The sequence below is a fragment of the Cervus canadensis genome, chromosome 28 (genome assembly GCF_019320065.1).
Source record: "Cervus canadensis isolate Bull #8, Minnesota chromosome 28, ASM1932006v1, whole genome shotgun sequence".
In the NCBI taxonomy this organism is placed as follows: Eukaryota; Metazoa; Chordata; class Mammalia; order Artiodactyla; family Cervidae; genus Cervus; species Cervus canadensis.
The window spans coordinates 23,091,053-23,202,186 of NC_057413.1; the positions used below are offsets into that span (position 1 = coordinate 23,091,053).

The following is a 111,134-nucleotide window of genomic DNA, read 5'->3' on the forward strand; positions in this document are numbered from 1 at the left end:
TAAGCGCTTACCACCTTAGAACTTTGATAAGGCCACTCAACTGTCGATGAAGTCTTTTTCTCTCTCTGAGAAAGTGCATTTGGGCTTTGACCCCATAGATTTTTGTTTGTTTTTTAATAATGCTCACAGTTTTTTCAAAAGAAAAGAAACTTCTTCTAACTTTAATTAAACATGATAAGTGGTGAGGGGGGTGGTCACAAAATTGAATATTTTCAAATGTTGAGCTGCTACACTTCTTGAGAAGATGAAGGTCTTACCAATAAATCAGTATGTATAGTTAGATGAGAGTCCAAGGATTCTACATGCAGCCTTTGGGGGAAGTTTGAGCTAGAAAGAGAAGTCAACCACTTGAACTTTTCCATTTTGCAGCTTGGATCTTAGTGGGCTAAAACACCAACCCTCCTGAGGTGTGTGCCAACAACAAACGTCTACTTGGATGCTAATTCAGATGCTACAACAAAGGGCTATGTGGCTAATTCACAGACTTGCCAAGAATGTTACTCCAGTTCCAGGAGGTGAGCAGTTTATATGTTAGTTATAAAATGACACTGTATTAAATTATATACAGACAAATTATATCTCCATTCTGTACTATTCTCTTGATCTCTAAACCTGTCCCCACTAGGCTATATATCTTCAAGCACTTAAAGTCAAACGACTTCTAGGTAGAGGATTAAGAGGTGCAAGCTACCATGTATAAAATAAGCTACAAGGATATATTGTACAGCACAGAAGATATAGTCAATGTTTTATGATAAATATAGAGTATTATCTTTAAAAATTATGAATCACTATGTTGTATGCCTGAAACTTATATACTATTGTAAATTAACTATGTGTGTGTGTGTGTTCAGTCACGTCTGACTCTTTGTGATCCTACGGACTGTAACCCATCAGGCTCCTCTGTCCATGGTATTTTCCAGGCAAGAATATTGAGGTGGGTTCCCTTCTCCAGGGGATCTTCCCAGCCCAGGGATCAGTCCAGCATTTCCCACACTGCGGGCAGATTCTTTACCGCTCAGCCATGGGAGACTTCAATTTAAAAATGTATTTTTAAAAAAGTAATTCTAGTCATTTGCTTTACCAGTCAAAACCTGCATCCTCCACTCATAAAGCCTAGGTACCTTGAGGTAGTTCCACTGGCTAAGGTATTGTACTATAGGATTAAAAATGTTTTATTTTTTGTGTGAAAAGTGTTTTAAACCTATCACAGTACAGTACTATGTAGCTGATTGTGTTAGCTGGGTACCTAGGCTAACTTTGTTGGACTTACTAACAAACTAGACTTAACAAATACGCTCTCAGAACCAAACTCGCTCATATGTAGGGGACTGACTGAATTTCTCTCCAACCTGTTTCTTTACTCTTATGCTTCATCTAATCTCAACTTGTGGCTGCAGGGTTATGGAAAGACATGGGCACTTTCCAGGTCTTCTCATCAAAGGTCATGCTTAAAGCTAAATCCTTTGTGCAAAGCAGCCTTTGAGTTTTTCCTTGCAAGGATGAATGGTTTAGAAACTAAGGAGTCAAACTTTGGAACTTTTCACTTTTGCTTTTTTCTACTCTTCTTTGCAGATGGGTGAGCTTTTTCTCTGTCTCTGGAAGCTGAATACCATCATTCTCTGGTGAAGGCAGGGCCCTTGGGCCTGTCTTTTAGCCTTGGCACATAATCAAAGCTCTAAAAATATTGCTGGATAAATCAAGAAATTTAATCCTTAAAAGCATATCGTCTTCTCTTTCTTTTCACTTTAACAACCCTATACTCCCTACAAGCACCAAATTCAAATTTTCCTTTCCTTTATACCACACTCAGCTAGAGTGTGCAGACAGCACTTTTTAGCACTCATCTCTAAATGAATATATCTATATGTGTGTGTATATATATATATATAGCTAAATATGTTATATATTTAGTTATTGGTTTTCCCAGTTGCTCAGCAGTAAAGAATCAACCTGCAATGTGGAAGACATGGGTTCCATGCCTGGGCTGGGAAGATCTCCTGGAGAAGGGAATATGTTATTAAATAAAATCAATTTAGTTAATAACACTTCCTCATATATTTGAAAGTTGCTGAGAAAGTAAATCTCAAAAGTGTCATAAGAAAAAAAATTGTAACTGTTAGGTGATGGATGCTAACTAGGTTTATTGTAGTGATCATTTCACAATGTATACAAATAGTGAATTATTACATTGTACATCTGAAACAAATACAATACTATATGTCTGTTATACCTCAAAAAAATTTTAATGACTAAGTTAGTGGCTTGAACATTTATCTTTGTGCTCTTTCAAGATTTCATGTGGTTAACTTCATCATGGTCACCTAAAAGAAATTTGAACAGATGTGACAAAAGTAATAATAAAAGTACTAATATCTACATGTGTGATGGGACTTTCAATGTGCCAGGTACTGTGTTAAGCATTTTTGCTGGGTTTCTTAACTTGGGGACTGGTGAACTTGGATAGGAAAAAAAAAAAAATTACATCTTTAAAACCCCTAACCTCTAACTGAAATTTTGCATATCCTTCCCGGATGAATGTAGGCAACGAAGAACTGTAGGTCAGAAGAACTGTAGAGCAGAACTGTTACATTTCCGTATCCCATACTTGAGATACAAAGTATGTTACAGATATCTCATACTTAACTGTTTCAAAGTTACAGTAGTCATAAGATGTTTAATATTTAATAGCTGGAATCAAGATTGCTGGGAGAAATATCAATAACCTCAGATATGCAGATGACACCACCCTTATGGCAGAAAGTGAAGAGAAACTGAAGAGCCTCTTGATGAAAATGAAAGAGGAGAGTGGAAAAAGCTGCTTAAAACTCAACATTCAAAAATGAAGATCATGGCATCTGGTCCCATCAATTCATGGCAATAGATGGGGAAAGAGTGGAAACAGTGACAGACTGTTTATTTTATTGGGCTCCAAAATCACTGCAGATGATGACCACAGCCATGAGATTAAAAAATGCTTGCTCCTTGGAAGAAAAGTTATGACCAACCTAGACAGCGTGTTAAAAAGCAGAGACATTACTTTGCCAACAAAGATCCGTCTAGTCAAATCTATGGTTTTTCCAGTAGTCTCGTATAGATGTGAGAGTTGGACTGTGAAGAAAGCTGAGCGCCGAAAAATTGATGCTTTTGAACTGTGGTGTTGGAGAAGACTCTTGAGAGTTCCTTGGACTGCAAGGAGGACTGCAAGTCAATCCTAAAGGAAATCAGTCCTGAATATTCATTGGAAGGACTGATGCTGAAGCTGAAGCTCGAATACTTTGGCCACCTGATGCGAAGAACTGACTCGTTAGAAAAGACCCTGATGCTGGGAATGATTGAAGGCGGGAGAAGGGGATGACAGAGGATGATATGGTTGGATGGCATCACCGACTCGATGGACATGAGTTTGAGCAAGCTCCGGAAGTTGGTGCTGGACAGGGAAGCCTGGCGTGCTGCAGTCCATGGGGTCGCAAAGAGTTGGACACGACTGAGCGACTGAACTGAACTGAACTGAAATGAAAAAGTACACGTTGATATACCGGAAATTATTTTGTTTGATAGCTTTTTCTGTAGTATAACTGGTTTTCTTTGTTATCCTATTTTAATGCTTTTTAAAATGTAATTTGAGAAGGGCTTCGTTGATTTCAGCTGGAAGCCTGAGGGCTCCCAGGCACCTTGGAAGCCCCGCACCCGCGGCGACTTCCCAGTGCTGGCAATACCCTTGACCCAGACTTTACTGAAGGCAACTGGAGGTTGGAGCTCCAGGCCAGAAGCCCGAAGGTCTGCGAAGGCTGTGAGGAGCAATCCAGGGAAAAAACTTCACGGTCTTGGCCTCCCCCATCCGCCTGGGGAATCACGATGCCCTCCAGCGGGGACTGAGCGAGGCGGTCGAGCAGCGGGGACGGCCGAGCGGCCTAGGTTTGCTCAGAGGTGTGTCCCGGCGCTTTGCGGCCTCGGGAAGTGGTGGAGAGGCGAGGACATCAGGGTTCACGTCCTCGTCTTGGTGCAGTTAAAGTACCATGTTTTTATGTCTCTGGGTGGAAGGCGCGGCGGGGCCTGGAGAGGAAGGACGTACATTTTCCAAGGAGCACTATGACTGTGTTGGGAGAACAAGAGCAGACCCGGAAAGTAAGTTTCCCTGCCTCTTCTTTCCAACTCTTCCAGGACCAATGCCTCAGTTTTGACGGTCAGAAATTTTATTATTGAAAACGCTGGATCCCTCAGTCTGTTTCGCGTCAGACACCCAAATTCTCGAAGTATTAATAAACCAGAATGTTAATTTATGAATTTACAGATAAGAATGTAAATGCTACGTGGATCAGGAGCGTGGGCAAGAGAGGTTTAAAGGCTAATTTGTAATTTCCTAGTTTGTTCTTCTCCACTTCAGAAATATTTGTCTAAAAAATTCTCCTTCTGTACAGAAATAGTATCCCTTCTAGCTTTATGTTGGTAGAGGTACACTAAAATTCTGAATTCCTATGGCCACTTTCCCCCTTTCAAATTGTCCTTGCATTACTAATCTTCTTCATTGGAAAGTACAGCTGTTTAGCTTGTAGAATATTGTTACTTACATTTGATTTTTTTCCTAATGGTATCTGGGGAAATTCCTTAATTTAATCAGAAACACCAAATTATTCCTTTGGATGGATTACCTTTGAGGTTGGGTTACCAGTGATCTTTTTAACAATGGGGAGCCTTCTAGATCCCGGAGTTATACACCTGGGTCTTAATCTGGATTTTACTCACTGTATGACCTCAGGGCAGATTATTTAATTTCTGTTTGCCTCAGTCTCACTAAATGCTAAAATGGGGATAGTAATATGATTCAACTCATACAGTCATGGAAATAAAATTATACATGTAAATCACTGAGCAGAAGAGTGTCTGGAAAACAATAAGCACTTAATGAGAAATATTTTATTACTGTTGACTAACTTCTGTTTTCATTTCGCTGCTTAGGTGTCAAAATGTCTCAGAAAGTGAACCCTTTCATGCTCTGGCATCAAGGGTCAGGGCCTTCCTTCCGTGGGATTATCACAACACACACACAGTGATGACTTTCTTGAATTTGATTTTGGATTCTTGACAACAGGGAATATTGATCTTTGATACTGTTCTGTGGTTTGGCAAAGAGAAAACACACATATTTGTAATTTACCAAATAAAATGGGGTGGGAATAGTTGAACAGAGGCAGGATAGTAATATAGCATGATAAGAGTAGAATTTCCAGCAATTCAGTTGGGACAGCCATCTAACTGGTTTCCTCCTTCAACTCCTTACACCCTATTGCCCATGCATCAGTCACACACACACACACAGATAATTTAGATTGTGTAGATTCCCTATTCAGAAATTTAATGGCATTCCATCATTTGCAGAGAAAAATGACAATGTGGAGAGTCTTCTATTTTCTGGTCTCTCACTATCTCTGCAACCATATCAACTATCACTCTTACCTACCCTCACTCCAATTCAGTCACTTCTGCCTCCTTGTTCTTCCTCGGCACACCAAACACATTTTCATCTCATCTCTGCATTTGACTTTCCCTCTGCTGGAATGCTTTCCCCTCAGAGACACTCTGATTCCTTTACTTCATTAGAAGCTCTGCTCAAATGTCATCTCATCAGAGAGGACTTCTCCAACCACCCTATCTAAATAGCACCCTTACACTTGTTTATTTAAAGCACTCCATCACATAAATTTGTGTATTTTCTACACCCTCCCCCACTAGAATATCAGCCTGGTGAAAGCAGAGACTTTGTTTTGTTCACTGCTGTACTCCCAGCACTTGAACAATGCCTAAAACTAGAAAAAGGAAAGACTTAATGACTGTAAAGAAACAAAACAAAGCAAAAAGAATGTATGGTTATCTATGTAGAAAGCCCAAAAGGATATACAAATAAAAGAATGAGTTTAGAAAGGCTGATGAATCAACTTGAGCTGAAAACAGAAAATGTAGTAACTAAAAATATACTGTATAAAGGTAGCATCCAACAGTGTACTCTCCCTAAGAAATATTAACAAAAGAAAACATTTAATGGAGAAAATTATAAAACTTTATTGAAAGATATTTTAAAAGCCTAAATAAATGGAGAATTATACCATGTTCATGAATTGGAAGACTCAATATTAATCTATAAATTCAATACAAATCCAATAAAAATTTCAACTTTTCATCTGCTTGATTTGGAACTTGTCAATCTAATTCTAGAAGTTGTATAGAAAAGTATTGGCTAAGAATAGCCAAGATACTCCAAGGAAGAAAAGTCTGTTGATGTTGAAGGTGGAGGTGGAATTGTCCTGAGATATCAAGACCTTTTTCTAAAGTGGTAGTACTCAGGATTGTATGGTACTGCCACAAGGTTAGACAACTTGACCAGTGAGTCAGAACAGAAACCATCAACAGACTCCCCCACCCCTCCACACAAAGAAAGTTGATTTATGAAAACAGTCAGTGTTATAGATCATTGGGGAAAGGATGAACTTTTAAGAAAATGGTGTTGGAACAACCACTTACCATATGGAAAAAAACATACTGAATTACTATCTCATGTTTTTTTAAAAATCAGTTCAGAGAGGACTAAAGACAATGTGAAAAGCAAACTATAAAACTTTTTAAAGGCAGTAAAGAGTAGCTTTATGACTTTTGAGTAGGAAATGATCACTCCCCTACCACGAGTCTAACTTGTATCCAGCTTTATAAGAGACTTTCAAAAATAGTTATTTCCAGCAGGACATGGGTGACATTCCATAACATCTTACAACTTTCAAACTCCCCTCTCCAAAAAGTCAACAAAGTCTGTTGTTACAATAAACAGAAAAAATTTTCAAAAAGGATGATTATTTCACATGAGGCATTTAAGAGATTTTCACAGGTCAACTCTGACATGGAGGAAAGGAACTAAAAACTCCAGGATTATAAATGAGATGATTCACAAACTACAAACAGGAATCCTGGTTCTTCTGAGCAACACCATCTTGATGTCATCACCAGAAAGCCTGAGTATTGTTACCTGATGCAGCTGATTCTACGGGTGTCAAGGCCGTATCATGACTCCTGGTTTCAGGAAGTCAAGAATGTGCTGATGACATCAAGAAAGGAGAAGACATGAAGTAATTTTTCTCCACACAGTAAGGCTTCTGAGCCATAGTGGCTGACATGTGTGAATGTCAGAGAATCTCTCCCGGGAACCAAGAATAATCTTCAAATACTTCTATTTCCCCCCATTTCAATCCAGCTTCTGAAACATTCTACTAGTGGTTATTTGCCCTTTCCACAAAAGACAACAACGAAGTATCTCATGTGCTAACAACATAACTTAAAAAAAAAAAAAATCTACATTTTTATAAAAGTTGATTTAAAAATAGTATTTCAAACAGTAGAGTCACTAGAAGTACAGAGCTATCAAAAAGGTACACTTCATTTGGCATCCCCAGTGCCTTCTGCTTTCTGTGACTGGACTGTAGAGGCATCTCGGTTTTTCGCAGGGTTGTTCCCATCCTTGCCGACTTCTGCTTTCCCCTTTCTCCCTTTGGCCAGCTTCTCTCCCTTCTTTGCAGGGGCCTTTTTTGGCCTGGGCTCTGGTTTTGGAAGGGCAGGTTTAGCAGACAACCGTGCTGATCTCCTCTGCGGCTCATCCTTCACCTTCCCTTTGTCACCTTTAGCATCTCCTTTTGCCTTTCTCTTGGGCATGGTGGCAGCAGTGCTTGGCAGCCCAAGGGGTTCTTCTGTCTTTCTCACTGTTCCTAGAAAGATTTCTTTGACAAGACACAAAAAGTGTAAGTCATAAAGAAAAAGACTGATAAATTTAACTACGTTAAAATTCACACTTAACTATATTAAAATTTGTAATTTATATAACAAAAAGATGTATAAGAAAGTTAAGTTACAAGCTGGGGAAAGATCTTCATAATACATATAACTGACAAAGGATTAGAGTCCAGACTATGTAAAGAATTCCCACAGATCCATGAGAAAAGGATGAAAAGAAAATTTAAAAACAATGGGCAAAAGTATTAATAAGTACTTCTTAGAGAAAGCATAAATGGTGAATAAGCAAATAAAAAGGTAAACTTCATTAGTAATATGGGAATGAATAAAAAAACCAAAGGATATAACATTTCATATCCATCAAATTGGTAAACTGTCTGACAATCTTAAGGGCTCAGCAGATGTGGAACAATTAAAATGCATACACTTCTAGGGTGTGTGTTCATATGTGTGTAAATTAGTGTGTGGCATTATTTAAAGCAATTTCACCTCTAGGTGTTTACTTGGAGGAATTCTTGGAGGTGTGCATAGGAGACCCCCTACAAGAATGTTTATAGCAATTCTGTAATTTAAAGAACCTAAAAAGCACCCAATGTCCTTCAATAGAATAAATAAATTTTGGTAATATCTGCACAAGGGAATACTATGCAGCAGTAGAAATGAAAAGATTACAGCTACATGCAAAAATATGGATGAATCTCAAGAACACAATGTTGGGCAAAAAAACAGAGTTGCAAAATGGATCTACAGTATAGATCCACTTCTAAGTGTAAAACTAAATGACTTTTTCTATGCAGTAAGACTAAAAAGAGCCAGGGATAAATATAAAAATCAAAACAGTAGTTACCTCAAAGGAAGCTGAGAAAAGGATGGTGCTCATCCAGAAATAAGAGGGTGGGAGTTCTTTCCCTTAAACTAGAAGAGGCTGGGGAATGAAACATGAGTAATGCACCATTATTCTCTATATTTTACAGAGAGTAATTTTATGTGTCTGCTCAAGAATAAAAGTCACTTAAAAAAGGTGGGTAGCCCAGAGCACAGATTCAAGGTCACACAGAATAGAAATGGTTTATTTTGAGTCTCAGTAATTAGGACTTGGGCCCATGGCTGGTATTCAAACACTATGGAAATTTTTTAAAGTTTTAGGCCAAGATTAGCTACTCATCCTTGTGTCCCATCCTTGAAAATGTTACCTGGGGAATTCTGTAACCCTATGCCCTGCCTTACTCCATAATATTTTATTTTAAGAAAAAAAAATTATCTTTTATGTAAATTGCTCCAGAGTTTTGTTTGGTACTTTTGCTGGATCTCACCATCTAGATAGAGTGGGCAAACATGGTCCTTGAGTAAACTTAGATTTTTTTTTTAGCAAACTTAGATTTGATTTTTATATTCCTTGGCTAACAAAGGCAAGTGACCACCTGTAAATGGTGCTAAAACATCAAATTACTATTTTTCCACTATGACTAGAACTTCTGGAAATTTTGTAGTTTTCCTTCCTTCTTGTGGAACAGAGCGAGAAATGAGTTAAAATAAAGAGGCTCAGTGGTAAAGATGTGCTTACAATGAAGGAGATGCCAGTTTGATTCCTAGGTTGGGAAGATCCCCTGGAGAAGGAAATGGCAACCCACTCCAGTATTGCTGCCTGGGAAATCCCAGGACAGAGGAGCCTGGCAGGATATGGTCCATGAGGTATGGCAAGTCATTCTCCTTCCATCTCACTCCAGCTTGTTTCTTAGCCCATGTCCTGTCCTGGGAATGCTCACAGTCTGTTTCCTAGGCTCAGTCTTCATGTTAGATCCCTTGAAATCCATCCCAAGCAGAGGAACCAGGGTCACCACATGTCAAAGGCCCAAACACAGCAAGTGACAACAAAGATAAATTCAAGAAAAACAGGCCACAAGCTGGATTCTGGATCTGAGTATATGAATATGGATTACATCCTTGAAACTCACACTTAGGGAGTTTATCAGGAGAAGAGGTGACTGACCTTACAAATATAGGAGATAAATGCACAAACAATGAAAAAGCTGGCAGGATAAACGTTATGTCATTTTCATGAAGACCAAGGAGGTCCGGGAAGAAAAGGCTCTCACTGCACGTATTAATTTAACATAAATTACTTGAGGTAGAGTACAGGGAATTTTTTTAGGGCAATGAAACTATTCTGTATGCTACAAACTGTAATGTTGGATAATGACATCACATATCAGAGAAAACCCACAGAACTACATACAAAGCATGAACCTTAATGTAAATAATAATTATAATAATTAGTTATTAATAATATATAAATATTGGCTCATCCATTGTAACAACAATGCAAGTTGTTAATAATGGAGGTAGAGAGAGAGGAAATATATGGGAACTCTCTTTCTGCTAAACCTAAAACTGTTCTAAAGAAATAAAGTCTACAGTTAAACAAAAACATTTTAAAAAAGAAAGAAATAATTTGCTAGGTGATAAAACATATGTGTCACAGGACTATAAATATTCCATCAGGCATGTGAATGAAAAGAAAAATTATTAATTGGCAGATAAATCTTTTCTAAGATTATTTTTTACTTAAAAAATGTTTAATTGAAATATAGTTGATATACAATATGATTTTAGCTTCAAGTGTGGCAGATAAATTTTTAAAGTAAAATAACTTTTGGGAATACAGAGATAAGACTTTCAATGGTATCAACGAGGCAAGAAATTATCAAGACAGATACTGAGGTTGTTTTCCCAAGACATGGCAACAATTTTAAAAGTTTTAGGAATCTAACAATTCCCTTTTGTTAAAATAACACTTCTCATGGCAAAATTGTATTAACAGACAACAGAACAAGTTTGTGAAAGTTCTGAATCATTGCAATTCATATTGTAAAGAACTGGACTGAAATTCTTGAGAAAAATCTCAAATTAACCCTTCATTTAACCAAATTGCTTGTTTTATGATGTAGTAGCCTTAAGGGAGGGGGTGGCGGATATCCTTTTCTAAAAATCCTTTTCTTAGCTATGAAGATTTGTGGGTTTTTTTTATATTAGAAAAAGACCTACGATGTTTAAATATACTGACAGAAATAGTTTTTAAAAAAGACTAATAGAGAAATAAAAAGCAAATGATGTTTTTATTCTGCAATAAAAATATACAAATGGTTAGTAAAATGAGATGCAGGTGTACTAAAATCTTCTGCAAAGTTAACTTCTGGGAATTCCCCAAACTGTGTCAATAATATATAAAATCCATCAATCTCTGTCCCCAGAAATGGGCTGAATTTGTCCACCGCCCCCCCCCCCCCAACCAAATTCATAGGTTGAAGTCTTAACCCTCAGTACCTCAGACTGTGACTGTATTGGGAGATGGGGCCTTTAAAGAGATGAATAAGTAAAATGAATTTATATGGGTGGGTCTTAATCCAATGACCATAATATTGGATATTAGGACACAGATAATACAGAGAGGACCACATGAGGATACAGCAAGAAGATGCCATCTGTAAGTCAAAGAGAGAGGTTTCAGAATAAGCTGAACCTGCCACCACCTTGATCTTGGACTTCCAGCTTCCAGGACTGTGAGAAAATAAATGTCTGTGGTTCAAGATGTTCAGTCTGTGATGTTTTGTTATGGCAGTCCTAACAAACAAGTACGGGAGGAAAGAGTGTAAAGGCCTCAGTGACTTATGACATATCTTGTATTAGATTAATTCTGATGTTTTGCCCAGCTCTCAAAAATCTTTTTTCCCCGCTTTTTTTTTTTCTCTTTCATCATGAGCCTGTCTCTACTATCCGAGGACCAAATCCCACCTCATCCCATACGCACCCCACACCATCCCAGCAAAGGCACATTTTAGCAGCATCCTTTTGCTCCTTTGATTGTTACTGAACTGGGTTCTAGGAAGTTTGGTCTACTTGGGTTCTGGTTTCAATCCTACCCCAAAGTCAGAAGGCCACCCTCTTCTCTCCGCCTCTTACTTATGGCAAGATAGTGCCTTGGGGTTGGAGGGAAGACCTGGAAGATGGTTACACCAAGCTTAGGAAGGAGAGAATAGAGGATATAGTATAAATAAATAAAAGATCCTATTCAAGGTGCGGTATACTCACTACAGGAGCAAGAGGTCACACAGTGTCACTCTCCAAGGCCTATTTGTTCACATTCCAAGGTGGGCAGACTGAGCTTCCATGTGAGGTTAAGTGAGAGAGACTGGGGGAGGGAGGGAGGGTTAGTAGGTGAAGGTAAGAAAGGGCAGAGTTTAAAAGGGTAGGGCTACTGCTGGATCTTGTCAGAACACACCTGATTTGAAGAGAAGGAGAGAGCCATAAGCTTCCAGACAAATTGTCACCCATCTACAACACATTGGCTTGGGGCACACTCAGCTTCCCTGCTAAAGGACTCCTGCTCCTTGGCATCAGAGAAAGATGGAGAGGATGAATCCTCATCACCTTCTGGGCCCCTGAAACCCTTGTTCCTCTCAAGGCATCACATTAACTCACCTGTATTTCTGAGTAGTATAGAGGAATTTTAAGTGAAAATGTCTTAGATAACTTTGCATTGAGCATCTGCAAAACTTACTGTCTTGCTAACAAGCGAAACTATTAGAAGATGATAAAAGCATGGGTCTTCCAGAGAAGGTATGAAAATGGAGGAGTAATAGGGCTGGGAAAGGGATGCCTATACACATTGCTTGTTAAAAAACGGAAGGAAGAAAGAAAAAAAAAAACAGTTCACAACAGTTTATTAGATAAGTATTGTCCTTTCTTGTCTTAAGGCCATAAAAACATCACATTCATATTAGTCATTTGAGGGAACCTGGAGCAATGTGATCTGAGAGACTAGGCTTGGCTAACTGTTAGAAATAGTAACAATAATAATACTAATTCATCTAAGAAGATCCTGAGGATATACCCAAGGCTGTTTGGTGTTATAGCAAGACTTCTTTCCCAGAAAAGCGTTTGATTGATTCACTTAACATGGAAGCAGGTCATGTCAGAAACAGAGTTAAAAAGCCAGACCCCAGGGCACAAATCCTGGTTTTAAACAAGTGCTGCCAGTGACTTCTCAAGCTTCAAAACAATACGCAAAATCCACAGTTGGCCCATTTCTTAACTTTGGGATCTTTTTTCTTGTTGACAGGGAAAGGCCAAAGTGGAGGCAGACTCAGCCCTTCGGTGTCTCCTTTAGGAGGGGGTTCTCAGAGGTGAGGCCTCGTAAGCTGGGGAAGGGCGGTGAGAAAGAGTCCAGGCCAGGGCAGCCCAGCCCACAGCCCTGCTGGCCCAAGGTTTTCAAATCCCCTCCTCACCTCCCTTTTTTTCTGCCCTAGCGTCTCCGTGAGGGGACTTCTCATCCCTGAAGGACCTGAAATCTCTGTAACCTTCACGTCCCGGATTCCTCTTTTCCCAAAGATTCACAGTCGAAGGCCCGGAGAGCCACGCAGCCGTTCTGGAGAGTGGAGGGCAAGGTGGGGCTGTCGGGGGCCCGAGGTCACCTAATCACGACAAGGGCCAGATTGCAGAAGGGTCGCCAATCTACGGAGGGCAGCGGGATTACCCCGGTTTTCCGGAGACGCAGGCTCAGGCTCCCCCGGTACTCACCCGAGTCTCGCGGCCGTCCGAGGGGCGCGGGACTCCCAGCTGCCGGCCTGCAGCGCCGGTGCCCGGGGCTGAGGCAGGGCCGTCGCAGACCGCAGGCTGGCGAAGAGACGCCCGGAGCTGGGCGCTGCCGGGAACAGGAAGGCAAGTCAAGGCAAGGATGCGCTTCCGGGGCTGCGGGCTGCGGGCAGCCTCGGCTAGCCCGGGACTGCCCGGCTCTCCCCCGCGCGAAGCGTGTGTCCGCTTCCGGGGCCGCGGGCTCCCGACCCACTCTGAGCAGCGTGGCCTCAGCACCACGGCCTGGGGCGAGAGAAATAAGAAAAGGAGGTGTGAAGATTGTTGACTACCTGAAGTTTTAAAGGTAGCCCAGGTCGCTAAAGAAAAAGAGCTGTTTCCGCCCGGTTTCGAACCGGGGACCTTTCGCGTGTGAGGCGAACGTGATAACCACTACACTACGGAAACTCCACAGTAGCCGGTGCCCCCAGTAGACACTTTCTGCTAAAAATAGACTCCTCCCATTTCCTCCTCCCCTTCTGATTTCTCCCTTTTATCCTTGCAATTGTGCATTGTTAATATGCGAGTGGTTCTTCTACTACTCTCCCAAATAAGAGAGGCCAATTAGATGCGCAAACCAAGCCCCTGCAGCATACAGATCTTAAGCCAAATTCTTAATATATTCTTATTCTGGAAATGACCGGATGGAGGAGAAAAAGAGACTTCAACCCCTTCACTCTTTTCTCCGCCCCCCCCCCCCGACTCACTATTACTTTTCAATCTGAACTTTTGGATTTTAATTTCTTTCTCTTGCCTTACTGCTGGTGCTGCTGCTAAATCGCTTCAGTCGTGTCCGACTCTGTGCGACCCCATAGACGGCAGCCCACTAGGCTCCTCTGTTCCTGGGATTCTCCAGGCAAGAATACTGGAGTGGGTTGCCATTTCCTTCTCCAATGCATGAAAGTGAAAAGTGACAGTGAAGTAGCTCAGTCGTGCCCGACTCTCAGCGACCCCATGGACTGCAGCCTACCAGGCTCCTCCGTCCATGGGATTTTCCAGGCAAGAGTACTGGAGTGGGGTGCCATTGCCTTTTCCCTTGCGTTACTAGGTTACCTCAAACCCATCTGTCAGTCAAAATGGCCCGGCGGGGCTGGGCGGGTCATCCAGCCCTGGCACAGTTCTCTGTCCGGCTTTGGCTAGCGCCACCGCATGGTCGGACGCAGAATTTGCTCTGCAAAGGAGTTCTGACCCCAGTTGTGGTCAACAGCGGGTCCTTCTCGCTCCCGAGACTTACAGGCAGTGGAAGTTGAAACTTCACCTTGCAGTGGATTTTCTAACTCTACCCAGTTTCTCAGTGGTCAGCAGAGGTAAATGAGTAAAAGTGAAGATGCGCACTACGAGCCAGCCAGGAGTCGAACCTGGAATCTTCTGATCCGTAGTCAGACGCGTTATCCATTGCGCCACTGGCCCCCGCACGTGGGTGGCTGGGAGGCGGATCTACCTTCATCAGAAACTAGGCGGCGGCACATTTCCACTTTTTGGAGTCTGCTCCTAGGTCCGAAAGCCACGTTTTCTTGGCTAGTTCAGACTGCAGAGCGTAAACCCTCTGGCGGCCACTTCGTCTGCACGCTTCCCAGCGTCTGTGCTCCTTTCTCAGTATGTCTATACCGACCCCTGCACCCTCTCTGTCCCCAAATCACCTCTCCCTTCATTCATTCATTCATTCAACCAATATTACCATTCAAGGCACTGGAAATACGACCGAAGAAAACAAGTTGTGATCCTTGACCGCAAGAAGATTGCATGGACGTAGCTAAGACGGTATTAAAACACCCAATAAATGAAATAACCGTGATAAGCACTTAGAGGTAAAAAAGACAAACGGGAAAGAGAATTAAAAAGTCCATCAAGGAAAGGGATGAATGATAAATAAGGTTATCTAGGAAAAGAGCCATCTGGAACTGTGGAAATCTCCAGGGCAAAATCCTGGAGGTGGGAGCTTGCTTGGGACATTTCAGCAATGTCGAAGAGGCCAGTGCTGGGCGGAGAGGGGTAGGAGACCTCGGAGAGATAACCTCGGGCCTAGTACGCCCTTATCTAGACTTTGGCTGTTACTCCCTAAGAAACTGGAAGTCTTTGTGATGCCAAAATCTTGGCTCTCTGTCCACCCATGCTAAACAGAAATACGGAAGCAGTCATGGAGGAGAGGGAAAGAGTGGCTTCATTTCTTTGCCAGGCAAACGGGGAACACAGTAGGCTAGGGCCTCAAGAACTGTGCCCCACCCCGCCCCTTCCCTGGCGAATAGGGAGAAGTTATACAGTCAGGCAGAGGTATATGATAAGGATCAAGGCAGTAACAGTCTAGCATTCTTCTTCTGCCAAGTTTCAAAAGGGTGGGGTTGCTGACAAGATTAGGGTGTGTGCCAGTCTCGGGTGATCAGGTTTCCTAATTCTGATGATTCTCTCTAGTCCCTTTAATCTTGCTTCGGGTGGTCTCCGGGCTGCCCCTCCTTTGATTAACACTGTTAGAATCTGCTCTTTGGAACTCAGAGAGGGTCATGGAGGCTGGAGTCTTACCTTCAAGAAATGGGGGACAAAAAGGCCTCCCTCTATGCCCAGGATCCCTCTGCTCCACATAATATCTGCAAAGACCTCCCTTTGTTTTGAAGCTTTTGTAAGGTGTTTTTTTGGTTTTTTTTTTTTTCTTTCCTTTTTTGGCTTCCTCAGATTTCTCTGGTGTTCTGACATGAGCTGAAGCTTGCTTTCATTTTGTTTTTAGAGATCTTCTACTAGGTCTTTTCCGAGGGTTCCAGTTTCCAGTCTTTTCTTCAGGGTTTGTCCCAGCTAGAAAAAGAGAAACAGAGAGTCCAGAAAAAACATAACCAGTAGGAAAATATACATTTATTTCTAGAAATTGGCTTATGTGATTGTGGTGACTGACAAGTCTGAAATCTGTATTGCTGGATGGCAGTCTAGAAAAATCACAGTCAGCAGCTGATGCTATAGTCTTGAGACAGAGTTTCTTCTTCCTTAGGAAAACCTCCATTTTGCTCTTAAGTCTTTGAACTTGTTAGATAACAGCCATGCACATTACTGAGGATAATCTCTTTTACTTATTATAGTCAACTAATTGTAGATGTTAACCACATGTATAAAATATCTTCACAGCAACATGTACAGTACAGTTCATTCGTTCAGTTGTGTCCAATTCTTTGCAATCCCATGGACTGCAGCATGCCAGGCTTCCCTTCCCAACTCTCACACCCATACATGATGCACATCAATGTTTAATTAAATAACTGCAATATGTACATTAGTGTTTAATTGAATAACTGGGCTCTGTAGACTAGCCAAGTTGACATGTAAAATCAATCATCCCTGTGGTGAATCTCCTCCTCCCTGGGTCACAGTGCACTATTCTTCCAGTTCTCTCCCAAGTATTTGGGAAATAATAGCACTATTTCCACTCTCAGGAGTCTATGACACAGAGATCTACACCTTCTCCAATTGCAGTTGTGTGGAACAGAGCCAATGTCAGGGGCCTGTCCATGGTCTTTGCAGATCATATCCAGATTTCTGAAAATGATTGCTCTTAGTCTCTTTTTCTCCCAAGATTTGTCTCTGGCTTGTTAAAAAACTCCTTTGACTTCTCAGAATTTCTGTGCAAATTTTGAACACCTGCCAGTCAAAGGAAAAACCCAAACCAAATATTACTAGCTCTGATGTCTTTCTAAATGTCCACTCCAGCTTGAACAAAGTCATGTTAGGTGTGACTGTGCTGTTTATGATTATCTTGGCTCCAAGCACATTAATATAACGATGGTTAATCTTATATTATTAAAGAAATCGGTGCTTACTTATTTCATGGAGTCAATCAGACTGTGCGTCAAGTTCATAGACTCAATCGTTTTATGAAAAAGAAATCTAGCAGAGTCAGGGCTTTTTAACCTCTCCCTCACATCCTGTTTGCAGGCAGAGATTAATGCCAATGGCTGGTTTAGAGTGACACAGAGATATCCTTCAATATTGATACAGTTTAAAAATACCAACATGTTAATTTCAGGGTTTTCAGAATGGTCAGGGATTTCAAGCAAGCAGCCGATTATAATTACAGGTTTCCTTTGGGAAGTTACTTTCACAGCTATGGCAACAATTTATAAAACTCTTGCCAGTTCCATTAAAGTCCTTTGTCTAAGGACATATCTATTTCACAGAATAGAATGAATTTGGAACAGTTATAAATACACAAGCACTTATGAAAATATAGTACTTCTTGTGGATGCTCTCAATTTAACAGTTTTATCAAGTAGATCCTTTGGATAAGTTATCGAACAAGAAAGCTTCTCTTCCTCTAGCTGCAGAGGAGAGGAAATTGTTCCTTTACCTCTTTCCAAGACTAGGTTTTAATAATGAAATCTTGAATTTTTTAAAGATACGACTTAGTCAAGCAAGAAGCAGGCAGGTGGGAGCCAATTTTAGGGAAAGAAATGGGGTAAGGAAGAACGCGAATTTTAATTAAAATCCATGAAATAAAGAACACAGGGCGTTCTTTCTGCAGGGACCAGTTCTTGGTGCAGAAAGTGTTCTGGTGCAAATGTGTTACAGGACTCAGAGGGGTGTTCTCCTGTAAATGTGGCTAATTTCCTTTCCTCCAGGGGCCCCAGGTCATACTTCACCCAAGAAAGCCTGAGCTGCTGAACTCTTGCCCTTCCTGGCAATTTCCGGAGACTCCTCTGGCGCCGCCCGGGGCTTCAGGCTCGCTCCCGAGATTCCCTCACCTCACTCCTGCACGGAGGGTCTCAGTTTTCCTTTGGCCGCGCGGTTTTTTAGGTCTTTGGGGCAGAAGCAGGGGTTCATCTTTAGGGTTGGGGAGATCATCTGGGGAGCTCACCCGAGCGTCAATACAAGGAAATACATACACAGGGGAGGGGAAAAAAAGCTAAGATCATTCCTTTTCTATGTTGATTTGGAAGCTGGCAAGCGTGTTGGCTCCGTGGCTTAGCTGGTTAAAGCGCCTGTCTAGTAAACAGGAGATCCTGGGTTCGAATCCCAGCGGGGCCTTTTGTGGTTTTCCTGCCCCCAAAAAAGGATACAGGGAGATCGTAAACTCAATCAACTTTAAGGTGTACATTTTCCCTATGGTGTTTTACGAAAGTGCTTTATGTGGCTCTGAGAGTGGGGACTGTTTTACTGTTTACAAAAAAAGAAAAAGAGGACACCAAGATAAATTTGTTTTTCTTTCAGAATAATTTCTACCTTTCTTACATTTTCATGTAATTTTTTTTTTCAGCAAGTACCAAAGGAGCCAGGGAAAGCAGAAGGCAAAGGAACCAGATTTAAACTACAAGAGGCATAATAATCTCTAGTCATTCTATTCTTTTCCCTGGTGAAATCCTAAATGGATGCACTTTCATAATCTACAGGCAATATTTTTAATCAGGATCAACCTCTGGAATGATCCATAAATGTGTTGCTGAGAAGGCTTATTGTTGTTCAGTCGGTAAGTAGTGTCTGACTCGACTGGAGTCCGTGGGCTGTAGCCCACCAGGCTTTTTGTCTTTCACTATCTCAAATGTGCTCAAATTCATGTCCATTGGGTTGGTGATGCTATGTAACCATCTCATCCTCTGCTGCCCCCTCCATTTGCCTTCAATCTTTCCCAGCATCAGTTGGCTCTTGGCATCAGGTGGCCAAAGTGTTGGAGCTTCAGCTTCAGCAGCAGTACTTACAATGAATATTCATGGTTGATTTCCTTTAGGACTGACTGGTTTGATCTCTTTGCTGTTCAAGGGACTCTCAAGAGTCTTCTCCAGCACCACCATTCGAAAGAATAAATTCTTTTGCGTTCAGCCTTCTTCATGGTCCAACTCTCAAATCTGTACTTGATTACTGGAAAAAATATAGCTTTGACCATATAAACCATTGTCAGTGAAGTGATGTCTCTGCTTCTTAATACACTATCTAGGTTTGTCACAGCCTTCCTTCCAAGGAGCAAGTGTCTTTTAATTTCATGACTGCAGTCACCATCTGCAGTGATTTTGGAGACCAAGAAAAGAAAATCTGTCACTGCTTCCACTTTCCCCCCTTCTATTTGCCATGAAGTGATGAGACCAGATGCCATGATCTTATTTTTCTTGAACCTTAGAGAATGCTGCAGCATCTCAATGCATACCAACCACTGAAATCCAACCATATAACATGAGTTGTAAATGACTATTTTAAAAGGTGGTCTTGTGCTCAGAGTTTTTTTGGAAAGGAAAATCAAAGAGGAAAATACTTGTCACAGTGATTTCAGAAAGAAGTTATCAGGAGAAGCATCCTTTTGATTGTATACCCACAGGGTGGATATCCCACTAGAACAGACTGACCTGAAGCTGTTAGCATCCAGGCTGACTTGAAGAAGCAGTCCAGGAGGGTCTAGGGTGCCTTCTTCCAAACTCTATAAGAGAGAGGAAGGAAATATGAGAAGTGGAAAAGAAGTCTAGAGTCTTGCTCATAATTTGGCCCCTTTACATAGAAACTCAAGATCAGGGAAACGAAGTTCATTGTAACTGTTACCCACTTGCTCATCTCCCAAGACCAACCCTTCAACTGACAACAGTTGAAGGGTTGTCAACAGTTGAAATATGATCTTCTGTTCTATCTGCAGAAACAAAATGTCCCAACACTTTGAAGAATAGTTCAGAAAACAATTCCACTTTTATGGAGACTTCCTCCACTCACTCTGCAGCTTATTTCCCCACTTTTCCTTATAGACATTGCAGAGCAATGGAAGTGTCAATGAAAATTCAATAATCAACTTAAGAAGAAAAAAAAGGGAATTTTATTTGAGCTAAACCGAGGATTATAACCAGGAGACAGGTCCTCAGAAAACTCTGACAACTGTTCTACTTGTTAGAAGTTGAACAGTCATATGCATTTTTGAGACAAAGGATAGTACATCAACATGACATGCTGATATTTTATGTGAAGTTCACCAAGGTTATACCTAGTCCATAGAAGCACATACAAAACAAGCATACAGTTACCATACTCCCTACAAAACTGGTAAAGAATGCTATTCTTTTAAGAAAAGGAAAGAGGGAAAAAGAAAGAGTGAAAAAATGATCTTTATGGTGGAGCAGTCACTTCCATCTTTGAGGTACTGTGGTTAATGTGCACACTGCACATTAAGGAGGGAGGAGGGCCAAACAAACACACAAGGAGAATTTTATGTTTAATTTTTCTGCCCTACTTTAATATACAAATTTTATTTCATCAAGAGACAGACCCTCTTTTTCACATGCTTCTATATTCTGCACAACAAAGCCTTTTTCCCAGGCCCAGATCACAGACCTCAAATGGTAAGGCCAGCTGGGTCATGGTAGAGATGTCAACACTAGATCACTCCTTAATTCTGTTACCAAATCTGCCTTAACCTTCACCCTTCTGCTTCATCAGGCTCCAGGAATAACTTTATGAGGATGCTTCCAGCCAAGTGGCCCTCAATAGATTGCCTGATATGTACCATTGAGATAGTGTTACTGGCTACAGAAGCTATGGAATATTCCAGGTGAAGAATTTAGCCATCTCTTCTAAAGTCTAAAAATCTTCCTAACTCTCCATGTATCCATCGTGAAAGCGATTTATGTATACAAGTGGAAATGGTTTACAATTAAATACTTGTTTATCTACCCAGTGCTTATCATGTGGCAGGCACCATGCTAATCTCACTTCGGTCATGAGTTCTGTCCTAAGGAGGTTGATGGAAGAATGAATCAAACAGTTCAATGGCAATTACAGTATAGTGAGATATATCCCCATTGAAGTGGAGGGTACAGTAGACCACACTTTGATACTCAGCTCAGACTGAGTGGAGATAGGAGGTGGGGAAAGACTTCCTGGAAGGAGTGATAGCCAGACTGAGCACGGAGGAGATGTAGGCGAGATCCAGACAAGAAAGTGGGCTGGAGATGAAAGGTTGTTGTTGAGCCGTGAAAGATGTGGGGATTCTTGGCCTCCAGAGGAGAGGAATTCAATCCAGGGCCAATGATGAGGCTTGATTGCTCAGAGCTTTTGTCTAATAAAGTTTTATTAAAGTATAAAAGAGATAGAGAAAGCTTCTGAAATAGACATCAGAAGGGGGCAGAAAGAGTGCCCCTTTGCTAGTCTATAGCCGCATGTTTTATGTCTGTTAGGAAGCTATTGATCAGATAAGAGAGACACCTCAGGGCTGAGTTTCACCGGGCCCCTCTCCCACAATATGCATTTTTGAGATAGGATGGCACGAGGTGTGTCCTCCCCCAGCCATAAAACAATTGATATGAATACTGGTTTGTTAAGCTATTATCAGCCCAAGGTTTGAGAAAAGAAAAAAAAGTTAGTCTTAGGTGGAATCATTTTAAAAAAAGGCAAATTCCATAGCAAACGCATAGTTTCATTAACATAGCTTAAGAAAAACATTTCCATAAGAAAAACGCTTTCGTTAACTCAAGGTTTGAGAAAAGTTAAGTTCAGGTGGAACCAGTGTCGTCGTGGCAACACAGAATTTTAAGAGAAAAAAAAAAATCTGACACTTGCAGGCCACTTCCTCCTTTTGGAGATGCCTGGCCTTCCTGCCTGTTACCTTCTCAAAGAGAGAAGTAGAAGAGGTGCTCCAGGCAAAGGGGACAGTGTGTGGTGAGGAAGAGGATGCTCAGTTTGGGTAAGTGGAAGCAGTAAGAGAATAGTGTGTGCAGATCTTGAAATTCTTCTTTGTCTGGAGATGACCGTAGGCATCCTCAGTATTTATGGCATCATGAAAACCACAGGTGGACTTGATTTGACAGCTGATACAGCTCAGATATTTCATACTTTCTTTTTAAAAGATCATACGTTACCAAAGCAGTATGAGTGGAACTTGAATTAAAAGTTATGGATTGAGTGGGGCCTCTAGCTGGGCTGCTGAGGTTCTCTATGGGGTCGGATCCTTCCGACCCAAGGATCAAACCCTGGTCTCCCGCAGTAATTGAAAGTAATTGTTCTAGATATGATCTAGGTGTATGCACAACATAGTCTAAAAAACTGTGGCCAAAAGGGACAAAGTAAAAATAGAATGAGATATATGACACAGCGGCATTTATGTAAATTAAAAATGTATCTAGTGAAACCAAAAATGTGTTCTACAAAAACACACAGCAAGAAAGAAAAGGATGATCTTTCCAATGATTTCTTAAGGGGGAGTGGGAGATGAGAATTAAAAAATTGAAGAAAGGCAATTAAAAAGGAATCTATAAATAAATAAAACGAAAGAATGGCCCTGTAGACATCAGTGAAAGGAGTAACTTTTATTCAACTCCTTGAATGTAAAGGAGAGAGGGACAGACAGCTAGAGACAGGGAAAGGAGATTAAAATGATTAGATCTTAACTTGTGTTCTGGGTACAAAGTGCTTTCATTTTAGAACTTGGCTAATTTCTTTTCTTTAATATTTAAAATTTTTATTTTGGATAATTTATTTAGGAAAAAAGGAAAAACAGATTAGTCCACAGGGGAAACGTGGGGGAAGGCTGGTGATACACAACAACCTTGTGACCGATTCAAAAACGTTGGCAATGTCAGGAGTGGGATTCGAACCCACGCCTCCAGGGGAGACTGCGACCTGAACGCAGCGCCTTAGACCGCTCGGCCATCCTGACTTGCTCTGTTTAAGCTCCCCTCAAACTTCATTTCAATGTCTACATGAACGATAGTCTTTTTTTTTTTTTTTTTCCTTTTTCTGAGGATGCGGAAATTTTTCAATTAAAAAAGGCAACCACCGGTTTACGTACGGCCCCGACGCCGACCCCGAGTGGAAACACGGAGTCAAGTGCCGGGTTGCGGGGGCCGCCGGGCAGTGTCTTCTGAATGAACGCGGATTCGATTCCAGGCTGCAGCCGGCGGAGCGGCGCTGGGCTGGGTACCCAAGAGTAAGGGAAATTTCTCTCCACTCTCGACAGAATTCTTGTTTATATAATGGCATCCATATTACTGAAATTGCCTTACTTAAACTGACCTGCTCCTGGGAAGGCTTACGCTATTGAGTTTGGTGCTTGCTGGGGCCCAGCCCTCGGGTGCTCATTAACTCCTCCCTCCTTTCCTTTCAGTCCACTAGACCCTCCAGACCCATGTAAGGGGGTCCCAGTGTCTTGCTTCTTGATCTGAATTTTCTAGCTGTACCCTGAGGATTTGTGGACTTTTCTGAATGGATGTTATGCTGCTGCTCTCAAAAAGGAGGCATCAAACTAAAACCAGTTCTGCCTTTCTCTTTCTACAAGTTTGTCAATCTTCCCTTAATTCGTAAGGTTTTCGTACATCTGTGTTTATGTCCAGCAAAGCTTGAACCTCAAAGACTTTCCAACTAGTTTGAAACACTCCTCAAAAAGTATTTAGTTTAAGTCTTTTGAATTAAACAATACAGATTCTTTTTATTTTTTAAAGGAGAGGATGAACCCAAATATTGGTATCGGTTATATTTGAGTGAGATTTGGGATCATTTTTACTTTTTAAAATTAACTTTCACAGGTATTCAAGGAAAAAGACTATTTCCATTTTAAATTTTAAAGTGGCATTTTAGAGTGGCAAGAGTAAAGGCACGTATAGTTGAGAGTCGACTCGGAGTTTTCCAGAGGGCAATTTGAGGAGACCTGAATGTTGTTTGGAGGCAGAAGGAGCAGATGAATAGGGATATGCAGAGAGATGGCACGGAAGAGCTGTTGTTGATTAGTGATGATAGGAGTTGCACAGTTATTTTTCTCTTAATGTGAATATCTGAATCTCTTTTAAAGAGAGGCAGACCCTTTCAAACATGTGATGACCAGAGTTGGTTTTGGTGTGTGAAATGAAGTCCTGTTACTATTATTTCAGGAGCATTTGCATTTTTAAGGCTGGTCTTTAGCTGTGGGGTGAAAGGTTTTAGTTTCTGGTTTAAAAAGAAAGTCAGGCCTTGGAAATACTACAGTTAATTATTTGCAGTGGTGGAAGAGGCCTTTCTGGACCTTCTGAAACCACAGCATCACTGATTCTGCTTCAGGTCATTAAGACAGTCTTTGACGAAGCATCAGCAAGGCCACCTTTCTTCTCTTTCGGAAGATTTGAAAATAAAGCCAGAACTACCAAGACTGTTAATTTCCTCCCCCAGGCACTGGTATCTGGTGCCAGATGGAAAGGAAACTGCAAGGCTTATCACATAAGTTCAGAATCTACTGCCAGTTCAGTACTGTGTTTGGTAACCATTTTCCTTGAAGACCATGAGGAAATAAGAAGGTGAGGGCAGTTGCAGAACTAATTGAAACCTCTGACTATTTCTCTTTCTACTCTCAGAGAGGGGTTCGTGTGGCAGCCCCATTTATTTAGGGTGAGATTTTATATATACATTTCAGGATACGCATTGTACATTAAACTGGCAAAACAACTACTTAAGATTCTCATGTATTTTTTAAAGAAGTTTGGACTTTTTAAGCATAAATGAATACTTTGAAAGCAGAGGTAAATGGTGGTCTTCTCTCAGGAGTCCAATGTAGGGTAGGGTGAATACAGCTTGAGGAAGGGGCAAGGAAAGGAGGATCACCCAAGTTTGTTTGTTTTTCCAGTTATGAGTCATCACCAAATATTTCCTCCAGAGGCTAAGGGTGGGTAGCCGCTGGCACTGTGGCCTTTTTGTAAGTAGCTGGCCCTTCCTGGGACAGGAGGCCCTGTGCTGCCTGCCCTAGTGAGCCTACTGCCATCAGGTCTGGGGATGGGTCTTGGATAAACAGAACCACAGTGCTTTGACCCACTGCATTTCCACACAGGTTTCTTCTCTCTGTTTTGTGTCAGTTCCATTTGTTGGATAAAGAAAGGGAGGTGCAGAAGCTGTTTTCAACAATCAGACAGACTTATTTATTAGGTTAAGACCATGGGTGACATTGATCCTGGAAAACCCAATGGAAATGGAAGGTGGGAGCCTGGACAAGACACACATATACAGGAAAATGCAAATACAAACAAACGCAATCAATCTAGCTGTGCTGAGCACAATGATGCAACTTTCAGGGTACCCTGAGGAGAAGCAGCAAGTAGGAAAGTTGGGTGGGGAGAGAGTGATTCGTGGCTCAGTATGGAAGTGGATGGTGGTTAAACCTAATTAAAGGTGTGGTTGAGCAGTTTTAAACCACATGTTGGTGAAACAGGGCCATTGGCCATGAGACAATGGCCAATAAAGTGGTGATATCACTGAAAGATGACGCCTGAAAATGCCTCTGAAGTGGAGAGATTCTAGATCAAAAGGAAGAAGAGAACCAGCAACTTGTGGAATCAGCAAAGTGAGGTTGGAAAGAGCCCCTTTGCATTTTGTTTAAAATTCTCTCCTCTCTCATTCTATCTGACCTCCTCACCTTCTTTACTCCCCTTCCCATTGCTCAGATCCACCCTGTAGGAATGACTTAGAAAAACTGAGATGTGGGCCTTATAACTCTAGGGACAAGTCAGAGGTCCATCGCTGGCCTGAGTTCACCTCATTTTCCTCTATCATGATGTCCCCTCCAAGTTCCTTTATGGGATTTCAGCCACTGGTTTTCCCTTCCCAGAACCCTTTGGGTTTTCTGCTTCCTTAAAACCTATTCCTCTATAACCCCTATCCTGGACATCAAGATATTTCTGTCAAAACCCCATGCCGACCTAACTCCATCTTGATGCCCAAACTGCAATTCCCTCTCTAGAGGATTTGGCCTCTGGGATGGGAGACCACAAGAAGCAGTTTGAGTCACCTCCCTGCCCCTTGACTATTGTTACAGAAACAGATTAGGAAGGGCCTATTCCTCACACTCTATCAGCAGCAACACAACCTTCTCAAGATTAATTAATCCCTACCCAATAGGAAGAAACAGGGGCTGAGTAAAGCTGGCAGATGAAGCCCTGGGAGTGGTGGAAGAGGGGGTTAGAGTAGAGGGAAAGAGCTGAGCTGGAGTATTTCTTAAGGCACCCCTTGGCTGGGCTGGAGAGGGATTAGTTTAGAATGGAGGGTTTCTATATCCCCGGAGGCAGAGTCCTCCCCCATGGGGGACAGTGGGATCTCCTTCGAAATGTCCTTGGCATCAGCAACTACTGTGACTCCCTCAAGCCCATCAGTGATTGGGCAGATAGTCAGGGGCTTTTTACCACAGGACCACAAGCAGAAGAAGGGCCGGAGGGGACCAGAGAAAGAGGACTTGGAGAAAGTATAGATATGGGATCCATCAGTCATGTTGTAGAAGAAGATGTCTCCTGATTCATAGTCAAGGAAGACCCCAACCCGGCGGGGGGGTCCAGCCAGTGGGAGAGGGGTCCGCAGTGGGGTGAGAGCCCAGTACCCATTTCCATACAGCTCCACAGCCCAGAACCCATTCTCGGGAGTCATGGGGTCAAATCCTTTCTTCGTCACATTCTCCCTACACACCCCAACTGCCCAGTCCGTCCTGTCTCCCACCTCCACCTCCCAGTAATGTCTCCCCGAGGTGAAGGCCTCACGACCCATCACACAGGGCCAGGAGTCAAATCTCTCTGGTTTCTCAGGAAGTTTCTGACGTGAATCTTCCAGTCGGACAGATTTTGAATCTTCATACAGAAAGAGGTGGGGGTGGGCGGTATCTGGATCCAGAGTCACGTCCACTAGAGGCAGAGAGAAAGTGAGTCTCTGTATCAGTGAATGTCACTGATGGTTGAAAGAACCATCCTTTCTTCTCTGAAGAAGTGGAGACCTGCTCTAGCAGTTGACAGGTCTTCTCAGGAAGGGAACTGTTTGGCCTGCTCAGCTGTCTCTTTTCCCCTCTTCCATCCACAGCCATAGGGTGATGTATCAACTGACTGTCCCCAGTACCCCATGGGACCCTGTCAGAGGGGGCTTGCCTTCTAGCCATCTTCCAAGGGTCCTTTATATGCCTCAAGGATAATGTTGAGGCCATTTGCCATCACCTTTCCCCTCTATATATTAGTGGTTTTTATTTCCAAGTATTGGAGGGCTTTGAATACCCGCAGGGTAGCACCTCAGAGCCCTTAAGATATTCAGAGTCACTGACCTGCATGCAATGTAGCCTTTTTCCATTCTGTAGTGAGAGAGGGTGGGGGAGGGGGAAAGAGTGTTATTGACATGTTTTATAATAAGAGAGAGACAACTTTGTGGATGAAAAAAGAACAAGAACATAGAACTTACTGAGCTCTTCCAGGAGTTTCTCTGGAAAACAAACAGAAATACCTTAATGACCTTCTAGCCTGGGTGTGAGGGGGGGAACAAAACAGGTGTGAGAAACAGATAAAGGAGAAACCGTTTAATTCATAACTACCTGATTATTGAGGCATTAACAACAAATGAAGAACAAGGATTTTGTTTTGTTTTCTAAGAAATATGCAGGAAGTTCCTACTCACTTGGTATCAGATCTTTAATCATTACTGAGAAACCAAGTTAAAAGTAAGGATAGAGTCTGAAGGTTAATAATGAATAAACATCAGGTCTATTATCTCAATTAGAATTGCTTTTGACTCATCTTATACCCAAACCTCTGTTATTCTTCATATTGGATGCCACTCAATTCAGGAGCTTTATAATCCCCTCTGATTTTTAGAATTCTGGAATCAATTATCTTCCTATTGGCAGTCATCCTAAAGGACTTGGGTTCGATCTCATGTGGAAGCACTCCTGACAAGTTGACTGGGATTCTATGACTTACCTTTAGAGCTGAATTCATTCCTCCTCTGTCTGGATCTTTCCTTGTATAGTCTCCAAGTGAAAAATATGGACCCAATTGTGAGAAGTCCTAGGACCACCAAGATGACAGCCACAGCCACCATCCAGGGAGTCAGCCTTGGGAAGAAGGAGGCTAGAACAAAATCGCCAAGAAGGACATTTGTTGAGAAACTCAGAGCAGATCTAGCTCCTCTCCTGATTCCAAAGGGGGCTGGAAGAGAGGATGATCTGGACCTCTCACATTCCTCCCATGGCAAGAGAGTCCCTCCAATACCACTCTGAGGTTTTCAGATAAATTTTGGTCTTAGGTAAGAGAGAGCAGAGAAAAAGAGGAATGAAGATGAAGAAGAGTCATTTAGGGACAGGACCTGTGGAATAAAGAATATAATGGACCAATTCATGTTATCATGGAAATTTCTCCTTAGCCATCAATGGAGGATGGGAGCCAAGGGGATGAGGGAAGTAAATAAGGAAGGGGAAATATCACTTCTGTGTGCAACAGAAGGGGACTCAATGACCCAAGAATAAGGAAAAGTTCCTGGAGGAACCACAGGTAGAGTGTGAAGACTCTGGAAACTTAGAGCTCTAGCATGGGATAGGGAGGAGGGGGAGGTAAGGGTGGAAAGAGGAGAGCTAATTTAGCTAGATCCAGAAGGCTCTGAATCAGGAAGACCACACCCTTCAGAGACAAAGCTTTTCCAAGATATATCTCCTAAGAAAATCTGGAAGACTTTCCTATCTAAGATACCTCTTCTAAGATGAAAAATCTGGAATGTCTGTGAGATCTAGGTATAAAACTTATGCCTTCAGAATCTCTAGTGAAGTTGGTGGGGCTCAGGGGGCAGGAGTTTAGGTGGGGAAAGTTTAAGGTGATGAAAATAGACAAGTCTGCCAGGAGGTTGTGGCTGGGCAGATGTCCCATGTAATGTAACCCTGAAACTGTGTCAAAAAGGAACCTAGCACCTGTTTTACTGACCTGGTATGGAAATCTCTACTTCTTTCTCCTGGCCAAGAAGGAGGTTCCGGATACAGCAGGACACATTCTTCATGGAGGTATCCCTGATGATCACTGAAGCTCTCACAGTAAACAAACCTTCTTCATCAGGATTCCTGGACTCTGACATGGATGGAAATTCTTCTCCCTTGTGAGTTCGCCACTGTACTTGGGGCTCTGGGTACCATCCCACTGAGGTGCACTCCAGCTGGATCTCTCCGCTCTCTTGAACTTCCATACTGATGTGAGGATCAGAGCCCAGAGCTATGGAGAAAGAAGGCGCCTTACTCCTTTAATGGACACCCTTCTGGGAGCCTTATAACCATAGGGCTATATAGTTTGAGAAAGAGAAGGCCAAAGGAACTGGAAATGAAAGGGACCCATCTCCATGTTTTACTACACAAGGGAACTGAGGTATCCATAAAAGAAGATATCATATCAGAGATGAAACAACTATTGGCTTAAAGTCATATTCCAAGTCATATTCCATATATTGTGTATATATGTGAGAATGTGTATTCTTTTCATAAAAGGGCCATCATTTTCAGCAAATTCTCAAAGGTGTCTATCATTCGTAAAAGGTAACAATGACAGTTTTATGCTATCAAATCTCCAGGGCTTTATAACCAATCTTTAAGAAACTTCCTTAAAAAGGAAAGATGAATTATATATGATGCTACCATGTGGGACACCCTGTTATGAAACAGGGACCTGCATTTCACCCAGGTATTTTTCAAACTTCATCTTTATTTGAATAGATGCATAAAAAGCAATATACATTGCACAGTAATATTTTACAAATATATAATGCTTTTAAAATTGACAAAGCAGTTTCTCATATTTCAGGCATGAGGGATCTTAGTTCCCTGACCAATGCCCCCTGCATTGGAAGTGCTGGACCTCCAGGGAAGTTCCAATATTGATTTTTTTTTTTTTTCATTCTTGCAAAATCTTGTTTGGCAAGTTTTATAGTAGGAAATATAGCTCAGAAAGAAACTTGCTTGGTGCCAGGCGGGAAAATCAGACTTCAAAATATACTTTGTTCCTGAGTGTTTACCATTTCCTTATAGTTTCACTCTGAATTCTGGCTTAAAGAAAAAAAGAAACAAAACCAAAACTTTTGTAGGTAGGTCAAGACCCTTAACAAGCCACCATGTTCTACAATCTCACAAAATCAATCTTTAGGTACTAAGCCACCAAGTAAGCACTGGGGTTGCTCACTACAGCCTTACTGTAAATGGTGAATAGCAGACACAACTTAAATGCTCAATTTTGGGCTTTGACCAAGCAAGTTATGATGCACTAATAGAAGAGAATGTTATACAGTCATTACTTCTTACACTTATTTAATTATTAACATGGGGAAATGATTATCTTACAATTGAGAGAAAGAAGCAGGACATCGTGGAAACAAACTTCCCAGAAGAAAAATCACTCGCTGCTCCCTGTCTATTCAACTCAAACCCTCTTCCTACTTATCTCCTACTCTAGGCCTGCCAACCCTTTCCAGCCTAAAACGGATTTGGGGAACAAGTCTGATGGGTTCCAAAGTAACAGAGCCACAGGAAAATATTATCTCGCATGGAGTGACTGGAGAAAGTCAAGACCCATCCACTCACCAGCCACCTTCAGATGCACGATGGCCTCTTCGTAGTTTTCGTCCTGCCTGAAAAAGCATCGGTACTGCCCATCATCAGAGGCTTTGACCTCCTGTAGCCTCACAGCGACGCTGCCCTCGGCGATGTGGTCCTGCACCAGCGACACTCTTCCCCGGTACTCAGCCATCTCCTCTCCCTCCTGCTCTCGCCCTTCTCGGCTCACGAACACCGCGGGCGAGACCTTCTCCCGGAACCAGCGCAGCTCCATGCCCTCGGCGCTCACGTTGGGGGAGAGGCGACAGGGTAGCTCTGCATCTTCACCCACCACCGCCAGGATGGGCTCCGGGGGTCCGATCACGTCAAAGCGAGCTGCCAAAACACCAAGAGAGTCGGACGGAATGTGGAGGTGGGAGTTGAGGACTGATACAGACAAGGATCCCAATGAAGGGCACTCTCCCACTACAGCTCCAGGAGTCCATCTGGGCCCTTGGGGAAGTCGCTAAGGACAGCCAAATGGGATTGCTTACAATTACTGAGAAATTTCAAGCTTGTAGGCTAGAAATTATCCTATAATTGAGAGAAAAAGACAGGACATCATTGAAACAAAGTTCCACCCAGAAAGATAATTCGAGGCTCCCTCTCTACTCGGCTCAATCCCTCTTCCTACTTACCTCCTAGTCTAGGCCTGCCAACCCCTTCCAGCCTAAAAGGGATTTGGAGAACAAGTCTGATGGTTTCCGGACCTACCAGAATCCAGCTTGGGCAGCTGGAGGAGAATGAAAATAAGCAGACACCCCAGGAGGCAGGAGTTTGGAAAGACTGCCATCTCCAACCTTTCTGGGCAGCAAGATGCTGGTGGGCTTGAGTTTGTCGGGAACTTCAGCCTAGGAGAGATGAAAGAATAGGCAATAACTAGGGGTTATTGAGACACCATGCTCCTGCATCCTCCCAGCAGTTCTTTTCAACTTGCAAAGCATCATTTGCACCTTAAACTTCCTCCTCTCCTGCGAAGGGTAGACTTTCAGTCCAGGCTGCTGTCAGCTCACATCCACCTACCAACCTAAGGTTAGCCAGTCTTGTCTGTCCAAAACAGCAAAATGGGCCCTAAGCCCCCCAAGAGAGTCTTAGGAGAAGGCAATTGTGATGCATAGTACCCATTAACGGTTTCATGTATTATAAATAGACAAGTCTTGGAGCCACTGTGTCAAAAAAATCTCTTTTTTCAAACACAATAATTTGACATCTGCTTTTAGCAATGATAATAAAGATACAGTGATGGAGGCAGAGATGGAGACCAGGGAAATAAGCAGGAGCAGGAAAGAAGAAAGGCTGGAGGAGACAGAACAAGAAAGGGGAGCTGAAGAGAGCTAAAGGGCTTGAAGAGTAGGGGGCCTGGGACTAGGGAGGAAGGAGCCCGGCAAAGAGAAAATGACTCTGGCTGCTGGCTCTCTCGGGGGGTGAGAATAATCCCAGATACTGACCTCTGATGTTGGAGGAAAAGGCACCATCAAGCTTCTGCTACCAAATGAGAAAGGTGGTTGTGGCCCCATTGGCAAAAGTTAAAGGAGAAGGAAGGGGGAAGTACTCTCAGGAAAGCCTGCCTCCCCCCACCCTTCCACCCCAACACACTCCCTCCTCATCCCTGATGTATTTACTTTGGGGGAAAAAAAGTTCCAGAGAGGAGAAGGGTCTATGGATTTGTGGTCTTCAGTTTAGAAATTAGGATATGCATTGATAATCTGTTTACAGAAGGGGACAGAGTGAAAAAGAAAGAGGATTTAAGAAAACACTAAAATAAGATGCAAAGCCTTGGGCCATCTCCAAGCCTCACTTTTTTAATCTCTAAAATGGAAATATTGTTAATAATACCTTCTTTGGAGTAGTGTTGCAAAGATTAAATGAGATTAAGTATGTTAAGTGCTTAGCATATAATAGGGATTTAGAAGAGGGGAAGTTGTTATTCTATTATTATTTATATGAGCTGAAAACTAAAGATAGGCTGAGAATGCATAGGTATGATTCAGTTTTCAGGGCCCAGAGTTGCCTCTCTGCAAAGCTACCTCCCTAAAAGCAATTTATGAGGCCTACAACTCCCTGTTTTGGGTTAAACCCCTTATTGTCATAGAAAACATTTTAAAGATATGTATTTTTAAAGGTAGAAATCATTCATAATGTCAACAAGCAATGATAAACTCCAGTGATAGAACTGATGATTTCTATAATTTGATATACTTTTATATAATTTGGGCTTCCCTGGTAGCTCAGACCATAAAGAATTTGCTTGCAGTTCCAGAGATCAGTATTCGTTCCCTGGGTTGGGAAGATCCCTTGGAAAAGGGAATGGCTACCCACTCCAGTATTCTTGCCTGGAGAATCACATGGACAGAGGAGCCTGGCAGGCTACAGTCCATTGGGTCACAAAGAGTAAGACGTGACTGAGCGACTAACGCTTTTATGTAATTTGCAACACTGTTCATAGCTATATTATATCATATTGAAGGTTCCTATAATTCCTGAGATCATGGCACATCTTGGGTTTTTTGCCTATTATAAATAGTGCAGTTTATACACAAGTCTTTGTCCACATCTTTGTTAACTTACTGATACACTTTCTGCTGAATTCCCAGAAATACCATCATTAGGCCAAAGGGTATGAACATACTGTCAAAGCTTCTTCCTGAAATGTCAATCCAATCACACCATCAGTGGAAATGTCCTTCTCACCAGCACTGAGGTCTATTCTTCCTCTTCATCACTAATGGGCTGGATGAAACTGACCAAATTATTACTTTATTATGCATTAATATGATAGTGAGGTTGGTCATTTTTCATATTTATATATTTTAATATATTCTGGAAGTAAACTTTTCAAGTAATTGCCTTTTTTTTTGACAGAGTCTGGTGCTTTTTTTTAAAAAAATCAATATGTGTGAATTTTTTAAAAATTGAAAGCATCAGCTCTGTATTATATATGTGGCAAAAACCCTTCACCATTCATTTGTTCTTTGCCTTTTAATTGAGACTGTGATCAAGACCAACAAAAGAGAACTGCTCAAAAAAGAGAAAAGAAAAGAAAAAGATATTTGCTTCAGTGGATATGCCCGAGTGCCAGGAGAATCAATTTTCTCAAATACAAATCTGATCTTGTCACTTTTTGCTTAAAAATGTCTGCATGTCTGCAAGGTGACCCCAGCATCCAGTTCAAGCACCTTAATTTCATCAAGAAAATGCTATAAGATCTAGTGGCCTTCCTGCTTCCTTTCTCTTTGCCTTTTCTCCCTAGTCTCCCAGCATTGGCTAGCTCACGTGAGAAACACTTTTAAAGTCTTCAGTCTTATCATAACGTTTAAGGTAAATTAAGACATTTTACTGCATTAAATGTGAAATTTCAAAAGAAATGTGACTCTGACTAGACTTTACCCCCTCCAACTGAAATCGACTCTCCAGGAAGATGGGCCAGGTTTATCCTGTGACATGGACAACTTCCTGATCCCTCTTTGCTGGCACGAACGTGACCTGAATCCTACTCTGAGATGCACATGCATTTATTTTTGTCTTTTGTTTCCAAGTCTCTCTTCCCCTCCTAAACTGAGCTCTTTGAGTTCATACTCTCTGATCTCTTATCAGCATATAGACTGAAGTAGAATTTGCAGCTTAAATCACACCAACCAGTCCTTGGCTTTCCTAGTTTGAGATGTACCCGCCTCATTTTCAGCTTTTGTTTGTGCTTAACTTTCACTAATTTCACTGATAAGTTTCCTCTCCTTAATTCATTCTGATTAGACTTCTCTCCCTTGCTCTGCATTGTCAAAATATCTAATAATAATTTGGGAAGAGGGGAGGGGGAAGAACTAATTTTACCTAAGAGAGCTAGACTGAAGGAAAGGAGCCAGGAAATAGACAGCTAATAGAACTCAAGCTATTATGTGGCAACCAAGGTTCCGGTTGGATAATATCTGAGTCACTTCAACAGAAACCAACAACACTGGACAGGATCTCTGAATTTTCCAGGCTCCATCAGTGAACAGAGATTCTAGATGCCCCCACCTGTCATGACTCCCATTGTTTGTGGGGTGCCTTTGTGATGTGGGGCTGCTATGAGCAATTTCCTGCTGTTCTGGAGACTAAACACATAAACTCTTTCTCTTAGACATGAAACTATTTGGGCTGAAGAATGTGATGTGCTCTGTATAAGAGCAAATTGAATACAAAAATAGAAGGGCTTCTCCCCACCACACTCCGCTTTTCGTCATACGCCATTCAAATTTCCCAATATTATAAATTAGTCAGAGCCAATGATTACTCTCACCCTTGTCTTACTTGACCTCCAACTGCATTTTACTGAGGTAACCACTAGCATTAAAAGAAAAAAAAACAACAGTCAGTTTCTTTTCTGTCAAGGTCATCCATACAAAGCTTTTTTGTTTTTTTTTTTAAATAAATAGTGTAACGAGCTTATAAGAAAATCACCAGTTTCACCCTATGTGTCCTCATTCCCTAGAAACAGCCTTTTCAAATGCTTTGTTGCTTTATCTGGTATTTATCTAGGCATTCTCAAGAGGAACAATTTATGTTGCTATTTCTTGATGAATTGATTTTTAGATATTACTTTTTGATGCTCTAGTATGGTCAGTGATGATTTAGTTCTTATGATGGTTGATTTCATGTGTTACCTTGATTGGGCTAAGGACTACCAAGTAACTGGTAAAATGTTATTTCTGGCTGTGTTTGTGAGGATATTGCCAGAAGAGATAAGTATTTGCATTAGTAAGTGAGGATATTGCTCTCACTAATGCAGGTGGGTATCATCCAGTCCTTTGAGCGCCTAAACAGAACAAAAAGATGCAGGAAGGGCGAATTTGCTCTTTGTCTGATCTGAAACTTCCAGGCCCTGCCCTCAGATGTTGGCACTTCTGGTTCTCTGGCATTTGGACTCTGCCTGGACTTACATCACTGTCTCCCCTGCTTCTCAGGTCTTCATGTTTGGACCAGAACTACACCACCAGTTTTTCTGGACCTCCAGGTTACAAAGGGCAGATTGTGGGACTTCTTTGCCTTTATAATTACATGAACCTATCCTTCTTAATAAACCTTCTTTAATATATATCCTATTGGTCCTGTTTCTCTGGAGAACCCTGACTAACACCATTCTTTTATATCACCAAAAGAAGTATGCCATTTTTGTTCAGTGTTTCCTATACCATGGTTATGTGATTATATTTTTATGAAACCAAGTTTTGTATGTAATTACTTTTATTTTCCTGTACAATTTTGTGTGTGTGTGTTTGGGGGAGATGGGGAAGGGAGGGAGTTAAATGATTGAACTTATATCCTTTGTTTGGTTTTCTGTGTTCCCATCACAGATTCTCCCCACCCGTTTAACAGCCTCTAAGTACAGTTTCCATAGTCAAACATCTCAGATAATTTATTATTGCTATTACAACCCCTCCCCATTCCCATCCCTCCCAGAGCAGCGCTTCTCTAACTTTAGTGAGCATATGCTCCACTGGAGGGTCTTATTAAAAACAGATTCTGATTTAGATCTGGACTGGGACCAGGTTTCTCCTGGCTGCTGCTGGTCCACAGGAGCTTTATCCTGTTCTTTACATGGATGCTACAGGTGAAGAGGCAGCTGCTGGCTCTGCACGAATTAAGTCAAATCATTATGCTATACACCTAAAACACATACAGTGCTCTGTGACTTAGAGCCCAATAAAACTAGAAGAAAAAAAATATGTGCGTTATAGCACAACAGATTTGCATATGAAAAGGGTGAGTAGAAAGGAACTGAAGAAGCCTGAGGAAGATGTGATGGATTTTTGTGTAGAAGGGCAGCATTCCTGGGGTGGAGTGAGGTTAAACATGTGCCCCTGCAGCAAGAGTCTGAGGACTGATTGAGGGGTGACATCTCTGAGTCATATTCCTGGAAATACTTTTGAAACAGAGAGTTCCTAGAATAAAGAAGAGACTCAGGAAGGGAATGTATGGGAGCCAATAAAGTGAGATTGGATTGTGCAAGGGATAAATAAGAGGATATAAGGAAGGAGTTGGGGTTACAGGAGCCACTCTGAGTAGTTCCCACAATCCCCCCCACTGACCCTGTCTTTCTGTTACTTGGTGGGATAAAGTCCTCCAAAGAAGGGCTACATTAACCCTCTGGAGGACGGGCTATAGAAAACATGAAAACACAGAGTTTAGAATCTTAGAAGCAGGCTATGAATTCATCAGGGCTTTCCTGGTGGCTCAGCAGCAAAGAATCCACCTGCCGATGCAGGAGACATGGATTCAGTGGCTGGTTCGGGAAGATCCCCTGGAGAAGGAAATGGCAACCCACTCCAGTATTCTTGCCTGGGAAATCCCATGGACAGAGAAGCCTGATGGGCTACAGTCCTTTGAGTTGTAGAGAGTTGGACACAACTTAGTGACTAAGCAACCAACCAACAATCATGAATTCATTATTGGTCTGATCTTACTTTTAGGTTTTCACAGAGAGGTGTTATAAGAAATACAAGGCCTTCCATGCTACTCTCTTATGAAAAGAGAGGTGGTAGGGGGAGGGGGAGAGATACAAAGCCTTGTTTATAGAACAATGGAGGGAACACCAGAATTCTCCAAGTTCTTGTATGAGTTTCTTTGGAAAATTACCCATTAAGATTTGACTTAAAGATGTAGGAAAGAGGATGGAATGTGAGCATGAAATGCACAATGGAGTGACTGTTCCCTTCTGTGAATACTTGATTACTGAAAAATTATAGATACATCATGAACAAAGAATACTTTTTGTTTCAATTTTTGTTCTGAGAAATCTGTGGGAAGTTCCTCTTGGCTTTAGATACTGAGAGATTTTGCTGTATCTGAGGAACTAAAAGTCTAGGGCCAAATTTGATGTGGATGGGAGTGAGCGCTGGAGGCTGATAGTGGGGCCTGGCTTGCCTGTGACCATGTTGAAGGCCACCAGCCAAAGCCCACCTGTAGCCTAATGAAATTGGATTTGTTGGTACTTGTTACAGTAGTGTGGATTTCACACACCACGTGGGGCTGGGAGATGAGGAGTGCATCAGTGAGAGCAGGTGCACTAGATATTACAGGATTTAGGACTGTGTTGGGTGATTTGGGGGAGGTTCAAGGAAAGAAGGGTTTGTTCTGGATGAATGCTGTCAGAAAGCAGTGGGCTGTTGTAGGAGTGACTATTCCAATAATTTTTATTAGAAAGTAAAGGAACAGAGTGGGCTAAAATTGCAATTGGTGGGAATTTCCTGGCAGTCTAGTGATTAGGACTCTGAGCTTCCATTGCAGGTGCCCAGGTTTCATCCCTGGTTGATGAACCAGAATCCCACAAGCCTGGCAGTGGGGCCAAAATTAAATAAATAAATTGCAATTGGTAAAGATGTAGCAATTACTGCAGTTAGCCAAGAGAGGGAGGTGTATGGTCAATTTTGTGGCTTGCTTTGTGTTCTTGTTTTGTTATTGCCTGTGCTGACAAGATCATAGAGTGGATTTGTTTTTGTCTCACTCCATCACAAGCACAGAATGGTCTTGTCTGATGTGGGTGTCTGTGAGATGTTTAAGTGAAGAACACTATAGCCTCTGCTAGGCTTGTTTCTTTCTTTCTTCCTCAACCAGAGTCTGCATTTTCCTTCAGATCTAAACATATTTGGGGCATTATAACCTTTAGAGTCCCTTCCAACTTTGAAAAATCTGGAATCATATTCCTTAATTTCTAGACTAGGATGACTTTTGAGTGGAAGTTATCTAAAAGGGTATGAAATACCAGCACATGTCTAGAGACAGGAGGAGCACTGGGGATGGAAATACTACTAGAAGGTTTTGAGGAAGATATAGAAATTTGGTGGATCTTGAACAGTGGTGTGAAAGATTGAATTACTAACCTCAGTCCTTCAGTCCTCCCGGAATCCTCATCTTTGGTATGGTCTCATCATGGCAAAGTGTATTTCCCCACCTCTTAACTTCGCATTTGGCCACATGATTTGCTTTAACCAGTGGCATGTAGAAATTGACAATATGTCTATTCCAAGACCTCTTGAGATGCCTTGCCTGTTTCCATTCACCTTTTTCTTTTATCTTTTGGCCACAGCATGTGGAATCTCAGTTCCCCAACCAAGGATTGAACTCTCTCCCCTTGCATTGACAGTGCAGCGTCTTAACCACTGGACCTCCAGGGAAGTCCCCGCCATTCACTCTTGAACACCATAAGGAACTGACTGTCATAAGAAGAAACTGCTTTGATCAGCCATTTAGTCTTAGGATAGGAGACAAGTGGAATAGTTGTCCCAGCCAACTCATAGACTTGTAATGAGAAGCTGAGCTGCTTAGCCACTGCAGCTTGAAGCAGAAAAGCCCAGCTGAGTTGAGGACTAGATTAGCCACACTCAGCTGACACCTCGACATATGAATAATAACAACTGAGTGTTATTTTAAGCCAGTAATGTTTAGGGTGATTCGTTACTTAGCAATAAGTACCCAGTGTAGAAACTTGTTCCTAGAAGTGCAGTGGTATCATATTAAAAAGCAACCTTCAAGGAGGGGCAATACAGGGGTAGGGTGTAAGATAAACTACAAGGATATAGTAGTTTACAATAGTTTACAATAACTAAATGGACTATAACCTTTACAAATTGTGACTCACTATATTCTACACTTATAACTTATATAATATTGTACAGCAAATACCCATCAATAAAAAAATTTTTTAATAAAAAATAAAAATCAACTCTCTGAGGATCCCTGGCTGTGAAAATTAAACTGACAAAGACAAATTAACAGGAGAAAAGCATACAAATTTATTGCATGTTTACATGTGTTACTTGAGAGACCTCACAAGAGATTGAAGACCTGAAGAAGTGGCCAGAGCAGGAAGTTTCAATCCATTTTAGGCAAAGAAACAATAGTGAGGAATTGATGAAACAAAGGGGCTCAGGGTAAGGGTCAATTGTGAAGTAAATTGTGAAGAAAAAACAGGTTTGTTTATATAGCCTTCCCCTTGGTGATAAAGACATCTTCTTGCTACCTGGTACAGGGAAGTTACCTTTCATATGTGGGATTTATATTTCTGCTTTCAGGGAAAAAAAGGTGCCTTCCTCCTGCAGTTTTCTTAGATGCCTTCATCTTAAGATATTCTATATGCCAAGGTGCTATGTTCTGGAATAGTGTGCCTAGCACTAGCTTCTGGAGGCTACCCATTTCTCTAACATCAAGTTCATAGTATAACATCTTCAAATTTTTCTATTTTTCTCTTTTAAAAGGAAATTCTTTCTTTTCTTTTTCTTTCTTTCTGTTTTGCCTCACCCTGCAGTGATCTTATTTTGCCCGCTCGAATTGAACTCATCTTCAGCAGTGAAAATGCAGAAACCTAATCACTGGACCACCTAACAGAAATTGTTCTGTTACTTCCTTGTTTACAATAATAGTTTCCAATTATAGTTAGAAGAAAACACAAACTCCTTTTGCTACCTCAAGAGTCCCTACTGAATTGGCTGTCCCTATTTCTCTGGCCTGTCCACTATTTTCCCTACCATCCTTTGGCAGCTCTGATCTTTCTATTCTGGTAGTAGCCCAAATCCAACTGCACCCTAGTCCTTTCCCCTTGATATTGTTTTTCAAACTGTGTAGTAAGAGGTCTGGCCTTTGTCTGATCTCCTGGGAAATAACCTAAACCCTTGGAATTTCCTGAGTATTAAGAGTGTTGTGTTAGTCCTGCTGAGCTCACTGGACTGAACCTGAGAGTTTATTCTAATGAGATGGTGAGTCAGCAAAACAGAAAGGCCAATCATGTGCCAACGGGATTGAGGATTTGAGCTTTTTGTGTTCAGCTTGACTCAGGAAGAAAGAGGGGCCGGAGAAGGAGTTCAATCACTATGTGGTTCATGATTCAATCAGTCAAGGCTACATAATGAAAGGTCAGTAGAAAGTACGGCCACTGGAGCTTGGGTGTGCTCCCTGGTTGACCATACTCCATGCATGACACCTGTCTTAATTACTGTTATTTTCATCAAAGCCTAGATAGTGCTTGGCTCATGGCCAACAGTCAATGATTGTTAGATGGATATAAGAATAAGCTGCATGTGTGCTGATTCATAGTCCCAAGAGACTGCTTGGATTATAAATGTTAGCTTATTTACTGATAATTGTACATATACTTTGTGTCAGATTTTTTATGTCTCTAATATCAAAGTCTTCTAAGCTTGATCATTAATAGTAACTGTAATTTAAAAGTCTGGGATAATTATACACATACCTTCTGTCTTATGGTATGAAAGGGTTGATTTAGAGCCAAGCATCAGGGAGACTGGGGAGAAAAAGGAATGATCCTGTGAACCAGCCTGGCAGCAATGTGCCTGGCTGTTTCCTGTCAAGCCTGTGTAAATAGTTATGTGATTAAGGAAAGCTCTCCATGAGTCCAGGGATATGTAAGTTTCACTTTCCCTTAAGTTGAGAAAACTTCTAATAATGGTAGGATGTGCCAAGAAGACCTAACTTCCAATCTCCCCACCGCACCTCCCTCCTTGGCCCAGCCCACTCTCCTCCACAAGAGGATCAAAGGGGCACAGGATTAACCACTGAGGAAACTATTACCCAATAATCACTGATGATAACTCCCAGTCCATCTGAGGTGAAAGATTAAAGTCTCTCTTTGATATGTATCATTGAACCACTTTGCTGTACAGCTGAAACGATCACAACATTGTTAATCAACTATTACTTCAATATTAATTTTTTTTAAAGTTTCTCTTTAATTAAACTAAGATGCCAAAAATCTGAAAAACTTCCACTAGAAGGTCTTGATTCAGAATTCTTTGAATCTGAACAGAAAATGTCTGGAGTCACCCGACATTTTGGGGTTGAATCTCCTCTTGGGGCTGAATCCAAGTCACAGTCAGAGCCAAGAGGGCAGATGGGAGTCACAGACACTGTGGCTCTCAGCCACTGAGGGTGCTGGGATCATTATACCGGGCTCAACTCGTGACCCCCAACGAAAGGGCAAAGTCCCTGGGGGCCATTCCCCTTTTCTCCATGCTCTACTCCACCTCCCTGCCAGGCCCCAAATCCAGGAAGAAGGAAATTCTGGAAAATTTAATTCCCCATGCTGTTAAGAATGAGAAATCTGGTACCTCCCTGATGGTCTAGTGGTTAGGACTCTATGCTTTGCAAGCTGTGCAGTGTGGCCAAAAAAAATAATAATCCTTTTAGGAAGAGGAAATAATAACACTCGGGTGACTCTAGACATTTTCTGTTCACTTGAGCTTTGCTTTTCAGTAAGATTCTGCTTCAGTTTGATTCTCAGCACTTTGCTATGAGGCCCCAGATAGCCTGTCTGCTTTCTACCTATTTCCTGTTGTTCCTTTCTACTTGTTTGTCCCATTCTCAGTCTCTGCTCTGACAGTAGGGGGTTATGTTCTTTAACTAGTTAGTTTATTTCTGCTTTGGGGCCTGTAGGCACAAGATTCCTGCCGCCTGGGAATCTTTCTTAGTCCTCAAGTCTCAGAAGACCCATCACTTCCTTCAGGAAACCCTCCTTAACCTTACCATCTAATTTTCTATCTAAAGTAGCCCTCCTCAGCTCCCACCCATTCCTCTCTATAATATCATCCTGTTTATTTATTTCCTTCATAGCACAACAGACTGCACATGGTCAATACATTAAAGGTGATAAATTTCTTGAGAGTGAATGAATAAGTAAATATATGAATGAAAGATTGAGTAAAGGAAGCTGGGAGCTGAGCTCTATGCTATTTTGTACAGTGATTAGCAGAGCATTGGGTTCATGTTTAGTTTCAGTAAACACTTAAAACATCTAAATTTTATGTTTAGAAGGTGCCTTAAAGATGAGACAATTTTTTTTAAAGTATGAATGAAAACTCTATTTTCCTTAAACAATGACAAAAATCACTTTAACTTGCTAGACAACACTGTTTCACTGTGAAATGGGGATCAGTATATTTCTTATGAGAAAGCAAGGATACTGAATGAATAAAAGTGTTTTGCAAACTATACTAAAAGATATGCAAACCCACTCAAAGTCTTATTTTATGGAATGCCAAAACACTGAAAAGCTGTAACTTTTCTAAGATTAATACAGGCAGGTATTAGTAGCACTTGTTTCCTGACTCGCAGTCTGGTGCTTTTAGTTAAAACTGCTCAAATGTTATCATGTCAACAGTACCAAAAATAAAACACACGCACATTAATAAACCAGTTTTCCATCTCAACAAATCACCAAGTTCAATGTTCCAGATTTTTTTCTAGAACGTGTCCATCGTGACGCCTTGTTTACTATAGGAACTGCAGTAATACAATTTTGAACTTTTTAAGTATCTTTTAAATTTTTCAGCCAGGTTTTACAATTGGATGACTAAATTACATCAAGCCCAAAATACTCCCATTTATGTCATAATTTTAAATGCCTGACTCAATTCCAGGGTCCTCTATCCTGGTTCTCAAAGGATGTTTTACAGATTTTTGGGGGGGCAATCTCTGTTACATTTTGAGTCTACAAAGTTAATACTGCTCCATAATAATAATACTAAGCTATTATTTATCATTTTTCCTCTCATTCTCTCACTAGTGTAGATAATGCTTTCTAGAGCCTCCATGACCTGAGATTCCAGCATTGAATACAGAGGCAGATGATGAGGATCTAGCTACCTTCTAGGAGCCAGACATTAGACTTGCAAAAACATAAAAAAATACCACACTTCTCAATAAACTTTATTTTACATTGGAAACAACATATAGTGATCATTCCTGAAACATGTTTTTCTTTTTAACCTATAATTGACTTGATCCTTTTTTTAATATGTTAATAAATACATTAAAAAAGTTCTCAGTTTAATCTTTAATGCCACATATATTGATAGATATAACCCAAATGAGCAAAAGCACTTTTCTGTCCTCAATAATTTTTTATGTGTCTAAATGCATCCTGAGGCCAAAAAGCTGGAAAGCACTGCTCTCCTCACTGAACCTGAACTTTGAGATCCACTTGGTCCAACGCTTATCTGCTCATCTGGGACCTTAAACCTTAGGCCACACCCAATAACAAAGTACTGACACCTTGTTTATTGTAGGGACACCTGAGCCAGGCCAGGCCAGGCCCAGATGCATTCTTGTCCTTCATCCTCCTTCATCCTAGATCATCCTGAATCTAGGCCTGTGGAGCTTTACTGTGTGCTCTGGAAATCCTGGGGGTGGACCTTCTGTCTTACTTCCTCCATCTCTGACCTCCATTCCTGGCTCCCTGCCCCTCTTACATCCAGTATGTCCCGTTGTCCTTGCCCCAGATCCACAGTGAAAGTGCAAGTGCAAGTCGCTCAGTCGTGTCTGACTCTTTGTGACCCCATGGACTTTACAGTCCATGGAATTCTCCAGGCCAGAATACTGGAGTGGGTAGCCTTTTCCTTCTCCAGGGGATTTTCCCAACCCCAGGATCAAACCCAGGTCTCCCGCATTGCGGGTGGATTCTTTACCAGCTGAGCCATAAGGGAAGTCCAAGAATACTGCAGTGGGTAGCCTTTCCCTTCTCCAGGGGATTTTCCCAACCCCAGGATCAAACCCAGGTCTCCCTCATTGCGGGTGGATTCTTTACCAACTGAGCTATTAGGGAATCCCCAGATCCACAATACCTGATGTCAATTCCAGTCTCGGGCTGAATGCGTCATCCAATGTTAAAGCAGCTGGTTCTCTGCTGTTACTTTCTCACACTTACTTGTTGGTTGGGAGCCATGTGGCAGTACTTAGTGAGCCTGAGACCGGCCCCTGCCCCATGGTTACATGCAACAAGCTACTAAAGCAATAGCCTAATGAGGGAGACACATGCTCTGGGGCTTGAAGACATGTCTAGGGGAACCCCGGGGGAGATTCTCCTGTGACCAGAAGGAAGGAGGGTGGTATTCCTCCAGGCGGTGCTGTCGTAGAGGTGGCCTGAGTTTCCCTACCTGGCTGTGAGACCAGGGAATTGGCGGTTGTGGTGGGTCTCTGCCCTGTGAAGGACCAGGCCCCCCTCAGGCACTGTGACCCCTTGGGCCCCTCTAAACGATGGACAGATAAAGAGGGCGCTGTCATCGGAACCCAGCCTGAAGAAGGGCCTCAGGGGCCCAGAGAAGGGTGAACGTGGACATGTGTAGATGTGTGACCTGTCCATCATGTTATAGAAGGACACATCTCCAGCTTCGTAGTCCAGGAAGACGCCCACCCGGTGAAGGTGCTCTTTCAGGGGGAGAATCTTCTCTGGAGAGGAGAGGGCGCGGTATTGGTTCTCAAACATCTCCAGGGTCCAGAAGCCATTCTGAGGAACCAGGAGGGCCTCCCCTTTCCTCTCAACATTGTCTCTACAAACCCCTACAGCCCACACCATCACGTTTTTGACTTCTACCTCCCAGTAATGTCTCCCTGAGGAGTAGCTCTCCAGGCCCAGGACACAAGGCCGACAGTCGAATCTCTCCGGGTTGTCAGGCACGCTCTGCCTGGAAGGGCCCCTTCTCACACTTCTCCGGTCCTCTGACAGGAAGAGCTCGGGATGAGAGGTGTCTGGGTCCAGGACCACATCAGCTGCAGAGGAAATCTCAGATTTAGGCCTGGGATCTCACAAGACTGTGAGATCCTGAGACCAGGACCTGACTCCTGGTCCCCTGAGAGATCCCAGAAAGCATAGGGAAGATCCCCTGGGTAACAGCCTTTTCCATGAAAGCCCCTTGACCCCAGATCCCAGGGAGCTCACAGATAGAACTGAATTACTGAGTCTGCACTCCTCTCTCTTGAGTGGCAAGAGGGCTGCCTCAGGTAGAGGAGGACTGGGGCTCTAAGAAATACAGAAAATTCAGCCAACGAGCTGAAATGAATGGCTCCCACTTTCAAAGTTCTCAGATCTGTCAGCTTTTCTGTTCAAGATATATGATCTCTGCGGCTCGAGTTAGAATAAAGTTTCCCACTTGGCTTAAACTAGCAAAGAGGATCCATCCTCTTCCCCTCCCCCAATTAAGCAAATAAGGCCAATTTTTCCCTATACAGATAAGGGTGATAAAGGGTCCCTACATGGTCCTCTGTGTCCTACTGGTTTAACCCATGGACAACTGATTTAAATGACTAACAAGAGCACCCTTCAGAGGCTAAAAAAGGAAGATAATGTCCCCCAAAATCATCCTGCTGCCTGAGACGTAAGTATGGCAAAAGGTAGGGGAAACTATATCCATCTATTTTGCTTTAATAATATAGGTGTGATGACTACAGTTATGACCTGTCCGGATATAAGAAATGTTTCAGACCCCTGACATTCTGCAGCCATCTCTGCAGTTACTTTTGGGCAGTTACTATTAGTCAGTCTACATCTAATACAAAACAATTGTGTTAAAGTGATTTTCTTCTTTCTCCAAATTTATATGTCTGACGGTGATAATTTTGAAATTTGAACGAGGAAACGTCTGAGTGCTGTGGGATCCAGCAAAGGCTGTATTCTTTGATGCTCTTGAGCAGAAGGTGACAAATCATAGAACTCAAAAGCGCTCACTGGGACCAGGTCATTGGACCCTGTGCTTTCCCTCTTGCCCACAACACCTCCCCTATACACAGAATATCAGTGCTCTCTTGGAGCAGGAAGGCATTTCTGGCCTCTACACACCCCCGAGCCAGGCCTGGGAAGTTCACTGCCTTTCCCACACATGGCTCTTCCACTGTGTAGTCTATATACCATCTCCCACATTAGAGGCAGCTAAGCCAGTATCGTCTTCTTTCAAATTAATCAGGACTCAGAGAACAACGGCTACTAAAATGTAACTTTTGGGGGGCTCTTCTATGTATGGTTTTCTGGGTTTCGGCAGCTTCAGTGTTTATGCGTCCTTGGTGGCTCAGACAGTAAAGAATCTGCTTGCAAAGCAGGAGACCCGGGTTCGATCTCTGGGTCAGGAAGATCCCCTGAAGAAGGAAATGGCAACCCACTCCAGTATTCTTGCCTAGAAAATTCCACGGACAGAGGAGCCTGGCGGGCTATGCCCAAGGGATCGCAGAGTCGGATTACGACTGAGCGACTTCCCTCACTCACTGTGTATGGTAGACCTTTGGTGATCATGGATGCTGCTGCTGCGGCTAAGTCGCTTCAGTCGTGTCTGACTCTGTGCAATCCCATAGACAGCAGCCCACCAGGCTCCCCTGTCCCTGGGATTCTCCAGGCAAGAACACTGGAGTGGGTTGCCATTTCCTTCTCCAATGCATGAAAGTGAAAAGTGAAAGTGACCTCGCTCAGTCGTGTCCAACCCGTAGCGACCCCATGGACTGCAGCCTACCAGGCTCCTCCATCCATGGGATTTTCCAGGAAAGAGTACTGGAGTGGGGTGCCATTGCCTTCTCCGGATCATGGATGAAATTATTCTAAAAAGGATAGGATGGTCAGGAGTAAACTATAGAATTGGTTAAGACCTATGGAGTATCCCTGACAGCAGAGATAAAATCCAGCACTGGGTGGGATCCTGCTAATGCACTGATCCCAGGCTCCCGCTTCCCCAGCCAGGCTTGGGCCCCCTTGCTCCTCTAATGTATCCTGTTGGCTGCCTGGTGGGGAGAAAGCTCAGGATCTCAGGGAATGTTAGAGGCGCTCACCCGCATGTAAGAGGCTTCTTCTCCATCCTGCAATGGGACAGGCAGAGAGACGAACTTCATGAGATAATGGCTAACCGAGCAGAATTCAAATCATTCAGGGAGGAGTTCAGGAAATGCTAAACTTACGCAATTCTTCTTGAAGTTGCTCTGAAAAAGAAATAGAAACAAATGAATGTCTTTAAGAGAAGAACTAAGAAAATCTGAGATTGTCTTAAATAATGAAAAGTTGATCTTTTCTATGAATACCACCATCCTCCTCCCCCACTGCCTAGGGAACTGTCAAGATACCAGAAATGATATATGATCAGGTGGCTAGATACTACCAGTACTTATTTAGATTTGCTTTTGTTCAACAACATAGGGCAGGTGAATGGATGCAGCATTTGCAGAGTGGAAGAAAGTCAGGTCTGAGGGATTCATTACTAGGATGTGAGAGTTCTAAGCCCTTGCTGCTGCTTTTATTCATGCCCTCTCTGTTTCCCAGGCTTTTAGCTGTCCGAGTTGTGTCCTTTATGACAGTGAACTGTCCTCCTACTCTTTTACCTTTTGTTTGGAGTTCTTTCTCTTTTTCCTCACGTTCTTTCTTCAGTTCCTTACGTGCAATTTCTTTCTCTTCATTTTCAGCCTCTTTTTGCATGGACAGAATCTTTTTTTCCAGCTGGAGTTTCTTGATGAGATAGATGCTCCCAGCAATGAGGAGAAGCAGAGAGGGCAGGATGACAGCCAGGGCCACCATCCAGGGAGATGTTCTGGGAATAAAGGATTCTGAAAAGGGACCCCCAAAATTCTATTTAGGATTTTGAGAAAAAGGAGCTCCAGAATGAGAGCCCCTCGGCACAGATCTGAAGAGCTCTCTCAGGTCCCTGCTCCACCAGCTTCTCTCTGAGAAACCCCAAGGAGGGAAAGAAACTTTGACTCTGCACTGGCTCACCCCACAGTGATTGCCAGGATTGGGGGCTCAGCAGACAAAAAAGCAAGTAACACCTTGAATCACCATGGGTGGGACCAGGCTGACTAAAAGCTAACCAGCCATATAGAATCAGCACAGCCACCATGTGATCTAAGTCACCATCTCTTCTTGCCTGGAACATTACAGTACCCTCCTCCCTGTTTCTGTCCATACCTTCTGCCCTTCTGCTATCTGTCCTCAGCACAGCAGCCTAAGTGAGATCACGTTATTTCTTTGTTCAAAACCTTGCAATGTTTCCTATCTCATTGAGACTAAAAGCCAAAGTTCACTTGTGGCCTACACTGCGCCATATGATCCAGATCCATGGCCTCTCTGGATTCATCTCCTCCAATTCTCCCTGGCCCAATTCATTCCAATCATATCTGTGTCTTAGGGGGTCTTTGCAAACTGTCAGATAAGCTCCTGCCTCAGCCCTTTGTCTATGTTGTTCCTGCCACCTGGCTTGTTCAGTCCTCAAACATCTGCGCATGGCTCACTCCTCACTTCCTCAATGGCCACCTTTCCCCTGAAGCCTTCCCAGATCATTCCATTTACAATTACAATGCCTTATAGGCTAAAGTCCACAGGGTGACAGAGTCGGAGATAAGTGAAGCGACTGACCACACATGCACGCACATCCCTAACACTCCCTATCACCTTACTCCCTAATATTTTTCTACAATGCTTATCACTATCTGATACAGTCCACAGTTTAATTACTTCACTCCTTGTTTTAATTAATGATTTCACTTATTGTCCTCTGGTGTTCTAGAATGTGAGACCCATGAGGGCAGGCATCTTCTTGTATGTTGTTCACTGATTTATTTTCGATTTCGAGAACAGTACCTTGAACATAGGAGATACTTGTTTAGTACTTCTTTAATGCATTTATGAATGTCTATAGACAGACTTTCTTCAGCACTGTCCCTTGGGAAATCTCATGGGGAGGCAGGGAGGGCTTCAGCAGACACCACCCACCCACACCATCGTCCATTGTTTTAGGACTGTTCTAAATGTTTGGAAATTGCTTCAGGATAAGGACCATGAAAGAGGAGAAAAAAAGAAAAAAATCAAACAACTATCAGATTTATCCTTAAGGAGGCTTCCTACCCCTGTGTTTTGAGACGACTTGATTTTCCTCTTATGACAAGGAGGGGCCTCAGTTCAGCTGTAGCTTCCAGCTCTTCAAGGCTCAGGATCCTGCTACCCCATGGCCCTACCTCCCCATCCCCTGCTGGGCTCCAATCTGTCTGCTGAGCATCCTGCCTCGATGAAATGAGCCTCCAGGGGAAAAAAAAAAGAAAGAAAGAAAGAAATGAGCCTCTAGAGAGCAGGGAACTAACCTGGAATGAAAATTACAGTTTCCTTCTCCTGGTTGAGCAGGGTGTTGTTGACAGAGCAGGACATGTTCCTCACTGAATGGTCCCTGATGATCACAGCCATGGTGACCAGGAAAAGCCCATCTGCACTCACAGTGTAAGCCTCTTCCAGGGGGGGCATGGTCTCACCATGAGGGTCCCTCCACACAGCATGGGGCTTTGGGTACCACCCTGCAGATGTACATTCCAGCCGGATGCCTCCATCCTCGTGGCCCTTCATTTCAATAACAGGTTTCGAGCCCAGGCCTGGGGAGAGAGACCAGGGCTCAGTGAAAGAGGTAATGCTGTCTTAGCCAAAGTGTCTTAGGAGAGCACCTCTTAATGATGAAGAGGTGAGAAAGCGAGAGGCTGGTGTCCAGAAAAAAACGATTAGGCACATTCCATGCACTCTCTTCTATGAAGGGAGAAAGAGGGAGGGATGAAAGAAGGAAGGAAGAAGACAGTAAGCAAAAAAGGAAGGAAGAAAACCTTGATTTTGAACACCAGGAGGCGAACATGTGCAAAAAAAATTGTGAGATCTCTAAGAGGGGAAATGCTTACATTGCACTCTTCTTTGGGCTCTCTCTACGGACTCCATCACATGAGCAAGCATCTACCTGCCTCCTAATAAATGTTGACTGATTCATTCAGCTAGAGATTTTAATTTTCTCACTTCTGGGTGGGTATGTCCACTCTGATCAGAAACAAACAGGTCTAGGCTTTTACTTTCTGCCCTGAGAGGACTCCTCAGCAGCTCTGGCTTTTTGAAGTTTTAGCTCAATATAATAAGGACAGAAACCTGCCAGGCTGGCAGAATTTTAAGAAACTTTTTGACTTCAAGGCACTGTCTCTCTTCTCCTGGTTTAGGGCTTCATATTGCCACAGCTATCTGATAATCACAAGGAGGTGTTGGTTTTTAGGAGAATTGACAGAGCTAGCGTGCAAAGCCAGGCCTTATGCCCCAATTCAGAGATATTTACCTTCCACAAATTATACAAAAGACAAACTTAAACCTCACTTAAGTCTTACTGATTCTTCCTCAATTTGATCTTTTCAAGATGGAAAATAAAAAAAAAACAACTAGTTGCAGAATGAAAGGCTGGCACAGAAACTCTGAAGTGGGATAAGATTCAAAAGAATTCAGCAACTTGGGAAGAAATTCTACGAAACGTTTCAGGAGGTTTCAGTAAGGGCAAGTATGAGACAACAGATCTAAGGACAAAACCAGCCAGCCAATTAACCAAACCCAAAAAACAGTAAAACAAACAAAAAATTGTACAATGACTCAACTGAGAGCAGGGTAGGCCAGGCCAGGGTCATGTTTACCGTAATTTGCCAAGCTCTCCTTCCCTCTGCCAAGGTGAACCATAAAGTTCCAGGCAGGTCTGTATGAAGTAGAGCCCCACCAGACGCATGAAGGATATACTTCATGTGTCAGAAATAAGGATTTTTGTTGATTTAACCTACTAAGATTTGAGGGCTGCTTGGACCAGAGCATAAGCTCAATGATCCTGACTAAAGCATATGTCAAAGATGATTAAAAGCATGGACTGGTAAGAGGCTCATGGGGAAAGGTGAAAAATAAAATAGATCTCAGGCTTAGAATAGAGATAGCTCAGGTATGATGTGATGACCACTTACAGCTTTATGGAGTAGATTCATTTATTCCTTCAATAATATTTACTGAGCATCTGTTAAGCTCCAGGTTCAGTTCTAAAGATGTGGATACAGCAAGAACAAAAAAGAGAACAACCCTTTATGAAAACTACATTTTAGTGGAAGAGACATAATAATCTGGATAAATAAGTAAAATGCATACTATGTAAGATGGTGATATGTCCCAAGGCAAAATGCAGGGAAGGGAGAGGAAGTGAAAAGTGTCAAGAATGGTGTTTGATCCTCACAGTCATAGAAAATAATTTACCAGAAAGAAAAAATAGATTGAAGTCACATGTGAAAAACTTCTCTTTGGACTTAATGAAAAAAGTGAGGAGCATCCTATATGATCGGTGAGAGTGTATACTGGTACAAACACTTTGCAAAACAAATGCGTAGTATCTATTAAGGATGAAGATAAATATTTCTCATTATACAGCACTTTTACTCCTAGGAACCTGTCTCAGCTGGGGATTTTGAAAAGTGGCACATTATGGATTGAACTGTGTCCCTACAAAATTTTTATGCTGAATCCCTAACCTCCAGTCCCATAGAAGATGACTGTATTTGGAGACAGGGCTTTTAAAGAGGTAATTAAATCAATATGAGGCTGTTAGGGTGGGTCCTGATCCAATCTGCTGGTGTCCTTATAAAAAGAGATTAGGACACACAGGGTTACAAGAAATGCACTCCCATAGAGCAAAGGCCACATTAGGACCCAGAAGACCAGGTGAGGACCCAGCAAGAAGGTAGCCACCTGCAGGCCAAGGACAGAGGCTGCAGGAGAAACCAAACCTGTTGACAGCTTGATCTTGGACTTAACAACCTCCAGAACTGCGAGAAAACACATTTTTGTTATTTAAGCCACCCAGTCCGTGGCCTTTCGTCACGGCAGCCCTAGCAAACTGACACAGTCAGTAGAAGGCAGTATCTTACTTGTTGATATGAGGAGTGGTTGTAGCTCATAAAGATTCAGTAATCTGTACGTTAAAGTTCTACGAGCTTTTCTGCATGAGTACTCTGTTTAATGGGCCTTCCCAAAGTGGTTCAGTGATAAAGAATCTACCTGCAATTCAGGAGATGCAGGTCTGATCCCTGGGTTGGGAAGGTCCCCTGGAGAAGGAAATGGCAACGCACTCCAGTATTCTTGCCTTGGAAATCCCATGGACAGAGAAGCCTGGCGGGCCATAGTTCATGGGGTCACAAGGAGTTGGACACAACACACGGACTAAACAACAAATTCTATTTAACAATAAAAATGTCCAATTCTAAAACATGTTACTGAGAAATATGCTTAGAGATTTCTCAGAAGTAGGCATAAGGATAATCTGTAGGGATTAATCATTCGCCCCTGCTCAAGATGACAGCTGTGTGTGTCTCAAGAGCCGACACCCACAGTAGCAGAGCAAACCCATTCAGTGAGTCCTTGAGGAGGGAAAAGCCACCCTCTCTGTTTACAGGGAATTCTAGGCCCCAAATCCCCTGAACTGCAGGGGGCCTGGAGTGAGGAGAAAAACTTTCCCGAAGAGCCAGGCTGTGGAAAAGCAGCCTCACGAAACGAAAGCGCGCACCTGCCACTGTCAGGAGCACGATGGCCTCGTCGTAAGATCTGCCTTCTTGGAAATAACAGCGGTAGATCCCATTTTCGTGGGCGGTGACGTTGTGTATGATCAGCCCCACGCTCCCCTTGCTGATAGCTTCGCTCACAAAAGTTGTTCTTCCCCAGTATTCCTCCATCTGCTCCTCTGTTCTCTCCCGCCTGCCCTTGTACACGAACACCGCAGGGGAAAACTGTGTCCGGAACCACCGCACCTCCATGTCCTCAGCGTTTTTCTCAGGTGACAGGTGGCAGCGTAACGTGGCGTCTTCTCCCACCATGGTCAGGATTGGATCAGCTGGTCCCAGGACAGTAAACTGGACTGTTACACAACGCAGTAGAATCAGACAAGGGCACCAGCCATCAACTCTCTGAGATAGGAAAGGAACTGGGTGTTCCAGGGGACAGACATGTTCTCCCTAAGGCCACAGGGGCTTCCTGGATTGAGGATTCTGGGGGCCAAGGGATGTGGCTGGTCAGTAGTTAAAAAAAAAAAACAAAAAAACAACTCCTAGTAGGGGTGTCTATCGGGGGTACTAATGCTTCATGAACAACACATTGAGAAGCCTACCCTGATCACCCCTCATGAACCCTGAGCTCACAGAGGTTTTCTTGTTTCCCAAAGCAGCACAATGCCTGCAGTATAGGATATCAACTCTAGCTGTCCAGTGTGATTGCCACTAGCTAGTCCCAATTGGCATGTGCTGTAATGTAAAATACACACAATTTTGAAAATTTCAAATACAAAAGTCAAACATCTCATTGTTCATATTTTACATTAATTAAAATTTTAAATAATAATACTTTGGTTATTTGGAGTTAAAATATTTTATGAAAGTTTGTTTCATCGGTTGGTTTCCTTTTCCTTTTAAAAATGTAGCTACTAAGGATTTTTAAGTTACATATGCAGCTTGCCTTTCTGGCTCTCACTGGATTGCTACTGGAGTGTGCTGGGATCCATCTGATGACTGTGATCCATTTGATGACTGTGTGCAGAATGAAAGGGTGAGTGAGCACAACTGCAACCCTTCTTTACCCTTTGCAGACTTAAGTGTTGATTTTCCTTTCTGAGAAGTTGATAGGAGTTAGTGGCGTACACTCCTACCTGAGACCGGTGCAAAGGAGCTGAGGAGGTGGAAGAAGAGAAGGAAGCCTGGCAGGGAAAAATACAGAGACGCAACTGGCTCCATAAGCATCCAAGAGGAGTCACCCGGAGAGGCAGCGACGGGAAATCTAGAGAGATGTGGAGAATCAGCCAAGGAGACTTGGCACCATAGTTCTGATCTAGGTCATACTTTCCTGTAACCCGTGTTGGTATCATCAGCGCCCCAGCTTCTGTCTTGGGCCGCCCCCTTCGACTCCCGGTTCAGGTATTTTCCGATAGATTGATCCTTTAAACACTGCATGGAATGTCAACAATACAGCGATCTGGAAGGCAGTTTTCCCGTCTCCTCGGCTCACTTTTCCAGCCAGAGTTGAGTTTCTTCAGACGTCACTTGATACTCTTTCAAACCCTCCCTCCCTTTTCTCCTCCCAGCGATTCAGGCTACACGCCAAGATAAGCCCACCCTCGCCCCCGGAAGCCTCCCCTCCCGGGGTCCCCGCCTTTCCCCTTATTGGGTTTTGTTCCTTCCATCTACCGCCTCCCAACCTCTGCCCCACCCCTAGCGGTCGCGCATCCCCTCCCCTTCTTACCTTTTAGAATTAACTTCTGCGTTTTCTTTTCTCCTCCCTCCGCTCAAATAATGATCTTCTGGCTGTCCCTCTTTCCCCTAAACCCGCCCATGGGTACATTCACCACCCTCCGGAAGGCGGAAAAAAAAACTTTTCTTCGCCTCCTGTTAGTGGCGGCGTGGGGCTTGCGGGCCCCGGGTCCCGGTCCACCTGGTGATCACAAAGTCACAAGATTTACAGTGAATGATTCAGAGCCGACTGTGGGTCAGCCAGCCAATGGCATCCCTGAGCTTGCTTTCTCACCAGTTACTGGGCAGAACACACAGAAACAGTTTAGGAATTGAAATCTTAGAGCTGTGCAGAGCCTTTTAATAATTTCTTTTTCTTTTTTTCAGAAGCGTGATACTTTCCTTTTTCTTTTGGAGCCTTGAGATTTCCCCAAGGATTTTGGCGTTGCTTGTAATCACCAGGAGAGGCCTCCGCATTTATGTGTGTGTCTGTTCAGTGGTTGGGGTGGGCGCGGGTGATGATGTCAGCATAACACATCTCAGTTTCACATGTTTCCTGGTGCTGGATGGATGGGATGGAGCCACGCTGCCACATGACAACCAACTGATTAATGTACCCTTTATGTCATTCTTCTTTTAGTTGACTTTCTCTTTTTATTTATTTTCGAAATTTCGTTTCCTGGGATTACATCTCAAACAGACAATCTGACCCAAAGTCCTCGACTCAGAGTCATATTTGGGGAACCCGAACTAAGAGATGAGATCAGTAGAAATTTCACCAGACATCATCAGCAGGGAGAGTCATCTTTTCTGCAAAGGGATACTTACATACATACCTGGGTCTAGTAATTGAATGAAGAACTACAGATTAAATTTCCAATAAGAGTCACTCTGGTTGAGTCACAGGAATGAATCTCCAGTCATGGAGGCCCTTAACATATACAGAATAGACACTTCCTTCAGAATGAGCGAGGCCATGGCTATGTGTGCTAGGCTGAAGAGTTCACACCATAATCTTTATAGCCTCTGATTATGACACATTATCGGAGAAAGCAATGGCACCCCACTCCAGTACTCTTGCCTGGAAAATCCCATGAATGGAGGAGCCTGGTAGGCTGCAGTCCATGGGGTCGCTAAGAGTCGGACACGACTAAGCAACTTCACTTTCATCTTTCACTTTCATGCACTGGAGAAGGAAATGGCAACCCACTCTAGTATTCTTGCCTGGAGAATCCCGGGGACGGGAGCCTGGTGGGTTGCCGTCTATGGGGTCGTACAGAGTTGGACACGACTGAAGTGACTTAGCAGTTAGCATGACACATTATAGGCAAAAAGAGAACCTTACAGGTTGTAATTAAAGTTATGGGTCTTAAAGTAGAGAGATTATCCTGGGTTCATAGGAAGATTATCTTGGATTATCTGGATGGACACAATCTAATTACATAAATTCTTTAAAAATGGGAAGAAGCAGGAGAGTCAAAGAGATTCCGTGGAAGAAGATCCAGGGTGGATTCCAAGATGGAGAGGGATTCATTCTGCCATTACTACTTTGAAGATGGAGGAAGAGGACCAGGAGGTAGGGAATGTGGGAGCCTCCAGAAGCAGGCAAGAGCCCTTGGCTGACAGCCAGCAAGAAATGACCACCTCAGTCCTACAACTGCAAGAAACTAAATTCTGCCAACAATTTGAATGAGCAAGGAAACAGATTCTTTCCTAGAGCCTCCAGAAAGGCATACAGTCTGCAGCCATCTTGATTTTAGCCCAGTGAGACCCATGATGGTCTTCTGGCCTCCAAAAATGTGAGATAATAAATTTATTTTTGTTTTAGGTCACAAAATTTGTGGCAAGTTATTATGGCAACAATAGAAAACTAATACAAGGGGGATTTTGTGAAAATATTGTGAGATGAATTGTAAAACTTGTGGTGAGTAAACTGTAGGGGCTTAAAATCTAGAAAAGATTCAGTTAAAGAGTGAGGATTATTAACATGTTTATTTAACAAATGTAACTTGACAACCACATGTCAGATAGAGGGAATACATTGGTGAACAAAATAGTTATGATGATGAAGAGTAACTTCTGCCTGGTACCCGTCAGCTGTAAGGATCATCCATTAACATCAATAACTGATCAGGCGTGGTAATATCCCTTTGCTAAAAATGGACTCTATTGTGTGATTAAAAATACCACTACAGTTCATCTGGTTTCATTCTTCCCAAATTCTTGTTCTACAGACAATCTTTAGGTATTAAGTTAGGCTTTCTAGACACCTTGAGCACAGGAGGATTGGTTCTGGCTCTGGGATTGCACATCATATTGACAGGGGGAGGAGTGAAGCAGGGCACACATGCCCTTTAGTAGTTAAGACTTTGGCCTTTAGTCCTTTTGCACTCCTGTGTATTCGTTCTCTGGACCAAGTCACCCTGACGAGCCAGCCCAATGAAGTACTGGACCTATAGCTGTGACAGTCGACCCTGAAGGAACCAAGTGGGGTGTGGCTTTCATAGGCACCTACAGTGATAGTTAACCTGGGGTGCCCTGGGAAGGAATGCTCAGGGCTGCACATGGTCCCTCCCTTACAGGGGCAATCGGGCTGGAAAACAGGCTAGGGGTAGAGGGTGGGTGGGTGGGGGACAGGGGCCCCGACAGCACTAACTTTTTGATTAATTATATAAGTTGCTTAACTTGGCCCTGCCTCAGTTTCCACACTTTTGAAATGAGGCTGTGACACAGGGTTGCTATGAGGAGTGAAACATTTAAAGCTAAAAACAAAACAAAACATTTAAAGCTTTTAGCGCAACACCCAGTACACTGTAAATCATCTGTAAATGTTTTATTATTCAATGGCCAGCCATCAGTTTACTAGCTAAGTGACCTCTAGGAAGTGAGACAATAAAGCAGTATCAAACTTAACTGTCCATATGGAATAAATAACTGTATGAATATTAGTAGAGTGCTTCACACTGTGTGTGCCTTTAGCATTTTATGGTTGCGATTTGTTGCTGCTGTCAGGGAAGAGACCCTCAGCTGCAGGCTGGGCAGGGAGAAGCAAGGACGTGACTTCAGCCTGAGGCTCTCCATTCTCATCGGCTGAGCCCAGGACCACTGGGGTTTCCAAGGAAAGGTCAGGCACTAGGTCAGGAGCCCCAGGACTCCCTGTTCCTGTTGACACTGGGCAAATGGTCAAGGCAGTGGGTTCCAAGGTCAAAATCCTGAAAACAGGCCACAGAGGCCCAGAAAAGGAGGTGTGTGGGAAGGTGTAGATATGAGATCCATCCACGGCGTTGTAGAAGGAGACTTCACCAGTCTCATAGTCCAGGAAAATCCCCACTCTTTCAGGAGGGCTGGCAACTGTCAGTTTGGTCCGGGGCTCAGTGAGAGCCCGGTAGTCATTCCCACCAGACAGCCCCATAGTCCAGAAGCCATTCTCCGGGGTCATTTTAATCCAGGATTTTCTCTCTACGTCCTCCCTGCATACCCCTACATGCCACTCTTTCCTGTCCCCAACCTCCACCTCCCAGTAATGTCTCCCTGACGTGAAGCTCTTGCAGCCAAGCACACAGTAGTGCCAATCAAATCGCTTGGGGTTGTCTGGCAGATTTTGGCGTTCCTCTGCCCGCTGCAGGCTCCTCTGGTCATCAGACACGAGCAGGATGGGGTTTGCTGTGTTGGGATCCAAAATCACATCCTCTGCAGAAAGTTTGGGGGGCGGGATTGTGGGTGAACCATTGTTCCTAGATCTCAGAGCCTGGGCCCTCAAGCCCTGGGTCTGGTTGAGGAAGCCCAAGTCCAGGGCTGGGTGCCCACAGCCTGCCCTGAATATGACCCTCCCAGCAACACCAGAGGAAAGCCCTAGGAGGCTTGTGTTCAGTAGGAAAGGGGAAAGTGATGAGCATCAGGGTCTGCTTAACGAACATCTAGAGCTGGCTCCTCCCAGCTACCTTTTTTCTGTTTCTCTCCCTGAAGTGACTCAGCCCACCTGTACTTCATAGGCATAGATGCTTGCTAAGTCGCTTCAGTAGTGTCCAACTCTTTGTGACCCAGTGGACTGTAACCTGCCAGGCTCCCCTGTCCATGGGATTCTCCAGGAAAGAATACTGGAGTGGTTTGCTGTGCCCTCTTGCTGGGGATCTTCCTGACCCAGGGATCAAACCCACATCTCCTGTATTAGCAGGTGGATTCTTTACTACTGGTGCCTCCTGGGAAGCTCATGCTCCATAGGCATATGGGCTTAAATTTCAATCCTTGTGCTACCACTCATGAAGTGAATGTCTTTTCTCTTTTTTCCATTGACCCAAGCTGTATAATATTTTAAGCCTCAACTTTCTTATCTGAAAAATGGGGCTAAAAAAATTACTAATCTTTAGATTAGAAGATAACACACGTTGTGTATTTGGTTCAGGGCCAGGCATGGAAGAAGTCCCTGATGTTTTAATAGCTGCCAGTCCTTTTCTGTGCTAAGGGGCATCATGTTGAGGGCTTCATGTGCTCCCAGACCTACTCTCCATGTTCTTCCACCCTCTTCTGGACCCCGGAAATTTGTCCTCTTTGGACAGTGACCCTGGGCTCCCTTGCCTCTGGTCACCTGTTGGGTTTGGTCAGTGGGAGGCACTAGCTGAAGATTGGAAGGAGCAAGAAGAGAGGCACAGCATTTATTTCCTCCTCCCCTTCTTCCCTGCCAGCTTCAGGGGGTGACGCTTGACCAAGGGGATGACTCATCTCAGGCTGCCCTCTCCGTGAGCTACAGGTTCCTGTGGGCCAAACACTCTCCTCCCCATCTCTTTAGGTCCAGCATGGTGACAGCACCCAACTGTTGTGAACCCTTGGGGACTGAATAGTCCTTCGTCAGTTTCCCTTTGCTCTCTTTCTTCCCTTTGTAAATAGTTTATTCTTTAAGCCCTCTTCAACCACCCATTTTGAATATACCATCTCTTTTTTCCTGGCTCAGGAAAAAAGAGATGGTATATTTTTCTTTTTTGACCAAGTACACATTCATTAACTCATTTAGTCTTTACCTCAACTCTCACATGAATAGCAACTACAATCATTGTCTACAAGTGAGGAGACTGAAGCTCAAAGCATCAAATAACTTGAGGACACACAGTGGCAAGAGGTGGCATATGGACCTTGCGAAAGGACATGACCTTTGAGCATTGCTTTCTTTCCTTGCTCACGTTGCATCTGCACTCTCACTGCAATATTAGTTCACCCTGCCTGTCCCTTCCCTCACCTCCACTGTTGATGCCTCTTCCTTCCCATAAAGATCTGTGGAAGCCCAGGAGAGCAATTCTCCCCAGTTCTCTGGGTACTCAGCGGAAGGCTGCTAGAGACTGAGATCTCCAACCAGAACTCTCCCAGTCCCAGGGACTTGCTGTCCCAGAATCTCAAGACGTGGAAAAGAAAAAGGGAATATGGTCCCTTGGGTTTTTGTCCTAGGGGATGTACAGTTATTCACTCACCAGCTTGGAAGAGGGCCTGCTTCCACTCTGAAAGAAGGGAGACACAAAGAGGAATGTTCATTAATTCTGATTTTTCCCTCACCCTTTCTCCTCACTGAGCCTTTCTGTGTCCCTTTCTTCAGTCTCTTCCGTCATCTATAGCTTGGGTAGATCAGGAATAAAACCTCTCAAAAATGGTGGATTTTCTTCACTTTACTGTGTTGGGGCTGCAGGTGACATGGCCAGGCTATACTAGGCTGTGTGTGTGTATGTGTGGGTGTGTGTATGGGTGTGGGTGTGTATGCTGGCAGAGCAGGGAGTGGTTAAACTGCCCAGACACTATATCTGAAGGTCCCCTCTGAGGCTGTAGAAAAGCAGGGGTGGTCCTCCCCATAAGAAATGAGCCTCTGGGTTAGATCTGAGTATTCCTACTGCAAATGCTGATGGGTCACACAGCAGGGAAAAGGTTTAAATGTTTATCTACCTGTGCCAGGAAACTCAGAGAACATCCGGGTCACTCACCTGGATAGGTTTGAGACTTCTCCCCACCTACAATGGAAGAAAGATAGAGACATCATCTGAACTCTGTCATTTCTGAGTCATTTCCTTTCTCTTACTTTTGCCTCATCTCGCCTTCTTTTTGACCACTCCACCCTTCCTACCTTCTGTCTCTGCCTGTTCAACTCTCACCTCCCCTCTCTTCTTTAGGAAAGGAGATTGAAGTCCCCTTTCTCTATTAAAAAAGGAAACACTCTCTATTCTCCCTACCAACTACTTCCCCCTCCCCAGTCACCCATATTTCTTTTCCTGGAAAAAAGGATCCAGAACATTCCTTCCTCCCAGGGCAGAGTTAGGGGCTGAGGAACCCAGCTGGAAAATATTCTGGCAGAGACAGACAGTCTTAGATGCGAATTTAGAGAAAATGTCAGAGCTACTCACGAGCCAGGAACTGGACCTTTCTCCACTCTGCAATGGAAGAAAAGCGGTGAGTCATTAAGTGGTAAGTCATAGGAAGATGAGCACGGGTCCCTGGGGGAATCAGAACTTACTGAGCTCATACTGGAGCGTCTCTGGAAAAGAAGCAGAAAAAAAAAAGTACTGTTATGGGGGTGGAAGGAGGAGGACCTCTAGAAAATAAATCTTAAGGATGACCAAGTGCTGGGTTGGGTGTGAGGGGTGGGGATGGGGTGAGATGATCCAGCTCCCTCCTGCAAAGCACGGGCCTTAGACTCCCTGTCCAGGTCAGATACCTTTTATTCTTTGTTCTTGCTCCTTTTCTGCCCAAGCTCTTTCTTTTTCCTTTATTGCTTTTTCTTTCTCCATGAATAGAGCCTCTTTTTCCTTCCTCTGTAGCCACAGCAAGTAACCAGCTCCAGCGAGAAGCAGCAGACAGACCGTCAGGGTCCCTGCAAAGGCAGCGATCCAGCTCTGGGCCCTCCTGAAGAACGGGTCTGCAATGGGATCCAGTCTTAGCCTCTCACCCTCAGGAGAGGGTTCACGGAGTTCATCTCCTGACGTCAAAATCTTTCTCTTCCTAAGTTCTCAGAGACCTTTAGGTAAGACTTCAGCAAGCCCTGCTAAGGTTTTATAGATACAGTACTAACATAATACCAGAACTTGTCCTGAAATGTCTTTCTCACATGTAAATGTGTTACTTAAGCATCATAATCAAGTTTTTTTCTACTTAAAATTTACAATATGTTACATTCACATGATTCCAGTATCAAGTAAAAGCACATAAAACATCATCTGAGTCTCCTGTCCACTCGCACAAGTTTTAATACACATTTCTCTAGTGTGTGAGGTTGGACACTCTTTCATGTGTTATTCCTTTTCTGTGAACTAAATATTCATATCTTTTGCTCTTTTTTCTACTGGTTTGTACTATATTTTAATGAGATTAGCATTTCCCCTAAATTATGAGTTGTACATGAACCCACCCACCCCCAACTTTGTCATTTGTCTTTGCTTAAGGATCCGATCTTCGCCACTTTTCTCCAGTTCCCATTGCCTGTCACCGTTCCTGGCACATAGGAAATTCTCAGTAAATCCTTGTGACATAAACAGGAGGAAAAAAAAAAAAAACTAGTTCTATAAAAGGCTCTGGAACTCAGCTCAATGACTCACTTTCACTGTATACCACAGAGAACCACACATCCCCCTTACTTTTCTTTTTTTAAAATTTATTAAAAAATTTTTTTATTTGTTTTTATACCTTTCTCTCCTTTAATACGGCTATACTAGATTTCAGTTGGTTAATGTTTAAGTTGTCATTTTGTCTAATTTTCTATAGATTAAATTTTACGTATGTCTCTTCTAAGGAATTTTTTTATTTTTTTTTATTTTTTATTTTTGTGGTGACTGCAGCCATGAAATTAAGGAATTTTTTTAAACTGAAGTATAATTGACTTCCTTATATTAGTCCCAGGTGTTCACATCCTTCTTCTTTCAACAGCCTTGGCTCCTCACAGTATACCTGCAACTAAGCAGGGTACTCACCTGCGATGGAAATCTGGGCTGTCTTTTCCTGATTGAGGAGGGGGTTTCTGATGATACAGGACACCCCTTCCCCAGAGCCGCTCTTCACGATTAGAGATGATGTGACTGCATACAGGCCTGCTCCATCCGCAGCCGGAGGTGCTGTCATCGCTGGCATGTTCTGGCCCTTGGCATCTCTCCACCGAATCTGGGGCTGGGGATACCAGCTGGCGGACTCACACCCCAGGTGGATCCCTCCATCCTCATGGCCCTTCACTTGAATGTGAAGATCAGAGCCCAGTGCTGTGGAAAGGATGAATGAGCCTCAATTCTTGGGACCATCCTGTATCAGTGAGGGTCTCAACAGGAATTGGATGGCACACTCAGATAATTAAACTAGAGTTTTCTAAAAAGCTGTTTGCCAAAGGGTGGTCATAGTGAGGAGAAAACTACATGGAATAGAGCAGTACTCCAGGGCCAGGAACAATGGAGTGCTACCACCCACCCCTAAACCCAAAGGGGAGTGAAGAGGGAGCTGTTTTGAAGACCTAAAGTGGGAGAGTCATGTAGAGAGAGCTTTCATAAGAGGACCTGTGATCTTCTGGAAGGGCATGTAGCCAGCTAGAGGTGGCCCTGCAGTAAGTAAGCCAGGGGCATAAATACCCTGACCCCTCTCTCTCCCTCCTTCTACCTTCTGCTATGGCTCCCCATGGACCAAACCCAGCCAGAAGCTACACGGCAAGAGAAAGAGTTACGCAATCCTTAACATGGAATATGAGTCTAGTCTTGGTGTTCTGTGGAACACAAGCAATTTCATAGAATATCAGCATCAGAGGGCCCTTTGTCACTATGACAGGTGAAGACAAAAGACCAACAACAATCATGTTTGAAGATAGAGAAAAATACGAGCACAGTCCCAAACATAACCTTGACCAAACATGCCCCTGTCCTGGCTGAGTGATGCCACTCCTTTACCAGTCCCAGACTAGCCTCACTCTAGTCTTCCTCCTGGATGAGATTTATGAAGTTATCCACCCACAGAAATATACCTCCTCCTCTGATAGCATCCCATCCAGAGCAAAGCCCACTTCCATAAACCTTGCCCTAAATCCCCTAACAGAAGCCCAAAGTCTATAACAAGTCTCCTCTGTCACCCTCTTCCCGAGACCCCTGTGCTCCCCCAGGGCATACACTGCTCCTCCTGCAGCAAGGATTGAAGTCAACTGGTCCAACTGCAAGTGTGCTCAGAGTGGGTGTGGTGTGGGGAACAATGACAGCCCAGATGCTGCCTTTACAGGTCAGCCTCCCAGGGCTCACGGCGGTGAGTACCTGGATGGGCCCCCAGAAGCCACCTGGAATGCAACTAAACCCAGACAACCATGCACCATCTCCAAGGAGATGTTTTCTTATCCTTCCCATCCTGACCTTCCAATTCCCAGCTTAGACCCTGGCAGTCGGCAGGAGGGAGCTCTTTACTTGACACAATAGCATACAGGAGGGGGTCTTCCTGGAGAACTGCTTCTTTCCTGAGGGTCTCGGACAAACAAAGTCAGAAGACAGAGGAGGCAGTTCCCGATGATCAGCCAAGAACTCTGAGAGGTGGATTTGGAGCAAAAACTCTGCATCTGCTCCTAGCTCCCAAGAGGAACACACTCAGAACAGAACCTGGAGGCTCACCTGCAACCTTCAGCTCCAATAAGGCTTTCTCGTAGAAGTTGCCGTCTTGGAAATAGCACAGGTAGTTTCCACTGTCAGAGGCTCTAACGTTGCGTATGCGGAGAACAGCTTTCCCTGCAGTGATGCCATCTCTTAAAATCTCAGTTCTCCCTTGGTACTCTGCCGTCTGTCTGTCTTCCACTTCCTTGCCATGTGCATACATGAAAACCACTTGCCTGAGGCTGGATCGCACCCACTTCAGTTCCATGGTCTCCGCGCTCATCTTCGGAGACAGGTGACAGGGCAGCTCGGCGTCTTCACCCACCATGACCAGGATGGGCCCAGGGGGTCCAATCACAGAAAACTGAGCTGGTCAGAAAAGGGGGGGCAGGGAATTCCATGAGGCCGTGATGGGAAGGGGGTGTCTCAGGCTTAGAAAAGCCTAGAGAGGAATAGGATCCTGACAGAAGGACATTTGTCTTCATGGCATGTGAGCCTTCAGTTTGCAACAGGACTTCAAGGAATGAGGGGATCAAAGGTTCTGACTGGGTGCCAACAGGTAATTATCTGCTTCCAATACAAAAAAGCAACATTGTTTCCTACCTGAGCAAGGAATGAGCAGCTGGTCAGAGATGAGGTAGATAAGGAGGTGGAATGGAAGGAAATCTAGGGACCAAGCCATTTTCATCAGAGCTGCAAACAGAGAGATGCCAGAGTCAGGCAGAAATACCACCTGGAAGAAGATGGAGAATTCTGTGTGGGAACCTCCACCTCCCCAGGGCCGACTCAAGGAGAAACACAGGATAAGTAGTGTGAGGACTGATGATCCTCCTCTGCCAAAATGTCTGCTTGGGAGTCTCTTCACCTTTAGTTCCCACATGGAAAATCTCCTGTAAAAATATGTATTTTAAATGTGCAGACAGTAACCCTAACCCATCAAGAAATCCTTGGCTCTACTGAGTATGTTCAGAATCTCTACACTCGTCCACACTTCCCCAGCTATATGAGGTCCAAGCCTCTACTATCACACCCTGATTAATATAAGACTCTCCTCTGTGGGTCCTCCGATTCTGCTTGTGTTCCCTATAGTCTCAATACAACATCCAGAACATTCCTTGAGTCACATCCTGTCACTCCTCTGCTCAGCACCTTCCGAGGGCTCCCATTTCATTCTGAGTAGACGCTGAAGTCCTTCCAATGGCTGGCAGGGCCCTCCTGGAGCTGCATGCTTCACTTCATCTCCAGGCACACTGTCCTTGCTACTGCTCCTTGGACAGAACATGACAGAAGACCTCGACCTCGACTCTTCCCTCTGCCTGGAACCCTCTTCCCCATATATCCACAAGCTCACTCTCTTGCCGCTTTCAAGTCTTTCCTTTAAAGTCAGTTCCTCTATGAGACCCTCTCTGATCACAGAATTGTGGCAAACTGTTCCCATCCCCCTCAGCTTCTCTCTTTTTCCTGTTGCATTTTCACCAGTGAACATATCATACGTTTATCGTCCACCTCCACCTGCTAGAATGTAAGTTCCACGAAGCAATGATGTTGGTCTATTTTGTTTCCTGATGTGTAAGACACTTGTAAGAATGGTGGTGGTTCACATGGAATCCTCAGTGAATATTTGTTGAATTAGTGAATGGATGAGGGCTTACATATTAAACCATCAATACTCACTAGCATTTCAGTTCAGTTTAGATGATCAGAATATTTGGGTGTCATCCAACTAATGAGAGGAGGGGAGGTGGAGAGTTTATGGAGATAAGCATTTTTCTGCATAATGATAATGCTCTTTTGGCCTGGCTTAGAGAGCAGAGCCTGGCCTCCTATGCTTCCACTGAGGACTTAGTTGTATTAAAGCATTTATTCTTATTTTTCAATAAAGTGGTTTCAAAGAGCAAGCCTATCCTGGACATGCAAGTGTTGCAACTTGGTAAACCTTTAGTGAACTCTTTTCACAACTGTTCTGGGAATTCCCTGGTGGTCCAGTGGTTAGGACTCTGCATTTTCACTGCCAGTTTTGATCCCTGGTTGAGGAACTAATCTCATGTGTGACCAAGAAAAAAAAAGTTCTTCGGGGGGAAACATCTGTTCTTTAGTGGGAGAAACATCTCTGGAAAGGAAATGGTTCTCTTTCTGTTTTCCCTTTCCTCCCATGTTTATCAATGCTCCTTGGCAGATGGCCTGCCTCTGGGCTCACCAGCAATGGATAATTTCCCTATCTTGGTCTTTGCACTGCTAGGGAAGTGCCTTTTAGGGGTGGAGATGTAATTTTTGGCACTTGCACGGAAGGGCAAATACGTCAACTTCCAAACACACAGCAGACCAGCACAGCTCACGCCTCTATGAAGTGCTGGGGTTCTTCCAGCTCAGAGGCAGGGCCCCTGCAACTCCCCAGTTCCAGCCCAGTGTTTCCAAATGTATCTTGGTCCATAAAAGCACCTCCACCTTATGTGATAAGAGAAGTGTGGGGCTCTTGCCAGCTAGCCAGGCTTGATTATAGCTGGAGTTCTAACTTGGCTTCCACTCCAACCACACCAGAGTTGTCGTCCTCCCTAGATAGTGGAGAGCCTGGGAGTTGACTATTTCAAGACAGGACTAAGAACTCCAGATGGAGCCCTTTCCCTCCTCCCATCATGTGTTCTTTCCTTTTCTGAAAATGTCAGATGGAATGGTGTGCTAACGAATGACTCAGGGTGTGCCCATCTGTCTCCTTTAGGCCCAACCCATGGCCATCACAAAGGTCACAATCACTCTCCCATCAGACTTTGGTCAAGATCCTGGCAGATTCCCTGGGTCAATCAGAGGCTGAACCTACCACTTCTTTTTTTTTTTTTTTTTTAAGTTTTGGCCAAGCTTCCCGGCTTGCAGGATCTGGACCACTGCCACTGAAAGTGCCTAATCCTAACCTCTGGACCTCCAGGGAAGTCCCATGAACCTACTACTTCTTAACCCCAAGGCGAGTGAATTGGAGAGTTAAGAATAAGGCCAGGTCTCACCCAGGCATTTTCATTCCTTCAACAAATGTTTATCGAGCACTCACTGTGTGCCAGACCCACTATGTGTTAGATGTTGGAAATGAAAAGGGTGTGGGAGGTAGGTCATGGCGCTATGATTCACCAGCTCTGTGATTTAAAAAACCTGTTTGAACTTCAGTTACTCATGACACATGATGAAACAGAAAGTTTAGAATGTACACAATTGACTTAGCAACTTCACTTCCGGATATCTGGTCTAGCAAAACACTTGCATGGGTGCAGAGAGAATTGTGTGTAAGGTTGACACTGAAATATTATTTTTAAAAGTAAAAAAAAAAAGGGTAAACAAGCTAACCAGCCACTCTAACCACTAACAGAAGACTGGTTAGTTAAATAAAGGCTGATCTGTATGAGGGAACTCAGTGTGGCAGTTAAGAGTAATTTATAGTCACTAACCCAGAAAATAAAGATATATTAAATAAAAAGCACACTGCAGAGAAAATTAATGATTATATTAAAACAGAAAACCTAAGTTATGAATTTGTATGTACCTGTTTATACCTTGGACATCTCTGGTGGCTCAGATGATAAAAAATCTGCCTGTAATGGAGGAGACTGGGTTCGATCCCTAGATTGGTAAGATCCCTTGGAGAAGGGCACGGCACCCCACTCCAGTATTCTTACCTGGAGAATCTGCATGGATGGAGGATGCTGGCATGCTACTGTCCAAATCACCTTAAAAGAGTTCATGCTAAACTGAAAATTGAAGATTGAATGAGAGACACTGTTGTGCTTTGCCTCCTACCTTCGAAAATTATTCGGATGTTTTCAGTTTTAAAAGTTTTCATGTTTTACTCAGCAATTAAAATTTTTTTACAAATGATTACTCTGACTGCAACATATTAGTGGTTCAGAAAATACCAACTCCTGTAAATCAACTGTATGTCAATAAATACATAAAATTTCTTCACACCAATTTGCCCTAAACAAACAAGTATAAGGCCTGCATTCATAGTACCTGCTACTCTTAAACCTGTGCCAAGAACTGTCTTTGAGAACAAGGCTGGCAGAGGGAGGTGAGTGGGTTGAGAAGGAGTTGGGAGCAGAAATATGTCCAGCTGGGAATTCTTGGGAGCCTGCATGAAACTCGGACATACCCTCAGACAAAAGATTGCCTTTTACCATATCTTATGCTCTTCAAAACTGCTCCCGAAGATGCTAGAGAGAGGACATTATTATTATTATTATCATTATTATATAGGTAACAATTTCAATGTTGTCTTCAGAGTGAAGAATATATTTTCACTAATTTTGGGGTTTTTTTTTTGTTTGTTTCTGATTATAGGCAACATCAAAACAGAGAAAAATATGAAGGAATAAAATTTAAATAATCTGTGATGGTAATCATATACTTTGCTTCATGGGACTATAAGGATTTCCAGAAGTATTTTGACCATAGATATATACTAAATGCCTGGAAGTTGTCAAAATCATCATTTGACCCAGAAATTCCACTTGTAGAAACTACTCTTAAAGAAAAAAAAGTCAAGTATTAAAACAAACATTCACGTTTAAAGCTGTTCATCATAAATAAGATTCAATAGCAAAATGTAGATGCAATTTAAAGCTCTGAATTAAATCCAGCTTTGTTACAATTAGAAATAAAAACTCTTTGTTAAAAACATGATTCCAAAAGCCCTTTCATGATTGGACAATGTGCTTGTATCCATTTTCCAACTGTTGCATATGTTGGTTCAGATTTTTTAAATTGCAAATAATTCTGTAATGAACATCTTTACATGCAAATCTTTAAGGCATATCTTTTTTCAGAATCTCTTAGAACACATTCCCAGAGATGACTAGGAGAGATAAGAGTCCTTTGCTCCTTTCTGATCACAGTGATCTCCTAAGAACATGCAGTCAGCAAGCTTTTTTCATTCACATTGTGACTCTCCCACAAATGCTCAAATTCAGGTCTTTAGCCTTTGCACTGTCCTGCTGTTTCCACCGCCTCATCCCCTGATTACAGCTCACTAGAGCCCTAATCACTTTCTTTGGGCAAGGCCCACTCTCAGCTCTTCAGCCTCCTTCTTCCCAGGGCTCATAGCCCTGGATTTTACCTATTTTCCCCACACTTACCTCTTGGCAATCCCATCTGAAAATTACAGCCCACAGAGTAAAGATAATTGATAGTTCCTCATTATAAATAAGAGTCTCTTTTCTCTGGAAGAAAGGAAAAAGAGAGATGCATGCTCACTCTGACAAAGAGTAACAGAGTCTGTCTGTGAAAGAATTAGTTTCTGATTGGCTCAGAGGGGTGTTTCTCATCAGTTGCTGGGCAGAAACCAGTGAGGAAGTTTGAAAACTGAAACTATTGGATTGTGGGGGGGAAAAAAAAACCCAGCCTAATTCTCACTTTGTATCACTCTGTGTTTCCTTAATTGAATCATTTATGCATATGTACGTTTGTATAAATCAGTATCTATTATATACACTTGCTTTATGTCTTACATATGATAATAGATTTACTTTTTCTCATAAAAGATTTACTGAGTAGAGAAAAAAAAAGGTTTGAACGTGTGAAGAGATGAAGACATACATTAATTAAAACATTTCTGTGGCTTTTGGCTAATGTCTGTTTGCATGTACAGGGCACATGGAGGCGAATATATTTTACAACAGAGCCAAATGAACAGAAAACCAGACCCTCTCCACCTTTTTTAGCACCTCTGAAATTCAGGTCTCAGATTCATCATCAAATAATATAATTTTCACATTTTCTAGAGTAGTGTTCTGGTGATAGATTAGCATATTTTCCATTTTCAGAAAAATTCTTATTTGGGGTGTTGCTGAGAAGGCTCATGAACCCTCTGAGCCTTATTTGAGCTAAATTTGTATTTTCATATGTATTTCTTTCTTCTCTACCAGCAGAATTCTTATTCCCAGAGGTTAGAGTCTGGCTGGTCTGTGGATACTGTTTCTAATAGTGGTTTTTGGGACAAAGTGGTCCTATCTGTGGCCTAGAGGCTCCCAAGACAATTTGTTTGCCTCTTGGGACAACGACTAAAGCTTAAAGGACTTCAATATGGCTTTGCTGATGGAATTTAATTATATATGTGTGTGAGACTGTCAAGACTAGCACCATGACGGGCGCCCTGAACTAAGAGTAGGCCTAAGTTTCAGTTTCTCCCGAGGGTAGGGTAATTATCTGCCCTCAACAGGCCACCAGAGACCAGCTAATCAGTACGCGCCCAGTAAACCTCGGAGAAGGTCCCCTGGAAAGTCCCGCGCGCGAAAGTTTGTACCAATAAAATTGCTTTGCAAACATGTAACCAATCCGCTTGCGCCCACTACCCACTGCTTATGTTTGAAATCGAGCACCCTATAAATGTTCGTGGAAACTGGGACTCAGGGCTCTCTGACTTTGCACCACTGCGTTGGTTGCAGCAGGGGCCTTGGCTCGAGTCAGCAATGAATTTCCCTTCCTTTGCGTGTTGCATTGTCATGGAGGTCTTCTCTTTTCCTGCTGGGGGATTCGGACAGCGGGCATAACATATGTATATATGTGTATACACACACACACACACACACATGCATACATACACATATATGGGCTTCCCTGGTGGCTCAGCAGTAAAGGATCTGCCTGTCAATGCAGGAGACATGGTTCAGTCCCTGGGTTGGGAAGATCGATCCCCTGGAGAAGGAAATGGCAACCCATTCCAGTATTCTTGCCTGGGAAATCCTTTGGACAGAGGAGAATGGTGGGCTACAATCCATGGGGTCACAAAGAGTCAGACAGAACTTGGTGACTAAACAACCAACAACAACAACATACACATGTGTGTGTGCCCAGCTGTGTTAGACTCTTTGAAACACTATGGACTATAACCCACCAGTCTCCTCTGTCCAAAGGATTTCCCAGGCAAGAATACTGGAGTGGGTTGCTATTTCCTACTCCAGGGGATCTTCCCAACCCAGGTATTGAACCCTCATCTCTTGCATCTCCTACATTGGCTCTTTACCACTAAGCAACCAGGGGAGCCTATATATATATTTTATACAGGAAAGCCTATCTATCTATCTATCTATATTTTTTTCTTTCCCCAAGCAGGGATCTAACCTGGGCCCACATCAGTGAAAGCATGAGTCCCAATCACTGGATCACCAGGAAATTCTTGGAATTTAATAATATTACAAAAGTTTGAATTTAGGCTCTCTGGTAGAGATAGCTGGATGCTTATGCAAGTTCTATTTTCTGCCTTTTTTTTTTTTTTTTTTTTTAACTTACAAAGAGTTAGCATTCTTTCTGCAGTAAGGTATGATGTCTTAGATGACACATTCAAGGAAGATCACAGAGTCCGGCTTAAAAAGCCTATGTACCTTGCGTCCTGATAGATCACTAGAGGCACATATTCAGGCAATATTTCTGGATCATACTGTGTGGGTTTGAGCAGATACAACAAGACAGCTTTTGCCAAATTTTCTCAGATGGTTCTAGTAGGACTGGTGGTGACCCTTCTTGCTTTCTCATTTGCAATGAGGCAAAAGTTCCCTGCTTCTTAGTATTCAAACCCAGTTTGGGGAAGTAGTACAATGAGTCCATTCTTATAGATAAGAGAGTCCAAGGGATTTAACAATCTGCCCTCCAAGTCATCAGGCTGGGAAAACAGACAGTTAACAGGAAGTAGTGTGTCTCTCAAGGTCGTAAAACAACTGCAAAGGGGCATATCAACCACTTTCTCAGAGTGCTTCCTGCTTCCTGACTCACTGGGAAATTTCATTTTTAAAATTCATCATCTATCAAAAAGCTTTGCTGCTGGAAATATATCAGTAAGAATGAAATAGTCCCCTCTTGTCTGGAGGATCCAAACTACTCTAACATTGAGAAGCAGCCTTGCGTTTCAGCATAGATGCTGAACTTCAGAGAAGGGGTTTCTAGGCACAACATTTTGTCCTCTTAACTTTACAGTTTCCAGAGAAATAGGCTCCAGATCTACTTCTTATCCAGACCTTTACATAAAGTCCTGAGAGAGAAATATATATGAAATGGAACAAGAAAGAATTCATTGATTTAACACACTTTTATTGAGAATACTTTTATTGATTTACATACAAAGATATTTATAGTAGCTTTATTTCTAATAGGAAAGAAACAAAACCATCTTGATTGCAAATAATTATAGATTAGTATTTAAGATTGTGTTAGTTACTCAGTCATGTCTGACTCTTTGTGACCCCATGGACTGTAGCCCACCAGGCTCCTCTGTTCATGGGGATTCTCCAGGCGAGAATACTGGCTGCTAAGTTGCTTCAGTTGTGTCCGACTCGTGCGACCCCATAGACGGCAGCCCATCAGGCTCCTCTGTCCCTGGGATTCTCCAGGCAAGAATACTGGAGTGGGTTGCCATTTCTTTCTCCAAAGAATACTGGAGTGGTTTGCTATTCCGTTCTCCAAGGGATCTTCCCAACCCAGAAACTGAACCCAGGTCTCCTGCATTGCAGGCAGATGCTTTACCGCCTGAGCCACCAAGACTTGGTATTAAGTAAAAGAAGCATGTCATGGGACAATTATATAACAAAGCCCAATTTTCATTAGAAAAACTCTGTGTGTGTGTGTGTGTGTGTATTTGCATAAAGCATAGAAAAAAATTAATATGCACTTAACTACAGTCTAAAGGTAGGAAGATAATTAGGGAAAGGAGCAGTAAACAAATTCACAAACTAGAAAAGTAAATCTTGGATCTGGGGTGAAAAGCGTCATTGAAAGGGTCATTACAATTGCTTTATAAGGAATGATTGGGCTCTTAGAGGCACTATGATTGGCATTAGATGTAAAAATGTTGAAGGTGCCATCAAGTCCCAGACCAACAGAGTGATCTGGAGAAGTGACTTTTCTCTGTGAACTTTATTTAGTCTCTCCCCAGGATGCATGTGGGTCAAAATGAAATAAAGTCTTTGTATGAAAAGAGGGTGAAAACAGCCAAGCGCCATCCAGATTCAGCTTCCAGCTGTTCTGTGATGCAGACGTTAAAGATAAGGAGCTCAAGACCAGAGATCACACTCCACCCAGGTAGTCTTTCCATCAGTATCTTGTCTCTGGTTTCTCTAGGGGTTCCTTTTTCAGTTTCCAGCTGGGATGGCAACACCAGCCTCTCTTGACAACATTCTATGGTGTTGCATTATCCTTTTTGGCCTCTGAACCACTCAACTATGGAGAATTATAAACTGTCTCCAGTCTTTATCTGCAGAAAAGGCCAGGGGGGCTCAGCCTTCCCTGCTGGCTCAGCTGGAGCCTTGGGGGTATTGTCCCCAGAAATGTGACTTCTCAGTCCCAATGATGAGTTCATCCTTGTATGTTCAACTGAGAGAAAGGATGGGGACAGATGGGTTCAATGGCAGATTGTCAGAGGGGTTGGGTGGTAGAACCAGAGGCAGAAGAAAGGCCGAAGAGGCCCAGAGAAGGAGGCCTGGGGGAAAGTGTAGATGTGGGACCCATCAGCCACACTATAGAAGGAGACATGCCCAGCTTCATAGTCCAAGAAGACCCCCACCCGGCTGGGGGGCTCACTCAGGGGGAGGGCAGTCCGAGGGGAGGTGAGGGCCTGGTACTTATTAGCATAGAGTTCCACAGCCCAGAATCCATTCTGAGGTGATTCTGTGATCCCCCAAGCCCTATCCACGTTTTCCTCACAAACCCCCAGCTCCCAGTAAGTCCTGTCGCCCACTTCTACCTCCCAGTAATGTCTCCCCGAAGAGAAGGACCTATGGCCCAGCACACAAGGGTCAAAAGAAAACCTCTCAGGTTTTTCAGGAAGATTCTGCCACAAGTTTCTCCGCTTCACACTTTGGTTATCTTCAGACAGAAAGAGTTCAAAGAAGGCAGTATTTGGATCCAGAGTCACATGAGCTGTGGAAAGAGTGAGAGAGAACAGATGTCCTGTCAACTCCCGTATCCCAGGGCCCTCAGTGACTGGGAAGTGGGGAGAAAAGAAGCCATTCCTAACCCATGAAGTTGCCTTCCTTCCTCCACAAAAGAGCTGGAGTGATAAGCATCTCCCCCAGATGTCCTCAAGATCATACTTGAAAGAGCTATTAGGAGAGTTCAGAGACTTACAAGGAGGAGATAATCCAGAGGTTCCAGGTCCCTGGGAGCAGGGGTGGCTAATCACAACCCCCCACCCCATCCTCTCATCCCTCACAGCATTTTGTACAATACCCTCTCATGTCACTGCACTATTATTGTTTATTTCATATTTCTCTCCTCTACCAGACCAGGACCCCAAAAAATAAAGACTATGTTTGTTCATCTTTGTATTCCTACTGTCTAGCATTGTCAGACTCTGCCTCACAGTTGGTGCTTAACAATATTTCCAGAATAAAGGGCTAGGGAAGGTTCTTGGACAGCCTCTAGCCACCTCTCTCTGCCAACCTGAAGCCCCAGGACATTTCATGGATTATCTGGCCAGAGATTTTTGGCCAACTGTGTAAAACATCTGATCAAATGAATTTTTAATAGACTGTTCCTGAATCTCACAGGTTAGAAGAGTTGTATGGGAGAAATTTTTATGGGTCCATCAAACATTGGCTCCTTTTCCTCCTAGGTGCATAGCAAGATGACATTTTCCAGTCCCTCTTGGGTATCCAGCAGAAGAGTTGGCTGCTTCCAGGCCTCACCAATAAGAAAACCTTTACACAATACTTGCATTCCTTTTTCTGCCATTTGCTGGCTTAGTGTAGAGTAGAGTGAGGCCCTAGGTCAAAATCTAGCAAAGCTCCCACATCCCCATCTGCTCTGTCCTGAACACTGAAGAGACGGAGTAATATGCTATTGTTGTGTTTACATAATGAGATGCTCTGAGGGGAGAGAAGCTAGGTGGACAGAGTGGCCACATCTCCTCTAAGATGCACAGAACCCACTAGAAACGGAATGTCATCTGAATGTAATCTTTCTAGTTGTACCCTAAGGCCCATGATGCTGAAGATATTGAGTGATAGTTGCTCAGTCATGCCTGACTCTTTGCAACCCCATGGACTGTAGCCTGCCTGGGTCCTCTGTCTCTAGAATTCTCCAGGCAAGATTACTGGAATGGGTTGCCATGAGTAGTAGAGAAACTCAAGAGAGAAAGTAGATGAGGAGCCCTTTAAGAAGGAAAAATTAAAAAAAATATGGTATAAACTTCTGGAAAGGAAAAAGGTGCAGGTGCTGAAATGAAACTGGGTAATACTTGATCTTGATGTTACTTGGATCTTCCCTAGGTCTCCATTCATTGCCTGCCCAACCACTATTTGGAGCTGGAAGATGGAGAAAGACCACTAAGATCTTCTTTTATGGAGTTCTGGGCCTGATACCGTAAGAATCAGATAGTCACTCACCAGCATAGGACCGAGCTTTTTTCCAGTCTGTAATAGAAAAAAGAGAGGTGAGTTCTCCCTGGGGAGAGCCATACATTTCTTGGCCCTTTCTCTGTGCTGGTTGCCTTTCCTTCCCTCCTTGGCACCCTCATCACTCATCTCCAGAGCTTGTCTGGGCTCCTTCCCTCATGTTCCTAAAAGGGAAAATGTCTAGGAGGAAGGAGGCCAGACAAAATGTATTCTTCTGTTTCCCCTTCTTGTTTCCTAAGCACAGGCTCCAACTCCACTAGGAGCTCTTTACTCATCTCTCTGCATTCCCTATACCAGACGGCTTTGTGCCTCAATAGCTGAAAGGCATCAGCTTATGCAAACACGCGAAGGCTGCCATCGCAGGGGACATGGTCCTGGATACAGGACAGAACTCTGAGGGATTCACTCCTTTCTTCACTGTGATCATGCGTTAGTCATTCCCACAGCCAGGCACCTGACCCCATCTCCTGCATCTTTTCCATGACCTCCATACACTGTCCTGCATGGAGTAAGGATGGCTAGCTGCCTGGATATCTATCTCTTACTTAGCTAGTCTCTGCAGGAAACATGTCTTTTTCATAGTTAATATGTCACTTCTTGCTGTGATTAGGGAGTCCCATACACTTATTATTTATTTATTTTTGTACCCTCACCTGGGGAGCTGCCCGTGTGCTCTGGGCTCTGTATCCACTATTAGCTCACAGCTCTTGCCTTGATCCCAACATGTTATTAGCCACAACTCATTAGCCATGAAACCCAAAGCCAGTTTAATTAACTATTCAATGTCTCCATTTCTACATCTGTAGGATGGAGATCAGACTAACACCTGCTAGTTAACTTATCTGGGGGAGGACCCAGACTAATACCTGCAAAAATACTGAATCACCATGCTGAACACCTGAAACTAACACAATATTGTAAATATATTATACTCCAATTAATAAAATTTTCTAATCTAAAAAAGGCATTTTAAATTACAAAAGGTCACCAAAAAAAAGAAAAAGAAAGAAAGAAAAAGATACAGAGGAGAAGTAAGAATAGCTTATATTTCTAGCCCTGACCTCCTGTATGGACTACACACTTGATTATCCAACTGCCTACTCTGCATCTTCACTTGCATCACTAACACCCTGTTTAACATTTTGATTCTGTGCTACCCCCTCCCCTTGCCCCTTGGTTTTCTTTTGGCTTCCCTGTTGCAGAAAAATGGCAATTCCATTTTTACAGTTTCTTAGGCCTAAAAACCGTGGAGTCATCCTTGATCCACTCCTTTACTTTTGCACTACACTATCAACAAGGGTATTTTTACTCTGTTTTAAAAAATAAATCCAGCACTGAGGCCCCTCTCACCACTTCCAGCACTCCCCCTTGGTAAAAACCATCCTCATTTCTCCCCTTGATGTCTGAAGTAGCTCCCAGCTGGTCCAGTCATGTCCAACTCTCTGCAATCCTATGGACCGTAGCCCGACAGGCATCTCTGTCCATGGGATTCTCCAGGCAAAAATACTGGTGTGGGTTGACATTTCCTCCTCCAGGGATCTTCCCGACCCAGGGATTGAACCTGTGTCTCTTATATCTCCTGTATTGGCAGGTGTGTTCTTTACCTCTAGCGCCACCAAGTCAATCTCAGTGTAGTATCTAAAGTAACTTCTCAAAACATAAGTCAGGTTCAGTTCCCCTTCTGCTCAAAACCCACCGGCGGCTCCTTTCTCAGAAGCAAAGCCAAAGCCAGCATGGATGACTTTCAAGGCTGTGTGATCTGGCCCTCCAAACCCCTCTGATTCTACCCGTTCCGATTCTCCTGATCACTCCCTGCCTTCTAACAACACCAGCTCCTTTGCTACTCTTCAAACGAACTAGTGTGTTTCTGACTCTGGGCTTTGGCACCATGGTTCTCTCTACTTAGAATGCTTTTCCCTCAGCTATTCCTGTGGCTTGTTCCTCTACTTCACTATCACTCTATTGTATTATAATTTTTTAAATTGAAGTATAGTTGATGTACAATATTTTGTTACAGGTGTACAATTCACCACCCTATTTTAAACTTCACCTTCCAATGCAATATTCTGTTATCTCCTGAGTGCTTATTATCATGTGCCAAACTATGTATTATACTATTTCATTTTTTTTCTATCTTCTTCCACTAGAAGGTAGATTCTTTGTGAAAGGGATATTTCGGTTGTGTTCATTTCTGTGCCTAGGGCACTTAGAAGAGTAACTTAGTTACTAGTTAGTTACTAGTAACATAGATAACAGTTGTGGATCTTTGTTGAGCTGATGAATGAATGAATGAAATGAATAGAGAATCCATGAGGGAAGCAGGAGAGTGAGTGATCCAGGACAAGAATGAAGAAATAGCCTCAGAAAGGGAAAAAGATGCCTGCTCTGTTGAAGTCAGAGCTTACAGATCAGAAAGTGCAGGTGCAGGTGGCAGGGCAGGAAGTTTGCCCCCCTCCCTTCTCTTTTTTCTCTGAGGTGGGGGGTTGCATCACCTTTGGAGGTGTGGGAAAAGGATGTGGTGATGAAGGATCAAAGCTAATGTTCACTGAACTTAGCTACATGCTACGACTGTACTGGGTGTCCTCCACACCTCTATCTCATTTCCTAACATCTGCTCAAAGTAGTAGTTGTAACTAAATCAACTTCTAGGTGGGAAAAGTAGAACTTCAAAGAGGTTAAGGAGCCTGTCCCAGTTTGTCTGAATGAGTAGAACAAACAGGGTCAGCAGATGTGATGAACAGACAGAGGAAATGGGCACAGAAGTGGGAAAACGAATGATACATGTGTGGCACCTCTGGTGGTGTGGTCAGTCCAGTGTGGGGCGGCACGTGTCAGGGAGTGTCCAGGGATGGAACAGAAATTGGACTGGACCATTAAGGGTGACTGCATTGCGGGGATAAAAATTGCAGATTGGACTTTACCTTTTAATGTAGTGTTTCTTCAATTGAGTTATGTAAAAACCTCAGTTAGACACAAATTAATTTCCTCTGAAAATAAATCTTCAAAGTCCTGAGGGAGCCAATTAAAAAATGTAGCAATGAAAGTTAAAATCTGTCTTTACATGGTTCCTTTGTCACTAATGCAGTTATGAACACAGCAGTTAGCTTGGAAACTAGAACCATTCACACAATAATTGATTATCAGGAAAAAAAAAGATATTAAGCAGGTGATGTAGAATCTGCTTAGGTTGTGTTAGTTTTGACAAAAATTGACATCAAGACAATTTTTCTTAGAAATTTGAAAATCCTTTTAGAATTTACAAATATCCACCCCAGTAAGATGGTAGAAGGCAATGGGAAACCACAGATGGTTTGGGGCTTCAGAAGAATGTAATCAGATTTATATTTAGCAAGTTTACTTTGAAACTCTAAACTATGGAAAACTTTTCACAGGCAAGGTCTTGTTTATGCTGATTGTTTTTTGAGATTTTTTTGTCTGTTTCTTAATATTTATTTAAACTAAAAGTCTTAAAAGGGAAAAGGGCAGCAGTAGCTCTTGAGGGAACAGAAGCAGCTTGCTGTTGAGAGAAGTGTCTTGATAACCTACTCCCAGGGATCTGTGACAAAAGAAGAAAGAAAGATTGGGGGAGGTATTCTATGCCTGAGAAGGGGTCCTAGGCTAAGCAGTAAAAGGGTTTGCCCTGAGGGAAGGAGAGAAAGGAGCCCCCTTGGGTGGGTGGTGGTAGCATTGGATGGTGCGGGGAGGGGAGGAGGAAGGGCAGGTTGACAACAAAGGGAATGGAGTTCAGTGTTGGTCATAGGTTTGAAAAATCTTTGGGGCATCCATGACATATCAACAGAGCTATTGGGGTTATATGGCTTAAGTCCAGATGGTGCAAGAATGAGCAAGTCCTCAGAGGAAAGAATCAGGAGAAAGGCACTTATTAAATGAAGCAGATAAAGCCTTAGATGAAAAACAAAAATTCCGATTTACTCACCATCCACTTTCTGGGCTTTTCTCCAGCCTGAAGTAGAACAAAGAAACTTCATGAGATCAATGACACGTGAGAGGGTCTCAAATCGTACACACAGGAGGAGGAAGTACGGAACTTACGGAGCTCTCTTTGGAGTTGTTCTACAAAAGGACAAGAAATGAATCAGTACCATTCACAGGCCAGGTTTACACCCTTTCCTGCATCATATGTGCAGTGAGTCCGGAGAGCTGTCCCCAAACTAGAAAAGCCAGGGCACAGTCAGGGTCCCAGGATCGGGGAAGTAAAGAGGTGGGGGTGCTGGTATTGAGGGAGGAAAGACTGAATATAAAAACCTCAACTTCTGGTCCTCTTCTTTCCCCTCTGTCCAATCCCTTTTCCATAGTCTTCTTTGGACCTCACTGCCTCGGTCTTCTGATTCCTTTACCTTTGGTCCAGCATTCTCGATCTTTCTCTCGGCGAAGTTTCCAGATGAAACCAAGAGCAGTCAGCAGGAGAAGTCCCAGAAGAAGCAGGAGTGAGGTCTGAGCTGTTGCCCAAGGAAAGTCCTTCAGGAAGACAGTGCCTGAGCCGGAAGTGCTGGACATTATTCCTGCAGTGAAAAGCGGGAAAAGGCCAAGGCCTGGGGGTGCTGGGGCGCACACTTGCCGCAGGACTCCCTGAGGTGCCTGGGCCAGACCAGTAGCAGAGAGGCCTGGCTGGGAGAATGAATGACTCCAGCTCTGCCCCATTCTCTCCCACAGGAGGGCTGGGAAACCAAGATACTTTGAGAGTCATCATGGAAAAACAACAACAAATAATTATAAAGGCTGTGTGTGTGTGTGTGTGTGTTAGTTGCTCATGTCTGTGTCTTTGCAACTCCATGGACTGTAGCTTGCCAGGCTCCTCTAACCATGGAATTCTCCAGGTAAGGATACTGGAGTCGGTAAGCCTTTCCCTTCTCCAGGGGATCTTCCCAACCCAGGGATCGAACCCAGTTCTCCTGCATTGCAGGCAGATTCTTTAAGTGTTAAATCAAGGAGGTCCAAATCACTCCTGAAATATGGAACTGAAACTGGGGTCTGGAGGAAGGGATGGAAATTGTCCCCTTTTCCTCAAATTGTGAGAAGAGATGCCTTCCACTGAAAATCACCCTGAACGTGGGAGGAATGTGGGAGCCCCTGATTTTACTTGCATTTGTTAAGAGAAGTATATTTTTGGTAGGGAAGTGGATGATGCTGGGAATTAGAAGCCCTGAGTACTAGTCCCACCTCCACTGCAGACTCTATATGTGATTTCAGCCAAGCCACCCTGTGTCCCTCTGCCTCTGCTATAAAATAGAGAGTTCAATAATATTACCTGTGCTACCAGTACCACCAGATCAACAAGCAAGCTTCGAGAAGAGAACTTAGCTATCTATATGAACTTTTATGCATGTGTTTCTTTTAAATCTCCCTTAGCACCCAGGCCATGCTATTCATTTAATTGCTGTCTAGTGGCTAAGTCACATCTGGCTCTTTTGAGACTCCATGGACTGTAGTCCACCAGCCTCTTCTGTCCATGGGATTCCCTAGGCAACAGTACTGGAGTGGGTTTCTGTTTCCTTCTCCAGGGGATCTTCCCCATCCTTGGATGGAATCTGTGTCATCTGTATTGGCAGGTAGGTTCTTCACCACTGAGCCACCAGGAAGCCCAATAAATACCATTGAGTCAAAAAAAAAAAATTAGAATGTAAACCTTTTATTTCTCCATCAACAAAAGGATTCCATGTAACTAAAGAGCCTTTCTAAAGAGGTTTTGCAAATTCAATGACACATTTTATGTGCAGGAAAATTTAAATTAATAAAATAAAAGCTACCCATACAAGCCAGAACAGTCATAACTGGACATAAATATAGTAGCCTAAGGCCAATGCCATAAGCAAATTTCCTCCCAGTATCTGATGAATGTCATTGTTGTGAGTATTAAAGAAACAGTGAACAACCAGTTGTTGTTAACCTTCCTAATACAGTAGAGTTTTTATTAACAAAATAGGTTCTGGAAATTTTTCCTGAGACTAAAACATCATGGTTTTTTGTTTGATTACTCATTACGTCTCACAGAAACTTACTTCCTCATTTGTGTATATTTGTCCTTTCTCCATAAAATTTAACCCTAGATTGTGTACTGTTTGTTTTGTATCATTTCCTAGCTATTTTGTACTGGTAATGGCTTTACAATTAATACACTGTATGTCCTAATAAAGGATAATTTTTTAAAAGGTAAATATAAAAAAGACTGTGCAAATAATTTATTTAACTTATTATTTAATAAGAGAACCAGTAAAAATGTTAAAAGTGGTTTAAATGAGGATTTGATTTGCAAAATCTTATATTCTCTATCAGAGAAAAGTCATTTGCATCACTAAGGACAGGAACAATTTGTATTACTCTCAGTGTTCTGTAAATTAACATCTGTCTCTACAAAGTTGTAAATGATCTAGAAAAATAAGCAATGGCTTAGTCCTATGGAATCAGAGATCCCTAATGTGAGAACTACCAGACAGGGTTAGTATTTCACCACAGAAGAGACACCCAGTCATCTTTTTTAACCACTGAAAATCTTTCAGTGGTTATTTTCCTGGCCATTCTTTCTTTTCCCTAGTGTTGAGCACAAAGCAGTCAGGGATGGTTTACACAGAGGCAGCAAATATTTGTTAAACAAATCATTTCCTAAAAAATACTGCAAAGTAGTGCTTTTAAAAAAACCAAGAACGAAAAAAAAAAAAAAAAAAAGAGCAAGAGGACTTCCAGAAATGATCCAGACCATTTGAAAAGAGGCTAAAAGGAAGAGAGAGAACTACACACGTGTATCACCCTCTGTCCCTTTAAAGACCATCCTCACCTGCATCCCTCCGCCCAGCGGCTGTGGCCTCACAGAAGTCCCATCCCTGGGCAAACGGTGAGTACTCAGGGACTCTGACTTGGCATCTCCCAGCGGGAGAGCTACAGGCCTGCCCTCCATGGTGCAGATGAGTCCCATCCTTGTCTGAGCTCATGACCCGAGGGGACTGCTTCTGCTGCTGCTGGATGTCCATGGGCTCCCGTCTCACTTGCGGGGAGAGGGAACCAGGAAGTTCACTGTTCTTCATACCTCGGCTGCAAAGTCAGTCATCCCAGGGTTACCCCCTGCCAAATGAGCTGCTTTCCAACCAGTAAGAGTGAGAAGAGGAAGAGACAGGTAGGAATGAAGGAAGGACGCTGGACCAACCTGAAGATGGGTCACACCTCTCCCTCAGGAGTCTGGGAGAACAGATACATCTGAGTCCCTGCTTAATTTTTGTCCATAACTCTTACAATGTTTTCATCTCTATATATTGGTAGGATCACTAGGTAAAATACCTTGTATTACAGTTTGCTAAATCAGGGAACTTTAAACATAGGAGACTCTCAGTAACCATTTTGCAGAATGAATGAATATAGTTTTCTGTCTGGAGGTTTAGTGGGAGAAACAGAGAATCCAAGCAAGGCAGCAGGCAGAGGGGAGCTGGACTGGGAGGCAAGGAAGCTGGTTTGAGTTTCTAAGCAGAGAGCACTGTCTGTTTGCTGTGGGCCAGACCTGTGCTGAGCACAGAGGCAGGAGCAGAGGAGTAGAGAGAGGAGTCGGAGGGCCTGGGCCTTCCAGAAGCCTGCGGCTCACACCTGCTGGCCGTCTCCCCACCGCCAATTCTCATGCACTCACATTTCTCTGCTCCTCGGGGTGACTCAGTCTTTGAACCACTTTGCGATTCAGACACTAGGCTGGACCTGGGCTCCAGGGATTGTCCGCTGCCTGGTCTCTCAGGCGGGAGCACAGGCAGAGGCTGGGGAGCACTCACGGGCCGGATCTGCCCTTGGCAGGGCACCCTGAGAACTCCAGGTAGACGTGTCTGGTCACGGTGCCCCTGCCCCGATGGTGACACTGTCTATGACGGGGATGAACTCTGGACTGTGAATCCCTTTCCTCTACATTTATGATGTAAGATATCGATGTTTTCAGGGAGAGAAGCGAAGTCTAGAGATCAGCCTGCACACACCTCAGTTGGTCAGTTTCGCCACAGCACTGCCTACTGGGAGCGCATATCACCTGCCATGAGGCCTTTGAGCTCAGCTGCCTTGTTGGCCATATTTCATGGGTCACTGGAGAGAGGGCAGTGACATGGCTGGGGACCTAGGAATGAAGAACAAGCTGGAGGCAAATAATTGTATGTTAAAACAGAACCAAAAAGAAAGCTCAATGCAGGATGTATCTGATACACATTTTTCACTTCTTTAGTCCTATAGGGATTTGCAGGATGGTGAGAGGACAACAGGGACAGGAGCTAGTGCTAGGAAGAAAGGTCAGGTAGGGGTGGAGTCAGAGAATGTGCGATTTTCTTATTATCAGGAGACAACTTTCATGGCGGGCAGGCAAAGTGGGTAAAACTACAAAAATGATGCTCCAGAGCAGTTAGAAGCTGAGAAAGACACAGATCAAATGAGTCACCAAGTATTAATACCCTCAGTAAATTTCAGTGGGATAAACGTTCTGCAAAAGTCCCTTCCAAATCTGAGCCTCTCTCTGGCTGAGGCAGCTTTTTAAGGCCTACAAACCCAGATGATACCCAGATGTGGGTAGTAAATGTGTTCTTGACCTAGAGGCACAGCATTTTGGTTAAAAGCGCAAGTATTTCTAGGGTTATGCCATTTGGATTCATGTTTGAATCCACTTGTTTTGCTGGCTGTGTGACCCTGGGTGTGTTATTTACTCCTCCAAGCTTCCTCTACAAAACATGTTGAACTGTAGTGATGGCTTTGCAGGAAGGCTGTGAAGATGGAACCCGGGTGTGTGTGTGAAGCCTTGGTTCAGTGCCTGGCACAGAACACTCGGTAAATATTAGCTATGGCTCTATTAGCTCTCACACCAATCAACTCAATACTGCGGTTGTTGATTAACATTCAGCTATCCCTCTAGATGGCAAATCCTTGAAAAGAGTTGTCTGGGCGGTTAATCTTTGTTTGAACTTCTCTCACCCTCCCCCAACCCCAATCTACCCCTTACTTTTTCCCATCCGCTGACCCCTGAGGGCAGATTCAGCAGTCTTTGCAGTCTGGTTTCTGGAGGGGACCTGCCCAGAGGGGACGACAGCAAAATCCAAAGGGGATAACTGAGACTCCAGGGTCTCAGTCCCAACTGGGCAGCAGGTGACAGTGGCTGCCTCCCTGCTCTAGAGTCACAGATCTGTTGGGACACTACTGGGGCTGCAAATCTCACCTGCTTGGAAAACACTCTCCCTTTTCTCCTTCAGACCCAGTAGTGATGTTCCTGCACTGACCTCAGAGTATGTCACTGTTCCTTGCTGGTGTCCCTTCCCTGACCTTTGCAAACGGTCCCTCCATTAAGCTCTCTGCAATTGCCTTTCTGGACTGTGCCAGGACCGTGACTGGTTTGGGCCTTTGTTGTTATTGTTCAGTCGCTAAGACGTGTCTGACTCTTTGTGATCCCATGGACTGCAGCACACCAGGCTCATTTGTTCGTGTCTTCAAATGTCATCTCACCCATGAAAGTCTTTGATCCTTACAGCGTCTCCCTCCTAAATCTTCTTCCTATGAACCTTCAAAACTTTTTATGTCAGGAGAGAGGTCCTGGCACTCCATTACCCTTATCAATGAAACCATTTAGAGTCTAGGCTTTCTCAGAATTCATGATAGCACAGATCTCACATAGTTCCCCTCCTTTTCTCCCTATCCTTTTGCAGCAGACAGTCCTGGCTAAGAAGCTTTAATGGATGTATCCAAGGTCACAACACAATTGGTTTTCAGATTTTTAGCCTAGTGATCTTTCCCCGGGCCCATGCTACTCCTGTTTTATTCTGGGAATCTGATCTGGAGGACTTCTAGAGGGGAAGAGACCCTGGTCCTAGGTATGTGGAGACAGGAATTGGCAGTGTTGCTTTTGCTTCTGGCTAAAAGATCTCCTACTGAAGGGATCATTACATAAATAGAAAATGAAAGCAGCCCCTGGTGGTACAAAGGGAGGTGACCCCCCAGGCACAGGAAAGAAATGTACTGAAATAGACTGGAGAGGCAGGGCCTGGAGAGGAAAGGAAATGATGGAGAAGGTGGAGGGCAGGGTTGCTGGCTCACTTCTGATGTGACTTCTTGCTGTGGGTAGCACCCTTTACATTCCATCATTAGTCTCCTTTCAAAATGCTTCCGTCTCAAGTCTCTCTCTTCTCCATCCTCTCCTCCTGTCTCTGCTTTGTTGTTCAGTTGCTAAGTCATGTCCGACTCTTTGTGACCCCATGAACAGCAGCATGTCAGGCTCCTCTGTCCTTGCATCAAACCTCAATTTTCTGAAAAAATTGAGGCTGAGAAAAGTTGAATAATGGAGCAAAGTCACTCAGCCAGCGAGCAGCAATGCCAGAGTGAACCCTGCTCTGTCGACCACAAAGCCTGACTTCTGAACCGGTTTAGCTGTGCCGCAGGCCTGCCCTGTTGCAGAGGCCGCACATGCTGACCCTGACCCTGACCTCAGCTCAGACCGACTGATTAGGGGGCCAGTTGGCCTTTGTGCAGGCTGGTGAGTCAGGCAATGAGAGCAGGAAAGGAAGCTCCACCCAGCTGAGAAGTGTCACACAAATGCATAGTTCCTTGGCTCAAGCCCAGTGGGTCTTTTTCTTGCCCAGATAGAGTTTATTAAAGAATAACATGAAAGGAATTTTTTTGTACTCCAAGAGAAGTGAAAGGCAAAGGAGAAAAGGAAAGATTTGAATTTGAATGCAGAGTTCCAAAGAATAGCAAGGAGAGATAAGAAAGCCTTCCTCAGCGATCAATGCAAAGAAACAGAGGCAAACAATAGAATAAGACTAGAGATCTCTTCAGGAAAATTAGAGATACCAAGGGAACATTTCATGCAAAGATGGGCTCAATAAAGGACAGAACTGGTATGGACCTAACAGAAGCAGAAGATATTAAGAAGAGGTGGCAAGAATACACAGAAGAACTATACAAAAAAGATCTTCACAACCCAGATAATCATGATGGTGTGATTGCTCACCTGAAATAGATATCCTGAAGTGTGAAGTCAAGTGGGCCTCAGAAGCATCACTATGAAAAAAGCTAGTGGAGGTGATGGAATTACAGTTGAGCCATTTCAAATTCTAACAGATGATGCTGTTAAAGTGCTGCACTCAATATGCCAGCAAATTTGGAAAACTCAGCAGTGGCCACAGGGCTGGAAAATGTCAGTCTTCATTTTAATTCCAAAGAAAGGCAATGCTAAAGAATATTCAAACTACTGCACAATTGTACTCATCTCACACAAAGTAATGCTCAAAATTCTCCAACCCAGGCTTCAACAGTATGTGAACCATGAACTTCCAGATGTTCAAGCTGGTTTTAGAAAAGGCAGAGGAACCAGAGATCAAATTGCCAACATCCACTGGATCATTGAAAAAGAGAGAGTGTTCCAGAAAAACATCTATTTCTGCTTTATTGACTATGCCAAAGCCTTTGACTGTGTGGATCACAACAAACTCTGGAAGATTCTTAAAGAGATGGGAATACCAGACCACCTGACCTGTCTCTTGAGAAATCTGTTTGCAGGTCAAGAAGCAACAGTTAGAACTGGACATGGAGCAACAGACTGGCTCCAAATTGGGAAAGAAGTACATCAAGGCTGTATATTGTCACCCTGCTTATTTAACTTATATGCAGAGTACATCATGTGAAATGCCAGGCTGGATGAAGCACAAGCTGGAATTAAGATTGCCAGGAGAAATATCAATAACCTCAGGTATGCAGATGACACCACACTTATGGTAGAAAGCAAAAAAGAACTTAAGAGTCTCTTGATGAAAGTGAAAGAGAGTGAAAAAGTTGGTTTAAAACTGAACATTCAGAAAACTAAGATCATGGCATCTGGTCCCATCACTTCATGGCAAATAGATGGGGAAACAATGAAAACAGTGAAAGACTTTTATTTTGGGGGGCTCCAAAATCACTGTAGATGGTGACTGTAGCCATGAAATTAAAAGACGCTTGCTGCTTGGAAGAAAAGATACGACCAACCTAGACAGCATATTAAGAAGCAGAGTAACTTCTTTGCCAACAAAGGTCCATCTAGTCAAAGCTTTGGTTTTTTCCAGTAGTCATGTATGGATGTGAGAGTTGGACTAAAAGAAAGCTGAGCGCTGAAGAATTGATGCTTTTGAGCTGATGTGTTGGAGAAGACTCTTGAGAGTCTGTTGGACAGCAAGGAGATCCAACCAGTCCATCCTAAAGGAAATCAGTCCTGGGTGTTCATTGGAAGGACTGATGCTGAAGCTGAAACTCCAATACTTTGGCCACCTGATGTGAAGAATGGACTCATTGGAAAAGACCCTGATGCTCGGAAAGATTGAAGGTGGGAGGAGAAGGGGATGACAGAGAATGAGGTGGTTGGATGGCATCACCGACTCAATGGACATGCGTTTGAGTAAGCTCTGGGAGTTGGTGATGGACAGGGAAGCCTGGTGTGTGGCAGTCCACGGGGTTGCAAAGAGTTGGACATGACTGAGTGACTGAACTGCACTGAACTGAATTGAACATGAAAGGAATAATATGGTTTTCAAGTTCCTTCTCTCCTGGTTTAATCTACACATACCTCCCCCACATAGGGCTTCCCCACTGGCTCAGTGGTAAAGAATCAGCCTTCCAAAGAAGGAGACTCCTATTGAGGGTTGAATTTTCCCCTACGGAGGAAATCCCATGGACAGAGGAACCTGGTGGGCTACATACAGTCCATGGGCTTCCAAAACAATGACAATAACAACAACCTCCCACACGGGTTCTTACTCCTCTCCCCTTTCTCCTTTGCTGCCCCTGTTTCTAGCATCTTTGAAATGTTTCTTCTCTGGAGTTTGTCAGACTTGGGTCACAGGAGCAGAAGAATCTGGCCAAGATGCTAGATCTGGAGAAGTCAGGCAGGGGGATGCCCAGAATTCTCCCTTCCCCACCAGCAGAGCGAGGTTCAGCTGTATATCCAGCAAACATGGTTGCTGAGACAGGAGAATGGAAAAGCTAGGGTGGTGAGGAGGTCTAGAAATAGGGAGGGTGTGGAAGTAGCAGAGGCCAGGCTGGAGAACTGTCCCAGAAGGACCCCAGGAGCCTGGGGAGGATAAAGCCCATCAACAGGAGCCTTCTTGATCCCTGGAAAACCTTAGATCAGGTTTATATCTAAACCTTAGATATAAAACTTTTATATCCTTCCTTCTCAAAGTTTAGGTTGAGAAGCAGATAAGTTCACTCAATAAGCATACCTCGTTCGCATGCCAGGTATTGTATTAGGAGCCAAGGTTGCAATAAATTAAACAGAGGTCCTGCTGGCTGGGAGTCCACAGCCAAGTCATTCAGACAGCAAATAATTACTATTTCTCATGTGCCTGCAGTCATCCTAAGTGGTTTACACACATATGAACTTGTGTGTCCTTACATGAACCCTGGGAGGCAGGCACTATCACCCTCATCACCCCCATCCTCATCATACTCACTTTACAGATGCAGGAAGTAGGCAGAAAGAGATTCAGTGATGTGTTAAAATTAGAGAACCGTGACTCTAGACTTTGAAATTAGGCTGTTTGGCCCCAGGTCTGCTGGGGGCCAAACAGCACAGACCAAGGAGAGCAAGGTGTTGGTGCTCTGATGAGGGAAGTGATGGGAAACCCAGGGAGACTTTCAGGAGGGGGTGGTCTCTGAGGTATGAATTGGAGAAAGAGAGATCCAGTGGCTAATAAGGTTAACGCCCAGGTCAAATTTGAATTTCAGGTAAACAACAAACAATTTTTTGGTTAATATGTCCCAAATATGCATGAAGTAAATTTAAATAGGCGTCCTGGATTTTTATTCACAAAATCTGACAACAGTACCCATCAGTCAGATGTTTGCTTGGATAAAGACTACTTGTCGGGGGTTGAGGATTGGAGGAGATGAGATCGAAGAGCTGACGGGGGCAGGTCACCGAGGGCCTCGGACTCCATGCTTAGCATTTTATACTTTATTTTCACAGAAGGATGTAGAAGGAGAGGGGTTAGAAGGACCAGATTAAATGTATGCTTTATGAGAGTCTCTTAGGATAAAACAGTGAAGGCAACAGGAAGTAGGAAAGCTATCCTACCAGCTGCAGGAGAGATTCCAGTGCCTCGGATGGTGACCAGGGGGCTGAAGAGGAGAGGGCGGGTCCAAGAGGGAGTAAGGAGACTAGGGTTGTTATGGAAAAAAAAATGAGAATCCGGAGTCGCAAAGCACAGCTCGGAGGACACTCGAAACAGTGGAGTACAGTTTATTACGCCAGCGGGTCCAAGGACTATCGGTTCCCAACAAGGACCCCGACGATTCCGAGACTCGGTTCTATACCCCTTCACTACGTGACTGGTTACATGTTAGCAACTTCTTTGATGTATAGGACTTAGTTTTGCAACACGCAGGTGCAGGGAGAACTAACAATTAAGGTTAAAAGGGGAACAATGATTATACCTCAAGAGGGATCTCTTCATTGTTAGTGGAACTGGGGAAGCCTGCTCTTAACTCCAATCTTTTTTTTGGAAATGTTTGCCCTCTGGGGGGAGGGAGGTTTCCAAGGAGACCTAGTCTTTCTTTAACGATGGTTTCCTCGTTCTTAGGCAAAGTTCACATTCAGGCCCAGTTCACATCCTGCCTTAAGATGGCTGACAGGCCTCAAGATGGAGTTCCCCTGCCCTCCCAATAACGGCCCCAACATTTCCCCCTCTTGATGGTCATCTTATGGTTAATGATGGGTGTCAGTCAAGGGTAAGTACTGCATATGGGGACTATGAAATTGTAGCAAGGCTGTTAGCCTAGAGGTTACACATTGAGTTATACATTAGAGAAATACATGGCCCAAAAATTAATGATATAATGATCAACAAAATAATTATAAAAAAATTTTTTACCAATCACCTTTGATCCAAGAAAATACTGATGACCAAAAAGGAAGATTATCAGTAGACATAGATTTCACCTGGTTTTTTATATAGTTAAGAGTGGCTGACACATTGCTGGATAAATCAGGAATATACACACATTATTTAACTTTAATTACGGCACAGGTCCCTCCCTGGGCAGCTGTAAATATCTGATTTTGAATCACTGCCTTTCTCGTTTGTATTTGTTCCTCATTTAGAGCTTAAATTGCCTTTTCATTATCCAGGAGGTCTGTTTTGTGAAGTCAGTTAGAGCCTCTGCTCTAATCATAATGTCTGTTGTCCCTATAGATGGTATGATTCTTAAAGAGATGGGAATACCAGACCACCTGACTTGCCCCCTGAGAAATCTGTTTGCAGGTCAAGAAGCAACAGTTAGAACTGGACATGGAACAACAGACTGGTTTCAAATTGGGAAAGGAGTACATTAAAGCTGTATATTGTCACCCTGCTTATTTAACTTATATGCAGAGTACATCATGTGAAATGCCAGGCGGGATGAAGCACAAGCTGGAATTAAGGTTGCTCGGAGAAATATCAATAACCTTAGATATGCAGATGACACCAGCCTTATGGCAGAAAGTGAAGAACTGAAGAGCCTCTTGATGAAAGTGCAAGGAGAGTGAAAAAGTTGGCTTAAAATTCAACATTCAACAAACTAAGATCATGGTCCCATCACTTCACGGCAAACAAATGGGGAAATAATGGAAACAGTGAGAGACTTAATTTTTTTGTGCTCCAAAATCACTTCAGATGATGACTGCAGCCATGAAATTAAAAGACTCTTGCTCCTTGGAAGAAAAGCTATGACCAACCTAGACAGCACATTAAAAAGCAGAGTCATTACTTTGCCAACAAAAGTCTGTTTAGTCAAAGCTATGGTTTTTCCAGCAGTCATGTATGGATGTGAGAATTGGACTATAAGAGCTGAGCAGCAAAGAATTGATGCTTTTGAACTGTGGTGTTGGAGAAGACTCTTGAGAGTCTATTGGACAGCAAAGAGATCCAACCAGTCCATCCTAAAGGAAATCAGTCCTGAATATTCATTGGAAGGGCTGATGCTGAAACTGAAACTCCAATACTTTGGCCACCTGATGTGAAGAACTGACTCATTTGAAAAGATCCTGTTGCTGGGAAAGATTGAAGGTGGGAGAAGGGGACGACAGAGGATGAGATGGTTGGATGGCATCACCAACTCAATGCACATGAGTTAGAGTAAACTCCAGGGGTTGGTGATGGACAGGGAAGCCTGATGTGCTGCAGTTCATGGGGTTGCAAAGAGATGGACATGACTGAGCGACTGAACTGAACTGATAGATGGTATGAACAAGGCAGCTATATAATCATAGCATTTAAACACAGACCTTACCAACATGCATGTAAGTAAGGCAAATTTACTGGGGCTTGTTGCAAGGGTGGCTTAACAATTCCATGAGCAAAGGCAAATCATAATGCAAGGCGGCCTACCCAACCGACTGGAAGCCATGGCCATAGGTTTGATCCACATAGCCATTGAGTGCTGTTAAGGGTGCCATCTAATCCCAGGGTTGTACTTCCAGTCTGAGCCAGGCCAGCCGGCTGATAAATCTGGGTCATAAGTGACCTCTAATATTTGTTCACATTGCTCAGAGGACAAATATCCCACATATTTCAATTATTTTTGATCTATGGGATGGTCACCAAATCCAGCTTTTTGTTCCCTTTGTTCCCAACAGATAGGGGCAGGGACAATAGGTTGACCTTTTTCTGGGGTCAACCAAAAATATTCATTCCATATCTGGTAAAATTGTCCAAACTACCTGATGGATTGGCCCTTCTTACTGGCCATTGAGTTCTAATTCTTTTTATCTTTTAAGTAAAAGGTATAGGCTTTGGCCACTTTTGTAGGGCTTGCATTTACCTCAAATGTTACCCCATGGCCTTGATGAATTTGGTTAAAGTCCAGGTTATGCCAAGTAAGAAGCAGCAGGTTGTGAGTTACCAAGGAAGCAAATGCTTCTTGTTGCTGTCTCAAAAACGAACAGAGGGAGCTAAAGTCCCCTCTGCATAGGGGAGACACCCACCAAGGAAGTCCATCCATCACTGACAAAGGCATGGCCCCACAAACCTAACAGTTAGAAGTATTATGGAAGTTTGCATACGAGTGGGCCCAGGACAGGAACACAGTATCCTGAGTTTGCAGTCCCGGTAGGGTGATCGTGCTGATCAGGAACAGCAGAATTATTATCAGTGGCTCCATCCTGAATCTGTGGTCACCAATGGAAGACAAGTCAGGTCTTCAATGGCTCCTCTGAGTTAGAATGGGTGGTCCAATGTCCCTTTTCCTCTGCTGCTGCCTTGAGCCAGGTGTGGTGAATCTAGGGAGTAATACCTGCAATTTTAACTGCAGAGGGGTGGTTAGTACAATTGTGTATGGTCCTTTACAGGCGCGGGACAGCGTCTGTTGATTCCAATCCTTTACCCATACTAAATCTCCCGGTGAGTATGGGTGTACAGTAATGTCTAGAGAAAATGGAATGCTTTTTTGAATATAAGGGGTGATGTCATGGATCACCTTTCCCAATTGTTCCGTTGCCGTGACACCTCCATTCCTCCTTTCTGTAATAGATTGCCTTTTACTTCCCGAATAAGAGGGGGAGGCCTCCCGAACGTTACCTTATAGGGAGAATACTGGGGGTGCGGGGTGTCATTCTGATCTTCTTTAACCCTAGTGGCAGCATATCCATCCAGGGGGCTCCAGTCTCTTGCACCCATTTTGCCAAAGTTACTTTGATGGTCGGGTTTATTTTCTCAACCATCCCTGAACTTTGTGGTCTATATGCTGCATGTAGTTTCCATTTGATATTCATTGCTTTGTAAACCAATTGGAGTAACAGCCACAAATGCGGGCCGGTTATCTGATCCTATACTTAGAGGAATTCCCAAACCTAGGAATAATGTCTCTCAGCATGCCTCGGGCCACTTCCTTTGCTTTCTCAGGCCTGGTGGGATATAAAGGTACCTACCATCACCAGTAAATATTTGTATCCTCGGCATGGCTTTACCTCAGTGAAGTCCAGGTGTTCAAATGCTGTGGTTCCCTTTAACTGTATTCCGGGAGGGGCTATCGCCTTGGAGCCGGGTTATTCCTGGCACAGGTTACCCATCGTCAGCTTGCATCTGCACACAAAGCTGTTAGACGTGGTATGACAACATAGCGGGCTAAAATTCACAAGTCTTGTCTTTTTCTAAACGGGTGGACTGATGGAAGTCCATAACTAGTTGAAAGGCCAACCTAGAGGGGATGAAGAATCTCCCACCCGGGAGCTCCCACCATCCGTCCTCCCGCAGTGTTCCTGTTCAGTCTGCACCCAGGTGGTTTCTTCCTTGTCACAGACTGGGGCCGCTTGGCCGGTTAGTAGGCTAGACGCCACAGGCGTCTCCGTAGTTTGGTTGCTGTGTTGTCCTGGGCAGCTGCTTGTTTGGCTGCTCCATCAGCCGAACTTCCGTTTCGCCTGTGGTGTGTCTGCCCTCTGGTGGCCCTTACAGTGCATTACTGCCACCGCAGCAGCTTCCACACTGCTTCCCCCAGTAACAAAACTTCCTCTGTATTTTTTCTCTCTTTGCCAGTTGCAGTCAATAGCCCCCTTTCTTTATATATGGCCCCGTGTACATGTAAGGTAGCAAAGGCATACCGTGAGTTCGTGTATATATTTACCTTCTTACCTTTAGCCAATTTCAGGGTCCCGTAGGAGCGCCCAGAGCTCTGCTGAGCCGACCAGTATGAGGGGAGTCGTCCTGCTTTGACTACTGAGTCTGTTACCGCGTATCCAGTTTTCCTGTGTCCTTGTTCCAAGTAGCCAGTCCTGTTTATGTAGTAAGTCTCATCTGGTTGACTTAAGGGGATGTCTCTGAGGTCTGGTCGGCTAGAAAAGACTTCCTCTAGCATCTCCTCACAGCTGTGGCTGGGAGTGTCTTGGCTCACCGGTAAATAAGTTGCTGGGTTTTAAAGTCTGACAGGGTTCCACCCTTAAGTTGGGGATTTTGGTATAAAAGTTCTTGGTAATGCAGCATCCGAGAGGTGGAAAGCCACCTTGCCCAGGCCCCATTAGAAGAGTGATGATGGCATGTGGCACTTTTATTATAATAGTCTGTCCCATAGTTTGTCAGCCTCTCTCATTAAAATGGCGGTGGCTGCCACTGCTCTCAGACAAGGGGTCCACCCAGAGGCTACAGGATCCAACCTTTTGGGTAAATAAGCCACGGGTCGCTACCGTGAGCCTATTGCTTGTGTCAGCACTCCCATGCTACTTGTTCTTTCTCATGGACGTGTAAAGTGAAAGGTTTGGTTAAATCAGGGAGGCCTAGTGTGGGGCCCTTTACAGTTCTCTTTAATAGCTCAAAAGCATGATTCTGTTCTGGACCTCAAATTAGAGAGTCATTCCTGGGGCCTTTAGTGGCGGCACACCAGGGTTTAGCTATCTGTGAAAAGTCAGGTATCCAAATCCAGCAGAACCCCACGGCTCCCAAAAATTCTCTCACTTGCCTTTTGGTAGTAGGCTGGCTTATCTGATTGATCTGTTTCTGTTCTAAGTCCAAGGCATGCCTCCCCTCCTTTATAACAAATCCCGGGTGCTTTACCTCAGTCTGGCAGATTTAGGCCTTTTTCCATGACATCTTGTAACCGGCCTGTTCTGGCAGGCCCAGGAGAGTCTGAGTTCCTTCCCAGCATTGAGTACGAGTCTCTGCCATCAGAAGTAGGTCGTCCACATACTGCAGGATCTGGCACTTAGCATCTGATGGGAAGGAGAGGAGGTCTGTTGTCAGGGCTTCCCCAAATATTGTAGGAGAATGTTTGAATCCTTGTGGCAGCTGAGTCCAAGTCATCTGGGTCTTTCAACCCATCCCAGGGTCCTCCCATTCGAAAGCAGAAATCTTTTGGCTAATTGGAGCCACTCTTATACAAAAGAAACCATCTTTCAAGTCCAAGCAGGTAAAATACTGAAGAGGGTGAGGAGAAGCTGGGCTCTGTCATCCCATACTGGATGGTGGGTCCTAAAATAGTCTCTGTTAGGTGAATTGTGCCCTGCGGCTTCTCAGAATAGGGAGGGGCATGCCTTTGCTAGTTCAAGAGATCCATGGTGGAGAACGTCTGCAGTAAACAGCAGTGGGGCCAGGTTGGATGTGCTCGACTGGCCCCATCTACGGTGCCTCTTGGACCTCCCTGAGAGGCACCTGCAAAACCTGTCTATCTTGTGACTCCTTAGTAGACCTCAGCTGCCTCTGAACACTTGGCTCTCCCCTTTTCCCCCTCTTCTAGACTGGGGAGGAATGGGTATAATGCTGGCGCAGTTGCTCCCACCATAGTCAGTGGTACAGTAGGAGGGAAGGGAGCCTCTTCCACTGGTGGAGATGGGGGAGGAAAATCTCAAGGGGGATATCTTCATTGTTAATCTAACTGGGGCAGCCTGACCTTAACTCCAATCTTGTTTTTTGATGTGTTTGCTATCTGTGGGGAGGGAGGTCTCCAGGGAGACCTGGCTCTTCTTTAACAATGGTTTCCTCATTCTTGGTCAAAGTTCAGGTCCAGTTCATATCCTGCCTTAAGATGGCTGACAGACCTCAGATGGAGTTCCTCCTGCCCTCCCCATAGCGGCCCCAACAGGGTGACTTCAGAGGTGTGTCACCTGTGCAGGGGCATGGGATCCATACTCGGTAGGGGCCACTCTTGGTTTAAGACTCTGCTGTTGCCATCTTGAAATTCTTAATAATTTTATCTTTATATATTTTAAGTGAAGTCCAATGGGCCACCTGAGCAAGGTCATGAGGAGGGGGTATGTGCACAGTAAGTGTGTCCACTGTTTCGGCAGCTCCATTCGAGTTATTTATGATGCCCCATGAGCACAGAATTCCAGGGGGGCCACAGTGTGGGGGAGTTCAGCGAGACTGAGTGAGTATGAGGTCGGCAAGTTGCACACACAACTGAGAAAATGAGGTGCTGACCATGCTTCCCTTTTGATCCAAACTTTGCTTCCCATGCGAAAAGAAGCCAGTGAAGTCCTAAGAAACACAGTCCTATCGTACCCTTTCATGTGCTACTTCCTTGTATTTGCCAACCATTTATGCTGAAGATGGAGAGGGAAATGGCAACCCACTCCATTATTCTTGCCTGGAGAATTCCATGGACAGAGGAGCCTGGTGGCTGAAGGCCATGGGATCACAAAGAGTTGGACATGACTGAGTGACTAACACTTCTGCTGAAAATGATGACATAGAAAGTCAGGAAAAGATAGGGCAACACATCCTTCCTTTTCTTCTCATTCTTTCTTATTTATCAATAAGTCAAAGACTGTGTCATAGAAGGAATATAAGTGAAGAAGAGAAATAATGGCAATGGGGTTAGTTTTGTGCATAGTTTCCACTGTTCTGGTAAGAGTGAAATGTTTGTACATGCTATGAGATACAAATGGCGTAACTGTTACTGGGTCTGAGTGGTGTAATTGTTACTGAGTCCAAGCTTTCTCTGCTTACCACTCAACACCAATAAACCAATAAACACTGAAAACCAATAAACCAATCAATACCAATAAAGATGAGATGTTGAGACAAGGAATGGCAACTGTATTGGGAAAGCTGGCTATTTTCTCAGATAACAGGCTAGTGTCTCAAAATAACCACCTTATTGGGATCTGGATGCCTTTTTCTATAATAGAACAGAGAGGGTGTGGAGGTGAGGGTGAGGAAGTAAAGTAAAAAGGCCATTAATCTTACAAATATATCCTGGAATGAATGGCCAGCCTCAGGGAGGGGATGTTTTCGTTTTTTCTTTCTTGCAACCATCCACAGGTGGACAGGATCAGGATATTTTCCTGAACAAAGAAAGGCACTTTGGTTTAACTTCCAGGCATAGAGGCAGGGTTCCCTGAGGCAGGCAGATGATGTATAGACATCATCCTTTTAGTGAACAAAAGCAATGGGAAGCAAAGGTTAAAGTCAAAGAAACCAATCCAACATGATGTAGTCAGATTTTGTTCTTCCTTGTAACATAATTTTAGTGATTTTACTCAGGAGTTAAGTGCTCTCATATTTGTATTTAAAACTGAAACTGCACATTGTAGAGTCCAGTAAAATCCGTGTTAAGAACTAAAAGTCTGATCTTTCTTTACTTACAATAGTATTAACTAGCAAACAAAAGTCACTATGATGAGTTGAGGGAAAGACAGGCTATGGAGGATTCAAGAGAAGACCTTTGTATTTTAGTATTTTTAAAAGCACTTTCCCCACTTTAATAAACAATAAAGGGACCACACATTTTTATCGTATCCTGCAAAGTCAAAGTCTGTAGGCTCAGCTCTGTATAGAAATGGCATCTGCTGGAGGTAGGGTAGAGAGGATGAGTTTTCTGGCTTATTCCAAGGTCATAGTTTGGTGACAGGTGGGCAATAGTACTGCTGGGACAGAATAGCCAGAAGGAAGCGCTGAGCAGCTGACGTTGGCAGGCTAGTATCTGTTGTGTCGGAGATGCCTGTGCGTCATTTAGACAGAAACATTCTCAGATGGAGAGGCAGGCCTGGGGCTTAAGAGAAAGATGGGTTATACATGGGAAGGGGGCCTGGTGTAAACGTCAAGGTCATTCAAGGCGCAGAGAGAGTGAGGGCAGGAAAGCCGTTTACATTTGCTCAGCACTTGCTAAGGCCTCTAATAACACATTTGTTTCCTGAACCTTTGGAGGTGGGGGCTCCTGGCCCCATTTTACAGATGAAGAGGCTGCTCAAAATCTTCACCGACCACTCCCTCTCTCTTTCTCTCTCTTCTGTGCTTAATTTTTCTCCATAATATTTAGATCACTCTCTGACATATTGCATGTTACTTACCTGTTTTCTCTCTCCCTCTCTCTAGCATGCCAAGTCCCTGAGGGCAGACTTTTGTTGAGTTTTGAGTACTGCTATCTTACCCTTTTGTCTGTGTCTGAGGTCTGACATGAGGACTCTTCCGAGACAGGTTTTGCAGAATTACCTGTACAGAAATAGATGAATAATACTGTAAAATATAGTAAAAGTTCAATACTCTTTGATTCCCCACCCCTGCATGTTTCTCTTCATTTTGTCATGTATAAAGCATTCTATTTTCTTGATTCTCAATATTTCAGGCTGAAATAAAATAAAACATGGGTATTAACATATACACACTACTCCATACAAAACAGATAAAAAACAAAAACTGTGTAGCTCAGGGAACTATATTCAATATCTTGTAATAACATTGAATAGAAAAGAATCTGAAAAAGTATATATATTTACGAATTCTTTTTCTGTGCACTTGATACTAATACAACATCATAAATTAACTGTACTTGAAAAGAATCTTTAAAAATGTACGTAGGAATCATTATCTATCTGCGTTGTTGTGTGAGGAGAAAATGAAACGGTATCTATAACACTTTATAAAGGTCCCTGATGAATGTCAAAAGCTGCTGTTGAGAAAATTATTTCTTCCCTTCAATAACTTGTCTCTCCTGCTTTTCCTACCTCGCTTTCCTCCTTCCAGCCCTCCTCTGCCACCTCTTTATCCTCCCTTCCCTTCCTCCCAGCTCACCAGACTCTTTCTCCTTCTCCATCCTTCCTCTCCTGGGCTCTAGTCCCTTTTTAGGCCTCTTCTGTTGATTATCTTTAGGCTTTCCCGCCCCCCTGGTGGCCAATATGCATCACTGCATGTGCTCTCTAGACGTTTCTTTCTGCCCAGCTTGGATATAGGGTGAGGAAGTGAAGTGCAGCAAGAATCATAAATTAGTTTACAAAATAATTATACATTGTTAGTGAGGTGACACTTTTTAGAATTTTGGAAAAATGTGTGAATTTTATGTCATATGTGTAGCATTTGTGTGCTAATGATTCCCCCGTTACATTATCATTTCGTGTATTATGTAATGTAGATGTAATTATGCTATCTAGAGTTAAGCACTAAAATGTGGAATATTGATAAGCAAGCGACAGTGAAACTCTATTGTATGAGTGATACTAATTGATTTATAACACCCATAAAAAACCATAAAGAAAAAATAAAACCCATAAATCTCAGTTTTTCATCTCAACAAATGTTTGCTTTTCTCTCGGGCAACATCTAATGCAGATTTTCTGGTTGGTCTTCACATGGTTGCTGAGAGACTATTGAGTGAGTCTAGAGTCGAGGACTATGGAGTCCTCTGCATTTGACAGATAAAAAGGCAAAGGGAGAAAAGATGAACCCCCATGAGAGGTTTTCCTGGGTTAAGTTTCAAAGTTGCAAACTGGCTGGTTACAATTTTCTTTACATTGCATTGTCCAGATCTCAGCCACAGGGCCAAAAGTAATCACAAAGGAGGCTAGGAAATGTAGTTTAGACTGAATGTTTCTGTCCCCCTAAAATTCATATGTTGAAACCTAATCCCTGATGTGATGGTATTTGGAGGTGGGGTCTTTAGGAGGTGATTAGTTGGAGCCCTTATGAATGGGATTAGTGTCTTTATGAAAAAGAACTCTGAAGACTCCCTGGCCCCTTCCACCATGTGAGGACCCAGTCATACTGAACAGCAGATGCCTTGATCTTGGACTTTCCAGCCCTCCAGAACACGAAAAATAAATTTTTTTGTTTGTTTAAGCCACCTACTCTATATTTTTGTGATAGCATCCCAAAGGGAAAAAGACAATTGTATATCCAAGAAGAAAAAGAAACAGACTGGCAACTACTCTAGCAGCCTCTGCTACAATAATTTATTGTAAGTTCAGCGTCACAGAGGATCCACAACCAAAAGGATGGACATATATCAACTCTGAAAGCCTGAGTTCTTAGACCACTACCATCCCCCAGGTAAACTTCCTGGTGTTTGTTCTTAGCGGGTAGCAGTAGCCAGGGGGTGGTGGTGAGGAGGGTGTGGTAGCCAAAGGGGGCATATTAAGTGGAGTGCTAGCTGACCGCTGGGATCGCGGAAGAGGCTGTGCCTTAGCTTTTAGTCTAGTTACTTGTAATAGGTAATAAATAAATATATAAGTAAAATATATGGTATACTAGATGCTGATATATAGTATGCAGCATCTAGCCTAGGAAAAACAAGGAGAAGAGATAAAGACAATCAGAGGTACTCAGGTTTGGGACTATTGGACAGGATATTCTGAAAAATGATCCACTACTATAAAAAGGACACTGAAAATTAAAGTTTCCTTTTCTTAGTCTTGAAAAATGAGTCCAGAGCTCAAGATTCATTTTCCAGAATATCTTTTTCTAGGAGTTCAAAGAGACCTCTCTACTACTTAGATCTTGGAAAACAATCTCATTGAGATTCGACATCCCACTGCAGTTTCTCAGACAGGTGCTTTAACCAGCCTAACCACGGTGCCAGAATCGCTTGTTTCCTCGGGCCAAATTTGAAAAAAGGGTTTCTTGCTCTTCTTACGGGCAGTTTCAGATACAGTGTTCAGATTCGGAAGAACTCTTGCAATGTGAAATTAATCATTTCAACGAAGCCCAAGAGTGGGTATAAGAAGATGATGTTATTTTGCAGATAGGAGCTGCACAGTTAAACTGGCCGTCCCCAGGTAAGTTCGTTTCCTCGAAACACTAGTATGTGGTTAGCAACTACCAGCAACTTTGGTAACAAATTCAAAACCCTGATCAGCGTCTCTGATCAGGGGGAGGGCTACAGGGTGAGGGGAGGGCACTCTTTGTTACTCTTACTCCAACTCAGAACGCCGGACTTTAAACCAAATGTCTGTTATTTCTAAAAAGACAAAAAAGAAAACAAACCCCGAATGTCTATTTTTGACGTATATGGAGAAAACTAGGTAAGAAAAGGAAGGAGATAGAATAGGAAGCAATGGAAATAGAAGCATTTTCGGAGGCAGAGAGAATCAGTAAGTGATTGAATGGACAGCTGTTTTAATCCAAGAGACCCCCAGGCATTATTTTGTATCCAGCTGCATGGTCTTCACTAAGTACCAATAATTAATTTCATAGATCAGGTTGACAAGTAAAGGAGCCAAGTGCCCCCGCAGGACCTCGTGGCGCAACGGTAGCGCGTCTGACTCCAGATCAGAAGGTTGCGTGTTCAAATCACGTCGGGGTCAATTGTTTTTAGTGTCTATGGGATGCACTGGTCTGAAACTTGGAGGGAAAAAAGATGTTTTCTCCAATGCTAGCTGCCCTTAACGCTGCCCTTTAGAAAGTAGGTAAACACGCAGGTGTACACTATAACTGTGCTTGGGGGGTTTATTTCTGGGTCCATAAAGACATTTTTATTCTTTTCTGCAAAAGATATTTTTCTTTTATTGAAGACATTCTGAATTTCAGTCTTTGCTAACTCCCACCTCACTTCTGTGCTCCATGTCCCATTTCCTTATCCACATCTCTCTCTCCAACGGTCAGAAGCTTCCCACATCTGACATTACCTGCTTCACACCCAGATCAGCTTTTCCTTGCCAGAAAGGTTACACAGCAAGCAGAATCTTGGCTCTCTGCAATTCCCCTACTCCAGCAAACCAAGAAGGAAGTCAGTTCATCTCCAGATGCAGAAAACCTGAACATAATTTTTTGTTTGGTTTGCCAAATTGAGACTAGAGGAAATGAACTATTACATCAGAGAAAGTAGTCCCCTGGGCTAGAAGTTCTAAGAACTCCTTAAAAATCTGTTTTTTTTTTTTTTTTAAAATGTACAGGACTGTGTATTATTTTCTTACCTGAGACTCAAGCACCCTCCAACAGATTATGAACCAATACATTACAGCGCAGAAGAAAAGGAAAGCATGCTTATTTTATCAGAACCTATTACTTTGTATAACTTAGAATGGCTTTGAAACATGACATATGGAATATCAGCAGATGTTTTGTTATCGATGTAATGTACATGTTCACATAGCACATGGTAACAGACATTGCATCTAAGCTTGCCAAAATAGTCGTTCTCTATTTCTTATTAACACTTTTCTTAGCAGTTAGTTTAGGCCCTTGGCCATCGCATTATAAAACAGAGATTACTGCTCTGGGGGAAGAGAAAGACAGAAATAGAGAAAACAGTTCAAGAACACACTCAGCTCTGTAGAGTTGGAAAAAAAACAAGTCTGTAGAAAGCTGAATATTAAGTATGAGGGTACAGTTTATTGCAGCAGAGTGGCGCAGCGGGAGCGTGCTGGGCCCATAACCCAGAGGTCGATGGATCGAAACCATCCTCTGCTAAGATGTTTCTTTTCCTCCTGAAGAGAACTTTGAGAGTAGAGATGAGAGTTTATTAAGAAAATTTGGCATTGTATATCTTCTTTAGTGAGGTGTTTGGCCCGCTTTTTAAGCACATGAAAAGCGTATGTCTTGAGAACAAAGTAACTGTGAGATACCACCACACACCTATTGTTGTTGTTGGTTTTCAGTCGATCAGTCGTATCCGACTCTTTGTGACCCCATGGACTGCAGTACGCCAGGTTTCCCTGTCCTTCACTATCTCCTGGAGTTTGCTCAAACTCATGTCCATTGAGTGGATGATGCCATCCAACCATTTCATTTTCTGTCATCCCCTTCTCCTCCTGCCCTCAATCTTTCCCTGCTTCAGGGTCTTTTCCAATGAGTCAGCTCTTCGCATCAAGTGGCCAAAGTAATCCAGGACACTGAACATCAAATGCTGGTGAGGAGATGGAGTAACAGGGACAGTCATTCAGTGCTAGTTAGAATGCAAAATGGTACAGCCACTGTGGAAGACAGTTTGCCAGTTCATATGATCCAGCAATTGCCCTCCTTATTAAATTGCCCAAAGGAGTTGAAACTTCTGTCCACACAAAAGCCTGCACACAGTTGTTTATAACAGGTTTATTCTTAATTGCCAAATCTTGGAAGCAACCAAAATGCCTTTCAGTAGGTGAATGGATTAACTGTGGTACATGCAGAGAATGGAATATTATTCAGCCTTAAGAAGAAATGAGCTACTATGCCATGAGAAGACATGGAGAAACCTTAAATGCATATTACTAAGTGAAATAAGCCAATCTGAAAGGCTGTACATACTGTATCATTCCAATATATGACATCGTAGAAAAGGCAAAACTACAGAAACAGTAAAATCATCATTGGTTGCCAGGGGTTGGTGAGAAGAAGAAGGATGAAAAGGCCAAGCAGAGAGGATTTTTCAGGCAGTGAAAATCTTCTGCGAGATGCTATAACAATGGATAGATACATGCCTTTCTGTTGTTCAGTCATTCAGTCGTGTCTGACTTTTTGCAACCCCACGGTCAGATTTGGAGAAGGAAACGACAACCCAGTCCTGTATTCTTGCCTGGAGAATCCCTTGGAGAGAGGAACCTGGCAGACCATGGTCCATGGGGTCTCAGGAACACAACTGAAGCGACTAAGCACGCACGCACGCACGGACTGTAGTATGCCTGTTTCTTTGTCCTTAGTTATCACCCAGAGTTTGCTCAAACTAATGTCCATTGAGTCGGTGATGCCATCCAACCATCTCAACCTCTGTCATCCCCTTTTCCTCCTACCCTCAATCTTTCCCAGCATCAGGGTCTTTTCCAATGAGTCAGCCCTTCTCATCAGGTGGCCAAAGTGTTGGAGCTTCAGCTTCAGCATCAGTCCGTCCAATAAATAGTCAAGGTTGATTTCCTTTATGATTCTACATTTGTTTAAACCCTTAGAATGCACAACATCAAGGGCCAATTGTAATGAAAACTATGGACTTCAGTCCACAGTAGACTCATAATTTCTAACAAAGGTACCCACTCTGTTGATGATGGGGGAGACTATACAATTGTGAGAAGGTGTGTGCACCTTCCTCTCAATTTTGCTGTGAACTAGTAATTGCTCTAAAAAACTAAATCTTAAAAAAAAAAAGAGAGAAGAAAAAACTGCTATCAAAAAATCTTCTCTTTGTGAGACTTTCAATCTTAACTCTCTGAGAATGATGCATTTGAAAGGTGTTCCCTCTTTTATGTTTCCCTCATACACCTAAGTTTCCCGCAGTTTGAAAAACAATTTAGTGATGTGATTTAAAGAAAATTTATATATGTAAGAGAAGAACAGCGAGCTATAGCTGAAGCCTGTGTATTAACACTTTTGTCATTTTCTATAGAGTGATATTGTAAAATAAATAGAAAATTAGAAAAGCTTAACAAGGAGGCCTGGAGAAGCCGGGAATTTGTGGAACTTACAAAAAGGGCGTTATGAAAAGCAACGAGCCAGCCAGGAGTCGAACCTGGAATCTTCTGATCCGTAGTCAGACGCGTTATCCATTGCGCCACTGGCCCACCTGCAGATAATAGAAGGATTACAGTTTTAGAAAAAGGGAAGTTGTGGCATCACTGTTGCTCTAAATATGAATGTGTGAAATCTTTCCTTTCGGTTTGAGAACCTGAGAAAGCTCAGAACTGAAATAGAAGAAAGTCTTACTGGTTCTTTTTTCTAACTCATAAAATATGACTCCTTCGTGGTCTATGAGAACCCTGTTTCAATGTAATTTGTAAAAGGTCTGAGAGAGTGTTTAATATTTTAAAAAGTATCTTGAAATTGAAGGTCAATCCAACCAGGCAGAAATTTTGTTATGCTCAAAAAGAGGAAAAACCAACTCGTAGTCGGCAGGATTCGAACCTGCGCGGGGAGACCCCAATGGATTTCTAGTCCATCGCCTTAACCACTCGGCCACGACTACACCTATACATTGTTTCTTTCAATGTTCTCCCTGTTACTATATATCATTTATTGTAGGCAACTTCAGTGTTTAGTCATTAAAAAGGGCAATACAAAAGATGGTAAGCTCCATTAATAGTTGATAAAATCAAAGAGGAGTCAACCAACTTTATTTCCAGCATGTATTAAACTGAGAATGGTCTTTTTCTAGAAAGCAAATCGCCGTATATTGCAACAGTTTTTAAAAAACCCTCTTACTTCTGCTGGAGTAGGAAATTAATGCTCAATAAATAATCTGGCACAGCTGTTCCTTACAGACACTTCATGTCTTTAGACATTTGATCTAGTGCCTGGAATATAGTAAGGGCTCAACAAAAAGTAACAGCTTTTGTAACTGTTATTTTTAACTGTTAAAAATAACTGTTATTTGTAACTTATTTTAAAGTAACAGTTATTTGTAGCTGTTATTTTTAAGTTCAAGAATGAGGATCTATCAAAATATTCCCCATAAAGCCCTATCTCCCATCTCTTTGTAAAGCTAAAAATATTTTAAAGCAGTAGGTAGAATATTTTTGATTAAAATAGTAATATGAAAATATTCCTGAGAATCAAATCCACTTCATCGCATGGGACTTTTTCTCACAGAGTATTTAATACTCTATGGATAATGTTTAAAAATATTTGCAGAGACCACCTCCAAAGCAAGCCCAGAACCCCAGGATCTTCACTTTTCTGAAACTACACAACCATCACCACAATCTTAACTGTATGTGCATGCATGTGGGTGTGTTAGTGTACAAGTAGAAGATTTCTGTATTTCATCAACAACTCCATTTCATGAACAGAAGGAGGACAGGGCATGATTTATAAACCCCTGCTTATGTGCTGGTAGGTTGAAAATTACCTCCTGCAGCCCAGACCTCATGTCTGGGCTCCAGAAAATACAGTTGTCCTAGTTACTTCTTGTTGCATGTCCATGTGCATCTCAAAAGCAATACATCTCCAAATGAAAGCTCCATTCTTTCCTTCTAAACTTGGGTCTTCTCCAACAACCTAGATTTCTGTTTGACAGGAGCACCCAGGTACCAAAACCAAAGACTTAGAACTCCCCTTATATCTGTTCTCTAACTCCCTTTCCAGAGGCCACAGGTTTCCAGGTCTTTAGTTCAACCTTGGAACTGCTTCTCAATCTGTCTTTTCCTCCCAAGTGTCAAACCCATTTTCTAAGATCAGGTTCCAACAGTTTCTCATAGGCATAACTGCGACAATTTCTTGGAAGCTTTCTGACCTCTGGTCCCTTGTCCCTGAAGAGATTCGTTCCTTTCTTCATTGTTTCAAAATTTGTGTTCTGGGCACAATTACAGGACAAACACTTTGCTAGGTGCTGCTCGCTCAGTGGAGAGCCACAAAAATATGGCTACTGTTCTGAGAAATTTTCAGAGTGAACAATTGCAAAAGTGAATATTTACCACTGAGTTTGATAAGTGAGAGGTCCAGTGTGCCTTAGTAGCCCACAGGAAGAATGTAGATCCCAATCATGAATATCTTAGGTGGTTCCCTGGAGAGTCACTCAGTAAACACCAAGTTTCATGAAGAATGTTCCAATTATACCTTATCTCTGGCCAAATGGATACTCAATAAATATATGTGGAATGAATCATGTTTAAACTTAGATCTGAAGGATGTGTGAAAGTGAGCCAAATTGGAGATGGGAGCAGTGTTCTAGACTTAAACCTGGTGAAATATGAGATAAATAAAAGAAAGTGTTGTCTGGCCGGAATGTTGCTTTTTTTGGAAGGGGAGAAGGAGGGAGAGCAGTGAGAGATAACACCTTGGAGATGTAATTTAGGGCAGATTATGTAGGCAGGGTTATGTCAGCACTAACTCATGTGTTAATCTGAGAATGCAAATCAGATTGGGTCTCTCCCCTCCTTTAAAGTCTTTAAAATTACTTTGCGGCCTTCAGGGAAGATCACAAGTGGCGTAGGAGTCCCTCATCACCGGCATGTGTCTAATTTTCTCAGCTCTTTTTCTGACCACTCTGTCAAGGGAGACTGGATTCCTGAGGCAAGAAAGGATCTGCCCTTCCTCACACAATGCTGGTTTCTTGATGTTGACCCTCTGTCTTGTATCGTAGGAGCCATATACTCTTCTCCCAGGGCTTTTGTTTAAATAGGACAGCTTCTGTCAATCCCCCCTCCCCCCCTTTTTTTTTCTGTAATTAAACTTTTACCGTAAACAATTTCAAACATTTAAAAAAGTTGAAAGAATCAGGAATTGTCTATATATCCACCACCCAGATTCAATAATTGTTACCAGATTCCTGAGCCCCACTCCCCAAATTCTAATTTTGTAGTTCAAGTATAGTGCTGAGAGGGAACCAGGACAAGCTGGGAAAGTTTGCATTTCTAGGAAGCTCCTGGATGATGTCATTGGTTTGAGGACCAAATTTTGAGAAGAGCAGACCAGAACTAACTAGATAATGTGGATAGAGAAACAGACATTGGACGGGTAAAAAGAAACATAAAGCAAAGGAAAGGGTGTTGAGAAGAAATGCATGGAGAAAAAAAAAAAAAGAAAGAAAAAGAAAAAAGAAAAAAAAAAACAAAGAAAAAGAAAAAAAAAGAGAAATGCATGGAGGATAAAACTACTAAGTAGAAAAGGAGATTTCTGATTACGGACTTTAACCAAGAAAATTGGATTTTTAAGAATGATCGTTATGAAAGTTCACAGTTTGTAAGTAGTAATAATTTAAGCACCTAGCAACCACGAAGGGATTCGAACCCTCAATCTTCTGATCCGAAGTCAGACGCCTTATCCATTAGGCCACGTGGTCTGGCTGTGATTGCCAAGCTGTGTTTGGATAATTCATTGAAAGAAAACAATCTCAACTATCCTTGTAGCATGTGTTATTGTTCTCTTGCATCGGCAGGCAGATTCTTTACAGCTGAGCCACCAGGGAAGCCCATAATTGTAACATAGTGAGATATTGTTGCAAAAAAGGACATTTCCAGCTCCTCAAAAATCCTACTATCTAGTTGGGGAACTAGGTTGAACCTGAGGGTTAAAAATGCTGCAAAGTTAAAACAAGGAGATGATGCTACAATAGCTAATAATAGAGTGCTTTATCTTTTCATGCGAATCTGGGAGAAAGGCCACAGTAGGGAAGGAATGCTTGAGCTGAGAGCTGAAGGAGAGGAACAGAGCTGGATTGTTTTATTTACTCAGGGGATCACCGCTGCCTTGCGGGGGTGGCTTTCAGGTAAAGATTGTGGATGAAAGACAAGAATTCGCTTTTGTGCACTTTGTTGACTTGTCAGACCGGAGAAAGCTGAATTCTAAACATGTGGTGTAGGAAAAGTGAAGAGGGGATCGGATACACACCACAGAACCTCCATCCTCACGCCCCTTGCCAGGCTGAGGAATTGTCAGCAGTGGCTTCACCTGGAAACTGGCTGTTAGGAGCTGAATTGTGTCCTTCTGTCTGCTTCCCCTACTCCCACCCGCGCCTCATATGTCGAAGCTCTGACACCTCAGTACCTCAGATGTGACTTTGGAGACAGGGCTTTTAAAAAAGTAAGTAAAGTAAAAAAAAGGTCATACCGGTAAGCCCTGATACAATGACTGGTGTCCTTATTTTAAAAAGATCAGGACACAAACACACAGAGGAAAGACCATGTGAAGACCCAAGGAGAAGAACCGCCGTCTATAAACCCACTGACAGCATTGTTCTTGAACTTCTAGCCTCCAGAACTGTGAGAAGATAAATCGTTGCTTAAGCCATCCAATCTGTGGTACTTTACTATGGCAACAAACTAATATCACCTTGCCTCTCCACCATCCTGGAAGAAAACGGAAAATTATTATTATTTTGAGTGAGCAAAGTATCCAGTTGCTACGCTTGGGCAGTGATTCTCAGGCTTTCCCCTTCATCACGATCAGGGAGGTTTTGTTAAAACAAAGGCTGCTGGGGTCCGCCTCCAGACTTTCTGATTTTGTAGGCCTGGGGTGTGGCCGAGGACTTGCTTCGCTAACAGGTTCACAGCTGAAGTAAGTGCAAGTAAGTGCTCCTGGTCCGCGAGCACTTTTTAAGAATCACTGGCTAGAGGAGACTCTACTAACACAGAACTGGTAGAAAATGCTAAGAACTCAGTAGATATTAGCAATTTGCTTTGAGTTGTTGTGACCTGAATGGCAAGTGTACAGTACAGACAGCAGAAGCCTCTCGGAATTCTAGTGAGAAGTGAGGGGTCAGGAAGACAAGCCATCTATGCTACACTTGTGAGGATAAAGCAGCTTTTTTACCAGGTTGAATAATGGGACCTGGTGAGCGCTGAGGTAGGAGGGATGTGTGGGACGGGGTGGCGGGTGCAGGGTCAAGGACTGGACACTGCAGGGCAGGGAAGGCTGGGGATCTTTTTGAGAAGACTCTGATGCTGGGAAAGATTGAAGGCGGGAGGAGAAGGGGACGACAGAGGATGAGATGATTGGATGGCATCACCGACTCAATGGACATGAGTTTGAGTAAACTCTGGGAGTTGGTGATGGAAAGGGAAGCCTGGGGTGCTGCAGTCCATGCGGACACAAAGAGTCGGACACGACTGAGCGACTGAACTGAACTGAACTGAGGTCTAGTGAATTTATAGGAAAGGTGGTTGTTTGAAAATCGTGGCAGTTCTTAATCCTGTTTCATTGTAGATCTAAGCTGAGTACGTACACAGTTATTCTCAAGACAGGAAAGTTTAGACAGGTGGAAAGATAGAAAGTGAGAAACCAACAAGTTTCCTCTACACGGAGTACTGGGGCTTTTGGGTTAATATTTAACCTTTCTTATCTTTCTCTACCAAGCATTAGCGAAGCTATGAATAGTGGGGAGAAAAATAATCAAGTTTACCAATAAAAAGATAAATCTTTAGGACCTGGGGGCGAGGGGAAGGCATTATTTAAATCCTAATTTAGAATGGCATCCCCTTCTTACCCGTGACCTCGTGGCGCAACGGTAGCGCGTCTGACTCCAGATCAGAAGGTTGCGTGTTCAAATCACGTCGGGGTCAACTTTTGGGGAAAGGGAGCTTTCTTTCATAAAGTTGCTGGCTAGTTTGTGTTTGACTCACATAATCTCTTTAAGAGGAACCTCTTCCCAGAAATTATTGAAGATCTGGCAAATAGAAGTAAAGAGAATGTAGGTAAACTTGAAACATTAAACTTATGATTTTAATTTTGCTTTTCAGGAATACCGGAGAGTAAGTAAATGGATGGAAATGATGAAGGAGGTGGAGGAGGAGGAGAAAGGGGTTAGGGGAGAGAAGATGACAGAGGAAGAGGAGGGGGAGGAAAAGGGGAAGAGGTATATACTCCAACCCCAAGTAAGTGGATGTCTGTAACTCTTGACATCCTGTTTGCTACCTTGTAAGAGACTCCCACCTGGGTAAGCCAGATTCACAGAAAATATAAGATAGTAAATGTTTGTTGTTTTAAGCCACTAAGTTTTAGGGTAATTTGTTACACAGCAGTAGACAATGAGTACATTTTATCTCAAAATCATCTCCTGTGTCTACCAATACTAATATATATTACGATCCTTATCCAATCCTTATTCACCAAAAATCCAGATTTTGAAAATCTCACTAAATAGCTCAACTTTGCCTTCTCACTCTGAGACACTATTGAGATTCCTGACATAATGTTCTCTTTTGTCCAATAGCCCATCTTTGCATGAACTGTTCCCTTGGTATCTCTAATTTTCTTGAAGAGATCTCTAGTCTTCCCCATTCTGTTGTTTTCCTCTATTTCTTTCCATTGATAACTGAGGAAGGCTTTCGTATCTCTCCTTGCTATTCTTTGGAACTCTGCATTCAAATGGGAATATCTTTCCTTTTCTCCTTTGCTTTTCGCTTCTCTTCTTTTCTCAGCTATTTGTAAGGCTGCCTCAGACAGCCATTTTGCATTTTTGCATTTCTTTTCCATGGGGACGGTCTTGATCCCTGTCTCCTGTACAATGTCACGAACCTCCATCCATAGTTCATCAGGCACTCTGTCTATCAGATCTAGTCCCTTAAATCTATTTTTCACTTCCACTGTATAATCATAAAGGATTTGATTTAGGCCATATCTGAATGGTCTAGTGGTTTTCCCTACTTTCTTCAATTTAAGTCTGAATTTGGCAATAAGGAGTTCATGATCTGAGCCACAGTCAGCTCCCGGTCTTGTTTTTGCT

General features: G+C 43.2%; 5 protein-coding genes, 1 long non-coding RNA gene and 10 other non-coding genes across 22 annotated transcripts; 4 read left to right on the top strand and 12 right to left on the bottom strand.

Annotated features, from left to right (window-relative positions):
* Positions 1-6,683: 6,683 nt before the first annotated feature.
* On the bottom strand, positions 6,684-13,639 carry HMGN4 (high mobility group nucleosomal binding domain 4). Of its 3 annotated transcripts, none has more exons than XM_043450781.1 (3): positions 13,351-13,490; positions 13,141-13,244; positions 6,684-7,760 (listed from the first exon to the last, which is right to left on the bottom strand). In XM_043450781.1, exon 3 carries the CDS (start codon positions 7,693-7,695, stop codon positions 7,423-7,425), a length of 273 nt encoding a protein of 90 aa, XP_043306716.1. In that variant the 5' UTR covers positions 7,696-7,760; positions 13,141-13,244; positions 13,351-13,490; the 3' UTR covers positions 6,684-7,422. The 3 variants fall into 3 exon arrangements, with proteins under 3 accessions (XP_043306716.1, XP_043306714.1, XP_043306717.1); XM_043450779.1 differs by lacking the exon at positions 13,141-13,244 and adding an exon at positions 8,621-8,698 and having other exon boundaries at positions 13,351-13,487; XM_043450782.1 differs by lacking the exon at positions 13,141-13,244 and having other exon boundaries at positions 13,351-13,639.
* Positions 13,640-13,736: 97 nt separating this feature from the next.
* On the bottom strand, positions 13,737-13,809 carry TRNAV-CAC. Its single transcript has one exon. It is a non-coding gene; the product is annotated as a tRNA-Val (tRNA).
* A 929-nt stretch (positions 13,810-14,738) lies between these two features.
* On the bottom strand, positions 14,739-14,811 carry TRNAR-ACG. The gene has a single exon. It is a non-coding gene; the product is annotated as a tRNA-Arg (tRNA).
* Positions 14,812-18,328: 3,517 nt separating this feature from the next.
* Positions 18,329-18,402, top strand: TRNAT-AGU. The gene has a single exon. It is a non-coding gene; the product is annotated as a tRNA-Thr (tRNA).
* A 4,511-nt stretch (positions 18,403-22,913) lies between these two features.
* TRNAL-CAG lies at positions 22,914-22,996 on the bottom strand. The gene has a single exon. It is a non-coding gene; the product is annotated as a tRNA-Leu (tRNA).
* Positions 22,997-25,191: 2,195 nt separating this feature from the next.
* BTN1A1 (butyrophilin subfamily 1 member A1) lies at positions 25,192-45,115 on the bottom strand. The gene is made up of 8 exons (XM_043450753.1): positions 45,018-45,115; positions 31,376-31,512; positions 30,650-30,997; positions 29,013-29,294; positions 28,020-28,169; positions 27,505-27,525; positions 27,371-27,397; positions 25,192-26,963 (listed from the first exon to the last, which is right to left on the bottom strand). The coding sequence occupies exons 2-8, from the start codon at positions 31,452-31,454 to the stop codon at positions 26,290-26,292; spliced, it is 1,581 nt and encodes a 526-aa protein (XP_043306688.1). The 5' UTR covers positions 31,455-31,512; positions 45,018-45,115; the 3' UTR covers positions 25,192-26,289.
* Positions 41,356-54,716, bottom strand: LOC122429994 (butyrophilin subfamily 2 member A1-like). 5 transcript variants are annotated; one of them, XM_043450752.1, is made up of 9 exons: positions 54,489-54,716; positions 53,899-54,026; positions 52,768-53,115; positions 49,526-49,807; positions 47,777-47,998; positions 47,360-47,380; positions 47,234-47,260; positions 45,018-45,193; positions 44,710-44,872 (listed from the first exon to the last, which is right to left on the bottom strand). In XM_043450752.1, exons 2-9 carry the CDS (start codon positions 53,987-53,989, stop codon positions 44,855-44,857), a joined length of 1,185 nt encoding a protein of 394 aa, XP_043306687.1. In that variant the 5' UTR covers positions 53,990-54,026; positions 54,489-54,716; the 3' UTR covers positions 44,710-44,854. The 5 variants fall into 5 exon arrangements, with proteins under 5 accessions (XP_043306686.1, XP_043306685.1, XP_043306683.1 ...); XM_043450751.1 differs by having other exon boundaries at positions 41,356-45,193; positions 53,899-53,946; positions 54,489-54,715; XM_043450750.1 differs by having other exon boundaries at positions 41,356-45,142; positions 54,489-54,715.
* Positions 54,717-57,282: 2,566 nt separating this feature from the next.
* Positions 57,283-69,305, bottom strand: BTN3A3 (butyrophilin subfamily 3 member A3). Its single transcript, XM_043450746.1, is given in 12 exon segments — positions 57,283-57,493; positions 57,495-58,165; positions 59,935-59,961; positions 60,436-60,462; positions 60,853-60,879; positions 60,963-60,983; positions 61,164-61,364; positions 62,413-62,694; positions 64,069-64,416; positions 64,651-64,740; positions 67,707-67,778; positions 69,162-69,305. Coding segments are annotated over 11 exon segments (1,788 nt in total). The 5' UTR covers positions 67,741-67,778; positions 69,162-69,305; the 3' UTR covers positions 57,283-57,433.
* A 3,129-nt stretch (positions 69,306-72,434) lies between these two features.
* On the bottom strand, positions 72,435-83,243 carry LOC122430000 (butyrophilin subfamily 1 member A1-like). Its single transcript, XM_043450761.1, has 7 exons — positions 83,174-83,243; positions 82,201-82,454; positions 79,766-79,930; positions 79,461-79,481; positions 79,345-79,371; positions 75,399-75,425; positions 72,435-73,932 (listed from the first exon to the last, which is right to left on the bottom strand). The coding sequence occupies exons 2-7, from the start codon at positions 82,445-82,447 to the stop codon at positions 73,415-73,417; spliced, it is 1,005 nt and encodes a 334-aa protein (XP_043306696.1). The 5' UTR covers positions 82,448-82,454; positions 83,174-83,243; the 3' UTR covers positions 72,435-73,414.
* Positions 83,244-93,224: 9,981 nt separating this feature from the next.
* LOC122430025 lies at positions 93,225-95,042 on the bottom strand. The gene is made up of 3 exons (XR_006266209.1): positions 94,916-95,042; positions 94,001-94,518; positions 93,225-93,466 (listed from the first exon to the last, which is right to left on the bottom strand). It is a non-coding gene; the product is annotated as an uncharacterized LOC122430025 (long non-coding RNA).
* A 6,259-nt stretch (positions 95,043-101,301) lies between these two features.
* On the top strand, positions 101,302-101,373 carry TRNAW-CCA. The gene has a single exon. It is a non-coding gene; the product is annotated as a tRNA-Trp (tRNA).
* Positions 101,374-102,406: 1,033 nt separating this feature from the next.
* Positions 102,407-102,478, top strand: TRNAM-CAU. Its single transcript has one exon. It is a non-coding gene; the product is annotated as a tRNA-Met (tRNA).
* Positions 102,479-104,465: 1,987 nt separating this feature from the next.
* On the bottom strand, positions 104,466-104,538 carry TRNAR-ACG. The gene has a single exon. It is a non-coding gene; the product is annotated as a tRNA-Arg (tRNA).
* Positions 104,539-104,857: 319 nt separating this feature from the next.
* Positions 104,858-104,939, bottom strand: TRNAS-AGA. The gene has a single exon. It is a non-coding gene; the product is annotated as a tRNA-Ser (tRNA).
* A 2,741-nt stretch (positions 104,940-107,680) lies between these two features.
* TRNAR-UCG lies at positions 107,681-107,753 on the bottom strand. Its single transcript has one exon. It is a non-coding gene; the product is annotated as a tRNA-Arg (tRNA).
* A 2,146-nt stretch (positions 107,754-109,899) lies between these two features.
* TRNAW-CCA lies at positions 109,900-109,971 on the top strand. Its single transcript has one exon. It is a non-coding gene; the product is annotated as a tRNA-Trp (tRNA).
* Positions 109,972-111,134: the final 1,163 nt, after the last annotated feature.

Excerpts from the sequence above, each read along its gene's own strand:
- LOC122430000 (XM_043450761.1), bottom strand. The coding sequence starts at position 82,447 with ATGAAGAACAGTGAACTTCCTGGTTCCCTCTCCCCGCAAGTGAGACGG. Across the intron at positions 79,482-79,765 it reads TCGAGAATGCTGGACCAAAG|AACAACTCCAAAGAGAGCTC; the intron begins GTAAAGGAATCA and ends GTCCTTTTGTAG. Across the intron at positions 73,933-75,398 it reads AAAAGCTCGGTCCTATGCTG|CTCATGTGACTCTGGATCCA; the intron begins GTGAGTGACTAT and ends CTCTTTCCACAG.
- HMGN4 (XM_043450782.1), bottom strand. The coding sequence starts at position 7,695 with ATGCCCAAGAGAAAGGCAAAAGGAGATGCTAAAGGTGACAAAGGGAAG.
- BTN1A1 (XM_043450753.1), bottom strand. The coding sequence starts at position 31,454 with ATGGCAGTCTTTCCAAACTCCTGCCTCCTGGGGTGTCTGCTTATTTTC. Across the intron at positions 30,998-31,375 it reads GCTGCCCAAGCTGGATTCTG|CTCGCTTTGACGTGATCGGA; the intron begins GTAGGTCCGGAA and ends GTGTTTTGGCAG. Across the intron at positions 29,295-30,649 it reads CGTGCATCTGAAGGTGGCTG|CTCTGGGCTCTGATCCTCAC; the intron begins GTGAGTGGATGG and ends CTTTCTCCATAG.
- LOC122429994 (XM_043450748.1), bottom strand. The coding sequence starts at position 53,989 with ATGCTTATGGAGCCAGTTGCGTCTCTGTATTTTTCCCTGCCAGGCTTC. Across the intron at positions 47,999-49,525 it reads AACTGTAATTTTCATTCCAG|AATCCTTTATTCCCAGAACA; the intron begins GTTAGTTCCCTG and ends GTCCCTTTTCAG. Across the intron at positions 45,194-47,233 it reads AAGAAGCCTCTTACATGCGG|CTGATGTGGTCCTGGACCCA; the intron begins GTGAGCGCCTCT and ends TTTCCTCTGCAG.